The following is a 144,179-nucleotide window of genomic DNA, read 5'->3' on the forward strand; positions in this document are numbered from 1 at the left end:
CCGAAGGAAAATTATTTTTTTTCCAGTTGATTATTATTTGTTTAATGCTTTGGAATAAAATCACACAAAATCACTCTCTATTCACCCATCTCCAAGGTTTGCAATGTTTCACATCAATGGACCTTAGAAATGGTCTGCTTTGGTCACCCAGGAGTGGGTGAGAAATGCAAAATTGGTGACTTGTTTCTATTATACCTTTTCTCTGATTGTTCCTCACCTGGTTTTGGCTCCCACTCCTGAGAAAAAATACTGACCGAATACTGACCAAATACTGATAGAGGGTCCGTGGCCTAAAATGGATTCCAGGAGCAATAAAGGGAGAGCAGGACTGAGGTTTATTACATGTATCATAGGGGCCGTTAAAGAATAACTGCTGAATGTTCCGGGCTGTCTAGGGTTGTTAAAAGGCTAATTCATGGTAGTTTATGGCTTTATAGCCTATGGTTATTTATATATCCTTGATGGTCCATGGTAGTTTAAAGGTTAATGGGTGGATAACCACACATTTCTTCTATGGTGAAAATTATATAATATGGCACCAATTCAAACGAACTTCACACTATGTAATACATGGAGCTGCACATGGTAGTAGCTTCCTCTTCGGGATAGTACAGCTGGATGCCCCCTACTGTGACGTCTAAAAATGATGCTAAAGAAATGAAAAAATAAAAGAAACATCATTGGTGGACTAAGCTGGTTAAAATCTTATTGAAAACATTCATTATGACCCAGGGTAGTGAAGGGAGTTGATCAATTCAGACCTGGTGCCCACTCATTTCCAGGTCCTCAGACTTTAACGTTGTTCCATTATTACAAGACGCTAACCTAGGCTGACCCAAGCTGTGCTTAGCTTCCCCTACCTGTACTGATCTAACAGATGGGCACATAGGATTTCAGCTGCCTGAACCAAACTGTGAAATGTGACTCCACCTTTTTGCTCCCACAGAATACATCCACCCACCCTTCCCCCCCCCCAAAAAAAAGAAAGAAAATGTGCCATCTCTTAATGCTATAGCAGAGAGGTAAAAACAAAAATGTAGGTGATAAATGTTTGATTGGCGTAGGTCCAATGCAGAAGAACAGAGATTCCACGCAGAATTAAAATTTGGAGGCAATCTAAGAGTAAGGTAGATGTCATCAATAGGGGTGCACTCTCCATCGACATACTGTAGATGGGAAATCTGGAAACAGCTGTATTCAACAATTGATTCAAAATTTAACGAGACTCCAATCCAGTGCGACTTTCTTAATGAATGCCATAAAAATGTGTATTAGCATTATAAGGGAATCAGGGTTGCCAACTTGATTTTTTTTTTTTTTCTGGGCAGCTTATAAAAAATCATGGACAGCCAACATTTTGGCAATCAAATATCTAAACCAATATCCAAACCGACCATTTGCCTCTTCTGTACAATATCTACCACCCATACATCTACAGTGGGGAAAATAAGTATTTGATACACTACCGATTTTGCAAGTTTCCCACCTACAAAGAATGGAGAGGTCTGTAATTTTTATCGTAGGTACACTTCAACTGTGAGAGACATAATAAATCCAGAAAATTACATTGTATGATTTTTACATAATTAATTTGCATTTTATTGCATGAAATAAGTATTTGATACAATAGAAAAACAGAACTTAACATTTGGTACAGAAACCTTTGTTTGCAATTACAGAGGTCAGACGTTTCCTGTAGTTCTTGACAAAGTTTGCACACACTGCAGCAGGGACTTTGGCCCATTCCTCCATACAGATCTTCTCCAGATCTTTCAGGTTTCGGGGCTGTCGCTGGGCAACATTGAGTTCCAGTTCCCTCCAAAAATTTTCTATTGGGTTCAGGTCTGGAGACTGACTAGGCCACTCCAGGACCTTGAAATGCATCTCACGTGGCCACTTCTTAGTTGCCTTGGCTGTGTGTTTCTGGTCATTGTCATGCTGGAAGACCCAGCAACGACCCATCTTCAATGCTCTTACTGAAGGAAGGAGGTTGTTGGCCAAAATCTTATGATACATGACCCCATCTATCCTCCCTTCAATACAGTGCAACCATCCTGTCCCTTTTTTAGAAAAGCACCCCCAAAGTATGATGTTTCCCCCACCATGCTTCACAGTTGGGATGGTGTTCTTGGGGTTGTACTCATCCTTCTTCTTCCTCCAAATACAGCAAGTGAATTTGTTACCAAAAAGTTCTATTTTGGTCTCATCTCACCACATGACCCTCTCCAATACCTCCTCTGGATCTTCCAGATGGTCAATGGCAAACTTCAAACGTGCCTGGACATGTGCTGGCATGAGCAGGGGGACCTTGTGTGCCCTGCAGTTTTTTAATCCATGACGGCGTAGTGTGTTACTAACAGTAATGTTTGAGACTGTAGTCCCAGCTTTCTCCAGGTCATTGACCAGGTCCTCCCGTGTAGTTCTGGGCTGATTCCTCAGAATCATCCATACCCCTCGAGGCGAGATCTTGCATTAAGCCCCAGATCGAGGAAGATTGACAGTCATCTTGGAGAGCTTCTTAAAGCAAAACTAACACGTCTGTGAGAATCAGAATTCTTGCTGGTTGGTAGGTGATCAAATACTTATTTCATGCAATAAAATGCAAATTAATTATTTAAAAATCATACAATGTGATTTTCTGGATTTATTTGTCTCTCACAGTTGAAGTGTACCGACGATAAAAATTACAGACCTCTCCATGCTTTGTAGGTGGGAAAACTTGCAAAATCGGCAGTGTATCAGATACTTATTTTTCCCACTGTATGCAGTTTATAGTGGGTTTTTTTTCCCTGCTGCCAGTAACTTCATGATGGTTTGTCCTTTTTAACCATTAAGAACAGCACTATTGCTCAATTAATCATTAGTTTGAACTTTGTTTCCAAGTTTGCCTTAACTTTAACATTATTGTTAGTGACTGTAAAGTGATTTTTATTTAAATTTACTATCAGCCCAATATACGGTAAATGTTTCATGGTCTTCACATAAGCAAAAGAATGCCACAATCGTTTGCTTTTCGTTATTACCCATAACACATTAATCCGTTCATTAATACATAGTAGTCATTCTTGCCCCAGAGCTTCGTCTCCAGTAAAATGTACTTTGCCCCTCAGTACGGATCACTCCTGAGAAAAGAAAACCATGTTTTACAAGGACCTGATGTTTTTGTAGTATCCTTATAATGTAATTAGGCCTTTAGACCACCAGAACTTTTAACACAGTTCTCCGAGGATCTCAACCCCTCACTTTTCGGATATGTCTGGATTTCAGATTATTGCATTCATATTTTGTGTTTGTGGCACCGGAGCCGTAATTGGTGCAGTGGTTTCAAATGAATGGAGAGTGACCAGCCGAGCCAGCTCTGTCATTACGGCCACTTGGGTGTTCCAGGGCTTGTGGATGAACTGTGCCGGCAATGCTTTGGGCTCCTATCACTGTCGCCCTCACTTAACCATCTTCCATGTAGAAGGTAAGCAGAGCTCCCTTACATTTCGTTTTACCTTTATTTTCTAAGGAAACTTTTGTGTGAAATATGAGTGATGATGTTACACTGTGTAGTTTTAGTGGATATCTGTATAAGAAAAGCTATGACTTTTATTATATATTTCTTGTAAATGCTATAAAAACATATTATTGTAATACTATTTACTCAAGTAATATATAAGAACTAAGAAAATATGGTAACAACGCTCACATATTTTATGGTTCCTGGTATATGCTACCACATATGTAAGGATATGCTCAATATGTTAGCTGCACCCATCCAGAATGGGAACAAGTGATGGAAAAGTTGTGTACTTTGCGCAACTGTTCAGCATCCACAGCCAGAGAAATAATGGGGGATAGTTTCTCAAGTTTTCAATACTTTTTTTTTTTTTCAAAATGTTGCAAATTTTGCGATGTGCCATTTTTATCACGTGACTGCTTGCAATATTACACTCTTATAAATTACATGCGGGCAGCCATAAACATTGGGACAGATTTCTAACCAGCAGCTTTAAAAAGAAAAGCTGCATAAAAGACGTAAACTTGCACCAGTATGGAGATGGTCTAAAATGTATAGTGACTTTTCTAGACAGAAGTGTAATATGGCAAAGTTATCAAACATTGTGTGACAGTTTCCTAAATTTGGCGCAGCCACAAGCAAAACTGGCTACACAAATTCTGCTCCAGATAAATTCTCCCCATAAAATGTAACATTTCTCTGTCTATCAGAGAAAGACAATTACCAGAAACACTGAAATTGTGGGGGATAAAACTGACACGAGGAACTTTCGGGATTTGTTTTGTGATCAGTTTCACCTGTTTTTTTTTCTCTAGCTTGTGAGAAAATAAGAGTATGAAGAACTAACATTTGTGAATAATTCCTAATAATATGTGTAGTATATTCTCCGGCGGATCAGGAAATATAACTCATTCCTTATAAAGACATTTCACCTGAAGGCAATGTATAGGCATGTCTCACCATTGTGATTGTGTGATTCTAAATAATTTATCCCCTTGGCAACAAGAATTGATACGGCGCTCCCTCCAACCGGTTCCAACAACTTGCACATACATGCACTTGCATCACTGGTAGAGGATGTCTGCTGGATATTAAAGGGAATGTGTGAAAAGGACACATTGTTTCAATCAGTGTTACATAAAAAACTAAATAAATAATAAAAAATATATGTACAAGTGCTTCTCACTAAATTAGAATATCATTAAAAAGTTAATTTATTTCAGTTCTTCAATACAAAGAGTGAAACTCATATATTATATAGAGTCATTACAAACAGAGTGATCTATTTCAAGTGTTTATTTCTGTTAATGTTGGTGATTATGGCTTACAGCCAATGAAAACAAAAAAGTCATTATCTCAGTAAATTAGAATAATTTATAACACCAGCTTGAAAAATGTTTTTAAAATCAGAAATGTTGGCCTACTGAAATGTATGTTCAGTAAATGCACTCAATACTTGGTCGGGGCTCCTTTTGCATCAATTACTGCATTAATGCGGTGTGGCATGGAGGCGATCAGCCTGTGGCACTGCTGAGGTGTTATGGAAGTCCAGGTTGCTTTGATAGCAGCCTTCAGCTCGTCTGCATTGTTGGGTCTGGTGTCTCTCATCTTCCTCTTGACAATACCCCATAGATTCTCAATGGGGTTAAGGTCAGGTGAGTTTGCTGGCCAATCAAGCACAGTGATACTGTTGTTTGTAAACCAGGTATTGGTACTTTTTGCAGTGTGGACAGGTGCCAAGTCCTGCTAGAGAATGAAATTTCCATCTCCAAAAAGCTTGTCGGCAGAGGAAAGCATGAAGTGCTCTAAAATTTCCTGGTAGACGGCTGCACTGACTTTGGTCTTGATAAAACAACCATCACCGATTGTGGAAACTTCACACTAGACCTCAGGCAGCTTGGATTGTGTGCCTCTTCCACTCTTACTCCAGACTCTGGGACCTTGATTTACAAATGAAATGCAAAATTTACTTTAATCTGAAAACATCACCTTGGACCACTGAGCAACAGTCCAGGTCTTTTTCTTCTTGGCCCAGGTAAGACGGTTCTGGCATTGTCTATTGGTCATGAGTGGCCTGACACAAGGAATGCGACACTTGTAGCCCATGTCCTGGATACTTCTGTGTGTGGTGGCTCTTGAAGCAATGACTCCAGCAGCAGTCCACTCCTTGTGAATCTCCTCCAAATTTTTGAAAGGCCTTTTCTTAACAATCATTTCAAGGCTGCAGTTATCCCGGTTGCTTGTGCACCTTTTCCTACCACACTTTTTCCTTCCACTCAACTTTCCCGTAATATACTTGGATACAGCACTCTGTGAACAGCCAGCTTCTTTAGCAATGACCTTTTGTGGCTTACCCTCCTTGTGGAGTGTGTCAATGAATGCCTTCTGGACATCTGTCAAGTCAGCAGTCTGCCCCATGACTGTGGAGCCTACTGAAAGGGACCTTTTTAAACGCTTAGGAAGCCTTTGCAGGTGTTTTTTTTAATTACTCTAATTTACTGAGATAATGACTTTTGTGTTTTAATTGGCTTAAAGCCATAATTGTCAACATTAACAGAAATAAACACTTGAAATAGATCACTCTGTTTGTAATGACTCTGTAATATATGAGTTTCACTTTTTATATTGAAGAACTGAAATAAATTAACTTTTTGATGATATTCTAATTTACTGAGAAGCACTTGTGTATATATACAGTATATTCTTTTTTATGTAACACAAAATTCTGATTAAAACAATATGTAATTTTCGGAATTTTCTGATTACACATTCCCTTTAATATATATATATATATATATACACAGTACAGACCAAAAGTTTGGACACGCCTTCTCATTTAAATTTTTTTCTGTATTTTCATGACTATGAAAATTGTACATTCACATTGAAGGCATCAAAACTATGAATTAACACATGTGGAATTATATAGTTATCAAAAAAGTGTGAAACAGCTGAAAATATGTCTTATATTCTAGGTTCTTCAAAGTAGCCACCTTTTGCTTTGATGACTGCTTTGCACACTCTTGGCATTCTCTTGATGAGCTTCAAGAGGTAATCACCGGAAATGGTTTTCACTTCACAGGTGTGCCCTGTCAGGTTTAATAAGTGGGATTTCTTGCCTTATAAATGGGGTTGGGACCATCAGTTGTGTTGTGCAGAAGTCAGGTGGATACACAGCTGATAGTCCTACTGAATAGACTGTTAGAATTTGTATTATGGCAAGAAAAAAGCAGCTAAGTAAAGAAAAACGTGTGGCCATCATTACTTTAAGAAATTAAGGTCAGTTAGTGCGAAAAATTGGGCAAACTTTGAAAGTGTCCCCAAGTGCAGTTGCAAAAACCATCAAGCGCTGCAAAGAAACTGGCTCACATGAGGACCGCCCCAGGAAAGGAAGACCAAGAGTCACCTATGCTTCTGAGGATAAGTTTATCCAAGTCACCAGCCTCAGAAATCGCAGGTTAACAGCAGCTCAGATTAGAGACCAGGTCAATGCCACACAGAGTTCTAGCAGCAGACCCATCTCTTCAACAACTGTTAAGAGGAGACGTTGTGCAGCAGGCCTTCATGGTAAAATAGCTGCTAGGAAACCACTGCTAAGGACAAGCAACAAGCAGAAGAGACTTGTTTGGGCTAAAGAACACAAGGAATGGACATTATACCAGTGGAAATCTGTGGTTTGGTCTGATGAGTCCAAATTTGAGATCTTTGGTTCCAACCACCGTGTCTTTGTGCGACGCAGAAAAGGTGAACGGATGGACTGGTTCCCACCGTGAAGCATGGAGGAGGAGGTGTGATGGTGTGGGGGTGCTTTACTGGTGACACTGTTGGGGATTTATTCAAAATTGAAGGCATACTGAACCAGCATGGCTACCACAGCATCTTGCAGCGGCATGCTATTCCATCCGGTTTGCATTTAGTTGGACCATCATTTATTTTTCAACAGGACAATGACCCCAAACACACCTCCAGGCTGTGTAAGAGCTATTTGACCAAGTAGAAGAGTGATAGGGTGCTACGCCAGATGACCTGGCCTCCACAGTCACCAGACCTGAACCCAATCGAGATGGTTTGGGGTGAGCTGGACCGCAGAGTGAAGGCAAAAGGGCCAACAGGTGCTAAGTAACTCTGGGAACTCCTTCAAGATTGTTGGAAGACCATTTCCAGAGACTACCTCTTGAAGCTCATCAAGAGAATGCCAAGAGTGTGCAAAGCAGTCATCAAAGCAAAAGGTGGCTACTTTGAAGAACCTAGAATATAAGACATATTTTCAGTTATTTCACACTTTTTTGTTAAGTATATAATTCCACATGTGTTAATTCATAGTTTTGATGCCTTCAGTGTGAATGTACAATTTTCATAGTCATGAAAATACAGAAAAATCTTTCAGTGAGAAGGTGTGTCCAAACTTTTGGTCTTTTGGTCTGTACTGTATATATATATATATATATATATATATATATATATATATATATATATATATATATATATATATATGTAAATTTTGGCAGTATTTTTTCCCATTTCACAATCTGTATTAAAAAAACAACTCGTCAATTTGCCACTAGGGCTATTCTAGACTTTTACTTCCTATTGCTTCTGGAGATCCACATGGACATTATCAGCAGTAGACTGACTAACACATTTTTTACACTGAAGCATCTACTGTGTGTGCAAAGGTAATTGTGAAGGTATGGTGAGCAGGGTCACTTTGACATCACCTGCGGTGAATGGCTGATGCTGTAAAGATATGGGTGTGCACATTTTCTATTTTCCTGTGTCCTTCTTCTCCCGTATTTCTAGTGTTAATTCCGCAGGATATTTGTAGCACTCCATTATATGAACTAGCTGTGCCCAATGCCCATCAGTGCCCGCATTCCTAGCAAAATGGCTGATGCTGTGTTATCATCTATGTATAGAGGTGTTTCCTATCATTATAACCCTGCCTCTGAAGATAACGTGCCTGCTGAAAACTCTTTCTGAAATGACAGGAAATATGAGGCTGAAATAGTGTGAAAATTACAAGTTTTTTAATTTTATTAATCCCGTCATAACATAAGAGCATGTCACAGGACAGGTCCCTGAGTATGGAATGGGCTTGGGAAAAATTTTAAAGAGAACATTTAACACAAAAACTTGATTTTAACAATAGCTCTTTTTATGATGATACATTAGTTTTAAAGATGAAACTTTATTGCAATGCCCAGGATAATAGATAACTCCAATCCTTGACATTTAACCCTCTTGATGATGGGCTCAGTAGTGAATAACAGAGAAGGGACTAATAAAATGATTTAAAAACATTTGAAAAAGAAAAAAACACAAAAATACTTTTTAGAAATTGAAATGGTGTCAATTGAGAGAAGTAGAAGTGAAAACGGGTAGAAGGTATGCGAATCACGGGCAAGCGATATCGTGATGAACACGGAGTGAAGTACAGTAAGTACATTACACGCTGCTAGGATTCATTCATATGTTGTAATTTCTTGCAAACTATAAACTGTACATGTCCCAGACAACACCTTTATTTTTAACATTTAGTTTCATTTTTTATGTATTGTACGGTGTTTTCAAGCTATGATAGATAATGTATTTTATTTTATTGTGCATTATCATTTTATTTATGTAAGTATATTATACTGTTTTCTAGCATTGCTAGCTCCTTGGCTTATGTTTTTTCAGGTTTTTAAATGCTAGTGCAAAAATGCAATACATTTTTAGTGCTTTTTAGGCATTTTTGGCAGGGATTTTTCTTTAAGAACATTTTGAATATACATTTTTTCCTCATGCCTTTGCATAGAAATCAAAACACTTTGTTTGTAGTACATATTATACTTTACCATAGACCTCGCTATAACATCTGGGCGCAGTAATTTATTTGCCTAAAAATATACCTTTTTTTTAGCAAAACACTGTGGACCCGATTCATTAAGACTGGCGTCTTGTACTCCAGTCTTAATGATTTAGGCACGTCTTATTCCTGCACACTTATCATTAAGTGGATAGAGAAACATTTCTGATGTAAGGAGCACTGCAACTTTCAATGAATTTAGTGGGCTGGTGCTGCACTGCCCTGTCCTGCCCCACCTGTACCCATTTTCACAGATTAGGCCAGGACTAGCGTGAAAATGACAAAAGTTGTAAGTTTTTGCGCGACTTCTAGTGTTGTGCAAAAAACATTGCAACATTTGATAATGTTTTATACCAGAATTCTGGCATAAACACAATGGTGAATCGGGGTCTTGGTTTAGAACCAGCCTTAAAGGCATTGTGAGGGTATAAGTATTTGATGACCTATCTACAGGATAGGTCATCATTAGCAGTTTGTGGGTTTTTGACACCCAGTGCCCCCCACAAATCAGATGATTTTTGCTCATTTTATTCATTTTTCTTGTGACAACCGATTGAGGATTCATTCTGAGTGTTACATACTACGGGCAAAAAGTTTCTTGTGTTAATGTGTGTTTATAGCTACATTGAAAATTTTTGGGCAACATTGCAAATAATATTTGTAATATATATTAGACAGAACATGTAGGTTGAAAGTAAGATATATTAACCCCTTCCTGACATTCGCTTGTATATGTATGGTACATTGGGCAAAGATATCCCGAAAACCTCCTTGCATGGGGTGTAGTTTCCAAAATTGGGTCAGTTTGGGGGTTTTCTGCTGTCCTGGGACTGTGGAGGCTTTGCAAGTGGCACCCACCCAAACTATTACTGAGAACTTTTGGCTCCAAAATAGTTTTTCCCTTCCAAGCCCTGTTGATAAAGAATTGATAAATAGCAAATTCCAACCACATATTGTGTGTTGTCACATTCGGGAGAAATTCCATGACAAATTGCGAGGTTCATTTTCTCCTATTAAAATTGTGGAAATAAAAATTGTATCTAAAGCAGCATTTTATAAACATTCTACTGTTTATAGGAGAGCTGTGGGCCCATTATACTGTGTATAGGGGAGCTGTGGACCCACCCTACTGTGTATAGGGGAGTTGCGGGCCCATTATACTGTGTATAGGGGCGCTGCGGGCCCATTATACTGTGTACAGGGGAGCTGCGGGCCCATTATACTGTGTATAGGGGAGCTGTGGGCCCATTATACTGTGTATAGAGGAACTGTGGGGACATCATACCATGTTTAAGGAAAAATATGTTAATGTATGAGTTATTTTTTTCTATACTAAAACCTCAGTATTCAAGTTAAATTTCTGTGCTGTCACTTTGCGATAAATAAGTGGGTTTTGGGTTGCAGTTTGCCCACTCTATCTATAAAAGGTTTACTATCACTGCTCTATAGCCTGGAAGGTCATGTGCATTTTTCATACCTTGTAATTTTTTTTATCTTGCTTCTAATATCCAGGATTTCTGCAAGCCTGCAGGGCTCTCATGATTGCAGCCATATGCTTGGGATTCTTCGGGACATTGTTTGCTTTTGTTGGTATGAAGTGTACAAGGATAGGAGGTGCTGACCAAATGAAAGCTAAAGTCGCCTGTTTGTCTGGAATACTATTCATACTATCAGGTAATGACGTTTGTAGTGCAAAGACTATATGGATCCTGAATTTATTTGTCTATAGATACTAAGCATTGAAAACAGGCATTGATATCATGATTTACTTCCCAACAAAGATATATCTATGTATCTATACAATATGTCACAAAAGTATTTGGCACCCCCTCCAGATCATTGAGTTCAGGTGCGACAGCCGCATCCATTGCAAACAGATGCATAAAATCAAGCATACAGCCATGACTATGATTGTGACACTTTCATACAATGTCACCTTTGCCACAAGTTAATTTTTATTAACTGTCCTAATAAATTCCAACTCTTATAACTTCATAGTAAAAGTACCTGGGAGTAGCAACAGCTCAGTGACAAACTCACAAACCAAGCAAATTCACAGTGCTGAAAAACATATGTAAAGATTACCGATTGCATTCTAGATGCACAGTTAACTGCTGTTAACAGTTCCCATAAATTTAATCCCACCTGCACCTTTCAGGAATATTTTTTTTAAGATGATAATACTCTTTAAAGGGAAGGTACAACTTCAGATATCTTTTAACATATGATTGAGAGTATCAAAAGTTACCTCTGGCAAGAGTCTGTGATATATTTTTGTGATGTATTCACAATATATTGTAGCTGATTTAAAGGAAAAAAAAAAATAACATTATAAAAAATTACAGAGGTCATGGTTACAGATCGGTGAACCCGAACTGTAAAGTTCGGGGTCTGTATCGAACACTTAGTGTTCGGGCACAAACCCCATAGAAGGACTTCCTCAGGAAGTCAGTGTTACTGTTTGGGTTCGGCAACCCGAACACTGGCTGTTTCCCTCACTGTCATCTGCAACAGGGGCTCTGATCGGCGGTAAGATCGTTACCACCAGTCAGAGCGCTGCGGGATCCCACAGCAGTCACTGTGACTGTGACCAGCGGTAAAAAGCTTACGGCTGGTCACAGGCGTCGGCTGATGAGAGTACTACTACTCCCATCAACCTACGCCTGCTGTTATTGATAACAGTGAGAGAAGGCGCTACTGGTGGGAGTAGTCATAAGTCGGCGCCTGTGCTCAAAGTAAAAAAAGTTAAAATAAATACATATTGAAATGAAAATAAAAAACAATTATACTCACCTAACACCAAAGCATCGATGATCTTTTCCCCTGTAAAAACTGAAAAATAAAAAAACACAGTTATACTCCCCTAACACCAAATCCCCGATGCCCTTGTCCCCTGTAAAATATTAAAATATAACAAATAATAAACCACCATAACATGCACGTGTCCACCGTGATCCTTAGTGTCCCATAGCTATCCACATCACTTGTAGAACAGTCATATCAGCAGATCTGACTGTTCTACCCGGCAGCAGGCGACTCACTGAACGGAGCGTAATCGCTCCAGCAGTCTATAGCGCTGCTGATCTACCGTGACAGAGTTCACAGGAGGTCATCAGCTGATGAGCTCCGGTGATCTCACTTATTGCACTGCCGCGTGAGAAAGTTCTCACGCAGCAGCAGTGCCGTAAGTGAGGTCACCGGGGGTCATCATCTAATGAACTCCTGTGAACTCTGGCACGACAGTTCAGCGCTATACACTGCCCATGTCAGTGTGTAGCCTGCTGTCGTGTAGAGCAGTCACTGCTGATTTGACTGCTCTACAACTGTTGGTGGTAGGTGAGTATGAATTTGCTGTTTTATTTTTGTTTTTTTTTTACAGGGGACAATGGCTTCAGGGATTAGGCGATGGGTGAGTATAACTGTGTTTTTTATTTTTAAATAAATGATTAAAATCGTGTGGATTTTTATTTCAAATAAAGGATTTTTACAAGTAGTGTCTTCAGTTCCAAACCTTTACTATGGGGTTAATAATGGGGGTGCCGGACAGGCGCTGGTTGCTAAGTGCAGCTCATATCATTTTCGCCTGCTTTCCCTGAGATCAGCGCGACCAGGTGACAATGATTGGAGTTGTAGTCAGCACCCACAGTGTACATTATGGGTAAAATACAGAGTTAAAAACAGCGTGGGCTCCCACCGATTATTCATAACCAGCAGAGGTAAAGCTGCCCACTGGGGGCTGATATTACTACCCAGTGAAAGGGTCCGTTAGCCCAAAATGTTCCTTGGCTATTAATAACAGCTCACAGCTGTTTGATTAGCTTTTACTGGCTAAATTACAGGGGGAGCCAGAAAAAAATTGACATAGGGTCCCTCTATAAAATCTAACCAGAAAGTGCTAATTAGACAGCTGTGGGATGATATTAATAGCCAGGGAAGGGGCCGTGGATACTAGCCCCCTCCGAGGCTAATAACAGCCCTCAGCCGCCCCAGAAATGGCGAATCAAAATTGTGCGCAAATCTGGTGCTTAGCCTCGATCTTCTCACTTGCCCTGATGCAGTGGCAAGAGGGGCAATAGGGTTGGCGTTCATGTCAGCCTTGTATTGGCAGCTGGCATGAAGCCCAGATTAGTAATGGAGGGCGTCTATAAGACACCCCCATTATTTTTTTTTTTCAACATCATTTTTATTTGATTTTTCAAGACACAAATGCATACATCTACTCTGGTACATAGAGAGGTAAGAGTGCCTGTATGCAGACTGGGTCTATAACAACTCTATTCACATATTTAATAGGTATAACAGATATAACAAACATCAAAATTAATTAGTTGACAGTATGTCTTATATCTCATTGAAGCATTCATGGATAATTAATGCTTTTATATCTATGCCAGAAGTCCGGGCCCATTGCTTGTTCTCCTCTCCATTTTCTTCATTTTAAGTTAAATGGAGTGGACCTAAGTTATTTTTTATATCTTCTAGTATATATCATGCTGTAGATATAAAGGGTTCTACCATTTTCCTTTTTTCCTCTACTGAACAGCAACTTATAATAAACTGTTTCCATTTTAGAAGGAATTTGCCTGCTTGCTTCTCTTTATTACATAGGGCATCTTGTTCTACATCCATGTAATGCTTCATTTGTGCTATTAGTTCCGTAATGGGGGGGATATTGGGATCTAGCCAATGTTTTAGGAGCTGCTTTCTCACCAATATAAGCCAGGTATGTAGTAATTTAGGGGGACTCCCTATTAATTTGTTAGGGTTGTTTATGTTAGTCCAAACATGCAGCAGGGTTAGACATGGAGAAAGGACATATCCTGGTCCCCATGTGGTGCTAATCATGTCAGCTACCTGGTCCCAATAGGAAACCTATGCAGGACAGGACCAAAGGCCGTGTAGGAGTGTGGATGTTGGCACTTGGGACATGCAATTAGTCTATTCGAAAGTGGGTATTTTTTTGGTAGATTAAAGGCATATATCGCACCATGCATGATTTTGAACTGAGTTTCTCTCCACGACTCATTTATAATATGTTTCCTGAATATCCTCTAACCCGTTCTAATCTTCTCAGGGATATCTACATCATCAAATTGTTGTTTCCAGTACTTAAAAAAGGTATTTGGGTGTGTTTCCACAAGGTTAGGTTTCATTGATGAGTATAGTGTAGATATTGAGGGGTTACCCATTCAAGATGACAGGATATTATCCAGCTCGTTTCGGGAAGTTTCAAAGGAAACATCCCTTAAGTTTTAAGTTAGCCGTGACGGAGAGTTTGATCTGTTCATATTGGAAATAGTGCTATGTAGTTCATATTTTCCTAAAGTTTCTGTACATATTAGCCATCTCTGTTCAAATGGGTGAAGAAGGTGAGATATGTTCACAACACCAGCTTGTTGCCATTTTATAAAGAATTTATTTTCACTACCTTGGGGGAATTCTGGGTTGTGCCATAATGGAAGGTGTTTGAGATTCTGAATGAAAGGCCATATTTTTTCCTGACTGCTTTCCATGTAGAGATAGTATCCATAAAGATCACTGATTTCTTGATCACTAAGAGTAGCGAGGTAAAACGTGAGTGGAGGAGAGCTGTTAAGTTGTAGGGGGATGCATAGTCAGAATCTAGCGAGTAGTCCGAATATGTATGTCTTTTATGAAGCCAATCTATTATATATCAAAAAAGGCAAGCTAGATTGTATTTTCTAATGCATGGAAAGTTGATACCTCTCTTTTCCTTGGAGGCTATCATTTTATTCATACTAATTCTAGGACGTTTTCCCTTCCAGATGAACTGACTAAAAGCTCTATTAAGTATAGTAACGCCTGAGTGTTTTAAAAGTAATAGTAAGATTTGTAGATGATACATGAGCTTTGCTATACTTATCATCTTCACCAAGTGTGCCCTACCCATAAAGGATAAGTGTAGATCTTGCCAGGTCTTTAGCTGATTAATAATTTTCTTAATAAGGGGGGGATAGTTTAGAGTGTATAAAGACGAGGGCGAGCGACCTATCTTGAAACCCAAGTATGTAATATATGAGGGGGCTAACGTTATGCCACCGAAAGATCCACTCGGGAATAATTTTATTCCTCTCTCGGTTAGGGGAAATATTTCGCATTTTTTGACATTTATTTTAAACTCGAAGTAAGTGCCGAAGTTTTTAAGTAGTTCGAGAACTCTAGGCAAATGCTGAATGGCATCAAACATAAATAAAATGACGTAGTCAGCAAAAAAGGCTGTCTGTAATGATCTCCTTGTGAACTGAATGCCTGAAAAGGTGTATGGATCTGATAATATGCGGACTAAGGGTTCCAGAGCTAAACTGAACAGGAGGGGAGACAGTGGACAGCCTTGTCTCGTTTATTTTTCGAGGGGAAAGGGAGTGGACAAAAAGCCTGGAGTGTAAACCTGAGCCTTTGGAGATGCGTATAAATTACTTATGTAGTTAAAGAAGGGGCCTGTTAATGACATTTTTGTTAGTACCTTATATAGCCATTCCCAATTTATGTTGTCAAAGGCCTTTTCAGCGTCTAATGAGATGATTGCTGAGGAATTTTTTAAGTTAGGTGAGGTGTGGATTTTATCTAGAACCAAGAGTACTTTTCTTATATTCAAAATACCATTAATAAAACCCGCTTGAGCAGGAGATATCAGGTTGGGCAATATGGAGGCCATTATTTTGGACATGATTTTGATATCCAAATTAATCAGAGAAATTGGCCTATAAGAACTGGAGGACAAAGGGTATTTATCTGTTTTTAATAATAGTTTAATGTATACCATGTTTGCGGAAGGAAAAATGGGATCACCTTGAGATATTTTATTAAAGATCGGCACCAACATTGGGGAGACTTCTACCACCAGCGATTTAAAAAATTCGTTAGTATAGCCATCAGGGCCGTGGGTTTGTTTAGACTCAAGTTTTAATTGTATTGGTGACCTCCTCTGCGGATATAGGTTTATTCAACATGTACCTTTGTTCCTCTGAGGTGGGCAGCTTAACCTTTTACAGGAGTGTAACTGTGGAAGAGGGGGTTTGTTTTGGGTTTTTGTATAGGTCTTTATAAAAAGAGCCTAAGATCTCATTTATTGTTTTAGGGTTGGTGTGAATCTCTCCTTTTGAGTTTCTTAGCTGGGATATTCCTTGTGGTTTCCTCATTCCTTTAGCTAAATTAACCAGCATCCTTCCTGGCTTATTTCCTACACCCCCATTATTAACCCCATAGTAAAGGTTTGGAAATAAAGACATGGCATGTAAAGATTTCTTTATTTGAAATAAAAGTCCACACGGTTTTAATCATTTATTTAAAGAATAAAAAACAGTTCTACTCACCTAACATCTAATCCCTGAAGCCATTGTCCCCTGTAAAAAAAAACAGACAATAAAAAAGCTAATTTATACTCACCTAACCCCTAATTCATGAAGCTATTGTCACCTGTAAAAAAGCAAGAATAAAAAATAACCATATCCCTCACCTGTACGACGTGATGAAATAATCCCTAGTGTCCCACGATGATCTGGATCAGTTGTACAACAATCACATCAGAAGTCACATATATGACTGCTCTACACGACAGCAAGCTACATAGTGACACAGGCAATGTATAGCGCTGAACTGCCGTGACAGAGATCACAGGAGTGCATCAGCTAATGGAGCCCGGTGACCTCACTTACGTCACTGATGCTGCGTGAGAACTTTCTCACACAGTGGCTGTGCAGTAAGTGAGATCACCGGAGCTCATCAGATGATGAACTCCTGTGAACTCTTTAACGTCAGCTCAGCGCTATACACTGTGGGAGCGATTACATCTGCTGATGTGACTGTTCTACAAGTGATGCTGTGTTTTTTTAATTTTTTATTTCAATATGTATTTATTTTAACTATTTTTTTTTTACTTTGAGCACAGGCGCCGACTGATGACTACTCCCATCAGCGGCGCCTGTTCTCACTGTTATCAATGACAGCAGGCGTAGGCTGATTTGAAAAAAACAAAGACAAAAGCACAAGACGCAAATACCCAAAGGTAAATGGATAAATCGCAAAGTGCATAAAAATAATGATAAATAATAAAAGGTATGTAGTTAACATAAATTTTGATCAAAATAATGTAAAAGCCATCCTGCCACGTCACGGCAACCCTTATGAGACAGCCCTAACTCTAATATTAAAACCTTACCATTTGTCAAGTGACATACATGCCCTTATCCATATGTACAGTACAGACCAAAAGTTTGGACACACCTTCTCATTTAAAGATTTTTCTGTATTTTCATGACTATGAAAATTGTACATTCACACTGAAGGCATCAAAACTATGAATCAACACATGTGGAATTACATACTTAACAAAAAAGTGTGAAACAACTGAAAATATGTCTTATATTCTAGGTTCTTCAAAGTAGCCAGGTTTTGCTTTGATGACTGCTTTGCACACTCTTGGCATTCTCTTGATGAGCTTCAAGAGGTAGTCACCGTAAATGGTCTTCCAACAATCTTGAAGGCGTTCCCAGAGATGCTTAGCACTTGTTCGCCCTTTTGCCTTCACTCTGCGGTCCAGCTCACCCCAAACCATCTCGATTGGGTTCAGGTCTGATGACTGTGGAGGCCAGGTCATCTGGCGTAGCACCCCATCACTCTCCTTCTTGGTCAAATAGCCCTTACACAGCCTGGAGGTGTGTTTGGGGTCATTGTCCTGTTGAAAAATAAATGATGGTCCAACTAAATGCAAACCGGATGGAATAGCATGCCGCTGCAAGATGCTGTGGTAGCCATGCTGGTTCAGTATGCCTTCAATTTTGAATAAATCCCCAACTGTGTCACCAGCAAAGCACCCCCACACCATCACACCTCCTCCTCCATGCTTCAAAGGGGGAACCAGGCATGTAGAGTCCATCCGTTCACCTTTTCTGCGTCACACAAAGACATGGTGGTTGGAACCAAAGATCTCAAATTTGGACTCATCAGACCAAAGCACAGATTTCCACTGGTCTAATGTCCATTCCTTGTGTTCTTTAGCCCAAACAATTCTCTTCTGCTTGTTGCCTGTCTTTAGTAGTGGTTTCCTAGCAGCTATTTTACCATGAAGGCCTGCTGCACAAAGTCTCCTCTTAACAGTTGTTGTAGAGATGTGTCTGCTGCTTGAACTCTGTGTGGCATTGACCTAGTCTCAAATCTGAGCTGCTGTTAACCTGCGATTTCTGAGGCTGGTGACTCGGATAAACTTATCCTCAGGAGCAGAGGTGATTCTTGGTCTTCCTTTCCTGGGGCGGTCCTCATGTGAGCCAGTTTCTTTGTAGCGCTTGATGGTTTTTGCAACTGCACTTGGGGACACTTTCAAAATTTGCCCAATTTTTTGGACTGACTGACCTTCATTTCTTAAAGTAATGATGGCCACTCATTTTTCTTTACTTAGCTGCTTTTTTCTTGCCATGATACAAATTCTAACAGTCTATTCAGTAGGACTATCAGCTGTGTATCCACCAGACTTCTGCACAACACAACTGATGGTCCCAACCCCATTTATAAGGCAAGAAATCCCACTTATTAAACCTGACAGGGCACACCTGTGAAGTGAAAACCATTTCCGGTGACTACCTCTTGAAGCTCATCAAGAGAATGCCAAGAGTGTGCAAAGCAGTCATCAAAGCAAAAGGTGGCTACTTTGAAGAACCTAGAATATAAGACATATTTTCAGTTTTTTCACACTTTTTTGTTAAGTATATAATTCCACATGTGTTAATTCATAGTTTTGATGCCTTCAGTGTGACTGTACAATTTTCAAAGTCATGAAAATAAGGAAAAATCTTTAAATGAGAAGGTGTGTCTAAACTTTTCGTCTGTACTGTATTTCACTTGACAAATGGTAAGGTTTTAATATTAGAGTTAGGACTGTCCCATAAGGGTTGCTGTGACGAGGCGGGATGGCTTTTACATTATTTTGATCAAAATTTATGTTAACTAAATACCCTTTATTATTTATCATTATTTTTATGCACTTTGTGATTTATCCATTTACCTTTAGGTATTTGTGTATTTTGCATTTGTCTTTGTTTTTTTTCTGTCTAATGGTCTTATGTGAACATGCATTTACATTTTGCATGCACACCAATTTACGTTTCAGTTCAGACTCCCAGGTTTTTTCTTTGTAGGCTGATTTGAGTAGTAGTACTCTAATTAGTCGATGCCTGTGACCAGCGGTAAGCTTTTTACCGTGGTCACAATCACAGTGACAGCTATGGGATCATGCTGACATCTGGCAGTGTGATTCCACAGCGCTCTGACCGGCGATAACGATCTTACGTCGATCAGAGCCCCTGTTTCCCGCTCTGTCACGAAGATGACAGCGTGGGAAAAAAAAGGATGTTTGGGCCCCCCATTCATGTGAATGGGATCCGGGTTCGGGTGCTGTTCTGGTACCCGAACCCAAACTTTAAATAGATGTTTGACCGAACCCGAACATCCAGGGGTCCGCCCAACCTTAGTAATGGTGGTAAATACAGATTCACAGACCTTTTTTCTTGTGAGCAGTGGGGGTCTTGTTTTAAGGGACCACAATGATAAAATATTGCTCATTGTTATATCTGAAGATAATTTAAAATTACTGTTCAATTTAAAGTATATTAAATTAAAAACTAAAATCATGCAAACATTTTTTGTTACCTGTTTCTCAACCAATAAATTTTAGAATTGTTTTTGGACGATTTTTGGGAAAATAAGAAATAAATATTTGCTATCTGTATGGATAGTGAGAGTCAGAGAGGTAGCACAAGAGATATATGCTAAAAGTGTCTATGCATACATGACACAAGAGGACTCAGGAATTCATTGTATTTTTGAAACACTAATTTTTCATGTAGACAAAAGATAAAAGTAGGAAAGAACACCCACCATTATAATAGGTTTTATGGTCATTCAGCAACACCTATTCTAAGAAAACGCATGTTAAATTAAGTCTAATTACAATTAATTTTTATTCCGCAGCTCGTCATATGCTAATGAGTCAGGACTAGTCAGCCAGGATATTGTTGCTCCCAAACTAGTCGATTCGGCATGAGAAAAAAAATTGAAGCATGCTGAGAGTGGCTCCACAAGTCAGACCACGTGCACCCATACAAGTTTATGGTTGCGTGTGAAACATCAAACTGCACTTGGATGTCATCCGAGTGAAGTCTGATTTACATGGACACAAACAATGGAGAAGATGGAGAAATTAAATTCTCCGTCTTCGCCATATCTGTGGTCTCGGATGAGAGACTCAGATCATAGTAAACTGAAACTTTGATCAAACTTACACATAGTTTGAGCTGAGTGTCATTTACATAATCGATCTGATTCTCTTGCATGAGAGAATCATCGCTCATGTGACCCTGGTTTTAGGGAGATGATGTCCTTTTGGACTAGTCTTGACTCATTTGCATATTCTGAGCTATGGATTAAAAAGAATTTATGAGAATACAGCTATAATCTGGGATAAATTATGTTATAGTGGTGATTTGAGATAGTAAGGTGACCTGACAGGTTCCCTTTCAACACATAAAGATGTTTATAAGGCAAAGTTCCTATGACCATATTTTTGGTCCTAGTGCTGTCTGTGGAAAACGGACCGCACTCGCACCAATTCAATGAGGCAGTGCAGATGAACAATTTTTTTTACTGACTGAATCTGTGTTTGAAAAAAAAATCGTAATATGCAGTAATTTCTTCCCTGTTTCGGGTGAGAATCCCCCATTCAATCTATAGGTGCACAAAAAAAATCAGATGTCGTACGGAGTCAGTGTCACGATTCCACCCCTCAGCGTGTCTGGGACGCAGTTACTGACGGCTCAGCCATCCAATCTGGTACACAGGGGTGTGCTGAAGCTGTCAGTGCTTTTATTGATAGCTTAGTGTCCAATCTGATGCAGGGGCGTGCTGAAATGTTGGTGTTTTGATAGACCGCTCAGCTGTCCAATCTGAGACTGGGAGGTGATAGCTGTTTCCAGGTGTCCATTGTCCCAGATGATTGCCGGCTACTTAGCCTGCCTGTTAGTCCAAGACCTATGCCAGACGTACATTCAGCTTTTGTGTGGTTTGTCTGTGCATTGTGTTCTGTGAATTGATCTTTCGTTGCCTGACCTTGGACCCTGTTCTGACCATCCGTCTGTTTAACCCCTGTGTTCTGATCCGCTATCTTCCTGGTATTTTGACCTCGAACCGTTACCTGACTACGCCTTTGTCTCTTCCTTCTGTTTATGAGGTACCCTCCTGGCTTTTGATGTCGGACTCCTTGACTATCCTGACTCATGGCTTGTCTGTGAGAAGTGACTCAGCGTCACACACAGTATAGCATCTGATTTTTTATGGATACTTTGCAATTCTGTATAATAGGAAACTGTAAATGGTCTTGTAAATAGCAGCTGCTGTAAAAAAACATATTGCATATGGACTGCATACGAATGACAAGTGAGAAAAAAATAGTACAAGCTTTCTGGATGAAACTCTGACAATTTTTTAATATAGTCGTGTGAATTTAGCCTTAAGATGGTTGCCTTATGATGTTTTTTAGGTATAAGCTCCCTGGCTGGTTGTTCCCTTTATGCGCATAAAACTACGGTGGAATTTTTCGACCCTACACATGTAACAGCAAAGTAAGTTTTCTTTAATCATATTAATAACACCTGGTACAAATGTATAATTGCCATCTTGGGTCTTGAGATGGTTTAGTAAATCCTACATTGATCAGGGGGTTGGACACGATGACCCTGGAGGCCCCTCCAAACTCTACCATTCTTTGACTCAGCAGACTATAGGAAACTACTTACATCTGGGATGCTGGCTAGAAACAGACTGTTAAGGCCCCGTCACACTAAGCGATGCAGCAGCGATCCCGACAACGATACGACCTGTCAGGGATCGTTGCTGCATCGCTAATACATCGCTGGTGAGCTGTCAAACAGGCAGGCTCACCAGCGATGAGGGGAGCAGCGATATCGTGGAAAGAATCGTTCCACGATGTCCTGCTCCCGTTACCAGCCTGCTGCTTAAGCAGGAGCAGGCTGGTAACTATGGTAAATATCGGGTTACTAAGTGCGCGTGTGCCCCTAGTAACCTGCTGTTTACCATGGATACCACTCTGCTACGGTGCGCTGGAGCCTCCGCTCACCGTAGCAGAGTGGTATCTATGGTAAACAGCGGGTTACTAAGTGCGCGCGTGCCCCTAGTAACCCGATATTTACCATGGTTACCAGCCAGATCGTTGGTCCCGCTGGTCACACACAGCGATGTGTGCTGGCCAGCGGGAGGCCAACGACCAAAAAATGGTCCAGGACACTTTGCAACGATCAGCGACCTCACAGCAGGGGCCTGATCGTTGCAAAGTGTCACACATAGCGACATCGCTGGTGAGGTCGCTGGTGAGTCACCAAAACCGTGACACAGCAGCGATCTCGCTAGCGATATCGCTTAGTGTGACGGGGCCTTTAATAGGTTTTTGTCCCACTCATTTCTTGAATGGCTAGTGTAGTGTGAGTAATAGTCACCCTCAGGAAATGGAAATCAAGGCTACCTGCTGTCGGGTCAACACAAATTATAGGTTTGTATTGTGGTCCCCAAATTTAAATAAGGGTTAAGGGTTATGCTATGACTAAGGACTACAAAGTCTGAAATGTGGAAGTTTACTTGACAATTTATTTATTTTTTTTATTTGGGGACCTAAATAGATCTGGTCACTCTCCTAGCCTAAAGGTTTGGGAGTTACATCAATTTAACAGAACAGCAGCAATTAACAACATGACAGATGAAACCTCCTAAGACTCTGTTCACACCTGCATTAATTTTGTTCTCTTACAGCTTTCTTCAAATTTAAGACAAAATTGCACTTTTAAAGACTACTGCAGTCTCAGAGTTATTCAACTCCTTCATGACAAGAATCTTTAGCAGAGCACTTTTAAGCCTCATTCAGAAGTTTGTCAGAAGAAATGGTCCATATACAGACGATAATGCATTGACTGGATACAGGCCTCCATACTAATATATGAGACTGAAGTTAAGGTCAGAGGACCCGCGTCCAGCTGTGCATCACAGTCCGTACCCGGAGTTTATATACTGTATATAGTTTTCAGCACACTGGCGCTGACGTTTCTTGTTCTTTTAGGTTAGTAGAAGTGTATGTCTTGGACACCAGGCATGGAGACCTTCAGCGTTTACCAATGCGACTTACTGTACAAACTGAAACCTCAGTAACCGCTGCCCCCAAATCCTGCTGCAGGTCTTTTGCAGTCACTCTTGGGTTTAAAGGGGTTGTCCACTACTACTACTCATTCATGTTTGGCACCATTAAAATAAAAACACCTATACTCTCCTACTAAGAGGCAGAATATCTGTGTCTGCCTCTTCCCCTCTCCATAGAGCTTTATAAACAACAACTGTCATCTCCTATCTCAGTAATGGGAATGTCTGTGTTCACTGAAGACAAATTTTACCCAAGAAGTGAGAATGAAAGATTAGTCAAGAGGAGAAAGAAGATTTTCCCCACAAGATACTGTATATTACAAAGTCTCTTAGTTTCATTATGTATGTATGTATATATATATATATATATATATATATATATATATATATATATAGAGTACAGAACAAAAGTTTGGACACACCTTCTCATTTAAAGATTTTTCTTTATTTTCATGACTATGAAAATTGTACATTCACACTGAAGGCATCAAAACTATGAATTAACACATGTGGAATTATATACTTAACAAAAAAGTGTGAAACAACTGAAAATATGTCTTATATTCTAGGTTCTTCAAAGTAGCCACCTTTTGCTTTGATGACTGCTTTGCACACTCTTGGCATTCTCTTGATGAGATTCAAGAGGTAGTCACCGGAAATGGTTTTCACTTCACAGGTGAGCCCTGTCAGGTTTAATAAGTGGGATTTCTTACCTTATAAATGGGGTTGGGACCATCAGTTGTGTTGTGCAGAAGTCTGGTGGATACACAGCTGATAGTCCTACTGAATAGACTGTTAGAATTTGTATTATGGCAAGAAAAAAGCAGCTAAGTAAAGAAAAACGAGAGGCCATCATTACTTTAAGAAATGAAGGTCAGTCAGTGCGAAAAATTGGGAAAACTTTGAAAGTGTCCCCAAGTGCAGTTGCAAAAACCATCAAGCGCTACAAAGAAACTGGCTCACATGAGGACCGCCCCAGGAAAGGAAGACCAAGAGTCACCTCTGCTTCTGAGGATAAGTTTATCCGAGTCACCAGCCTCAGAAATCGCAGGTTAACAGCAGCTCAGATTAGAGACCAGGTCAATGCCACACAGAGTTCTAGAAGCAGACACATCTCTTCAACAACTGTTAAGAGGAGACTTTGTGCAGCAGGTCTTCATGGTAAAATAGCTGCTAGGAAACCACTGCTAAGGACAGGCAACAAGCAGAAGAGACTTGTTTGGGCTAAAGAACACAAGGAATGGACATTAGACCAGTGGAAATCTGTGCTTTGGTCTGATGAGTCCAAATTTGAGATCTTTGGTTCCAACCACCGTGTCTTTGTGCGACGCAGAAAAGGTGAACGGATGGACTCTAGATGCCTGGTTCCCACCGTGAAGCATGGAGGAGGAGGTGTGATGGTGTGGGGGTGCTTTGATGGTGACACTGTTGGGGATTTATTCAAAATTGAAGGCATACTGAACCAGCATGGCTACCACAGCATCTTGCAGCGGCATGCTATTGCATCCGCTTTGCGTTTAGTTTGACCATCATTTATTTTTCAACAGGACAATGACCCCAAACACACCTCCAGGCTGTGTAAGGGCTATTTGACCAAGAAGGTGAGTGATGGGGTGCTACGCCAGATGACCGGGCCTCCACAGTCACCAGACCTGAACCCAATCGAGATGGTTTGGGGTGAGCTGGACCGCAGAGTGAAGGCAAAAGGGCGAACAAGTGCTAAGCCTCTCTGGGAACTCCTTCAAGATTGTTGGAAGACCATTTCCGGTGAACACCTCTTGAAGCTCATCAAGAGAATGCCAAGAGTGTGCAAAGCAGTCATCAAAGCAAAAGGTGGCTACTTTGAAGAACCTAGAATATAAGACATATTTTCAGTTGTTTCACACTTTTTTGTTAAGTATATAATTCCACATGTGATAATTCATAGTTTTGATGCCTTCAGTGTGAATGTACAATTTTCATAGTCATGAAAATACAGATAAATCTTTAAATGAGAAGGTGTGTTCAAACTTTTGGTCTGTACTGTATATATATATATATATGTATGTATGACAAATTAAAAACAAAAAACAAAAGAAAACAATGGTTACTCAGCAATGATGTTTTCTCTTAACCTTTTGGTCCACTCTCTTGACTGAGCCAAATTTCTAATTTGCTTTCAAATGTTACAATCAATAACCCCCCCAGCCAGTCCAGGTATTAAATGTGTTTTATGTCAAACACGTGTGATACAGTGACAAATGTGTGCTCTTAAGAGAGATTCTAATCAGGGGGCTGAATAATTCTGAGACTACTGTAGTCATTAGAAGTGGCATTTTGTGTTGAATTTGGAGAAATCACTTGTTGTATTAGTTATGTTGAGATTAGTGTTGAGCGATACCTTCCGATATCAGGAAATATCGTATCGGATTGGATCGGGCCGATACCCAAAAAGTATCGGATATCGCCGATTCCGATACCGGAAACCAATGCAAGTCAATGGGACACAAATATCGGAATGAAAATAAACCCTTTCTTTCCTTGTAGGTTAATTCTACATGAAGTAAAACAACTAAGAATAATGTAGAATGACATGAAAAGCCGGCAATTCATCAGCGGCATACACCGGTACCCGACAATTTACAACAGAAAGAATAGAGCTTCACACATAGATTAGATAGATAGAAACATGTCAGTCACATATATATGAAGTACAGTGACTGTGTTGCTTACTGTACTTGTCATTTAGTGTAAAGGATTTATTAAAAAAAATATTAGTGTTTTCGTGCACCGTCTCTTTAAAAAAGCCGGCCGGCAATTCAGCATCTGTACCCGACAATTTATAACAGACAGAATAGAGAATCACACATAGATTAGATAGATAGAAACATGTCAGTCACATATATATGAAGTACAGTGACAGTGTTGCTTACTGTACTTGTCATTTAGTGTAAAGGATTTATTAAAAAAAAATATTAGTGTTTTCGTGCACCGTCTCTTTAAAAAAGCCGGCCGGCAATTCAGCAGCGGTACCCGACAATTTATAACAGAAAGAATAGAGCTTCACACATAGATTAGATAGATAGAAACATGTCAGTCACATATATATGAAGTACAGTGACAGTGTTGCTTACTGTACTTGTCATTTAGTGTAAAGGATTTATTTAAAAAAATAATAGTGTTTTCATGCACCGTCTCTTTAAGAAAGCCGGCCGGCAATTCAGCATCTGTACCCGACAATTTAGAATAGAAGGAATAGAGAATCACACATAGATTAGATAGATCGAAACATGTCAGTCACATATATATGAAGTACAGTGACAGTGTTGATTACTGTACTTGTCATGTAGTGTTAAAATAAAGGATTTATTTAAAAAAAAATTGGCGTGGGGTTCCCCTTAATTTTAGGCTCTAGCGGAGGTTAAGCAGACAGCTGGGGCAAATGTTTGAAGCCTGGGAAGGGGGTAATACCCACGGAGCTTCCCAGGCTACTAATATCAGCCCCCAGCTGAATACCTAGCCTTTACTAGCTATTAAAATGGGGGAACCCCCCCAAAAAAATAACGTGGGGTCCCCCCTAATTTAATAGCTAGCACAGGCTAGGCAGACAGCTGGGGGCTGATATTAATAGCCCAGGAAGGGTGCCATGAATATTGGCCCCCTCCCAGGCTAGAAACACCAGCCGTCAGCCGCCCCAGAAATGGCGCATCCATAGGATGCGCCAATTCTGGCACTTAGCCTCGCTCTTCCACGCTGCCCTGGTGCGGTGGCAGGGGGTAATAGGGTTGGGGTTGATGTCAGCTTATAATGCCAGCTGACATCAAGCCCAGGTTAGTAATGGAGAGGCGTCTATAAGACACCCCCATTACTAACCCCATAGTCAAAGTTAAAAGAAAACACAAACACCCAGAGTAAAGTCCTTTAATTGAAATAAAGACACAATTCTTTATTGTTCTAAATTAAACCATACTTACCATCACGCCCATTCCAGCTGAAGCCAACGATCTCCTGCAATAAAAGAAAAATAATAAAGCAACCTCATCCTTACCTTTCGATGGTTCCCAGGACAGCTCCAGCTCTGCTACATCGAGATGACAGGCTGGACCGCAGCAGAAAGCTGCCATCCAGCCTGTCATCCCGCAGACACTGAGAAGCGCAGGCATGCTTGCGCTCCTCAGTGTCTCTCTGTGACGTCATCCAGATGAGCCGAGTTCATGTCCAATGAACTCAGCTCACCTCATGCACGTCACTGACAGCGTGGGAAAATTCTCCTGCACTCAGCGCTTCAGCGTGAGAATTCTCCCACGCTGTCAGTGACATACATGAGGTGAGGTCATGTCCAATGAACTCAGCTCACCTCATGCACGTCACTGACAGCGTGGGAAAATTCTCACGCTGAAGCGCTGAGTGCAGGAGAATTTTCCCACGCTGTCAGTGACGTACATGAGGTGAGCTGAGTTCATTGGACATGACCTCGGCTCATCTGGATGCCGTCACAGCCAGACACTGAGGAGTGGAAGTATGCCTGCGCTTCTCAGTGTCTGCGGGATGACAGGATGGATGGCAGCGTTCTGCTGCGGTCCAGCCTGTCATCTCGATGTAGCAGAGCTGAAGCTGTCGTGGGAGCCATGGAAAGGTAAGGATGAGGTTGCTTTATTATTTTACTTTTATTGCAGGAGATCGTTGGCTTCAGCTGGAATGGGCGTGACGGTAAGTATGGTTTAATTTAGAACAATAAAGAATTGTGTGTTTATTTCAATTAAAGGACTTTATTCTGGGTGTTGTGTTTTTTTAAATACTTTACTAGAAATTCATGGTGGTCATGTCTAATATTGGCGTGACCCCATGAATTTTGGGCTTAGGGCCAGCTGATAATGCCAAGCTGGCCTTAACCCCTTTATTACCCAGTGAGCCACCGCACCAGGGCCCTGGATGAGTTGGGTACAGCGCCAGAAGATGGCGCTTCTATGAACGCGCCATTTTCTGGGGCGGCTGCGGACTGCAATTTGCAGCGGGGGTGGCCCAGAAAGCTTGGGTCTCCCTGCGCTGCGGATTCCAGCTCCCAGCTGCCTAGTTGTACCTGGCTGGGCACAAAAATAGGGCGAAGCCCCACGCATTTTTTTTTTTAAATTATTTCATGCAATTCATGGAATAATTAAGAAAAAAAGGGCTTCCCTATATTGTTGTGTCCAACCAGGTACAAATAGGCAGCTGGTGGTTGGGGGCAGCCCATTCCTGCCTGCTGTACCTGGCTGGACACAAATATAGGGCGAAGCCCCACGTCAATTTTTTTTAAAATAAATCCTTTATTTTAACACTAAATGACATTTGAGGAGTTAATAAAGATGCAGTCCCTAAATTATTATTTATTTTTTAATTAATTTTTCCCAAAACTTTTGACGTGGGCTTCGCCATATTTTTGTATGCCAGCCAGGTACAGCATCCAGCCATTTTCCGGGGTGGCTGCGGACTGCAATTTTCAGCGGGGGGCAGAAAGCTTGGGCCTCCCTGCGCTGCAGATTCCATCCCCCAGCTGCCTAGTTGTACCTGGCTGGACACAAAAATAGGGAGAAGCTTCACGTATTTTTTTTTTTTTTAATTATTTCATGAAATTCATGAAATAATTAAGAAAAAAAGGGCTTCCCTATATTGTTGTGTCCAACCAGGTACAAATAGGCAGCTGGTGGTTGGGGGCAGCCCGTTCCTGCCTGCTGTACCTGGCTGGACACAAATATAGTGCGAAGCCCCACGTCAATTTTTTTTAAATCATTTCAGGAAATTCATGAAATAATTAAAAAAAATTGATGTGGGGCTTCGCCCTATATTTGTGTCCAGTCAGGTACAGCAGGCAGGAACGGGCTGCCCCCAACCACCAGCTGCCTATTTGTACCTGGCCGGACACAACAATATAGGGAAGCCCTTTTTTTCTTAATTATTCCATGAATTTCATGAATTTAAAAAAAAAAAACGTGGAGCTTCGCCCTATTTTTGTGTCCAGCCAGGTACAACTAGGCAGCTGGGGGCTGGAATCTGCAGCGCAGGGAGGCCCAAGCTTTCTGGACCCCACCCGCTGCAAATTGCAGTCCGCAGCCGCCCCGGAAAATGGCGCATTCATAGAAGCGCCATCTTCTGGCGCTGTACCCAACTCATTCAGGGCCCTGGTGCGGTGGCTCACTGGGTAATAAAGGGGTTAAGGCCAGCTTGGCATTATCAGCTGGCCCTAAGCCCGAAATTCATGGGGTCACGCCAATATTAGACATGACCACCATGAATTTCTAGTAAAGTATTTAAAAAAAACACAAACACCCAGAAAAAAGTCCTTTAATTGAAATAAACACACAATTCTTTATTGTTCTAAATTAAACCATACTTACAGTCACGCCCATTCCAGCTGAAGCCAACGATCTCCTGCAATAAAAGAAAAATAATAAAGCAACCTCATCCTTACCTTTCCATGGCTCCCACGACGGCTCCAGCTCTGCTACATCGAGATGACAGGCTGGACCGCAGCAGAACGCTGCCATCCAGCCTGTCATCCCGCAGACACTGAGAAGCGCAGGCATACTTCCACTCCTCAGTGTCTGGCTGTGACGGCATCCAGATGAGCCGACAATGAACTCGGCTCACCTCATGTACGTCACTGACAGCGTGGGAGAATTCTCCTGCACTCAGCGCTTCAGCGTGAGAATTTTCCCACGCTGTCAGTGACGTGCATGAGGTGAGGTCATGTCCAATGAACTCGGCGCACCTCATGCACGTCACTGACAGCGTGGGAGAATTCTCACGCTGAAGCGCTGAGTGCAGGAGAATTTTCCCACGCTGTCAGTGACGTGCATGAGGTGAGCTGAGTTCATTGGACATGACCTCGGCTCATCTGGATGACGTCACAGAGAGACACTGAGGAGCGCAAGCATGCCTGCGCTTCTCAGTGTCCGCGGGATGACAGGCTGGATGGCAGCGTTCTGCTGCGGTCCAGCCTGTCATCTCGATGTAGCAGAGCTGAAGCTGTCCTGGGAACCATGGAAAGGTAAGGATGAGGTTGCTTTATTATTTTACTTTTATTGCAGGAGATCGTTTGCTTCAGCTGGAATGGGCGTGGCGGTAAGTATGGTTTAATTTAGAACAATAAAGAATTGTGTCTTTATTTCAATTAAAGGACTTTTTTCTGGGTGTTTGTGTTTTTTTTAAATACTTTACTAGAAATTCATGGCGGTCATGTCTAATATTGGCGTGACCCCATGAATTTCGGGCTTAGGGCCAGCTGATAATGCCAAGCTGGCCTTAACCCCTTTATTACCCAGTGAGCCACCGCACCAGGGCCCTGGATGAGTTGGGTACAGCGCCAGAAGATGGCGCTTCTATGAACGCGCCATTTTCCGGGGCGGCTGCGGACTGCAATTTGCAGCGGGTGGGGCCCAGAAAGCTTGGGTCTCCCTGCGCTGCAGATTCCAGCCCCCAGCTGCCTAGTTGTACCTGGCTGGACACAAAAATAGGGCGAAGCGCCACACATTTTTTTTTTTAATTATTTCATGAATTTCCTGAAATAATTAAAAAAAAATTGACGTGGGGCTTCACACTATATTTGTGTCCAGCCAGGTACAGCAGGCAGGAACGGGCTGCCCCCAACCACCAGCTGCCTATTTGTACCTAGCCGGACACAACAATATAGGGAAGCCCTTTTTTTCTTAATTATTCCATGAATTTCATGAAATAATTAAAAAAAAAAAAACGTGGAGCTTCTCCCTATTTTTGTGTCCAGCCAGGTATAACTAGGCAGCTGGGGGATGGAATCTGCAGCGCAGGGAGGCCCAAGCTTTCTGCCCCCCCCCCCCGCTGAAAATTGCAGTCCGCGGCCGCCCCGGAAAATGGCGTGTTCATAGAAGCTGGATGCTGTACCTGGCTGGCATACAAAAATATGGCGAAGCCCACGTCAAAAGTTTTGGGAAAAATTTATTAAAAAATAAATAATAATTTAGGGACTGCATCTTTATTAAGTCCTCAAATGTCATTTAGTGTTAAAATAAAGGATTTATTTTAAAAAAAAATGGCGTGGGATCCCCCATAATTTTAGTCTCTAGCGGAGGTTAAGCAGACAGCTGGGGCAGATGTTTGAAGCCTGGGAAGGGGGTAATACCCACGGAGCTTCCCAGGCTACTAATATCAGCCCCCAGCTGAATACCTAGCCTTTACTAGCTATTAAAATGGAGGACCCCCCCCAAAAAAATGACGTGGGGGCCCCCCTAATTTTAGTCTCTAGCGGAGGTTAAGCAGACGGCTGGGGCAGATGTTTGAAGCCTGGGAAGGGGGTAAAACCCACGGAGCTTCCCAGGCTACTAATATCAGCCCCCAGCTGAATACCTAGCCTTTACTAGCTATTAAAATGGGGGACCCCCCCCAAAAAAATGACATGGGGTCCCCCCTATTTTAATAGCTAGCAAAGGCTAGGCAGACAGCTGGGGGCTGATATTAATAGCTCAGGAAGGGTGCCATGAATATTGGCCCCCTCCCAGGCTAGAAACACCAGCCGTCAGCCGCCCCAGAAATGGCGCATCCATAGGATGCGCCAATTCTAGCACTTAGCCTCGCTCTTCCACGCTGCCCTGGTGCGGTGGCAGGGGGTAATAGTGGTGGGGTTCATGTCAGCGCCAGCTGCCATGAAGCCCAGGTTAGTAATGATGGCCGTCTATATGACACCCCCATTACTAACCTACAAAGTGTTAAAAAGAAAAAACACACTACACCCAGAAAAAAAAAATTTATTTGAAATAAAACACCATTTTATTTAATTCTTAGTTTACTAAAAAAAAAATAGTTACCTGTCCACGTTCCTGCGCTCATCTCCCATGCACAGCTGTCACATCTGGAGATGGTGACAGCTGTGCATGGCTGCTGTAAGCTCACGCTGCCGGGAACACGTCCGCTCCCGGCAGCGGGAGCCACTGACTGAGGTCACCGGAGTGCATTCAGGCAGCGCAGCTCCGGAGACCTCCTTTACGGCAGTGCTGTACCGTGGGAATTTCTCACGATACAGCAGTGCCGTAAAGGAGCTAACCGGAGCAGCGCTGCCTGAACTCCGGTGAACCCTTACGGCCCCGTCATTCTAGCGGCGGCAGCGGTTCAGAGCGGTCACATTCTATGTGGCTGCTCTGAACTGGAGATCTTCGTGGGACACTCGTGGACTGCTACGGAGGGGTAAGGATAAGGTTGTGGTTTATTATTTTATATTTTATTACAGGAGATCGATGGCTTCGGGGAATTAGGTGTCTTGGTGAGTATAGGTGTAGTTTTTTATTTTTTACTTTATTTTAGGTGGCGATCGGCGGGGACAGGTAATGTATGAACTAATTTCTTTTAGGTAACCACTGGCCACCAATGACATGTATTTAACATTTATTGGGGACACAGTAGGGCAATTTAAATAGCAGGATCAGGCTGATGGGAACTACTGCTCCCATCGAGCTGATCCTGCTGGCAGGAGTGGACGGGGGACAGACATAGGCCGATGGGAGTAGTAGTGTCACATCGGCCTATGTCTGCCTGCACGCACAGACACCCCGCACACACACCCGCACACACACACCCCGCACACACACACACCCCGCACACACACACACACCCCGCACACACACACACACCCCGCACACACACCCCGCACACACTAATCATGACGGGTTTGGGAGGAGTGGCTGACCTGTGCGGCCGTGGGAAAGTTGATGTGAGTTCATGCAGTCAAGCATGAACTCACATGAACCCTCTGAGGGCACCGCGGCTACTTCAAATTAACAGCTGATCGGCATCACCTGATACCTCAGCTGTTCATTTGAAATAACCGGCGGGAAAGCGCAGCACAGAACGGGAAAGCCGGCGGTGAAGTCTTTTCACTGCCGGCTTCCCCGCCCGGGTCCTTCGCTCCTTGGTGCTGCACTCCCCGCCCGGTCCTAATTTACGATTGGGATTGGAGGTGGCGAGGGGAGCGGAGGATCGGGGTGGGAGGCTGCGGGGAAGCAGTATGGGGCTGCGTGATTGTTTAAAAGCCGGCGGCTTTTTACCGCGCGCCGGCTTTTAAACAGTCAGGAGAATTCTCCCACGCTGGGATGGCATTCTGATGACAAGCTGGATCGCAGCTGAGCGCTGCCATCCAGCTTGTCATCCTTCACAGACACTGCAGAGCGCAGGCATTATGGGAACTTCCGATTCCGGTATTCGATATTATAAAAGTATCGGAATTAAGTATCGGAATTCCGATACAGTGAATATCGGCCGATACCCGATATTTCAGTATCGGAATGCTCAACACTAGTTGAGATACTTAAACTGTTCTTGTTTGATTTATTGCAAATGGCAGAAAGCTTGTACATTTTCCAAATAAACCTAATCTGCAATGGGGGGTGAATAATTTTGATTGCAACAGTATATGCAAAGCTAGGGAAACACTGCAGTGTGAATGCGCTCAGAAGTATACGCCTGACAGTGGCCACTGTCAGGATGGATGCTATAAGCCCCTTCTACATATTAAAATGTACTTCATATATTACCATAAATATCTCAGATTGGCTATGTGACATTCATATCATTAATTTGCAGATATGAGCTTGGGACAGCACTGTTTATTGGGTGGACCGGATCTGTTCTCTGCTTGGTGGGAGGATTTATATTTTGCTGCACAACATCAGCCCAACACATTATTTTAAGGTAATGCGGCAGTACTTTCATTTGTTATACTCTTTAAAGAAAGGTTGGCCTTAGAGCTGATTGGTTCTAGAACCGTGGATTATGACTATCTTTACTTCTATCAATCAGGGTATTTCATTCTTCACATTTTTCTCAGCCATTAATGACAAATACTATGGAGTTAATGTTAAGAAATATTCAAAATACTTCCAGATGAATGGAACACCACAATATAAATGATCTTACACTGGGAAAACTATTCATTTACTGTATGCCACTTGTACGACAAGGTTCTTATGAACAAAGTACATTTTGATCAACAAATCATGGAATAAAAACAAGTTACTCAATTGGATGCTTGTAAATAAAATGTTCCTGTGCTGAGATAATCTTATAAATGTTCCCCTGCTGTGTACTGTGTAATGGCTGTGTCTGACCGTGCAGGAACATCTGTTATTTTTTTTACTTGAAAAAAGAAACATGTTGTCCAATAAAAGAACCTTTATCTACTATTTTTGCAGCAAGAGACGTTCTTCCAACCATGCAGCCTATTTTAACCCCTTTACCCCCAAGGGTGGTTTGCACGTTAATGACCAGGCCAATTTTTACAATTCTGACCACTGTCACTTTATGAGGTAATTACTCTGGAACGCTTCAACGGATCCCCCTGATTCTGAGACTGTTTTTTCATGACATATTGTACTTCATGATAGTGGTAAGATTTCTTTGATAACTCTTGCATTTATTTGTGAAAAAAAAAAGACAGAAATTCTGTCGAAAATTTTGAAAATGTAGCATTTTTCAAAATTTGAATTTTTATGCCCTTAAATCAAAGCGGTATGTCACACAAAATAGTTAATAAATAACATTTCCCACATGCTTAATTTACATCAGCACAATTTTGGAACAAAATTTTTTTTTTTGATAGGGAGCTATAAGGGTTAAAAGTTGACCAACGATTTCTAAATTTTCCAACAAAATTTACAAAACCATTTTTTTAGGGACCACATCACATTTGAAGTGACTTTGAGGGGTCTTTATGACAGAAAATTCCCAAAAGTGACAACATTCTAAAAACTGCACCCCTCAAGGTACTCAAAACCACATTCAAGAAGTTTATAAACCCTTCAGGTGCTTCACAGGAATTTTTGGAATGTGGAAGAAAAAAATGAACATTTAAAAATGTTAATTTAGACCCCAATTTTTTTATTTTTGTAAGAGTAACAGGAGAAATTGCACCATGCAATTTGTTGCGCAATTCCTCCTGAGCACGCCGATACTTCATGTGTGGGGGAAAACCACTGTTTGGGCGCACGGCAGGGCTCGGAAGGGAAAAAGCGCCATTTGACTTGTTGAATGTAAAATTTGCTTGAATAATTAGCGGACGCCATGTTGCTTTTGGAGAGCCCCTGATGCGCCTAAACAGTGTAAACCCCCCACAAGTGACCCCATTTTGAAAACTAGCCCCCTCAAGGTTTTTATCAAGGGGTATAGTGAACATTTTGAACCCAGAGGTATGACACCGAATTTGATAACATTAGGTCATCATATTGAATAAGTTTTCATTAGTCTTGCGTGCAAGTGCTCGCTACTTGAGTTTGCATCGGGTGCTCGGGTATGCACCATGTATTGCGGGTGCTCAATTGACATGCTCGAGTCCCCGCCAGCATGTTTTACGGTTATTAGACACACAAAAAAAAACAATATGCAGGGATCGCTCGTGCATGGCAGGCATTCCCCACAAGATTTTTTTGGCTGTATAACAGCAGCAAAACATATGGGGAAGAGACTCGAGCATGTCACTCGAGCACCCGCTATACTCGGTGCATACCCGAGCACCCGATGCAAACTCAAGTAGCGAGCACTTGCGCTCAACATTAGTCGCCATATCATCGTCATTTTTTTTCTTTACTTTTGAAAAAATCCCAATCCTAAGCCTGGCACAACCCTAACCCTAACCCTAGAGTTTATTTTTTTACGCCGTTCCTCGTGCGGTATAAGTGATTAGACCGCTTTATTCTTCGGGTCGGTGCGATTACAGAGATACCAGATTCATATCGCGTTTTTATCATTGACAGCTGTCACACACTAAAAACGCTTTTTTTTTTTTTGCGAAGACTAGTTTTTGCATCGCCATATTTTGAGAGCTATAATTTTTCCATATTTCGTCCGACAGTCATGTGATGGCTTGTTTTTTGCGGGACAATTTGATGTTTTTATTGGTACCATTTTTGGGCACATGACATTTTTTGATCGCTTTCTATTCAGATTTTTGAGAGGGAGAATAAACAAAAACCAACAATTCCGGAATTGTTTTTTTTTTATATTCCGCGTGTGGTAAAATTGATAAGGCAGCGTTATTCTTCGAGTCAGTATGATTACAGCATTACCAAATTTCTATGTTTTGGCGTTTTTACACAATAAAAACTATTTTATATTAAAAAAAATTTTTTTGTATCGAATTATTCTGAGAGCTATAACTTTTTTATTTTTTGGCCGATGGAGCTGTATGGCAGCTTTTTTTTTGCGGGACAAGATGACGTTTTCATCGGTACCATTTTTATTTGCATTCGTCTTTTTGATCGCGTTTTATTGCATTTTTTGTTCGGCGGTACGATGATAAAGCATGTCTTTTTTTTTTTTTACCGTCTACACTAAAGGGGTTAACTAGTGGGACAGTTTTATAGGACAGGTCGTTCCGGACACTGCAATACCAAATATGTGTACTTTTATTGTTGTTTTTTTCCACAATAATATTTATTTATGGGTACAATATATTTTTATGTTTTTCGATTATTTTTTTCATTTTTTTTAAAAATATTTTTACAATTTTTTTAATTTTTTTTTTTTCACATTCTGATTCTCTTTACTTTTACACCTTTTCCCACTTTATTTTCAGATTGCCTGTATAGCATAGAGGGCAGCAGCAGCTCCCTGTGCCATACAGGCTGTCACTGCTGCAGAGGGAGAAGATGATACTTTGGTCATGCACTGCGCATGACCAAAGTATCTTCCTACTGTCTGGTGACCCGGATGTTGTCATGACGACATCGGGTCGTCATGGCAACATCCGGGAGCCGCGGCAGACAGCGTTGGACGCCGGCAGGAGAGGTGAATATCGGTGATCACCTCCCCTTGCCCCCGCAATGCTGCGATCGACTTTGATCGCAGCATTGAAGGGGTTAATGTGCAGGGAGCGGTGCAGGACCGCTCCCTGCCTGCACATTGTCACAGCTGACACCCGGTACTATCAGCTGACACCCGGCGGCGATCGCTCAGCACCGCTTGTGTGCGGGTGCGATTGCCATATGGCCTAATAGCACGTCATTGGTCCAATCGGTCCAGATCACCATGACGTACTATTAGGTCACACGTCAGAAAGGGGTTAAAGTGTATTTTGTCTTCTGCTGAATTTTATCTGAGGGGGGGGGGGGGTCTCCACCAGCCACGAAACAGCAACGGTTGGATCTTTTAAACCGCTATCCCCTAGGTGAGCCATACCATATTTTTTACTTTTTATCCTCTTCTAAAAGGGTCACTTGATTTTGTGAGCTCTTTCCCTCCACAGCTTTTATCACTTGCAGGGTCTGATTATACCACATCTCTTGGGCAGGGGAGGAAGCATAAGAGTATACAGATATTACAGCAAGGGGTCACAGCTGATTCTTTCTGTGAGGTAAAACATTTGCTGTTGCTTTTAAACATGCCCTACCTCAGAGAAAGAATCAGCTGTGATACCATATTGTCCTGTCTGTACACTCTTTTGCTTCCTCCCAGGCCAGGAGCTGTGATATGTTCAGACCATGTTCTTCATAAGATTATCTCAGCACGGGTTCATTTTTTTTTCACACATCCAATTGTGAAACTTATTTATATTCCAAGATCTGTGGATTAAAATGTACTTTGTGGGACAACTCATTTAACTCACCTGGTAGAGGTTTTACATTATCATTTTTGGAAAGAGCAAATGTCTTAAAGATGGTGGTCTTTCAAAAACTCTGATTCAAAGGGGTTTCTCCACGAACAAAAGTTTATTTTAATCAATAGATCTTGGAATAAAAATAAGTTCCACAATTGGATGTGTTTAAATAAAATGTTCCTGTGCTGAGATAATCTTATAAATGTGCCCCTGCTGTGTACTGTGTAATGGCTGTGTCTGATCATACCACATCTCCTGGGCAGGTGAGGAAGCAAAAAAGTACAGACAGGACAGCTGGGGGATAGCAAATTATTCTTTCTTAAGTAAAACATTGTTTGAAAAAAGTCAGGCAACTGTTTTACCTCACAAAAAGAATCAGCTGTGACCCCATACTGTCCTGGCTGTATATTCTCTTTTGCTTCCTCCTATACCCGGCAGCTGTGGTATAATCTGACCATGTTCCTGTACGGTCAGAGACAGCCATTACACAGTACACAGCAGGGGCACGTGTATAAGATTATCTCAGCACAGGAACATTTTATTTAAAGACATCCAAATGTGGAAGTCATTATTATTCCAAGATCTATTGATTAAAATTAACTTTTGTTTGTGGAAAAACCCCTTTAATACATTCCATACCTAAGGCATTTACCTGAGATGTAGGGAAATCAAGCATATTGACTCGTTGTTTTGGGGTTTTATATTGAGCTATCATGGACCTAAGGTGAGTTTAAGTGTATACAAACAACACAGCACAAAAAGAGGAATCTACTTCCCTCAAATATTAATGCTGTATATATTTTGGCAACCCAACTTAGAATGGTCAGGGACTATTTAAGGGGAACCTGTAATTAGATTCATGCTGCCTGAACCACAGCTACCATGAATCAGATCCTGGCTGTGTGATCTTGACTGATTTCAGCTGTGATATTAGAGACTCCTGTACTTACAATGATCATCTCAACTGTAAGAGATTAATCAGACTTCTGGTAGACTAATGTGAAACAGAGATTCGCCCTTTACATAATAATGACATAATATATGCGGTGGGATTGAAAATATGTGTGCTTTCTTGTCAATTTTGGACATTTTGATGAATACGTACAAGGGATCCCCTATCTAATGGATATTAATTGTCACAAAATAGAGCTAGAATTTGTTACACTCTGTTACACTCACAATTAAATGACAATCCCCCTTTCCGGCCTAAATATCCCTTCTCTATAATCTTTAGACGAACGACGGTGTTTATTACTACATTGCACTTTGGGGTGATGCAATTATTATGCACTTAGTCACATTTATTTTTCATGGAATAATTATTTTAAAGTATTTACAATAAAGTACGTTTCACTGAATGACACCAAAACCAGTAAAAAAAACTGTTGGTTGCTCTTATATCTAAGGCTGTCAGAAAAACAATCAAACAGCTAGATAAACAGATCTTCTAAAGCCCCCGTCACACTAAGCGAGATCGCTGCTGAGTCACAAGTTTTGTGACGCAACAGCGACCTCAGCAGCGATCTCGCTACGTTTGACACGTAGCAGCGACCAGGCTCCTGCTGTGAGATCGCTGGTCATGTCGAAATGGCCTGGACCATTTTTTGATAGTTGAGGTCCCGCTGGGTAGCATGCATCAGTGTGTTTGACACCTTACCAACGACCTCGTTGGCTACTCAGAACTGAGAAGTCGTCCCTCATCGAGGTCTGAATCGTCAGAGTAGCTGCTATGTGACAGGGTCCCAACGACCGCCGACATCGTTATACAGGTCGCTACAGGTCGCCGTATCGTTGCTGCGTCGTTGGGAAAATCTCACTGTTTGACATCTCACCAGCGACCACATAGCGACGCAGCAACAATCCCTGACAGGTCGTATCGTTGTCGGGATCGCTGTAACATCGCTAAGTGTGACGGTACCTTTACACTGTACATATCTTCTTAGATAAACTCTCTTATCTACAGTACAGACCAAAAGTTTGGACACACCTTCTCATTTAAAGATTTTTCTGTATTTTCATGACTTTGAAAATTGTACACTCACACTGAAGGCATCAAAACTATGAATTAACACATGTGGAATTATATAGTTAACAAAAAAGTGTGAAACAACTGAAAATATGTCTTATATTCTAGGTTCTTCAAAGTAGCCACCTTTTGCTTTGATGACTGCTTTGCACACTCTTGGCATTCTCTTGATGAGCTTCAAGAGGTAGTCACCGGAAATGGTTTTCATTTCACAGGTGTGCCCTGTGAGGTTTAATAAGTGGGATTTCTTGCCTTATAAATGGGGTTGGGATCATCAGTTGTGTTGTGCAGAAGTCAGGTGGATACACAGCTGATAGTCCTACTGAATAGACTGTTAGCTGATTTTTTATTGCCATAATACAAATTCTAAGTAAAGAAAAATGAGTGGCCATCATTACTTTAAGAAATGAAGGTCAGTCAGTCCTAAAAATTGGGCAAACTTTGAATGTGTCCCCAAGTGCAGTTGCAAAAACCATCAAGCGCTACAAAGAAACTCACTCACATGAGGACCGCCCCAGGAAAGGAAGACCAAGAGTCACCTCTGCTTCTGAGGATAAGTTTATCCGAGTCACCAGCCTCAGAAATCGCAGGTTAACAGCAGCTCAGATTAGAGACCAAGTCAGTGCCACACAGAGTTCTAGCAGCAGACACATCTCTACAACAACTGTTAAGAGGAGACTTTGTGCAGCAGGCCTTCTTGGTAAAATAGCTGCTAGGAAACCACTGCTAAGGACAGGCAACAAGCAGAAGAGACTTGTTTGGGCTAAAGAACACAAGGAATGGACATTAGACCAGTGGAAATCTGTGCTTTGGTCTGAGGAGTCCAAATTTGAGATCTTTGGTTCCAACCACCGTGTCTTTGTGCGACGCAGAAAAGGTGAACGGATGGACTCTACATGCCTGGTTCCCACCGTGAAGCATGGAGGAGGAGGTGTGATGGTGTGGGGGTGCTTTGCTGGTGACACTGTTGGGGATTTATTCAAAATTGAAGGCATACTGAACCAGCATGGCTACCACAGCATCTTGCAGCGGCATGCTATTCCATCCAGTTTGCGTTTAGTTGGACCATCATTTATTTTTCAACAGGACAATGACCCCAAACACACCTCCAGGCTGTGTAAGGGCTATTTGACCAAAAAGGAGAGTGATGGGGTGCTACGCCAGATGACCTGGCCTCCACAGTCACCAGACCTGAACTCAATCGAGATGGTTTGGGGTGAGCAGGACCGCAGAGTGAAGGCAAAAGGGCCAACAAGTGCTAAGCATCTCTGGGAACTCCTTCAAGATTGTTGGAAGACCGTTTCCGGTGACTACCTCTTGAAGCTCATCAAGAGAATGCCAAGAGTGTGCAAAGCAGTCATCAAAGCAAAAGGTGGCTACTTTGAAGTACCTAGAATATAAGACATATTTTCAGTTGTTTCACACTTTTTTGTTAAGTATATAATTCCACATGTGTTAATTCATAGTTTTGATGCCTTCAGTGTGAATGTACAATTTTCATAGTCATGAAAATACAGAAAAATCTTTAAGTGAGATGGTGTGTCCAAACTCTTGGTCTGTACTGTATTCCAGATTGATTGGGTAGAAGCATCATTACACAAAGAGTTAAACCATTTTTTTCAATTATGGGAGAAATGTGTTAATCCTCTACAAACACAAAACAAATACAAACTGAAGTAAGACTGAGGCTTTGTGCCCACAATGCATTTTTTAAGCGTTTCCGCAGCGGCAAAAACGCTGCAGAAACGCTTAAAAACGCATGGTAGAAGGCCTGCCATGTTCCCCAATGATAATCCGCATGTGCTGCGCACATGCTGCGGAAATTTCCGCTGCGGATTATCATTGCGGAAAAAAACACAGCACTACCAATTATTTTGCGGAAGTGCTGCGTTTTCACCACCATTGACTTGCTTGGGAACGTATGGATTACGCATCACTGCATATGTACATGCGGAATCCATGGGTTCCAATGATGGTACCCGGGTGTGGAGGACAGGAGACTCTCCTCTGGACCCGGGTACCATAGAACCTGTAAAAAAAAGAATAAAATAAAAAATAAATGTTATATTTACCTTCTGATGGCCCTCGGTGCGCTCGTCCTCTCATGCCGGCAAATCGCAAAGGACTGGAGGACCTGCGCTGACGTCATAGTAATGTGACGGGTCACGCGACGCTGATGTCGGCAGGTCCTTCAGTGTACCGCTATCTGCCGGCAAGGGAGAACGGAGCGAAGCAAGACTGCAGGGGCCATCGGAAGGTAAGTATAGATTTATTTTTGTATTTTTTACCATTCTTTTACGGTCACAATATATAAATCTATGCTGTTTGCATGGATTTATATAGTGTGACCAAGTTGTCAAGCACTTTCCAAGTGAAGCTAAAATCGCTTGGAAAGCGCTTGACAACCCGCATGCGGAAATGCATGTGAAGAACGCTTCACATCCGCATGTCCCTGGCAGGAAAAACGCATGTACAATCCGCATGTACAATCCGCATGTGCAATCCGCATGTGCAATCCGCATGCGTTTTTTCTGCCAGGGGAGATGCAGAAACGCTCAGGAAAAATCCGGAGTATTTCGGCATCGTGGGCACATAGCCTGATTCAGTCTTACTACTTCGTATCGGAAGCAACAACTGTATGTGCACACATTGTCTTTCTTAGGAGGTTTTTACTTCGAAATCTGCCTGAGAAAGAGCTAGACACTCAATAAAATGAACATATAGATTTCTATATGAATACAACCTGCTGTTCTTATGCTCAGACTTTTGAGAGTCTTTTAACCGCTTCAGATTTCCAAAGACGTCAAGCAGTTAAAAGAAGTGAGCTGAACATTCTTCAGGCATTTTCCTCTCTGAAGGTGCTCTATACGTTATAATATAAGTCAATACAAAGGCTCAAAAGATGCTAATTAGACAACCAGATGTCTTGCTAAGCTTTTTGCCATTGTTTTCTATTTAAAAACTGTTAGCAGTTTCTTCTTTGTTGAATAGAATTTTAAAAAAGTCCAGAAAACACATCGTCTTCCCAAAGACGATGGAAAAACGGTAAAAAAAAAATGCCATCAATCATAAAACGTCTCAGGAAATTACAAAAAGGTTCTAAAAAAGACACTTCAGGAACAAATCTCAGAAATTTCCTGAAGAGTCTTCCTCTTGAAAAACTGTCTGAAAAAGACATTGTGTGCACATACGCTAATGGAATAGGTCCTTTTTCATGGGTGTCTCACACTGAGTTAAAGGGAACATGACAGTTGACACATGCTGTTTCATCCACAGGCAGCATGTGTCAGACACTGGCCGCATGATTTCAGTCAGGTATGTTTGACTCTTAAATGCTGCGGAATTTAAGAGTAAAGCAGTGTAATAGCCGCTGGAGACGGAGCACAGGAGACTAGTTGGACAGGTGGATCTACAGCGGTTTCTCCTTGCCCTCTCTCCTTGAATGATAGGTCTCTCCCTTAACACGCAGGTAGAGGGAGTCCTGTCACTCCAGGACAGCGGGCGGCAAGAAACCGCCAGGGATCCCCCTATCCGATTAGTCTCCCATGTGGCTTGATCCCCGGCAACTATGAAAATATGTTTTTCTCTGAAACGCCGCAGCATTTTGGAGTCAAACATGTATGGCTGAAATCATACAGCCAGTGTCTGTTACATGCTGCCCATGGATCGGTTTCCATCAACAGTGCATTCTACAGCTCAGTAAAGATGGCTGCCCCCATGGTCATTTACAGAAAATGAAAGAAAACTATGTAGAAACAGGTTTTAATTATTCAAAAATAACCTTCCCTTTTAACATTCTCCTGATCTTTTTTTCATCTGACATTATCAATTCTGCATGAAAGCCAGAAACAAACGTAGGTTTATATTTTCTCTCACTGCTTGCCATGAAGTAAGCTTGAAGAAGAATTTACCCTTCAGACTGCAGGCTTCATCATCTGATTAAATTGTAATCTGGAAGGAAAGGAACAGAAGCACAAATTAGTAAGGGTCTGATCGAATCCCGTTCAGGGGCGACATTTGGCGAATACGCCAGGAAAAGCTCACGGGATATGCCCTAATGTCTACAATATGCGCTAAACATGTTTAACGGCTTGATTCAGCAGACAGAGGCCAAAAGAGTCTCATAGAAATTATAATAATCAACTAGAACTTTCTAGTGATCTGAATAAAAATTATTCTGAATATGTGGACAGGACAGACCATATCATTTGTATTGTTTTTTTTTCCACTTGTCTTATCCCTTGTTCACTGTGTAATGTACTCGGCTGGATGAGCCTGAACACTGATAATATTTTGATTTTACACCAAATTTCATGTTTACTTAAAGGTATTTTTCCAGGCAGGTGATATTGATGATCTATCCATAGACAGACCGGTCATCAATAATATTGATAATAATTTTATTTATATAGTGCCAATATATTCCGCAGCACTTTACAATTCAGATGGGACGTCTACAGACATCCCACATTATTACAGAGTAACTGATAATTCTACAATTTAACAAGAGGAGTGAGGGCCCTGCTTACAAGAGCTTACAATCTATGAGAAAAAAAGGGATGACACAAAAAGTAAAAAGTGCTTATAACTGTGTGGTTAATTAAAGCTGCATTGATCAGTCACCATACTCAGGGACGGACCGGGACTCTAATTCAGTCCATGCCGATTCAGTCCCCTTCCTCAGCTTGGGGTCTCTATTGCTTAAAGGGAACCTGTCATGTCCTTTCTACTATGTAAACTGCCTCCATTGCGTTGGTAGTGATGCAATGTGCATCACTAACACGCTTTTTTCATTAAAATCGGCGCTATAATCATGTGTAAAAAACACTTTATATGTTTATATCCTACCTGCTCGTTTAGTCATAGGGTCGCATTTAGTCAGGGTTGGCCATTCGAATTCTGTTCCCGGCTTGCACTGACGTTACTATGCCGCGCATGCGCAGTATGTCATGGCCAGCCGCGCTTGTTGATCTGGGAGCCGCGAGAAAAAAAGTAAAAAAGCAAAGAGGAAAAATTTAGAAGAAACACTTAGAAAAAAAAAGAAAAAGAAGTGAAAAAAAACCCTTGAAATTGAAAATTTTACAGTGACGTTCACTACACTAGTGTCCTACCTATGAAGCTACATGGTACTATTATTTTTTTCTGCAAAAGAAAAACGGATGTCACTAATACTGCGACGTTTGCTCTCTTAATGCCCTACTTCTCTATCTATAAAACTACTCGGTATTTACTACTGTTATTATTTCTTTCTACAAGAAAATCGGACGTCACTCACACTGCAATGTCTGTTACTTTACTTATAGAAAAAGATAAAGTACTTTGGCACAGACTCTGATCAGCAATACTGATCAGAGCCCTGCAACCTAAGGAAGCGCGCACGTTACACAAAAAAAGTGTGCCAAAAATTGAGCATGGATGCTCATCGTAGAATGCAACTGGGGGATGGACACGCATACATAAAAGACGCCAAAACAAGTGCGCCAAATATGCACTTTGGGGTTGGTAGTACCTAGAACAGGGATTGAAAACTGCTGCTGCGCTCACAGACCAGTCACACAGCAGAGAGCACAGAAGTCAGATTGCAGGAGGATCGCACTGGCCACCAATGAATTCTCTCTCATAGGTTCACAGAGTCTACACAACCGCTCTGCACACCAGGTCTGAGGAAAAAATGGCGGGTAAAGAGGCGATCATTATTTTAAATGAACCCTTTTGGCGCCGATAATGACCACCCTGAAGTCTCAGAGGATTCGGTTACCTAAGTAAAGAGCGTATAACGCCAGCAGGCTCTATACTTTATTCCAGTCCCCCCCTGCTTCTCATACAGCAGCCAGGGAGGGTGCCCAGTTTGGACAAGTGGTACATGCAAAGAAGCTGGAATGAACGATCAATCTTCAGGAGCACACCGCCCCCAGCCATAAGGAAGCGGTGCACTCAAAACACAACATGAGAATATTCCTTTAATTTTCTGTATATATGTGAGCGTAGATTGTGTTTGGTAAAAAACTGAAGGCCAGGAAACATCCATATGAAGGAAGAACGTACCACAGGAGCGTACTTTAAGAACGCTTTGGAGAAGGACGGCCCGGCTGTTCAGGTTGACAACCTGTGCAGGACTCTCCTCTCCAAAGAAGCTACATTTATAGCAAAAAAGGGTGTGAGGCTTCAGTCACTGACCATAAAAAGGGTGCGGAGGGTAACACAAACACTATGCCATTATGTCCTGGGTGTCAAATTAAGGGTCCAATTTTATTTGACCTAAAAGGCCCATTTATCTTCCACTGATTCATACAATCAAATGAACCATGTTAATTGATAATTTATTATATCTTACCTTCTGGAACTAAATTTTCTCCACACACTAAAATGTTATTAGTAAAGCATACAAAAGCTAACAGAAGTAACACTGGTACAATATATATCTTTTCTTTTCAGACCAGCGTCATCCAATAAGATTTCATACAGCCAAGCCAAAGGAATTACCAAACTGAAGACGACTGGTGCCTCGGAAGAATATAACACAAAAACCTTTGTCTGAAACATTTTAATTAGAGGAACAGAAAGAAGAAAAAAGTAAGAAGTAAAAAAAAAAAAAAGTAAAAAAATGAAAGGAATAAATAACAAAAATAAAGCTTCATTCATTCATTCTTAGTGTAAAGAATTCATTATTTTGTTCTTACTTGTCATTTGGTTCAGACTTCAATATTTTCTAGAATTACATCTTATTAAGCATTCTACTTGCTATCAAACTAACAATAGCAAGTGACTGAAATCAATGACTGCATGAATAAGTGATGAAACTGTGGGGAGAAACTAGCAACAAGCATGGAAGATGGTTTTTCTTCTGCCACCTTATTAATGGACCACATTTCCACCAATCAGTGGCGGGCATACCATTGGTATAACCTGTGCAGCTGCCCCAATAGGTTAGGGGGCCCACTGTCATCCTACAAGCAATTTCCTATTACCAATTAGCTTGCACAAGGACTTAAGCTAATAAACCTCACAGCTCATAATTATTGGTGGATTGTTAGAAATATTTAGGAGCTTTATGATGAGGGATGGGATAAGAGGGGGCTCCGTAAACAGTCCTTGCACAATGGCCCACTACTTTGTGTCCACCACAATAATATTATGGAGGATAAGTTGGGACTCTTTGCAGCCATGCCCCTCATTGTAGACACTTTGAAAGACTACATAGGTAGAAGTAAAATGCAGCTAAAACAGAGTGTAAAATTGATCAATTACATGACGTATTTACATGTTATACCTTTTTAACATTTAACAGGGTTTAAATAGAGGAGGTATAAAATAGAAAAAAAATAAAATAAACTTACTTAACCAACACTTCTCTTCCCCTGCCATCAGTGTCCAGTCACCTATGGCTCCACGATGTGTCATGATGTCTTGGTACCTGACAGCACATCACACACTAGTGTAGTAAGTGAAATGTTTGGTAACGCACAGTCTTGGGCCAGTTGTACACAAATGTTATACATGCTCCTTTTAGATTCCTATGATGCTGCTAGTTTGGGCTATTAAAGGGAACCTGTCATTCGATTCATGCTGCCGAAACCAGGGAAGCCTGAGCCTGGCTGCATGATTGCCACCAAGTATGCTTTACTCTGTGACGCTCCAGCGTTAGTTTAAAGATCCGTCCGGGAACTATAGGAAGAGACGAGACTAGTCTGGCACCACTGAGCCCTGATCCATGCTGCCCCTGGTGGGGGCAGGTTCCCTTTACATCTGTATTGGGGTGGGAATTTATAGCTGTGTAGGGTTAAACTCTGCCCATATTATGCATGTGTGGAACGAGCATAACTAAATAACAGCAGATCTAGAAAATATGTTGATGCCATATTAATAATAATAGTTAGATGGGGCTACCTTACATGATTACAACATTTGATCTCTGAACACTGTTTTACAGCAATTGTGTCATCATAGATAGATTTGGGTCTCACATTGGTGCCAGCAGGTGGTATTTCTTAGAAGCCTTGATAGGAATGCTCCCATTGTCCAGCCGGATTTTTTCCTTTATGTACTAAAAGCACATAGTTAAAATATTGAGGTTCTAGTCTTTTCGGTGGGATACAGTTCTTTAACATCACGGCATTATACTTAAAGTTGATTCGCACATTATTCCATATTAGATTTCATGGAATTCATAAAGCGTTCACAGAAATTAATTTTAAAGTCAAGATTTTAATACTGTTTTTCTGTTAAGCTCCAGTACAAAAAAAGAAGTAAAAAATACAGTACCGCTTTTTCAACCATAGAATTAAAAAAAAATCCTATAAAATCTTGTGCTTTAGAGGTTTGCAGCTACACTGTGAAAAGAGCAGGCAAATATTCTCTAGCTAATGTGCATCTTTTGGTAGAACGTATGACTATCTTGCTGCACTTCATCACATACATTTAGAGGGGTATAAAGCCTCGTATTGCATCTTACAGAATAGAAATCTAGAGTAAGTGGAAATATTTTGTAGAATTTAGACACCATAATGCATGTGGCCAAACGCTGGATCAATTCTGCAAGGCTCCGGTGTGCATTTTGCAGTATATTAATGCTTTGAATTTTACAAAGCGGCGGAGGCAGCGGAAAATAGGAACAGTAAGTGCTTCACATGAATTCATTGTACCGTACTGAGATAAGACGTCAAAGTGTGGACAGAAAAGACAAATATAATACTGCATCTGTGATCAGGGAGGACATCAATGGTGTTTGCATAATTCGCTACATCTGGTAATACAAAGACATAAAACATACAAAGGGTACCATTAAAAAAACACTTTAGGATTGCAAACACTGGCTGTACAAGTCCTTAAGGCACTGTGCAATGTATTTTATTGTGGGCGAAGAGTCAGACGTCCGATGTGTCACTGAAGTCACTCACAGTCACTAAGCTGCTCACTAGTGTGCTGGAGGTGTCCACGTCACGGGTATCTGTAAGGCAGGGAAGACGGGAATATGTCATCAGTGCACGGACTGCAGGGAATTCATAAGAAACATCTATAGGTTTTAACAACAAAGCCAAGCAAATTTTTTACAGACCTGAAAAATATCTCACAAACCCACTGACCTGATTCTGTAGTCAAAAAAAGTCACTTTCATTTCCCTGACCTATAAACCCAGTCCAGTAGTGAGCATATCTGAAAAAATACGTGTTAATCGGAGATCATGAAAAAGTCGGGAAAGATTTCTGTAAGTGTGATGGGGCGTTGATCCAAGGAACTTGTCTGATTGCAGAATGTGGCGTCAGGAAGGAATTTTTCCCCTAATATGGAGCTATTAGTGTCTGACCCATGGGGTTTTTGGCTTCTTCTGAAACATGTTAGGTTATAGGTTGAATTAAATGAACTTCATTCTACCTTCAGCCTTAAAAGCTATGAGACTATAAATGTAATTGGACTATAAATAGAACATAATTTTTTTTTCATCCGCATCTTACAATAGCCATAACTTTTTATTTTTCCTTCAACACGACGGCTTGTTTTTGCAGGATAAGTAGTATTTTTCAGAGACATCATTTAATTCAGCCTTTAATATACTGGGATGGAATAAAAAAACCAAAAAAAACACAGCAATTCCATCCACGTAAGTATTAATGATACCAATGTGGGATACATAAAACTATTTGCTTGCTTTTCAATGTTTTTTTTGTGAAGCAAGGTGACCAAAAATATGGCAATTCGGGCATTATTTATTTACTTATTTTAACGTTGTTCACCGAGCAGGATAAGGAACATAATATATAAAGAGTGATTATCGTGTTGTCCTGTTCTCCGCTCCTCGGCTGCGCTGCATCTCCGGCCCGTTGGTCACTCTGGAAAGGTTTTTTTTAACCTTTTGCCGGAACTCTACTGTTCAGAAAGATGGGGGTCGCATGTGGCCGCCATTTCGTTATATTCACATTGAATGAATTACAAATAATCTGTATTTTACAGAATGTGGATATTTGTAAAATTCAAGTAGAATTCAATTCCACTCGAAAAAAATTGCCAATCTCTACTAATACGCTATATTACAAAGTTTCGTGAATTGACTTGTGCTATTAATTTATAAAAAAAAAATTAAACTCACAGTTAGTCTTTAAATGGTATGCACTTCTAATCATATTTTTTAACAGTTTAGTTCGTTTTTTATTTAAAAGATAGGAAAAAGTGATGGGTTTGAATTTTTATTTTTTATATGTTGTAAAAAATATTTCAACTTTTTTTTGTAATTTCCCTAGGTGACGTGAACCGTTGCTGGTCTGATAGCTGTACAACGCACTACAATACTTTAGCATTCTGTCTATTGTAAAATAAGAGCTCTCCTCTGAAGACCTGTCTGCGCTTGACTTCATAAGAGTACCAAAATGGCAGAGACTTGGAGGCCTTCAGCAGGCTCCCGGCTAACATGACAAGACTAGCAGTCCAAGAGGACACGGAGGGCGATAGAAGCCACCCCATATCTTTAATTGTTCAGACGCCTTAGTAACTACCTACTGCAGCATTTAAGGAGTTAAACTGACGCTATTGGAACGAGCCCAGACAGTGCAAGTTAGAGTTGAGTGTCACCCATATAACACTACTCCAGAGCCCACCCATACACCCTCCTCACAAAGAGGACATTGTTTTACTTTTTTTTAATTGTGTTGCCATTTTCCAAGACTTGTAACGTTTTCCTTTTTCAGTCAATGGAGCTGTGCAAAATCTTATTTTTTATGGAACAAGTCATTTTTATTGATGCCATTTTGTGATAGATATGACATTTTGATCGCTTCTTATAGCATTCTTGTTGCAGCATTGCGGTGACCAAAAAAATAAAAAAAAAACAATTTTGGCTTTTTTTCTCCCTAATTCTTTCAGTGTTTACCGATCGGGTTCAAAGATTTTATATTTTAATAGATCAGAACTTTTATGAATGCAGCAATAACATGTATATTTTTGTAATATCTTTATTTTTAGTGGGGGAAAAGGTGAGTTGATTCAAATTTTTATGTATTTTTTTCTTATTTTTTTTCAAACTTTTTTCTTTTACTTCCTTCTCTATTTGTTAGTCCCCCTCAAGGGACTTGAACCTGTGATCGTCTGATCGGTTGTACTATATACAGCAATACCACAGAGTTCCATGATGGCAGACACGGGGGTCTTCAACAGTCCCCAACTGTCATAGCAACCCACCAGTGACCTACGATTACGTTGCGGAGCGGTCAGTGGGTGAATAGAATGACACGCCCCAATGCTTGTGCGCTGTTAATGCCGCTATCATACACTCCCTGACAGAAGTTATGTCGCTTATCCATGTTATGTAAATAAAAGCTTATAACCTGACGTTAAATTCACCCATTGGTTTTATAAATTACTCTTTTGAAAGCTGAAAGCCTCCCAAATTTGGTTTAGGTTAAGAAAATAAATTGACATCAATGCTGAAATATTGATCATTTAATGAACACAGAATGGTCAGATTTTGGCAAGACAAAAGTTTTGTCGCCTGGTCATATAATGCACCCAATCCTAGTTTACATCTTCACAGTGCTCAGTAAATAATGGGTTAATTAGTGGGTGTGTATGAAAAGAAACCCAGCACCCCAGACCTTCACTTGAACTGCAACTTGAGCTCTGACAACATGCCAAAAATCCACCCTGCTACCAAAGCCTTGATTATCAAGAGGCTGAAGACCAGATCCACTGCAGAGGTGGCTGGCACCTTTAATGTGTCTCAGCATCAAGTACAAAGAATTAAAAAAAGATTTGAAGAGACTGGAGATGTGTTTGACAAGCCCAGGTCCAGCAGACCCCGCAAGACAACTGCTCAGGAGGAACGTTTGTTGGTTAGAAAATCCAAAGCAAGCCCCTCTTCCACTGCAGCAGAGCTCCAACAGGCCTGGTCACCTCAAGTCCCTGTGTCAACTAGAACAGTTTGTAGAATTCTGTCTCGAAATGGCCTCCATGGTGGAATCGGTGACCAGAAGCCAGCACTAAACAAAAGGCAAATAAAAAAAACGTGTGGCATTTGCAAAGTCCCACAGCCTGCTAAACAGATGGACGCTGGAAAAGTGTCAGAAGGTGGATTTCTCTGATGAATCTTCAGTAGAATCACACCACAGCCGCCGCAAATACTGCAGGAGACCTACTGGACCCCGTATGGATCCAAAATACACTCGGAAAACAGTTAAATTTGGTGGTGGAAAGATCATGGTCTGGGGTTACATTCAGTATGGGGGTGTGCGAAACATTTGCAAGGTGGAAGGCAATATCAATAGCCTAAAATATCAAGAAGTATTAGCTACCTCTTACATTCCATATCATAAAAGGGGTCAAATTCTGCAGCAGGATTGTGCTCCATCTCATTCATTCATCTCTACAACAAAGTTCCTCCAGGCAAAAAAGATCAAGGTGCTCAAGGACTGGCCAGCCAAGTCACCAGACATGAACATCATTGAGCGTGTTTGGGGTAGAATGAAAGAGGAGGCTTGGAAGACAAAACCAAAGAATCTAGATGAACTCTGGCAGGCATGTAAGACTGCATTCTTTGCTATTCCTGATGACTTCATTAATAAATTGTATGAATCATTGTTGAACCGCATGGATGCAGTCCTTCAAGCTCATGGAAGTCACACAAAATATTAAATATGACTCTAATAGCACCACAACTTCATTCACCAATGTTATGCAACATATATTTGTATTTTAAGATAATTATATATTGATCACATTACTTTCTGTGGGCGACAAAACTTTTGTCTTGCCAAAATCTGACCATTCTGTGTTCATTAAATGATCAATATTTCAGCACTGATGCCAATTTATTTTCTTAACCTAAACCAAATTTGGGAGGGTTTCAGCTTTCAAAAGAGTAATTTATAAAACCAATGGATGAATTTAACGTCAGGTTATAAGCTTTTATTTACATAACATGGATAAGCGACATAACTTCTGTCAGGGAGTGTGGCATTTAACAGGTTACGGTCATGGCGGTTAAGGGCTGGCTGTGACATGTAGTCATTATCCTCTGTGTATGGGGGGAGCTCAGCCTGTCAGCCCTCTCCATACACCCACTCCTAACTTACGCCCTACATGTACGGTGGATGTCGGGAAAGGGTTAACCTTTCCAATCCTTTCCTTACACCATGTTACAACTGATACAAATATGACAAATCTATTTGCAGTATTTAATTTCTTCTCTTGGATGGGTGAAAGCGGCATAGGTCATCACTTTTATTGCAACACTTTCTGAGACTGTCAGGTAGAAGTAAAGTTTGTGAAAACACAGAAATTTTTTCCCTTTTTTTGCAGCATCTTGAAATTGAAACCTGCCACATTTTGCTGGATAAATCTCCCCAGGTTCAGACTTTCTAGGAACCCGTGAATGCCTGTATAACAGGACTCTGTCAATGACATACCTCCTTTTGTCAATTTAGAAGCACTGAAAGTATTTCTCACAGCAGTTTCAGGAAGCTCTTTCTTGGGCGCAGTAGCCTTTCTGGGTTTCACAGATCTTGGCACTTCAAACGGTTCGTCCTCTAGTGAAGTGCTGTCAAATTCAGTGTCATCAAGGTCGGTAACCTGTTGAGCAAAAGAAACAGAAACAAGATGAATATTGTTGGAAATCTGTTCTTTATCAAACATTCAGGAGCTAACAGGGAACTCCGGAGGGGACGCAGCAGGGGGTAACAATGCTCTGCTGCACCGGAGACACTGGCTGTGTGTGTTATACATGGATTCTGGATTATTTTTGGCTTCACATGTCTTTTAACTCCTTCAGCAGCAGTCTATTTCGGGCCTTAAGGACAAAGCTAATTTTTTGTTTTTTCCTTGTTGCCTTCCAGGGGCCAATATTTTTTTAATTTTTCTGTCAACATAGCTTTAGGAGTTTTATTTTTCAGTGATGCTATTTTTCTGTACCTATAACACTTTGATCATCTCATGCCGTTTTGTGCTTTTTTGTTGTTATTGCAAGGTATAAATCACATTTTTATGTTATCCTTCTTGATGCTGCGCTTATGCCAACAGCAAATAAAGGTCTTGTATATTTTAGTGCTCCTACTAGTGAAATGGCACTTTGTTTTACACTGTTTTGGCTTCTAGGGCTAAAATATAGAAATGTTTACATTTTCACACTGGCCATTGCGGCTTTTTAAACTCTATTGTTTCTGGAAACAAATCATGTTTGTATCCATAATGAACATATCCTGACCCTCTCTTCTATATTGAAGTGTCTAATGAGCGTGTACAAAGGTCATTATGATGGGAGAGGGAGCAGGTTAGGTGTGACATCACCTATTGTGATTGGTAGACCTTTTGTTATGAGCTGTGTTACCTGTCATTGTAATCCTGCCTCAGCTGATAATGAGCCTGCTGAAAACTCTTCCTGAAAGGACAGGAAGTATAGTCTAAAAAGACCCAGTGGCCAGCGTGAGAATTGTAAGATAACAATTTTTTACTTTTTTTGTAATAAATATCATGATATAAAGAAAAAGAATAACATTGCCAATTTTAAAACAAAAAGAAAACATGTAACACAAAAACCTGAAAAAATGGGTCATTTTCTGACGATAGGATCAGGATTTTTTTTATGTTTTTGTTTCTTCCTCTCCTTCTTTCAAAAACCATAATTTTATTATTTTTCCGTCAGCATAGCCGTATGAGGGCTTGTTTTTTGTGAGATGAGTTCAGACCATTCATTTTACCATATAATGTACTGAAAACAAGAAAAAAAAATCCAAATGGGGTCAAATGGTGAAAAAAAAGCAATCCCGCCATTCTTTTTAGAGTTTTGTTTTTACTGTACAATGTTCCCTGTGTGCTAAAAATTACCTCGCGACATAATCCTCCAGGTCAGTACAAATACAGTGATACTAAACTTTATTTTATTTCAGTGATTAAAAAATGTAGAACGTTGTTTTTTATGGCCTTTTTATTGATCCCATTCTGACATACATTTTGAAAGTTTTTATTGCATTTTTGAGGGGGCGGGGGGGTGGAAGAAGAATGTGGAACTTGAAAAACACCAATTCTAAAGTTAGAATTTCTTTTGTTTGTGCAGGCATTCATAGTATGGGATAAATATTTTTATATTTTATTAGTTTGGCCACTTACACATGCAGCAAAACCAAATGTTATGTTTCTTTTTTTTCATTTTGCCATTTAAGTTTGACCAAAAGGGGCAGATGTAAACTTTTATATTTTGGAATTTTTCTTAAATATTTTTAAATGTTTTTTTTTTCCATTTTTTAATAATATCCTTAGACAATTAGGTCTGTGTTTTCTTAAGTTTTACCATGTGTTAGCATATAAGTATGCTATTATTTATGGTCTAGTAAGAGTACTTTAGATACCTGATAAATAGATTTTAGGATTCTTACTAGTGATGAGTGAACATGCTCGGTTAACTCTTTAACGTCCTAACCGAGCAGGGATTGCCTAACAAACAAGCAATCCCTGCATGTGTCGCAGCTGTCTAACATCCGCAAGCCATGCAGCCGCGGCAACTCGAACACAGTTTTTGAGTACGCCGAAGATACTGGGTTAGGGCCCGAGCGTGCACAGGGTCAGTCTAGCTACATCAGGGCCAGCTGTGGACTGCCCTTGTAAGGGCAGGAGTGTTGGGGTCTCAAGGTCAGTTCCAGATAATAGGGACTGACAGGGATAGCCGACTACCAGGACTCCACTCAAAGGGGCATTTTGAAGATGACATTGCTCAGAGAACCACGCAATTGGTGAGACCTTTCCTTTTCTCTTTTGCCCCATTATATCACACTAGATGCACTGATCTCCAGGCCTGAGGGTCCTATGTTTGCATTGAGAAATCTGCTGATGTCATTGCCATTTCTTCTGACCATTGTTAGTTCTTGAACCATTACAGGGACACGGGCAATTTTCACAGCTTTATGTGTTTTATATATTAGTTACGTGTATTGTCAGTAAGTTATATTGAGGATAGCTTTTAATCTTTTTGATAGTAAAAGTTAAGTTTTATATCCACTATATATGCTATTTCTTGTTTTGATTTGTGGATCTGGCAGGGTAGGGATTATATGTGTATCCCTTCCTTTAATTCAATTTGCTTTATTTGTCCCCGAGCGTGCTCGGTTAAAGGGTTAATCGATCACGTTTGGTTATCAGTAATTCTTACCTTTAACTCCATGACTGGATCTTTGTGAACAAAGGCATCAGCAATGTCTACTCCGCCAACTGGCTTCAGGTCAGCTGGACGCGCAGACCGTGCCATATCCAACTGTGCAGAACGTTCTTTCACCAGTGTTGCTATTAAATACAAGAAAGAAAAAAGCCCAAAAATCAGTAAGTAAATGAAGTATAATATGTTACCTGATTAATGCTTGCAAAACCGCTGGCTGCACGATTGCAGCCAGGTATATCTCAGAGAAAATATAACTAGAAGGTCCATCCGGGAACCATCGACGGAGATGAGACTAGTATGGCCTCACAAAGGGCCATAATGCTGCCAGACCATAGTAGTCATAATACTGCCAGACCATAGTAGTCATAATACTGCCAGACCATAGTAGTCATAATACTGCCAGACCATAGTAGTCATAATACTGCCAGACCATAGTAGTCATAATACTACCAGACAAGAGTAATCATAATACCGTCAGACCATAGTAGTCATAACACTGGCTGAGTATAGAAGTAGTAATAATACGCCCAGACCATAGTAGTCATAATAATACTGCCAGACCATAGTAGTCATAATACTACCAGACAAGAGTAATCATAATACCGTCAGACCATAGTAGACATAATATTGTCAGACCATAGTAGTCATAACACTGGCTGAGTATAGAAGTAGTAATAATACGCCCAGACCATAGTAGTCATAATACTAGCCGAGTCTAGTAGCCATACGCCCAGATCATAGTAGTCATAAAGTAATTACAAAGTAGATATAAAGTTTAGAAAATAAAAGATTTGATTGGTTTCTATGGGAAATAGTGACACTTTCTATCTGCTCTACCCCTCATGCACAAGGCACATTGTATTCATGTCTACTTGATCCCTGGACACATAGATTGGCTCATACAGAAAAGAGTAATGTAATTCTGTACTGACATGAAAGATATATTTGCAGGCTAAGTGTCTGAGGAGTGCTAACCTCTGGCTGGTTTGGCAGGAGCCGGCCTCTGGGCTGGCGGTGGCTTTATCTCCTCCAGCACACTGCCATCTGACTCACTTTCGGTTGTAGCAAAACCAACTCCGACTTTCCCATTAAGTGAAGATTTCGCTTTGAAAAGATCCTGACGTTTGTGATGCCACGCATACTCATCCTGCAAGTCTGACTCATCCTCAGAGCTAAACGGAGGAGTCCTGCAATGAAGCACGATTAGTTATGAATGAGGTTACTGTACCCTCACTAAGGCCATGTTCACACGGTGCAGAAGTGGTGCTATTTTTCATTATGGTAGTGGATATGAACACTGCATCTCTGGACACAAGTTCTAAACCGGCCTTCAAACACCTAAAATACAGCCATCATCTCAAAGATTGACATTTACACATATTTTACTTCACAGAATGAGCTTCCATTAGTGAGGGGTATAATACAAAGGCTTCCCACCGCCAGGGGAATCTGGAGACCAATAATGACTTCAAATGTTGAAACAGACACTAAGGAGACAGATCATCAAGCAATTTTCACTCAAATTCTGGCGAAAAACTGCTTGAAATGCTGCAAAATTCAACTCTAAATTGTGCAAAAATTTGGAAACTTTTGATGTTTTTATGCCAGCCTTGGACAGCTCCGCTACCTTTTAGAAATAAGGGCAGCGCTCCAGTAAGATGGGGCATGGACAAGTTCAACAAATTCCCTATCATTTATAACACAAAAGTGATAGATAGATAGATAGATAGATAGATAGATAGATAGATAGATAGATAGATAGATAGATAGATATGGGATAGATAGATAGATAGATAGAAAAAAAGAAAATCTCAAGCAGCACATGCAAACTGGGATAAAGAAGCAGGGTGCCCGTCCTCCTGGTATGTACCAACCTTTGTATATAAAATGAAAATAAGGACAGCACTCCTTCCAAAAAGGGGGTGATTTATTACCACAAATAGAGCTGCAGCGACATTTCGGCTCTGTGTGTGAGCCTTTCTCAAGCTTGAGAAAGGCTTAATAAATCACCCCCTTTTTGGAAGGAGTGCTGTCCGTATTTTCATTTTAGATAGATCGATAGAAATGTACTCCAGTCTCGGATATTTCAGGTGATGGCGCACTGCAGTCCCGAGATGACACAAATTTATTAAAGTGTAACCGTCGTTTTCATTTTTATTTAATAAAAAATCAAAATTCTCAATTCTGAGGTAAAATCTGTATTCAGTGAAGACAGACCTTCCCATCACTGAGATTGGAGATGGCAGCTGCTATTGATAGGATTCTATATAGCTAGGAGGGGGAGGAGCTAGAGACAGAGCTCCTCCCTCCTCTGCTCCCTTCCATCTACATAGAATCTTATCAATAGCAGCTGCCATCTCCAATCTCAGTGATGGGAAGGTCTGTCTTCACTGAATACAGATTTTACCTCAGAATTGAGAATTTTGATAATGACTCATCAATCCTGGCAGAGATAAGAAATATTACACAGTTGCTTATTATCATATGTACTATTAGTTTATGAAATAAAGTGTAACCATTGGTTTAATTTTTAAGAGGAGCCTCTTATTTCTACACAGACCTCATGAAAATTGGGGTACAAAATGTTAGTTTTTCTGAATCGGGGTCTAAGGCTAATATGAATGGTGACAAGACATAAATCCCCCTGGGCCACATCCGAACGGTCCACTGAGAAGTCTTCACTTCAATCTTTATCCCAGTCAGGATGCAGACTATTTATTTGTTTTTGCCTTAAATTTGACAGTCATGCATTTTTTCTATTGGCATAGTCACATGATGACTTGCGTTATGTAACTTATATTTTTAAAGTATATATCTTTTTAAATGCAATTAATCAGTTCACTGTGTGTCAAATGATATGTTAAAGTGGTTATCCGGGTCTCTTTTTTATTGGGGCTAAGCACTTATCGGCAGGTAGTTGCTATTTACAGGCTAGTTCTATTGTGCTTTCCTGACTCAAAACGGTCACTGACCGCTCCTGCTGGCGATTCTCCTTCTTCCGGTGACGTCCCGTTGACAGATCAGTTTCTTTTCTTCTGCTCTGTTGAATGGGCGTCACTGCCAACATCATGTTGATTGACAGCCAGCTCCCTGCTGACTAACTGCACGGAGTTAGGGGGAGCCGGCAGTGACGCCCAGTCAACAGAGCAGAGAGGAAGAGAAGGAGCTATAAAGAAAGGACTTTCTAGAAGGAAATGACTTATACGTCTCCTTCCTGCTGGATGCACATTAAACTTTGGCTCAAAAATTGTTACAAGACTCTGCTGTTTTTTGTTTTTAAGTAAAACTCTGTGTGAAACCCGCCCAATGGATGTATCCTCAAGTCCCAGACGCTCCGAAGATTACAACGCTATGAAGCCTAAATATGTCAAGCAGCAGCAGCCGGGTGAATGGTTTATCTAACAAACTGAATATGAATGAACATCATATATGCCAAAAAAATTCTAATAAAATGCTTACGTAATACTTGATGGCTTTGTCACAATAGCTTCCTTTGAGGATACCAGCTTAATTCTTGAAAAAGATAAATGAGAATTAATTGTATTATCTAATGTTGAACAAACAGTTGTACATATTGGGAGTGCAGCTCTGAGGTCAGGAAGATGCAATGTATAATTCTGCATACTGATCACATAACGAGTCACTAGCAGTGTCACAGGCTTACAGATTCTGTCACTGACGTAATGAATAATTTAGATATTACACTGCATCATTTATTCAGAGCAGACACACCTCACTGACACCTACTACAAAAGTCACTCAGTCGGTGGAGAGAACCCTTATGTGTGTTTGCTAATAACCTCAGGAATAAGGTGACGCCACAAAATGTACTTTAGCATGGTACCCATTCAAATTAAAGGGGATGTCCACGACCTGAACAACCCCTTTTAAAATTAAGTATTCCCTCTTGTAAAATATAAATAGGCCACCTCCTCTACTAGTGTTGTTCCAGAGTTGTTGGTGCCGAGTCTCCCGTGACATTGTTATGCCACATGACCCCTGCAGTCAATCAGCGGTGGCTATTGGGATGCTGCACTCTCACTTCTTCTGCTTGTCCAAGAAGTGAGAGATCAGAAGCCCAATAGCAGTTGCTGATTGGCTGCAGGGGTCATATGGCATAACAATGTCTAACGAGACTGATGCCAGTAATATTGGAACAGTGTCCAGTCCTTTTACAAAGGGGGGGGGGGGGGGGGCAATTTATTCAAAGAAGACTTGTCCAGGTAGTGGACAACCCCTTTATATAACATTTAAGTCTCAATAATAAGTAAATGTGTGTAAATTAAGACTTTTTGATAGAATTGTCCAGTTACACAACCTCCTTACATACAAGAATATGGATTGATTTCTTTACACGACTAGAGGTTCTGCAAATTCTAAAAAACGTGTGTAGATTCTTTAACAGTGTGGTGATTCTTTAACCTATAATGCACAAGTCACACGCCGCACATTTCCACCTTTCAGGTAATGTCTTACTTTGGGGTGGAACTAACTACTGGGATGGGATATCTTGTTTCAGCATGTAATTCTTCCAGTGAAGACTTCAGTATTGATTTTCTGGATTTCACCGGTCTAGGTAGCGAAGCAGAGGACGCACTTCCCAAAGTAGATGACCTAAATGTGGAAAAAACTGAAAGATAAAAAGTAAAATATTACAATCTAGGAAAAGCTTCTTACAAGATTACAGACAGACATGATTACTGCAATCATTATGTAAGCCTGCAGCCACCAGCAGAATGAAGGCTGCCACTTACAGCAGTCTTTATGGTGCAACAGACAAAGGATGAGAGAGGATGAGTGTCCTGACGGGGGAGCATTTCTAAATAAGTGTGTAGAGATAAGGCAATCCATAGAAAACTGTACACTAGAGCACATAGGATGTAGGAGGATAAAGCTCTGGTACTGGGGATGCCTTACCATCAGTAAAAAACAGAGAGCTGGGGTTAAGTTTCAAAGATGTGGTTGATGCTCGTTCCTCCACCTTTTGGTTGACAAGTTTGATAAGACTTTGCCGGAATTGTGGAATTTCTGGCATCACTTTCTCCTTCTCGTCTCTGAAAGTTTCCACTGCATCCAAAACTCTATTAAAATGATCACTTGGGATCCCCCGCACACCCTGCAAAGGACAAAGTGCTTCAGTCACAATCTACAAAAACGTCATAATATAACATGTTCATTCTACAGGAAATCAGCTGTTGTCATGTGAAATAAAGCAATCGCTTACTGGTTTAACGCCCAAGGTCTCTAGTTTCTCCAGCAGCCCCTGCTCCAGCACTTTCCGCAGCTCTCTGGTTAAGGAGGGGTTCTTCTTCAGAGCGTTTATCAGCTGCTGTTTGCTGGTGCTTGCTACTTCTTCACTGTCCACGTCTGTAATTAAAGGAGAACTCTGGATGACATTCTGCTGTGCACTAACTCTTCTCTTGTAAAATGGAGTAGGAAGGACCCAATTCAACTCTTAAGTAACAAGAGGAGCAAAAGTCTTCACCAAACACATTCATGCATATCCACAAAAAGCAATTATATACAGTATATTATGGTTCAACCCATGCGACATCCACAAATAAGTCAGGACAACGTCTGATGAGCCCACTAAGGTGATTACAGTGTAACCTTCTTTGCAATGATTTTCAGACTGGAGATGCAAATCGTTCCTGCCACCTACAGGCCAATGGTGTGAACATTAACCCAGGATTTTTTTCTGTCACAAATGGCCTTAAAAGGAACCTGTGACTTCATTCATGCTGCCCAAACCTCATACAGCATGAATCAGAGCCTGGCTGCTCAACTGTAGCCAGGTATATTCTGTCAGATAAAATAATCTGACCATACCTGGAGACAAGACTCGTGTGGTTCTGCACCGTGCGCGCTTCTCCCAGTGCCTGTCTAGGTGATTAACAGGTGTCTCCACACATGTAGTGCTGCTGAGAAGAACCGGCCAGGGACCATAACCACAGACCAAGTTTAGCGTCGCCCTCAGCCAGTCAAAGTAAATCTTCTCTAAAACGGCAATACGTTTCAGAGAAAGAAAAATATAGCTACAATCGTGCAGCCGGGCTGAGTCATGCTGCAGGCAGCTTGGACAGTATGAATCTGGTGACAGGTTCCCTCTAAAAGGGTTGCCCAGGACTGTGATACTGATCATCTATTCCCATGATAGGTCATCAATATGAGATCAGTGTAGCTCCGACACCCGGCATCCCCATGATCAGATGTTATTAGCTCCAGTGTAGGTGGAATATAAATAGTGACAGGAGCAGCAGCTTCACTAACCCTGTAGTGGCCATTCCCCGGGAACAGCGACTACACAGAGTACAGAGCCAAGCTGTTCTGGATCCACCAAGTGTCAGAACCCCACCAGTCCGAAGATAGCTCATCAATATCTCATTCCTGGACACTCCTTTAAAGCAAGTCACTTAAACTCAACTTTATAAGTACAAGACAATGAGAACATGCAACACAAATGGAACAGAAGACACAGAACAGAGCATGCTTTTATAAGACCAGGTTTACCTTTCTCCTCGGAAAGCTCCTGAATAGGCTCCAGTGTATGTGCCGGCTCTGACACGGAGCACATGGGGAAAGTAGAACACGCACTATAGTCCACAATAAACAGCACCGATAGACCATATCTGGCTATTTTCAGAGAATTGTATGGTAAATGAATGTAGCAATGGACTAACGCTACTCCCAGTATATATACCAGACTGTGACTAACATGGCGCACTGGGCAAGGTAATTACTGCCCCTCATTTCATAATGTTTTCTCCAGCATTCCCGGAGACCTCACAATCTCTTCTTGATTTCCCTTGAAGAATACCATTCTCTGTTTTTAGTAGCAGCTGAGTTTTAAGTAAATGCAATAGAAAAGGGATCTTCACATTTATTCCACGAAAATAAATATTAAAAAAGCCTATCAGGTAACTTAGCCACTATAAAAAAATCATATATTCCGTATAGATTTTAGTGGATCGTATGCAAATAAAGGGACTTCGGTGCACCCTAGGTGTGGCCAAGAGATAAGTGTATTGTTACGCCCCCTCATTTTGCCTACTATGCACTGTCATATCTTGATTGATAGTGCACTCACAGCCAAGCTCACAGTGTTATTGCCGCCTCTCACAGCAATCAGCGCCCTCAACAACACTACGTGAGCATGGCTGGGCTCTTACAGTGACTGTGCGGAGGTGCAAAGCTGTTGATTGAATTTAGGCAGCGGTCCCTTGAGCGCTATCTATCAAGTTATGACAATGTGCTCAGTATGCAAATTGAGGGGGTGTAACGGTACATGGAGCCCTTGGCCACACTTAGGGTGCACCAAAGCACCCTCCTTTACATACAAAACAAATCGTATTTTTCTGAGCAACTAAACCTCTAAAATCTACACAACAGGTAAGATTATTATAGGTGCTAAGTCCCCTATATAACTGTTTTAATTAGCGTTTTGGGGGTGACAGATCACATACAGTTGTTGCACCTATGAAGTCGCTCACCTACTAGGTATTAGAACGAACATACTATGAACCTTTCTTTTTTTTTTATAGAATATTCGTGGCATATCGAACGTTCATTTAGCTAATGCCACATCTGTATTTTACCACTGTGATCTGAATGTGAATCCTCCAAGCGCCTACAACATAAAGTAGAAACTACCTGTGTACTTATTACCAGAATACACCAGACACATGCTAATCATTATCTTACCTCTCGTTACTGACGCACTTAGCTTTGGCTCTACATTTTGTATCAGAGGGACAAGTATTGGAGCTGAAAAAGGAAACAAAATGAAAACAATATTGTTGCTTCTATGAGGCATATCAGTGTGGTGTGAGCCTGATCAGATTGTATGGACACGTCATGAGATGGGCATGTCATAGAGACCAGTCTGGAGATCAGTATCCCAGCCCGCAGACCACCACTGACTATATCTTCAGACACGACAAACAATCCGTACTCACAGAATAATGTATACAACATTTCACATGTACAGGTATGTTCAGAAACCTAGTGTGTAACCTCTGCTAAGGCTTTCAATTCAGCTAACGCTCCTACAGACAGAGATAAATGTGCTCCTCATTACATATGTGTCGGGTGGTAACCCTCTTACCGCGTCAGGTATCCGTTTTGTAGTGCATGTAGCACATATACAGAAATCTTACCCCTGAACGGGCAGCTCTACAGGGCAACATGTCTCTGTATTACCCAGAAGTATCCTAATCCCACAGCACTAAAAATAATTATTAACACAGAATGGAGACGTGCCAGTCAGAATGTGAGACTGTATCCTCAGACCACCGTAATGTGGCCGCAATGGAGCAACTGTATTATGGCTTCATGCAGTTTTACTAAATTGAAGCTTAAAGGGAACCTGTCACCAGTTTTTTTCATGTCCGAACTAAGACTAGCCCCTTAATCAGAGCCTGTGCTGCATTCCATAAAGGGGTATATAACCCCCTGACTCCCCCTATATACCCACCAAAAACCTCAAACTCTCCCACGCTCTATGTAAATCCTGCCAGTCCAATAGGAATCCTTGCTGAGGCGTCTATCCCTCCTCTCGGCTGCTGATCGCCGTCCTCCTGCTCTAGTTGATGTGGTCTGACGACTCCTGCGTATACACATAGCCAGGCAAAATCTCGCTCCTGCACAGTGACATCGCTGGCTCGCGCCTGCGCACTTCGCTCTGCAGGCAGGGGCTAAAACATAAGGGTGCATGCGCCCTACTGCGGGCAGAGCCTAACACATAAGGGTGCATGCGCCCTACTGCGGGCAGAGCCTAACACATAAGGGCGCATGCGCCCTACTGCGGGCAGAGGCTAAATTATAAGGGCGCATCCGCCCTACTGCGGGCACAGGCTAAAACATAAGGGCGCATGCGCCCTACTGCGGGCACAGGCTAAAACATAAGGGCGCATGCGCCCTACTGCGGGCACAGGCTAAAACATAAGGGCGCATGCGCCCTACTGCGGGCACAGCCTAAAACATAAGGGCGCATGCGTCCTACTGCGGGCAGAGCCTAACACATAAGGGCGCATGCGCCCTACTGCGGGCAGAGCCTAACACATAAGGGTGCATGCGCCCTACTGCGGGCAGAGCCTAACACATAAGGGCGCATGCGCCCTACTGCGGGCAGAGGCTAAATTATAAGGGCGCATCCGCCCTACTGCGGGCACAGGCTAAAACATAAGGGCGCATGCGCCCTACTGCGGGCAGAGCCTAAAACATAAGGGCGCATGCGTCCTACTGCGGGCAGAGCCTAACATATAAGGGCGCATGCGCCCTACTGCGGGCAGAGCCTAACACATAAGGGCGCATGCGCCCTACTGCGGGCAGAGCCTAACACATAAGGGTGCATGCGCGCTACTGCGGGCAGAGCCTAACATATAAGGGCGCATGCGCCCTACTGCGGGCAGAGCCTAACACATAAGGGCGCATGCGCCCTACTGCGGGCAGAGCCTAACACATAAGGGCGCATGCGCCCTACTGCGGGCAGAGCCTAACACATAAGGGTGCATGCGCGCTACTGCGGGCAGAGCCTAACACATAAGGGCGCATGCGCCCTACTGCGGGCAGAGGCTAAATTATAAGGGCGCATCCGCCCTACTGCGGGCACAGGCTAAAACATAAGGGCGCATGCGCCCTACTGCGGGCACAGGCTAAAACATAAGGGCGCATGCGCCCTACTGCGGGCAGAGCCTAACACATAAGGGTGCATGCGCGCTACTGCGGGCAGAGCCTAACACATAAGGGCGCATGCGCCCTACTGCGGGCAGAGGCTAAATTATAAGGGCGCATCCGCCCTACTGCGGGCACAGGCTAAAACATAAGGGCGCATGCGCCCTACTGCGGGCACAGGCTAAAACATAAGGGCGCATGCGCCCTACTGCGGGCAGAGCCTAAAACATAAGGGCGCATGCGTCCTACTGCGGGCAGAGCCTAACATATAAGGGCGCATGCGCCCTACTGCGGGCAGAGCCTAACACATAAGGGCGCATGCGCCCTACTGCGGGCAGAGCCTAAATTATAAGGGCGCATCCGCCCTACTGCGGGCACAGGCTAAAACATAGGGGGGCATGCGCCCTACTGCGGGCACAGGCTAAAACATAAGGGCGCATGCGTCCTACTGCGGGCAGAGCCTAAAACATAAGGGCGCATGCGCCCTGCTGCGGGCAGAGCCTAAAATATAAGGGCGCATGCACGCTACTGCGGGCAGAAGCTAAAACAAAAGTGCATACTGGACTTTTATGAATAGCTTTATAATTCTTCATTTTTGACTGGGGAAAAAAAGCTTTTTTTCTTTTTCAATACCTTTAAAAAAAAAATACTTTCCACTTCACATTTTAGTCCCACTAGGGGACCTGAACCTGCAATCGTTTGACTGCTTATATTATATATAATGCAACATTTCTGCATTGCTGTATATAGTACAAATAACTAATCACTGCTAGGGGTGACGAGCACCAGAGTGGACACTCACATGCCACATATATTGCTCTAAGAAATTGACAGGTGTATAAAAAAAGTGTATAGCCCACTCCATACACCCACACCCTCCCTAGGACGTACTTTTACATCCTGGGGAGTGAAAGAGGTATTCCCAACTCTGCCATTTATCACATTTCCACAGGATGCCCCACTTTCAATAAAAATGTGGAACCTGCGTTAGACATTGATGGAATATCTTGTGGATGTGCCCAAAAAAATGTCTGAGATGGAAATAAAACGTTAACCCCTTCCAAACATTGTTATTTTCCAATTAGGCACTTCCATTTCTTTCACCCTTTGTTCCAAGAGCCATAACTATTTTAGTTTTCTGTCGATATAGCTGTGTGAGGACGAAGGCTAATCGAAACACGCGTCGGGGCGGACGCACAAGCATTCTGGAGCCCCTGCATATATTGGTGTCAACATTAGGTAATATACAGCTTACTTTTCTGTAGTGCTTTGTACAATTTTGCCCAATACAATTATTAGTGCCAATTAGATGTTTTGACACCTGATTACTGTGTTGTAATGTAGGACATTTAATTAGGGTTATATTTATGTACCACCATCCTTCATGATGTGATATATTATATTGTATATATTTTCGCTCATGCTCCTGTTTTGTGCGTCCCTGTTTTTCCCATCACATGTTTATCTGTCCCCCTTTTACCCTACCTTGATTTTGATACCAATAAAAGCGTTTTGTATTTTTCACTAGTAACTGAGACTGATGATCGTCGTTTTCTCTGCCTTTCTATGTATTTTGTGAGACAATTGTAGCTTTGAATGGTGCCATTCATTTTACCGAAAAATGTATTGGAAATCAGGGAAAAAAATTCCATGTGCGGAGATACTGTGAAAAAAAACTCACGATTTCGCAATTCTTTTTTGGTTTTGTTTTTACGGTATTAGTTTTTTTTTTTATAAAAATGACTTGTGAATATGATTCTCCAGGTCAGTCGATAACATCGATACCAAACTTAGGGTATGTTCACACGTCGCATCTTTGCTTCAAAAAATGAGTGAATGAATAAGATTTCTGAAATTGGCAGCATGTCAATTCTTTCAGTGGCATTCACCAGTTCTAATGATTGGGGAAAAAAATGCATCAAAGCCGCATGTTTTTATTCAGTGTTTCCACGATAAGCATTCAGTGATTTTTTGATGTTGCAGATTTTCCGCACCTACAAGGGCCTGTGCACATGTTGCAGATTTGTCATGTTTTTTTCTCTGCATAGAATCAAAAATTCATCGTGTGAACCTAACCGAGCGTAATGAATGATTACTGAACCACATCTACTTCACTGAGCTAACCAGTATCCGAATATTTTATGGCTGCGACAACTGACATTCCTCACCTGAATGTTTCTTGGCCACTTGTGGCTTATTAGAAAGTTCTTTAATCTGAAACAACAAAAAGATCATAAGGACCTGGAAACCACCTCTATATGAGTCCTTGGGTTGGTGCTAGACACAAATGCTGAAATTGCTTCGTTGTACTCAAAAGTGCAGTAATAAAACATATCAATAATGTGAAAACTTCCAGTCATTGTCAAAAATGATTGTTTTACGGGCAAGTGCAGACAAGCGTATTTGTCATCGATGTTTTGTCGGATCACACACGGACCAATGCTTTCTATGGGGCCATGCACATTTCCGATTTTTTCCTTGGACAGAGACCTTCCGAGAAAAAAATCTTTGCATGCCCGAGTTTGATCTGATGATTGGATCGCACTTAGCCATGCAAATCAATGAGTCTGTGGAAATCACTGGACTGCAATTGGATGACATTTGAGTGCAGTCCGATTTCCATGCACTCACAGAATGGAGAAGATGGAGAATTTTTTTCTCCATCTTCTCCTCTCCTCATCCGAGAGAATAAGATCACACTATGCTCACACTCTGATCAGAGTGTTATTTGCATTATTGATCCGATTTTCTCAGATGACAAAAAAATACGGCTGTTTGCACCTAACCTAAATATGGGAAGTAATAAAGTTATAGGGTCCAATTACAAAATGAGATTGACCCTTACCAGCTAATTAGAGGAAATTAAGTAGCATGAGAAGCAATAATTAAAGGTAAGGATAATAGGGCCATAGACCAGCGAACACACATATGGCGCCAGAACCTACAGAAAACTCCTTACACCTGGCTGTAGCTATGCCCATGCTTTATATGTAAGTGTAAAGAGCGAAATGTAAAATCTGATTAATATGTGACTGTAACTACATTTGCTACTGATGAGAGCTGTGTTTGGTTCTCCTCTAGAATAACTCGATCACAAGCACAGACTTGTTACATACCTGTTCTTTTTGGCATTTAATTAATTCATTTTGTCCCTGAAGTCTTTGCCCGAGTTCATCCAGCCGTTTCTTGTAGAAATCATTTGCAGTCTTTTGGTCTTCATTCATTGATAATCTCAGGTTCTCAATTTTTGACAGGAGCTAAAAATAATGAGATGAGCCTATGTTAAAAGACTATACTTGTGTTATGAGCAATATCTGTAGGTTTATAGTAATCCCGTTCCTACTCAGGGGCACATAGTTATAACAATTAAGCATGCCACTTTTTTTGGAATAAGAAACAATAGCTGACATCTCCCACTCTATATGCCTATACTGTGTCATATATGACACTGTATTAATGGCGGACATACCATTGGTGCAACCTCTGCGGCACAGGAGCCCATGAGGTACACAGGACTACGTTCCCTTCTAAAGCAGCAAGCAGCTTCTGTTATAGATGCATAAAGGGGCATTATTGGACTGCAAAGGACCCATATACTGCTCATGCACAGGGGCTCTATTCTGTCTGTGTCCGCCCCAGCCTGTATGCTTGTACCAGGTCATATGTGAGAGCCCTTAGAGCAGAGACACACTGCAGTATTTCTCGTCTGAGGATCGCATCATAAACCTCGTGCTGGGGGTCTGCTCTCGAGGCCTGAGCTTGACAGCTACATAGAACTACATCCCGCTGTCATGCTCAGGTCAGAAGTGCCGGCCAGTATGTGCAGTACGATGCGCTCCTTGCACGAATTATACGGCCGTCTGCCTCTGCCCTTAATCTGACATACCCATCAGGACATAATCCCAACATATACCTCCGATAGAAGCAAAAATCTAGATGTAAACCGTACCTAAATATTGTAAGACTTTCATGTGTCAATAGCTTCAAGATATATCTGGGATCCAATGTGTAACCCTATAGGCCCCTATCGTACCTCCATATGATTCTAACTAAATATGGAGACTCTATTTAAAAGAAAAAGAAATCATGACATTCTGATGCCATTTTATAGGCTGACGATGCTACACTAGAAGCTATGCTAAGCCGGTGTTACTCACCTCTCTTGGATACAGCACCCGGCGCTGCATCTTCCATTTTCTGCTGCTGCTCCTTTGCACAGTGGGTTGCAGTGGCAATTGGACATGATAATGTAACATCACTCTCCTGGGTCAAGTAGCCTGGCTCAGGCACCAGGACTCCGCCTGAGTATTCAGGTACAATGTGTGCTGCCACTACTTAGTGTTTGGAACCTTCTTTGCCTCAACCCTGCTACTACTCTCATGTGCAACTCTGCTATTCCAGAAATGCAATTCTGCTATTTCTTGATTGCAGCACTAGAACATCAGGTTCCACTGTACAACTCTGCTATTCACAGATTCCAGTACTGCTAGATCAAGCTCCACTGTACAACTTTGATATTCTGTGATTTTAGCAGTGCTACATGATGCTTCAATGTACAATTCTATTTTGTGATGGCAGCACTACAACAGGTACGACTGTACAACTCTACTATTCCGTGTTTATAGCACTGTTATATCAAGCCCTGCAGTTCTGATGTAGTGAGCCTTGTTGTAAACTCCACTCTGCTGCACCGATTCCTCATCGCTTAGTCAACTCTGCTACATAAATGTACCAGCTATGTTGCATTGAGCCTTTCTTGCAAATCAGCTCTACTACACTGATTCATAATAGATATGACAACTCTGCCACATCACTGATCCAGCTCTGCTGCTGTTGTTCCAAGTCAGCTACTCTGGTTGTCATTCTTCACCACATGCTGCACCAACTCCACCAGTCTGCGCTGCATTAGAACTGGACCAATGACTCCACCTCTCCTATTGAGACGTAACAGTAGGTACCTTGTGACAGCACTGAGAATACCTACAGTTCATGTCCATCGGGTGCCAGTTTATTGGCTCATTCTTACGTAGAAGCAATGAAAGGTATGCACCACATGGCAGCAAACAGAGCACATACAGCCTCATAGTACGAAAGGACCATCTCCTATTACAAATTTGTAGAGAATAAGCAAAACCTCACTAAATGCCCATGGTCCATGTCCAACTTTACCTTAATAATTGTATACAATATATGGCATTGACACTGTGATTGGAAATGAATTTACAGTTGTAAGTAGACACGCTAATAGTACAACATCCAACATCGTAAAACTGAAGTTAGAAACAAATATGCAAAATATGGACACAACGGAGCTGCATGCATGGTACTTCTCTCAGCAAGGCCTCGTTTAGACGTCAGCCATTTTTCTTTTAGGCAAAGAACAATTTGATTTTCAGTTTTTACCATTACTGTTTCATCAATGAGTTTCTAGTAGCCCCCCAAAAATTGCAGATCTTTTCCTATTCACTGCAATATTAAATAAGGACAGCAAACTGATTATACAGATATGGCATCCATGTACTGTCTGTGATTTTCACAGACCAATAGCTTTGTATTTTGATCAGTGACTAGGATCAAAATCAGGCATATGTCCGTGATTTTTTGCGGACATACAGTTAGTGAAAAAACACAGATATGTGAATAGCACCATATGCTACAATGGGTACGTCTTGTAGCTTTTTTCCATTAAAAACATTATATTAAGGGTATGTGCATATGTTATGTATTTGCTGCAGAAATTTATGCACCATTTCTTCATCTCTTGGCAGGAAAAAAGGCAGTGTAAAATACCTATGTTTTTGCCGCATTTTTGTTGCAGATTTTTCCCCACTCATTAGTATGGGTGAAATCTGGAGAGAAAACACTGAAAGAATTCACGTACCGGAGATATAAATCTGCTGCAAATCTGCAAGGAAAAAATAAGCAACATGTGCATGAGAATCTCATTCATTTAGCTGGGAGTAGGAAATCCTTCAGGTTTTGTGACAAAACCGTGCAGAAAAAACAAGACAAAAACACAACGTGTGCACAGACCCTAAAGTCGGCCAAACCTGATGATATCGATGGGTTCGGCCAATACTCTAATATGTATGGGGCACCGACCAACCGATGGTCTGTGGAGATGTCAACAGGGCATGTCCAATCTCAGACAATCGATTTCTTTGTTCTGACATTAAGCCTTCAGCAGTGATGTCTCTTGGTGGCTTTCACACAGAGAACACAGGAGCACTGACTGAGCGAGTGATCCTGTGTTTTGGAGAGACGGCAAATATGGCCAAAGCATTTTTTGGTTGACAGCCATGTAATGTGTATTGTGGGCTTTACTCTAAAAACAGATATAAATGGGACATGAAACATGAGCCTACTGTTTCATTGTATAATTTATTTCAGCAAGTTTTATTTCGGTCAAAAAAGATTCTAAAACGCTACAAAATGACATGTAATGTAAGGGTGATACAAGATGGACTGTAGAGCAATACCTGGTCTTTCTCCTTGTCATGTTCTTGGTGCAGTAGATGGATGCGCTTTCCCCACTTTTCTTCCTTCAAGGGAAAAATAGAAATAGAAACACTGATTTGAATGTCTAGAAGAGTGGTCCCCAGCCTTTTTTACCTTGAGAGCCACATTTTGCTCTGAGAAACGGTCGCGAGCCACAATCTGTACAAAGAAATTATAGAAGCCATATTTCGAGAAAATAACAGATAACTAGTTATTAAATGCTAAATGCTTATCACTAGTCGTTAGAGGGTTATTCTAGTTATTGCGGGTCAGAGGGCTAGTGTAGCTACTATTTTTATGCTATATTCATATTTCATAAAGCCATTGTAAAACTTGGACCAGCCACGTCCACAAATTTAGAAATTGACTGACTCTGTGTACAGATCCCTGTACGCTTTTTGATCAAAATTATGTTATGTAAGTACCCTATATTATCTTCATGCACTATTCCTGTTTATTTATTTATTGCAGTGTATTTGCATATTATGTTTCTGTCTTTGTTTTTTTCTGTTTAGTGGCCATGTGTGAACATGCTCTTACATGCTGCATGCACACCAATTTATATTCCAATTAATTTCTTTAGTTTTTTTCAGTTAAGTGTGCACAAGTGCATGTGTGGCACTTCAGGATCACGCATACCGGCGCGTGATCCTGAAGTGGCACGGGGTACAGTTAGCGCTGTTCCCAAGCGTCGGGTGTTGAATGCTGCCCTCATCATTGTCCCCTGCCGATGCTGTGATCAGCAAGAGCAAGGGACAATGTTGGGAGCAGTAGTCTGCTCCCACATTGCCCATGTGTAAAAATAAGACTAAAATAATAAAATCCTTATATTCACCTGTCCGGAGATGTCCCTTGCTGTAATCCTCTGACCGCTGACGCAGAGGAGCTGGGGATAATGAGTCGCTCCAGCAAGCTAAATCTGGAGCTGAGATCAGGAGTGGTGTCCTGTTACTCACTGAGCTCAGTGCAGCTCCGGGGCTCGCTTGCTGGAGCGGCTCATTCTCCCCGGCGACAGCCTTCAGCTGATTACAGTGGGGGACATCTCCGGACAGGTGAGTATAATGATTTTAGGCTCACATCTGGCAGTAAATGGGTCAAAAATAAGTTCGTTTAAACAAACCTTAAAAATGAATTAAGACATCTGCAGATCACGTTTCCAGCATGGACCATGATTTTTCGGCACATATTAGACTGTTAAGTTGGGGATAGGAGACCCACAGTCAGTCCTAAAATTGCAGTTTCAGACCATGATTTATGATTGTCTGAATGAGGCCTTAGCCTGAATTCAGTCATCTGTGTTTTACAGTCTGGGCATGGACCGTGATTCACAGAGTTTACGCTAAGTCCAAGCCCTAATCTCAACTTTCTCTACATGCGCCAACACTGAAATATTGCACCCAGTGAAACCAGTCAGTGTTCCCACATAGTATAGTACTATTTTCATGGTCTCCACAATGCCCCCCACACACAGTATGATGTCCCCACAGAGTACACACAGCTCTGCTACACCAACGCACACACGCCTTGCATGTGTCCTGCTCCTCGTCTCCGCTGACCAGCCATTGGATCTTTCTGCCACTGTTCAGTCTATGCAGAAACTGAATATTCTGCCAGGACCTTTATGTCACGTGAAAATATCGCATAACAGCATCAAACCACAACAAAACATCTTTATTTGTCTTTTCTCATGCAGGATTCCTATCAGGGTGGCCAACTTTACTTTTTATTTTTTCTGGATGGCTTATCAACAAATTACGGACACATTGGAAAACCATAATAAGTCATTATGATTATAATTGATACTGGTATACAGCCCATAATTCTGATGTGAAGACATCAGCTGCATTCACTGTAAACTGTAAAATAATGATAATTATAGTCAACATTATTTGTATCAGTTTCTTCAGCTAAGAAAAAAATCACGGACACCTTACATTTTTTTTAATGGACAAGGCAAAAAAGGGTCCTATTTGTACGGACTGTCCTGGAATTTCTGGATCGTTGACAATACTGATTCCAAGCACCAAAAGGTCCTGGCAGGATTTCCAGTCTCAGCATAGACTGAATGGTGGAGGAGGCTGTGATGGTTCCCTGCCCCACCGTTATATTCAGCAGTATCTGTGTCCTGAGAAGACAGACACATCTGAAGTTGGGACATTGCCTTAACCTCCAGCGAGACAGTGGGACAGTTCCCCAAATTCAGGACAGTTCCACTGGCTCCAGAAGTGTCTGTGCTTTGCAGTTTGTGCTCGGACAGTGACACATGGATGTCTGAATTCTGCCTCAACCGATTTTCTCGTACAGCTGCTATTGGGGATGTTATATGAGGCTGTGCACATGCATGATTTTTTTCCTTGGACTGAGCGGTTTGCAGAAAAAAATCGGGAGACATGTTCAATTTTGATTTGAATTTCGGATCAAAATTAGAAACTGATAAACATGAACATGATAAAAATTGGACTGCAATCGGATAATATCCGAGTACGGTCCAATTTTCACAAATTGTTAGAATGGAGAAGGTGGAGGAACTTTTTTTTGCTCACCGCGTCTCAGAAAAAGCTGACACTCTGATCAGAATAATCAGACTGTTCTTCTCGGATGTGAAGAAAATGGTGGTATAACCCTATCCTTAGGCTGATACTACGCTATATCAATACACCCCTATATCAACCACTGCTACGGTCCTGGTGTGACCAGGTGATGTCACAACAACAGCATGCGGCAGTGCCCTAGTCAGCCAGTCACTGAGCTCAGTGTTGTGTGCCATTAATCTGTACACGAGCAGTGAGCTCAGTGACTGGCTGACTAGAGCGGTGACGCATTGATGTAATGTTACCGATCTAGTCACTACACCAGGACTGCAGGGGTGAGGGGAAACTGGACCCTGGTGGGGGAGTATCTGATAAGTGTAAAAATTACATAAAATAAACTCTGGAGACTGCATTATTGACAGTGGACATCCCCTTTAATATAATGGGGCTGAGGGCTATTTAGTGGCTGCATTTGCTGCTAATCTGAAAGGGAAGGGACCATAAATCCCTCTGAGCTCTCTATGCTCATACTATGTGCAGACACAGGAGGGACATACACAGTATCTAAGAAGTGATGATGGAGTGGGGGGGGGGGGGGACTATGCTGTGTCCTACTGCTTATCCAGTGAGCACCAGTAACAGCCCCGCACAGGCAGTGACTGCTCATCAGCAGCATTAGAAATCATGGACAGGACCAGTCTCCTGCTGCTGACCGCAGTCTCACTGTCTGCACAGGCGGCTACTAGCACTCACTGCATAAGCAGTGGAGACAGCTGCACATCAGCAGGAGGAGCCAGCCATTGCTGAGAGGGATGACATCACCAGCAAGGAGGAGGAGGCAGCCTTAACCTCTTCATGGCTTGTCCTCCTCCTCCTGCACTTCGTCCTGCTCCTTGCTATCTGCACTAACGCACCAAGGAAGCAGAAAGCCGCAAGCCACACAGCAGGTTGGGGATCCTTTGTCTAGAATAATTGTAGAAAATGAAATCTGAGATGAATATGGTAATTATACCTGAAGTTCAAGCAGTTCCTTCACACTCTCAATGTCATGTGGACATTTGGATTTGCCCTCTTCTGTATCACTCGTTGGGCTTTCATGAAGAACGCCAAGGCCAGATCTCCTGTGTAGACTGTCTTTCTTAATGTCATGGAGCTCCTGAAATTGACATTGGTAAATTGTGAGCTTGAATTACATCACACAGAACAATGAGGGATACAATTAATATTCTCTGGAACAACATTAATTAAGTTGTGTCCTTCTCTATCAAAGGAAGAACTGATGTTCATGTCGGAGCTGTAAGCAGGAGGCTATACGGCAGCACACGGAGACATGTGAATATATTCTAACTGTCGCCATAGCATCTTCTGTGAAGTGTCGTATCTATGTGGCTATTCTTCACCATAAATTTCCACAGCGCTTTACAGACATCCTCATCACTGTCCTCATTGGGGCTCATAATCTACATTCCCTATCAGTATGTCTTTGAAGTGTGGGAGGAAACCGGAGAACCCGTAGGAAACCCACACAAACACAGGGAGAACGTACAAACTCATTGCAGATGTTGTCCATGTTGAAATGTGATCCCAGGACACCAGCAAAGCAACAGTGCTAACCACTGAGCCAACATGCTGCCCTTGAAAACATATGCCAGTGAGAACACTAAAAGTGGCAGTGTTGTACATGCAGTCCTATCTGTAGACAGCATGCCATAGAGAATGAGAAGCTGAGCAGAATGAAATATAGGTTATTGGAAATGATTCACTATAACTTGTTTTTTCTTCATTGAAATCCCTGGTGTTAGTATTCACGCGTCCAGTGGGCTTTCCTACTAGTGATTGACAGCAGTCTCTGCATACAGGGAAGACTGTCAATCACTGGGTAGGTCCGCCCACTGGACTCATATGCATATAAACACCAGGGATTTCCAAAAATAAAATGTAAGACTTACTGAAACTTTTCCCACAATAATGTCTATTAGGCCTCATTCAGACATCAGTGTTTTTCAAGTATGCAAATAAATGGTACTGGTGTCAACAATTTTTTTGGGATCCGTGTGTCAGTGTTTCATCAATGTTTTTCACATATGGATAAATAAAAAGATTAATTACAAAGCTTCTCCTGTCTTTTGCAATGTTAATCGCGGACAGCACACTCATGTCATCTGTGTGCTATTCGTGTTTTTCACAGACCCATAGGCTTGTATTGGCACTTTTCAACCGCACTGCCAGAATAAAACGGACATGTCTCCGTGAGTTTTGTATTGACACACAATCTGTGAAAAAACACAGACGTGAACAGCCCAATAGAGTATAATGGGTACATGTTCTATCAGTGCAAAACACATACGTACATGCAACACGACGTCTGAATGAGGCCTTAATGAGAACAGCTCCTCCTGCTCTGTAACACCCCGCCTGCAGATCAGATACAATTTTCACATGACAGGTTCCCTTTAACTAATTTCCTCATGAACATGAACGAGCATGTGTATTACTAAGGCAATCATTACTTGTCCTTACAATAAATTATATGGCAGCTCACAGCACTTACTAGCTTGACTAAGAACTGAAGACTGAACTGAAGACTAGAAGTGTTAATAAACTATGAAGAATCAGATTTTTCAGGGTAAATGAAGGTTGCTTTGACTGCAACTGATTTCTTACTGAAAGCGTCCTGTGATGATATGTAACACTCTACATCACATACGTCAAACTCTGGCCGTAGGCCAAATCTGACCCACAGGGTGAGTATATTTGGCCCGCAATGCCATTAGGATCCCCCTAGAATATTTGGCCAGCTGAAAGCAATGATGGAAGAGACGCTCCCTCTCCCATCACTTCCCCTCTGACGTCTCCGTGCAGCGGGCGCGATGATGTCATTACAACGAGCCTGCTGTACCAAGATGTGCAGCAGATCTGAAGACACCATGAAGAGATGGGAGCAGCAGGGGAACAGGCAGAGGTGAGTATATTTTTTTTTATGTGGGGCCTATTATACTGTATGGAGCACTATGTGGGGCCCATTATACTGTATGGAGGACTATGTGGGGCCCATTATACTGTATGGAGGACTATGTGGGGCCCATTATACTGTATGGAGGACTATGTGGGGCCATTATACTGTATGGAGCACTATGTGGGGCCCATTATACTGTATGGAGGACTATGTGGGGCCCATTATACTGTATGGAGGACTATGTGGGGCCCATTATACTGTATGGAGGACTATGTGAGGCCATTATACTGTATGGAGGACTATGTGGGGCCATTATACTGTATGGAGCACTATGTGAGGCCATTATACTGCATGGAGGACTATGTGAGGCCATTATACTGCATGGAGGACTATGTGGGGCCCATTATACTGTATGGAGGAATATGTGGGGCCCATTATATTGTATGGAGGACTATGTGGGGCCCATTATACTGTATGGAGCACTATGTGGGGCCCATTATACTCTATGGAGCACTATGTGGGGCCATTATACTGTATGGAGCACTATGTGGGGCCATTATACTGTATGGAGGAATATGTGGGGCCCATTATATTGTATGGAGGACTATGTGTGGCCCATTACACTGTATGAAGGACTATGTGGGGCCCATTATACTGTATGGAGGAATATGTGGGGCCCATTATATTGTATGGAGGACTATGTGGGGCCCATTACACTGTATGGAGCACTATGTGAGGCCCATTATACTCTATGGAGCACTATGTGGGGCCATTATACTGTATGGAGCACTATGTGGGGCCATTATACTGTATAGAGGACTATGTGGTGCCCATTATACTGTACCGAGCACTTTTTGTGGCCTTTATACTGTAAGGAGGGCTGTGTGAAGATTACAGTTGGAGAATCATACTGTGATGGAGTCACCATTCCTTGTCGGGAGGGGGGATACCGTAGGGTCATCATACCATTCGTGTAGAGGGTACTGTGGTGGAATTCTCGAATTATCCCTAAATAGTTTGGTGCAGCTAAAGTGAGATCTGAAAAAAAGGCTTTTTATTACATGCAACCAGAAATGGCCACTTACATTTTCCAAAGAGGAATTCTTAGATGTCACTTCTTTAAGTTCTTTCATAAACATCTCCCGCACTTTGTTCAATTCATCTTCAAATTTTTCTCTTTCTTCTTTTTTCCAATCATCAAACTTTCTCAAAACGTCTTGCTCAATTGTTTTCTTATGTTCATTTTCTTGTATCTATAGAAAAAGGATCCATGCACATTTACAATATAGGATAAAGAATAACCCTGCACTCTGATCCCTATAGTTTTAATTTGGCCAATTTATGGCACGCTTCTGCTACATTCACATTGTCATGGACCATGATGTATGGACCAGGGTCAAGTCTTCTGACCTGAACTTAAAAGCCTCACAGGCATACATGACCTGTCAAGATGGGGTCAGGAGATGCATGTGAAACATCTGATGCGATGACGTCATTTCATCGCGCCAGCTGTGTACTGCGGAGAGTCAGCGCATCGGAGACAGAAGCAGAGGCAGAGCGCCGGGGAAGCGTGGCGAGTATGTGGTGCTCTTTTTTTTCATGTGTGTGGGATGTTTGGCTGGGCATGGGGAGGCTATGGGAGTCTCATGCTGGACATGTGGAGGCTATGGGGGTCTAATGCTGGACATGGGGAGGCTATGGGGGTCTCATGCTGGACATGGGGAGGCAGTGTGGGGCTCATGCTGGACATGGGGAGGCTATGGGGGTCTGATGCTGGACATGGGGAAGCTATGGGGCTCTCATGCTGGAAATGAGGAGGCTATGGGGGTCTCATGCTGGACATGGGGAAGCTATGGGGCTCTCATGCTGGAAATGAGGAGGCTATGGGGCTCTCATGCTGGACATGGGGAGGCTGTGGGGCTCTCATGCTGGGCATGGGGAGGCTATGGAGCTCTCGTGCTGGACATGGGGAGGCTATGGGGCTCTAATGCTGGACATGGGGAGGCTATGGGAGTCTCATGCTGGACATGGGGAGGCTATGGGGGGTCTCGTGCTAGACATGGGGAGGCTATGGGGGGTCTCGTGCTAGACATGGGGAGGCTATGGGGCTCTCATGCTGGACATGGGGAGGCTGTGGGGTTCTCATGCTGGACATGGGGAGGTTATGGGGCTCTCATGCTGGACATGGGGAGGCTATGGAGCTCTCGTGCTGGACATGGTGAGGCTATGGGGTTCTAATGCAGGACATGGGGAGCCTATGTGGCTCTCTTGCTGGACATGGGGAGGCTCTGCGGCTCTAATGCTGGACATGGGGAGGCTATGGGAGTCTCATGCTGGACATGTGGGGGCTATGGGGGGTCTCGTGCTGGACATGGGGAGGCTATGGGGCTCTCATGCTGGACATGGGAAGGCTATGGGGCTCTCATGCTGGACATAGGGAGGCTGTGTGGGCCTCATGCAGTATATGGGGAAGCTGTGTGGGGCTCATGCTGGACATGGAAAGGCTGTGTGGGGCTCAAGGTGGAGATAGGAGGCAATGTGGAGCTCATGCAGTATATGAGGAGGCTGTGTGGGGCTCATTCTGTATATGAGGAGGCTGTGTGGGGCTCATTCTGTATATGGGGAGGCAGTGTGGGGCTCATACAGTATATGGGGAGGTTGTGTGGGGCTCATGCTATATATGGGGAGGCTGTGTGGGGCTTATGCTGTATATGGGGAGGCTGTGTGGGGCTCATGCTGTATATAGGGTGGCTATGTAGGAGCTCTTACAGTATATAAGGGGCTGTGTGGGGGCTCATGCAATATATAGAAGAGGTTGTTTTCGGGTTCAAACGGTATATAGGGGGATGTCATCATACTTAATTCTGCTCAATATTAAGTGATACAATTAATATTAATATAATTATTAATAATATAACAATTATAATTAATATGTTGATATGAATATTGAGCAGAATTAATTTCAGCCTATTGGTTCGGACTGCCACAACAGTCACAGTCTCTCATGTGGCCCCTTGGCAGGGCTGTGGAGTCGGTAAGCCAAACCTCCGACTCCAACTCCGACTCCTCAATTTCCATAACACCGACTCCAACTCCGACTCCACGACTCCCTCATACATGGCTCATGTTTAAGTGAAAAATTTATTGTAGCACAGATTCATCTCAGCTAAAAGTCCAGACCCTTAGATCAGGAATAGGATAGACATTTATAGGACATTTCATAACTTTCCCAAATTCTTATGAAAAAATATTCCCCACAAACTGCATTGAACTACTGTACCCAATTTATTATATATTTTAGGAGTTGGAGTTGGTCCATTTTATACCGACTCCACCAAAATGGGTTCCACCTCCACAGCCCTGCCCCTAGGGAAAATTAATTGCCCACCCCTGATATACACTGTAGCTAGAATATGGCATCACTTTATGATTGGTGAGGGGACGAGGAGCTACATCAGTACGACAACCCCTTCAGTCTCAGGATTGGTGCTGTTCCCAGATACTGGACCCGTACTAATCATAAAGTGATGGCATATCCTAGCTATCATACGCCATCTCTTTTAAACATGAGAATACCTAGTTAAGATCTCTTACCTGTGAAAGCTTCTCTAAATGAGCTGCTTGTTCTGCCTCCAGATGACTTTTGGTAAGCCGTAATTCCTCTTTTAGACAGTTTATTTCATGCTGCAGTTTATTAGTCGCCTGGATCTCCTGCTTTCCTTCATAAAGAGAACACACCATTAGAAGATGAAGATCACACAAACACACGTGCACCTGGATGTTTCTGGATCTCCCATTCTTTTTCCCATATGAATTGCAATAGATTCCCTTAGGCTGTGTGCCCACGTAGCATTTTTCAAGCGTATATGCTGCGGAATTTCCGCAGCGTAAACGCTTGAAAAACGCATGTATATCCGCACCCCATGGTCCCCAATGGGATTCCGCAAGTTCTATGCACATGCTGCGGATTTTTCCGCAGCGTTTATGCTGCGTTCAAAAATCCGCAGCATGTCATTTAATTTTGCGTTTCCGCAAGCGGAATTGCCTTTGTCCAATGCATAAAAAACGCAAGGCAATTCCGCATGTGGAAAACGCGTGATAAACGCGCGAAAAATGCGCGATAAACGCGTGCGGAATTCCGCATGCGTTTTTCCGGGAGAGGACTTGCATTTATGCAGCAGAAATTTTCTGCTTCATAAATGCAACGTGGGCACATAGCCTTAGGATCACACTTTTATCTAATTAATCTACCATAAAACATATTAACAAAAAAACACTGTTTACATTCATTGTAAAATAATTTTAAAATCTCTTTTAAAAATATTCCAAATTTTGGAATACTTTGACTAGCTTTTAAAGGTTTTGCGTCACGTATATACAGTGGATATAAAAAGATTACTCACATTGGGATTTGGGTTTAGGGTGGGTTAGGGAATTGAAGTTGTGATATTTTGTCTATGTTTTATACTGAGGGATTGTTATGTCATTCATGTTATTTGAAAGATGGAAAATCTGTATTTGGCCTTTTTCAACAAAAATGATTTGATTTAAAACAAAAAAAAAGTTTACACACCCCTTTTAAAATGTCACAGAATAATTTCATAACCTTTTGAAAACTTTAATGTCACCCATAATCTGCATAATTCAATTGAGAAACAAACTGAAATCAAAAAGAAAAATAAAGAACGACAACATTTTGGTTGCATAGATATGTATACCCTTAGGCCACAGCCCTACTATCAGTATTTGGTCAGTATTCGGTCAGTATTTTTTCTCAGGAGTGGGAGCCAAAACCAGGAGTGGGTGGTAAATACAGAATTGGTGACTTGTTTCTATTCTACCTTTTCTCTGACTGTTCCTCACCTGGTTTTGGCTCCCACTCCTGAGAAAAAATACTGATAGAATACTGATAGTGGGGCCGTGGCCTTAAACAAATACTTTGTTGAAGTACCCTTTGAATTTATGACAATATTCAGCCTTTTTTGGTAGGAGTCTATCAGCATGGCACATCTAAAACTGGCAATCTTTGCCTTTTCTTGCAGTAGTGCACCAAACTTGTCAGATTGTGAGGGCATTTCCTGTGTACAGCGCTCTCTTCAGGTCACCCACAGATTTCCAATTGGATTCAGGTCTAGGCTCTGGCTGGGCCATTCCAAAACTTTGATCTTCTTTTGGTGAAGCCATTCTTTTGTTGATTTGGAGTTTTGATTAGGGTCATTGAGCTAAAAGGTGAAATTCCTCTTCATCTTCAGCAGTAACCTGAAGGTTTTGTCGCAAAACTGACTGATATTTGGAGCTGTTTATAATTCCCTCCTCTCTGACTAAAGCCCCAGTTCCCGCTGCCCAAAAAAATTAAAATAGCCCGAAAGTACAGTATAATGTTCTAGGTAATGTCACCGTTGTGCCATATTTAAGCCACTTCTTCATGACTGTCTTCACAATGTTCCATGGTATATCTAATGCCTTGGAATTTTTTTTTATCTATCCTTCTCCTAATTGATAACAATAAAATGCCTTTGCTGTGTTGTAAGCTGTTTACAGAACATGGCTTTTGCTGTAAAATGCAACTAAAACTGTCAGGAACATCCTAATCCTGAACACAACCACATCCCCAATTATAAGAGGGTGTTCACACTTTTGCAGCCACAATTTTTATTTTCCCCTCAAAATAATTTCAGTTTCTCAATGACATTAAAGATGGAAAAAGTTCTGAAATTAATCTTCTTGATGTGTTTTTTTCACATGACAAAACCTGGCGATTTAACACGGTTGTGTAGACTTTTTATAACCTCTGTAAGTTGTCTCCTAACACTAGAATAAGGGATAACTTATTGATCATTGGAACTCCCACAGATGCCAAGATAGAGGCTCTGAAGAACCTAGGCAGAGATGAGTGGAGGGTGAGCATGCGCACTTGCGTTCAATTCTCTATCCGGCCCACTAGCATTGAATGGTTAGGAGGTGCGTATGCTTGACTTTCACTCCATTCAATCAGGACTCTGAAAAAACCCCCCGATCAAGGTCCCAGTGGTCAGACCCCAAGCTATTATTTATGTTGAACCACAATTCAGAAGCAATGTCTTATTTTCATTTGCTGACATTTAGTAAATTTAAACTGAAAATTTTGTTTTGTCAGTTTCACACTATTTCAGTGATCATTGTGGGTTTTTGTTACTTTAACAAAAGAGTTTTTCCATACAATGCTGCCCTTATATAGTATGGTAAAGTCTGATGACAGATACGCTTTTAGAGAGAAGGTCAGACAAGCAGAGCACGTGGGGAGAAGCCCCTGTGACCACTGACCAGTCCACTCCGTCATCTCGTTCCCGAATCATAATATGGATTTTCTAAAATGTTCACAATTCACAATGTTTCAGAGTGAAATGGACATAATACACAACCTGACCGGATCCCTTCTCAGTGGTGTACATAACAGATAATCAATAGGACCAATCAAATTATTCTGCAAAGATATATATACACCCTCTACTAGGCCTGTCATATTTACATTTCATATTGCTACAATAGTCCTAATTCACCAATCAGCCATAGGAATAAAACCTAATACGCCTGCCTCATGTTGCCAAAATATATGCCACCCTTTAACGAGAGCTACTGTAACAAGATAATTAATGCTTTTCATGTACTTAGTCAGTAGTTTTCATATTATGGCTGATCAGTGTATATACAAAATGTCATTAAAGGGGTTGTCCAGAATTGAACCACAGATGGTTTATCAGTAGGATACGTCATTACTATGAGATTGGTGGGAGTCTAACACCATCTCGATCACATGAAAACTGCTCCGGTAGTAGGAGTACTGCAGTTTAAAGCTGCTGTGTTTTGACCCTATATTGCTTAGTTTCGTCCGCTACCAAAGCCGTTATCGGCTGATTGGTGGGGCTGCCAGGTGTCGAACCCCCACGATCTTATGTTGATGACTTATAAATAGTTCAGTCCTCGATAACCCCATTTACTGCACATCTCTGGTGAACACATACAAAGAAAAAAAATCACATTTTCTTCAAAATATCAAAAATACACTTAAAATTAGTCCTTGAATAGTCATTCTTATAAATTCTGCAAGTTCTTTCTGTGTCAGCACCTGAGGCCTGAGAAAGCTGGGGACATAAATCGCTGACAGCTAGCTTGGGTGAAGAGTGTCATCAAGGCCCTAGCTTTTATGTTCCTCCAAGAACAGACAATGCGCTGACACTGGAAGTGACTGGCTAACCATGAAATCTGCAGAGTGAAAATGACGGCTTTATTTTTGTCAAAAATAACAAGGCCTCAAATTAAATGATATTCAGGCGAGAGAAGGTTTTTCTCTGACCCCAGTTATCGGCACAGCCACATCTACCTAGTCTGACACACTTTTCATCTCTTTTGTGCTATCAACTAGTGTACCGGCTTTCAGCCGTGAGAGCAGGCCGGCAGACATCTAATGAAATGTTCTGCTTCATCAACAAGGGCATTCATGTCTGACATAAGGAATAGTGCCAACGGAGCAGAACTCTTACCGACGCTGCCGGACAGCTATACTGAGCATTTCTCATAGCACCTTCCTCCACTGAAGAGTCTTTATGTGGACGGGGCGGTTTGCAGAAATGGACACAAAGTGTCCAATGTATGGAGGATGCTTTTATAAACAGAAACTCTACAGGACATACCAAATTATGTAAATTCTGCCGTCACTTCATAAATAAGTGAATAGTAACGCAAAAACTCCCAAAACTCATAAAAGCCAGGACCGATCCACAATGAAAAGATCTCTCCTGATGCCAACCTATCATAACAACAACTATAGGATATCCAACAACAAATATGTACATGAAAAAATCTATCAGATTCATTAATTATCATATTCTACATACAGTAAATATACATTAAAAAGCTAAACATACACAATGGTAAGTAAAGCCCAAATCAGGGCGCTACCGGGTCCAAGAGGGCCAATAATGACCGGAAAAGCTACGTGCTGGATATAAGAAAGTAGCTCTTATAATTAATGAAGACACACCCGCTTGGAATATGCCATGATATTGTCTCATGGAAGAACATAAATTCAGCTGGTTTTCTTCCAATGAAAATATTATGCTTACCTCTCGTCTTTTCACGCCATTATCGGCTCTCTCGGACCCGGTAGCCTCCTGATCTGAGCTTTACTTAGCTCTCTGTATTTTTAGCTTTTTAAATGATTTGTATGTTTTCAAAATATGATAATTAATAAAGATAATACATTTTTAAACTTCATATACCAGTGGTTCCCAACCTTTCTTACCTTGAGAGGCACATATAGCTCTGACAGAGAGTCGTGTAATACCTCCTGAACCCATTGAGTAGTGATATCCAGCTCCCGCCACCCTTTCCCACAGTACTGTCACCCGGAGTCTTCATTTTGGGTGGGTATAATGACATAATTACCCAGAACTAGCCCACTGAAATGACACTGAGGCAGTATACTTACAACTAGGGTTTCCCATCTTCCTCCCTATTCGGTATTCTCCTATAGAACACTCCCACCACCACAGTATTGCCTCCAGCTTCCAGTACCTCCTCTGGCAGTATTGTCCCATCTCCAGCGTACCATACTTAAAATGACCTGGTACTAATGCACCAGGCTGGCAAACAGCCACACATCACTGGCCCTCAAGCCACAAATGGCTACCAAGCCATAAGTTGGGGACCTCGTCATAAAAGGTCCATGTGGAAGTTTGGTGTGTATAGGACTAGAAGACAGGTGGGATTCTTTGTGGGGATTTTAACATGCAAAGATGCCAAGAGTCTTATTCAAAAAGTGCAGCTGTGATACAGATAATCAAAAATGAGATAAGATCCAGAAGAGGAGTGTAGTACTATAAGGCTATGTGCCTACGATGCAGAAATGCTCCGGATTTTTTCCTGAGCGTTTCTGCATCTCCCTGGCAGAAAAAACACATGTGGATTGTACATGCGGATTGTACATGCGTTTTTTCTGCCAGGGACATGCGGAAGTGAAGCGTTCTTCACATGCATTTCCGCAGGTTGTCAAGTGCTTTCCAAGCCATTTTAGCATCACTTGGAAAGTGCTTGACAACTTGGTCACACAATCCATGCAAACGGCATGGATTTATATAGTGTGACCGTAAAGAATGGTAAAAAATAAATATTATACTTACCTTCTGATGGTCCCCGGTGTCCTTGTCTCGGCTTGCCGGCAGCTCGCGGTAGATTAAAGGACCTGCCGACGTCAGCAGTCGTGTGACCCGTCACATGACTAAATGACGTCACCGCAGGTCCTCTAGTCTACCGCGAGCTGCCGGCAAGCCGAGACAACGACACCGGGGGCCATCAGAAGGTAAATATAATATTTATTTTTTATTTTACAGGTTCTATGGTACGCGGGTCCAGAGGAGAGTCTCCTCTCCTCCAGACCCGGGTACCATCCGCACATTGAAACGCATGTAATCCGCATGTACAGATGCAGTGATGCGTAATCCATGCGTTCCAATGCAAGTCAATGGCGGCGAAAACGCTGCGCTTCCGCAAAATAATTGGTAGTGCTGCGGATTTTTCCGCAATGATAATCAGCAGCAGAAATTTCCACAGCATGTGCACAGTACATGCAGATTATCATTGGGGAACATGGCAGGCCTTCTACCATGCGTTTTTTAAGCGTTTCTGCAGCGGAATTGCTGCTGCGGAAACGCTTATAAAACGCATAGTGGGCACACAGCCTTTGTGTTTAAGATCCATACGATTTTGCAAAACCTTCATTGTGCACCATAGCAGCAAGTAATCAGCTCCTTGAAGCAGATTCCACAATGCAAATCACATAGATATTACACCTGAAGGGACTGAAGAATTTACTTTGAAAATCCAGAGTAGAATGCTTGTATAAACCTGATATTAAGATGAGCATTTTATGAATAAAGCTATAGATTGAACTCATAAGTCCAAATCCAGCGTGACTGACACCTGCAGCTTGTACTTAGCAGTATGAGATCTCAACAGCAGAGAGGGACATTCAGGAACTTTCAATCAGGGTAGCTGGGCAGAGATTGAGTTGAACTTCCATATAGGATTATGCAGCCATTCTGACACAGATTTTCAAAGTAAATACAACAGCCTCATCAGGTCCAATATTTATTTAATAATCTATTTAATAATATATGCAGTTTGTTGTGTTGTGATTTCTGCAACTTCAGAGCTCACACTTTTGTGGACCCCTACAGTCTTTGTTTACTTCCCTGCAATGATGATGTGCCGTACACCCATGTGGCCCTACAATAAATGACTGGCATCACAGGGCTTGTGCTGTATATGATAAAATGACTGCTGAGACCAGTACTTGGCTGCAGCAGGACTGTGCATGTAGAGCAAGACATTGCTGCAGGGAAGTAAACAAAAACCACCAGGGACCACCATAGTGTCAGTGCTGGATCGGCTGGGTATCGAACAGGTAAATATTAATTGTTTTTTATTTTATCACATTTCCTGCTGTTACTTAATTTTTATAAATCATGGAAACCCCTTTAAGGTTGGATTCACGCGTGTTACATGCGGATTATGATGCAAATGTGCCACAGACTTATTGCAAGCAAAGGGTGAAATCTGCATTTAACACATGGATTTTCTGTAGGCAAAATCGTGGTAAAAATAAGCTACATGTGAATTCACCCTTAATGGCTGTAAGGATTTGTCCACAAGAGTTTTTTGAGCAGGTCCCCTTCAAAAAAACACTTGTTTTTTCTCCCCTCTCTTCAGTTTTCTAAACAACGCCTGGTGGGAGACAAGACAGTGCTGTCACTTCTGTGAAGGGTCTCCTGATGGAATCGATTCCGAACAAGGCACTGTCCAATCAGAAGGCTGAAAAAATGCTGCAGGGATGAGAAAAAACTCTTCAAAAACTTCAGAACTGCTGCAGGAAATTAAAAACTCCGGAAACTCCCCAAAGAAGGAGCGTTTCCTGAAGGTTTCCACTAGTAAGCTTGTCGTCTTTAAATAAAGAAAAAAAACTTGTGTGCACATTTCCGTAGCGCCCCATCATGTCATTGCGGTTTCACACAGGAGCAGATCTTTTATACATTTACTTAAACTAATACCATTTTACATATGAAAGAACATATATCCATTACATAGGGGTAAACCGGTGTTACCAGATATGCACCTTCTGGATGTCTCCTTGTAATATGACTTTGCAGATACGAAGCATTCATGAATGCCTTCTCACAATACTGGCACTGGAAATAAAAAAATATCAAAAATAATGCTGTGTGAGTAAAATGTACACTTTTAAACCTAATGCTTTAGATTATAAGACGCACACAAGAATTTTTTTTCAAAATAATCTAGACTTCTTTGCCTATGACTTACCTCCAAGAAGAAATCCTGCAGAGAAAAAGTGGCCTTGTTACACATAGAAAACAAGGGTGAACATTTCATTTTTCTGGTGAAGGTTAGAAATGGAAAACTGATTGGTCGCTGAAGATCCTGCTCATTTTCTGACATCAAAGCTAACAAAATGAGCCCTGGTAATTACCAATGGTAAAATCCTATGAATTAAAGGGAATCGGTCAGCAGGTTTTTGCTATGTAAACAGAGGACAGCATGAGGTAGGGGTTAAAACAATGAACTGAATGATGTGTCACATGTCTGGCTGTGTGCTGTTTACTTAGACTGACCCTTTAAGCACTTTGTGATTATCATTGCTGTGACTAACTGGCTGAGTGCTTGCAAGTCCGACTCTGCCCCCTCCTATGATAAGCAGCTCAGGGTCTATAGACAATGTACATACAGAGCCTGGTGTGGGCAGGGTTAGCTTTCTCAGCTCTGCTGCACTGCTAAATCTAACGGCTGCACCCAGTGATCTAAGTGATATATTGCTGGAATCAGGGTCTCTTTGCCTACATCACGCTGCTCTCAGATGAGATAGCAAAAACCTGGTGACAGATTCCCTTTAAGGGTTAGTCCACTAGAGATCTTAAGGTAATATAGGGAGACTTTAATAAAGACCTATATCTAGTAGGCTTGTGTCGCACAGCTGTGAAACATGAACTGTTCTCACATCAGAAGGGTCGGACCAGTTCTTCTAATGTGCGCAGGGTTTGAAGAGTGCTTGTGTGGAAGAATGGGCCAAAATCACACCTGAGCAAAGCATGTGACTAGTTTCTCCATACAGGAGGCATCTTGAAGCTGTCATCACCAACAAAGGCTTATGTACAAAGTGTTAAATAAGTCTCAGTAAGTGTGTTCAATACTTTTTTCCTGTGTCATTTCTCATTATTACATGTAACTTAATTTATGGACATCTATGGTTTGATTTCTTTGCCTGTGCGGATTGGATGGGTTCTTACTGAGAGCTTGTGAGAATTTCATGTTAATAGAACCTTTAGCAATATATTTACTTATAAAATTGGTGACATGTTCCTTACTATTTCACCTGCTTTAGATGGCTTAAAAGGGTTAATTCTTCTGTCAGATTCACTTTAAAGGGTAAATAGCAGCAATCGGGGCTCCAATCGCTGCTGTCACCAGGTCCTGAGACTACTCTATACACCAGCACCTGATATGCGCCATCCATCATTTGGCAGACGTTGAGTAGGGGTTTAAAAAAATGCAAAGTGAATGAGATTTAACAAAATGTATTTGAGCAAATCTGCATCCTCAAGTGACCTATAATACTCATTATAAACCCACAAATTCTAAATCTGCGGATGTGTGAAAAATCTGCAGCATTTACAACAAAAAATGAAATACCGTATTTTTCGGACTATAAGACAAACTTTTTTTCTCCAAAATTTTGGAGGAAAGTGAGTGGTGGGTCTTATAGTCCAGATGTGGCTGTGGATGCTGGGTGGAGCGGCAGCAGTGGAGGAGTGGGGCACAGATGGCAGGAGCCACCTGCTGCAGGCAACACTGTGCCCGCTGTTAAAAGAAAATTAATATTCACTGCTCGCCACGCCCATGATGAGAAGGCAATGAATACCAGGATGGGGATGGTTCATAGTCCAGGTGTGGGGAGTAGTGACTATTCCGTCAGCTGATCTCAGCGTCTGAGGGTGCATGGCAGTGACGTCATGCGCGGCTCACACGCTGATATCAGCTGCTGGCAGCACAACAGGACGCAGTGCTGGAGCAGAGGGAACGAAGGTGAGTAGAATTGTTTCTTTTTTTTGTGTGCATGGTGATGGGGGTGGGGGTGCCATACATACCAGGATGGGGGTGCCATGCATACCAGGATGGGGGTGCCATACATACCTGGATGGGGGTGCCATGCATACCAGGATGGGGGTGCCATGCATACCTAGATGGGGGTGCCATGCATACCAGGATGGGGGACCATACATATCAGGAAGGCACCCCATAGCAATAGATGAATGTTTCACAAGCACAAACAAGACTCTAGTGTAGGAGATAATACATACTCCATACAATATAAGAGGTAGAGGTTTACCATCTGTGTGCAGGCATGTGGAAGCTAATGAGAAAATTGTGGACCAGTTTCTTTCCCAGCCTATCCAGCAGTCACCTAGGCTTGCTTTACCTTCTGGTAGGGCCCAGAGCTGGCACTGATCATCAGCTGCTGGGTAGAGATGATCTTCTTCCTCCGCTTACATTCATCCTTTAGCGTCTTCACTTCCTGAGTTTGTTTGACCATTTTCACTTGTATCTGCTCTGTCTCAGTCAAGGTGGCCTGGACCTTCTCTTCTAATGTGTGAAGATTGGTGGTCAGGTACTCCTGACTGTGAAGCAGGTACTCAATAGTGTACTGGGCTAGTCGGAACAGTTTTAGGAGGATAGGGTCAAGGCTACTGTGACAATGTGGGCACTTTTCATTCTCTACGTTACAGAATGTAATACCCATGATGTTTTCCTGAAGGGTCAGAAAGTCTAATTCACTTGCCAGTCTGTCCACGTCAATAGCCCCAATGCGTCTCCAGTCTACACTTTCATGGCGCGTTCGGAATTTAAACCGGGAGTCATGGTTGTAGGAAAGCATTCTGCTGGGCGTTGAAGGACGTGGCACCCAAGGAGTCCTTAGCCTGTCCGGAGAGATTTGTGGCTTCTCAGGCTCGAGGGGATAGTAAACATTTTCATAGAAAGGCTGAAAAAGAGGAGAATGCTAAAATCAAAACCAGCCAACAACAGAAAAATAAATCTACAAGTAAAGCCATCTGGAGAGGTTGCCTGCTTTGGATAATCTCTTTCCCATGTAATAAAGAAAAAAAGTTACCCATCTGTTCAAGGGGTTTTCCCACAAACAAAGTACATTTTAATCAATAGATCTTGGAATAAAAATAAGTTTCCCACTTGGATATGGTAATAAAATGTTCCTGTGCTGAGATAATCTTATAAATGTGCCCCTGCTGTGTACTGTGTAATGGCTGTGTCTGACCGTAGAGAACACAGTTTGATCATACCACATCTCCTGGGCAGGAAAGGGAACAAAAGAGTATACAGGCAGAGAAATGTTTCATCTCACAGAATTTCTGTATACTCTTTTGCGTCCTCCCCTGCCCAGGAGATATGGTATGATCAGACCATGGTCCTGCACGGTCAGACACAGCCATTACACAGTACATAGCAGGGGCACATGTATAACATTATCTCAGCACAGGAACATTTTATTTTACCATATCCAAGTTGGAAACTTATTTTTATTTCAAGATCTATTTGCTAAAATGTACTTTGTTCTTGGAAAACCCCTTTAATTTGCCACTCTGGCACCGATGATTCGGTGGTCCCAGCCAGTCTTTGTTTTCTGTCCTGGAGTGACAAAGTGGTGCGCTCAGGGATCACCTGCTATATATGCCATCATCACAGCTGACGCCAATGGTCATGTGGGTGTACAGCACATCGTCGCTCTACAGAAGTAATTAAAGATCGGCATATACCACCTGAGAGATGGAGGATTGGGATACTTTTGAAGATGTAAGCTCTATTCCACACTCCTACTTTTACATTAGGACATTAGAGCGTTTTTATTATGGAGTATAAGATTGCAGTCATCCTGCTACTCATAGAAGTGTGCACCAAGCTCACAATCAAGAACTGACCCATAAAGTATATCAAAAGTGTCTGAAGCCAATCTACAGGGGTGAAAACATCATACATCTGTCCTATATATCTGTATACATATAACTAAGTGTACAATTTCCCATCAATTATTTAAAGGGTTATTTCTGTCCAAAAATATACCAAGAAGATACCAATTCAAATCACTATCGGTTACAGCTCGGTGTGCAGACATCACCAGTAATTATACTATAACAGGGGGCGAAATATAAAGATCCTATCTTATTGATGGTAGCATTATACAGACGGACACATATCTAAACCCTGCAATATAATAAGTGATACAGGGGCACAGACACTGGCACCAGCTAGTCCTAGATTTCCTTAGAACTACACACATTAAGCGACCTTTATACAACGCTACCTTATATACATAACACTGTGCACAATTATTAGACCTGTGAGGATTTTGACCATATTATAATTTTTATGCAGATTTTCCAAGCTGTATAAATCTGAATGCTTATTGGATGAACAGATCAGGTGATGTGTATTTGTGTAATGAGGGGTGTGTGGCCTAAGGATAGCAATACCTTTTATCAAGATGTGCAGAATTATTAGGCAACTTGTTTTCCTGAGGCAAAATGGGTCAAAACGAGATTTAACTGACTCTGAAAGGTCACAAATTGTGAAAAGTCTTACAGAGGAATGCAGTGCTGAAATTGCTGAGATATTGGGGCGCGATCACAGAATCATCAAAAGTTTTGTTGCAAATAATCAACAGGGTCGCAAAAAACGTGTTGAGAAAAAAAAACATTAACTGCCAAAGATTTGAGAAGAATCGAATGTGAAGTGACCAGAAAGCCATTATCCTCCAGCGCTGTCATATTACATAACTGCAGTGCCCAGAAGTACAAGGTGCTCAGAGACATGGCCGAGGCCAGGAAGGCAGAAACCTGATCACCGCTGAACAAGACATATCAGCTGAAAGGTCAAGACTGGACCAAGATATATCTGATGACAGATTTTTCATAGGCTTTATGGACTGATGAGATGAGAGTGACTCTTGACGGACAATATGGATGGGTCTTGTGGCTGGATCAGGAACAGAACCGCACTTCCACTAAGACACCAGCAAGATGGAGGAGGGGTACTACTATGGGCTGGTATTAATAAAGATGAACTTGCTGGACCTTTTCGGGTTGAAGATTGACTCAAAATCAACTCCTAAATCTGACAGTTTGTAGAAGACAATTTCTTCAAGGAGTGGTACAGGAAAAAGTCAGCATCTTTCAAGAAAACCATGATTTTTATGCAAGAAAATGCTCCATCACAGGATCAAATTTTTCAATGCTTGGCTAGCCAGTAAAAACCTTTAAGAAGCTCTCCCATGAACACTTTTTCTCCAAAGCATGTGTATAAGAGTATGTAGTGTAGTGTGTTAATTTATTCACATAAAACTGTCTTCTCTGGGATCCCGCGCGGTCCAGCTCCTCTTCTTGGTGGCATCACCGCTCTGCAGACTCTTTTGGTCACACTGTGCTCCGTGTGAATCATAAGTGACTTTTACAATCAGATTAACGCACCATAGGCTTACATTCTAAGGCTAAGTTAACACGATACATTTTTGATGCGTTTTCGAAGCGGTTTTCCCGCCGTGGAAACACAGCGAAAACGCTTGTAATAGGTCTGCCAGCTGTAGCAATGGTAATCCGGATGTGCTAATTTCCGCCCCCGGATTACCATTGCGGTAGAAACCGCAGCATGGCCATTTCTTGCGCGATCCCGCCACGAATTTGCGCCCATTGACTTGCACTGGACCGCAGCAAACCCACAGGTATAATATCTACCTGTGAATTTTCTGAGTTTCAACTACAGCGGCAGAAACGTGGTGCGGGTGTTACCCGGGTCGGGAGAGGAGGACTACATCTCCTCTCATCCCGACCGCCGCACCCACTGATAACAGCGAGAGCGGAGTGGATGGGAGAAGCAGTAGTCTGCTCTGCCCAGCCCGCGGTAAAAAAAAAAAGTAAAAATAAAAAAAAAATCTTTTACTCACCGGTCCGGCTGCCCCCAGTGTCCTACTGGTCCCCGGCGGCGATCCTCTCCTCCCGGCGGCTGGCGCTCCCGCAGTGTACTGAGCTTCCTGGACCTGTGCTGACTTCACTGATCAGCTGATGGTCAGATGACTAATCTCCACTGCAGATTTTGACTGACAGAAGTGTCATTATATGTAGTGGATTCACATGTAACGACAACAAAAGTGCGGCCTTAGAACACCATGTTTTGGACGCAACAAAAATGCGCTGCGTCCAAAGCGCTGTTGAATGCTGATCGGGGAGACGTAGCAGCTAACGAACCAGCTGTGAGATGTTATTTAATGGCAGGGACCATGTTTGCAAATGGCACCTTCCCAGGCTAAAAATACCAGCTCACAGCAGCCGCATAAATTATATGAATAGAAATGCTAATGAAGTTTGGGAGAATGGGTAGAAATGCTAATGAAGATTGGGAGAATGGGACTAGCTGACACCCAGCTTTTTTGATTGGTGATGACAAGGTGTCAATCAGACTTTTTCATGACCAAATCTAATTAAAGTAAAGTAAAGTAAAGAGTTAAATAAAGACACAGACACAGAGCAAACACTTTATTTGAAATACAACAGACACATTCTTTAATCATTCAAATTAACCAATATACTCACCCCAGTTCTGATGGTAATCCAAGGGTTTAAGCAATGTCTCACCAAATAACTTTATTTAGCTCCAAAAAGCATTCATTGATGTACAAAAACGCTTCAAAACCGCATCAAAAACATGTCAAAAACGCCCAGCGTTTTTCCTGCCAAGGAGATGCAGAAACGCTCAGGAAATTTCTGCTTCAAATCCTGATTGTGCTCACATACCCTAAAAGAGATTTCCGGCTCACACATTCACTCATGAGCCGGATAGTCTGCAGAACGGTGACGTCACTCGTAAAAGGAGTGGAACAGCGCTGGATCCCGGGGAAGATGGAGGTAGGTTTTTACATATATACATGTTTAAGGCAAAAAAAATGTTCATGGGAGGATTTCTTTAAAGAAGAACTCCTCCCATTAAAGTTTTTATCCTCTTATTATATTGCAGTCATCATATTATATAGCACTATGTACTTAAAATTGCTCATTTTGCCTTTCTACCCAGTTAATTCTAGTCTTTTCCATTGAAGAATCAGAAAGTCTCTTTTCCCTGCAAAAATCATTCCCCTCTTCAACTCCTGACCCAGCTGCTCCCCCCCTGACTTTTGCAGTGACTCATGAGTCATGCAGTGAAAATAGACTTCATGTTTTTACATAGAGCTTAGAAGGATTCAGCTGTCAGTTTTTAATCACATGATGTCATAGACCTAGTAGAAAACAGAAGAATTAACTGGGTCATTGATATTATTTTTTAATATCAGATCTGTATTTTTGTACATATTGGGGGTGATTCATTAAAGCTTTTGCATCAGATTTCTGGCAAAGAAAACTTTGGAAAGTCACATTTTTGTTGCGCAATGAGAGGTTGTATATAAAAACAACAACTTTTGGCATTTTTGCTCAGCTATGACAAAGTGGGTGCTGCTGGGACGGGAAGAGAGCGTGACGACCACCACTCGTCAAGTTGATGATGAGTGGCGGTGTTTCCTACACCACAACTCTTACTCCAGCAGGGACTGGAGTAAGATTTATGGCAACAGAGGAGCACGACACTATGCGCCTCATTCATTAAGAGGTGTATGGCACCTAATGAATCAGGAGCGTCTGCTCCATCAAGCCTCCTTATCAAGCCCGCCAAGAAAATCACCAGTCTTGATGAATGGGGGCTTTTGAGTTGTTCCGTTATTGTTCTCACTTTAACAGATGAAAATAAACAAAAAAAATCTCCTTTTTCCATTTAGCTGCATAATAATTCTGCACACTAATAATTGGCCACTAATTCTGCACACACAGATATTCTCCTAAGAAACCTCACTTTTACTTTCTTAAATATAGTAATTGTGCACGCAGTGTATTACAATTTCTTATATATTACGTATCTCCCTTAGATATGAACTACCTTGCATATGATTCAATTATATATTCCCCTTTGTGTATATGACCACCCATTATATATGATCTCCTGTAATACATGACCCTTCCATCTACATCTCCAATTCCAAAAATATTTTGGTTTGGAAATCTATAGCCATAATGTATTCACAACAGAAAATAGAACACACATCAGAAACTTAAGACATTTTTCCATAAGGCTATGTGCCCACGATGCAGAAATGCTCCGGATTTTTCCTGAGCGTTTCTGCATCTCCCTGGCAGAAAAAACACATGCGGATTGTACATGCGGATTGTACATGCGGATTGTACATGCGGATTGTACATGCGGATTGTACATGCGGATTGTACATGCGTTTTTCCTGCCAGGGACATGCGGATGTGAAGCGTTCTTCACATGCATTTCCACATGCTGGTTGTCAAGCGCTTTCCAAGCGATTTTAGCATCACTTGGAAAGTGCTTGTCAACTTGGTCACACTATATAAATCCATGCAAACGGCATGGATTTTATATAGCGTGACCGCAAAAAAACGTTAAGAAATAAATATTATACTTACCATCTGATGGCCCCCGGTCTCCTTATCCGATCAGTGTCCCTGATGTCTCGCGGTGGTCTAAAAGGACCTTCCATGACGTCATTTAGTCATGTGATGAGTCACGCGACCGCCGACGTCAGCAGTCGAGTGACCAGTCACATGACTAAATGACGTCATGGCAGGTCCTTTTAGACCATCGCGAGCTGCCGGGGACACCGGACGGATCGCTATGAAGATCGCGGGCCATCAGAAGGTAAGTATAATGTATATTTTTTATTTTATTCTTTTTTTTTACAGGTACTATGGTACCCGGGTCTGGAGGAGATGTGATGTGGATATTATGCGATTCAATGCAAGCCAATGGCGGCAAAAACGCCGTGATTACGCAAAATAATTGGTAGTGCTGCGGATTTTTCCGCAATGATAATCCGCAGCGGAAATTTGTGCACAGCACATGCGGATTATCATTGGGGAACATGGCAGGCCTTCTACCAAGCGTTTTTTAAGCGTTTCTGCAGCGGAATTGCCGCTGCGGAAACGCTTAAAAAATGCATAGTGGGCACACAGCCTTATATTTGAAAACAAATTAACTAATTTAGGAATTGATGATAGTAACACATATCAACAAAGTTGGGACAGGATTCAGAAATGGCTGGAAAAGTAAGAGGTACTAATGTAAAAGCTGAAGAGGGTCAATTTTCAAAGTCACATGTTAGAGAGGCAGAGTCTCTCAGAAGCAAAGATGGTCAAAGGTTCAACAATCTGTGAACAAATACATCTAAAAATTGTGAAACAATTTCAGAAAAATGTTCCTCCACATAAATTTACAAGACTTTGAATATCCCACCAACTACAGTACATAATATCATCAAAAGATTCAGAGATTGTGGAGAAATCCATGTGCACAAGGGACAAGACCGACAGTCAATATTGGATACTTGTAATCTACGAGCCCTCGGGTACCATTGCATTAAAAAAAAGTCATGATTCGGTCGTGCAAATCACTGCATGGGCTCAGGAATACAGTGGCATGCAAAAGTTTGGGCACCCCTGGTGAAAATTACTGTTAGGCTATGTGCCCACGATGCAGAAATGCTCAGATTTTTTCCTGAGCGTTTCTGCATCTACCTGGCCAAAAAAAACCGCATGCGGATTGTACATGCGGATTTTACATGCGTTTTCCTGCCAGGGACAAGCGGAAGTGAAGCGTTTTTCACATGCATTTCCGCATGCGGGTTATCAAGCGCTTTCCAAGCGATTTTAGCATCACTTGGAAAGTGCTTGACAAGTTGGTCACACTATATAAAGCCATGCAACCGGCATGGATTTATATAGTGTGACCGAGAGAATGTCAAAAAATAAAAAATAAATGTATACTTACCCTCCGATGGCCTGCGCTGTCCTGGCTGCCGGCAGCGGTGGATTGAAGGACCTGCCGTCAGCGTCGCGTGACCCGTCACAAGACTCTGACGTCAGCGCAGGTCCTTCATTCCATCGCGAAGTGCCGGGAAGCAAGGAGGAGAACACTGCGGGCCGCCAGAAGGTAAGTATATATTTATTTTTTATTTTATTCTTTTTTTACAGCTCTCCTGTCCTCCACACCCTGGTACCATCCGCACATTAGAAAGCGCCAATTATGCAAGTACAGATGCAGTCTTGCGGAATTGGCACGTTCTAATGCAAGTCAATGGCGGCGAAAACGCAGCACTTCCGTAAACTAATTGGTAGTGCTGTTTTTTTCCGCAATGATAATCCGCAGCGGAAATTTCCGCAGCATGTGCACAGCACATGAGGATTATCATTGGGGGACATGGCAGGCCTTCTACCATGCGTTTTTTAAGCGTTTTTGCCACTGCGGAAACGCTTAAAAAACGCATCGTGGGCACACAGCCTTATTGTGAAAAGTTAAGTAAGTTGAAGAAATGATCTCGCAACCTGCTCCCTGCTAGTAGCCATGTGAAGCAGGGCTGTGGAGTCGGAGTCGTGGAGTCGGTGCTCATTTTGGTGGAGTCGGTATAAAATGGACCTACTCCGACTCCTAAAATATATAGTAAATTGGGTGCAGTAGTTCAATGCAGTTTGTGAGGAATATTTTTTCATACGAATTTGGGAAAGTTACGAAATGTCCTATAAATGGCTGTTCTATTCCTGATCTAAGGCTACATTCACACACAGCGTTTTTGCTGCGTTTTTTGAGGATACGTTTTCAGCTGCAAAAGCAGATCAGCTTTTTAAAAAACCGCATCACCTGAAAGGTTTTTGAGCTCATAGATGTTTTCAATAGCAAAAGCAGATTATAAAAACGCCGCATAAACTGACATGCTCATTCTTTGTGAGGATCCGTTTTTGAGCGCAAAAAAGGATCCTCACAAAACGATGTGCCTGAATGTCATATCTTGAAACCCATTGACTTTGCTGGGATGCCCAGAGTCACGGCAAAAAACGGATCCGCAAAAACGCTGTGTGTGAATCATGGCCGTAGCCAACGAGGGGCAGGGGCACGCACCTATCAAAACTCACTTGTATGCTGCAGTGCTCCCGTCCTGCACTGGCTCCAGACTGCAGGGGGCAATCTCCCCTCCTCTGTCCTGTCTTCTGCCGTCTTCACCAGAGAGAGGAGGGGGAGGGGTGCCTGCCCTGCACAGGATCCCATTCCTGGGCCCCGAACTGGAGAAAGTGAAAGTACTACTGCTCATCTCTGTCACAGGAAGGTAACTAATGCTAATATTGTAGGTGATTATTATGTGCTCTCTGTACAATGTGTGTGAACTATATGTGCGATATGTGCAATGTACTATTTGCTGTCTGTAGCTGTCATCTGTCTATCACACTCTATCCCTCCATCTATCCCTCCATCCATCCCTCTATCTATCCATCCCTCTATCTATCTATCTATTCATCTATCCCTCCAGCTATCCATCATTATATTCTATCTAAATATCTTGATTATTATATCATAAAAATTATTAAATGTCTGATGTTCACATTGTATTACAATAAATTTTTCACTTAAATATAAGCAATATATGTGGGAGTCGGAGTCGTGGAGTGGGAGTCGGTGTAAGGGAAATTGAGGAGTCGGAGTCGCAGGTTTGGCTTACCGACTCCACAGCCCTGCTGTGAAGGAGACATTGTCAGGGGGCTGCTACTAGCAGGGAGCAGAGCACATCCCCTCACATCAGACTCCACACAAGGAGACATTATCAGGGGGCTGGTCTGACAGCAGCAGCTCCTCACTGCACTGCTCACCCCTCCAATCTGCGACATTACAGCAGTGTGCAGCTCCCCGCTGTTATCAGCCAGTCTAACAGCTGTTTCTCTGCAGAGCACAAGGGAGTAGCCATGTCCCCTCGACTGTTTCCTATAGGGGGAGAGGCACTTGGTGTACGATGTAATGACCCAGACAGAAGGGGGGAGCAGTGAGGAGCAGATTCTGTCACACCGAATTACAAGGGTTATAAAGATCATAAAACTGCACTGGACATCTCATCTTTATAGTACGAGGGCAGGAACAGTACAATTTTTTTTTATCTCCCCAGAGTACCACTTTAAAGTACTGTGCAAAAATATTAGGCAGGTGTGGAAAAATGCTAAAAGTAAGCATGCTGTCAAAAATAGAAGAATTAGGCTAGGTTCACATGTTGCGTTTTTGCTGCGGTTTTCATGCAAACTTTTGCAAATTAAAAGCTGCGTTTTACAATACCAGCAAAAACTATGAGATTTCAGAAATCTCATGCACACACGTTAGTTTTTTTACCTGAATGTATTTTAAAACTGCTGTGTTTTTTAAAACGGCAGCATGTCACTTCTTTCAGCATTTTTTCACCCATAGAAAGCAATGGTAAGTGAAAAAAACAGGTTCAGCACTATGTGAAACACAATTATTTTTGTGATTTTCCCAAGTTTAAACCATAATGTCTTGGTCTCCTCACATGAGAATGGCAGTTAGGATTAGTACAGTTTAATTAAGTTAGTGATGTGTGCAAAAACATTGGCTGACCAAGGTGTGAAATTCAACAATACCTGATAAACTCAATGAACTGCCAATATCATTGTAAACTATTCTTGACCAATTCACCTCCCCCCGCTGTTACATTAGCAATTGTGTATTTTTCAAGAACTCATATGAACTTTTTTGCTCAGAATAGGGACTATTTTTTCACACAGAAAAATCTTTTTCCACTAAATAATTTGATCAAATTGCCCTTTTTTCCAAAAATGGTTTTATGGTTTCACATGTCTTGCATTGGTGACCGGTGTTCATGCTTCTGTGGTGGAAGCAAAACTGAATTTTGGGATCCTGAAAAAAGCAGCAAAACCTGCTTTTTGTAAGCAACTTCTTTACTGCCAAGAGAGCAGTTTTTGCCTGCAGAAAAAAATACAGCAAAAACACAATTTGTGAACATAGCCTTAGTTTATTTTTATCAACTAACAAAATGCAAAGTGAATGAACAAAATAGAAATCTAAATCAAATCAATATTTGGTGTCAGGACCCTCTGCTTTCAAAACATCATATCTTTTAGGTAGACTCGTCAGGGAGGTTGTTCCAAGCATCTTGGAGAACTAACCACAGATCTTCTATGGATGGTGGATGTAGGCTTGTGCAAATCCTTCTGTCTCTTCATGTAATCCCACACAAGAATTCTATATATGATGTCCCCTGTATATGACGGCCTGTCTATAATCCCCCTGTATACATTAGCAGCCAAAAGTTTTGAGAATGACACAAATTTTGGTTTCCTCAGTTTGCTGCTTCAGTGTTTTTAGATCTTTTGGTCAGACGATTCTATGGTTTCTGAAGTACAAGTATAGGTTTTTACAGTTTTATTGACAAATACATCAAGTTTATACAAAGACTCCATGCTTTGACCATAAGCTTTTTGTGGATCTCCCACAGGTTCTCAGTGTAATTTACCTTGGAACACTGCCATGAATATAAAATGGTATCTAAACATCCTCCAAGAGCAGCTAGTCACAACGATGCAGGGGCAATTTGGTGATGAACAATATTTCCAGCCTAATGCAGACCATGCCACAAGGCAAAAGTGATCACTAAGTGGCTCATTGAACAAAGCACTGAATTTTGGGGTCCATGGCCAGGAAACTCCACAGATCTCAATCCCATTGAGAACGTGTGGTCAATTCTCAAAAAAGTGGATCTTCAAAGAAGCACACAAAAATTGTGATAGAGTCCAAGCACTGATTACACAAGAATGTGCTGCCATCAGTCAGGATTTGGCCCAGAAGCTGACATCCAGGAGTTCAGGGCGAAGGGTTGAAAAAGAAGGGTCAAAGCTGAGTATTTAGTCTTTACATAAACTTTGTGTACTTGTCAATAAATGTGTAAAAACATATAAAATGCTACCAATTGTACTCCAGTAATCATAGAAACATCTGACCCAAACATCTAAAAACACTGAAGCCGCAAACTTTGTGAAAACTAAAATGTGTCAGTGTCAAAACTTTTGGCCACAACTGCATATGACTCCCTGTATATATGACCCCCTTATAAATTATCTCCCAAAAATATATGACCCCCTTACATATTATCTCCCTGTATATATGACCCCCTTATATATTATCTCCCTGTATATATGACCCCCTTACATATTATCTCCCTGTATATATGACCCCTTACATATTATCTCCCTGTATATATGACCCCCTTATATATTATCTCCCTGTATATATGACCCCCTTACATATTATCTCCCTGTATATATGACCCCTTACATATTATCTCCCTGTATATATGACCCCCTTATATATTATCTCCCTGTATATATGACCCCCTTACATATTATCTCCCTGTATATATGACCCCCTTATATATTATCTCCCTGTATATATGACCCCCTTACATATTATCTCCCTGTATATATGACCCCCTTACATATTATCTCCCTGTATATATGACCCCCTTATATATTATCTCCCTGTATATATGACCCCCTTATATATTATCTCCCTGTATATATGACCCCCTTATATATTATCTCCCTGTATATATGACCCCCTTATATATTATCTCCCTGTATATATGACCCCCTTATATATTATCTCCCTGTATATATGACCCCCTTATATATTATCTCCCTGTATATATGACCCCCTTATATATTATCTCCCTGTATATATAACCCCCTTACATATTATCTCCCTGTATATATGACCCCCTTATATATTATCTCCCTGTATATATGACCCCTTTACATATTATCTCCCTATATATATGACCCCCTTACATATTATCTCTCTGTATATATGACCCCCTTATATATTATCTCCCTGTATATATGACCCCCTTATATATTATTATCTCCCTGTATATATGACCCCTTTACATATTATCTCCCTATATATATGACCCCCTTACATATTATCTCTCTGTATATATGACCCCCTTATATATTATCTCCCTATATATATGACCCCCTTATATAGTATCTCCCTGTATATATGTGTCCACCCTGGATGTATGAAACCACCTCTTATATTTATTATCACTCCTCTCTGTATATATGCCCCCCGTATATAATCCCACTAATATATAATATCTCCCTGTATACATCCCCCATATTTGTATATAACCCCCTCTGGATATATGATCCCCACTATACATATATTTCCTTGTACACATCCCCCATATATATATATGACCCCCAGTATATATGATCCCCCTTATACATATATGATCTCCCTATATTATTATTATTTATTATTATAGCGCCATTTAATCCATGGCGCTTTACATGTGAAAAAGGAATATACATAGCACAAACAATTACAATAATCTTGAACAAAAACACAACGGCGACTGGTACAGGAGGAGCGAGGACCCTGCCCGTGGGGGGGTCAGTCTTGACCCCCTCTTATACATACATGATCTCCCAGTATACATGCCCCATATATATGTATATATATATATGATCTCCCAGTACATATGCCGCATGTATAAATGATCCCCCTTATACATACTGTACATATGGGGCATGTGTACAGGGAGATCATGTATGTATAAGGGGGATCATATATATATATGGGGCATGTGTACAGGGAGAGCATGTATGTATATGTATATATATATATATATATATATATATATATATATATATATATATATATACACAGTACAGACCAAAAGTTTGGACACACCTTCTCATTTAAAGATTTTTCTGTATTTTCATGACTATGAAAATTGTACATTCACACTGAAGGCATCAAAACTATGAATTAACACATGTGGAATTATATACTTAACAAAAAAGTGTGAAACAACTGAAAATATGTCTTATATTCTAGGTTCTTCAAAGTAGCCACCTTTTGCTTTGGTGACTGCTTTGCACACTCTTGGCATTCTCTTGATGAGCTTCAAGAGGTAGTCACCAGAAATGGTCTTCCAACAATCTTGAAGGAGTTCCCAGAGATGCTTAGCACTTGTTGGCCCTTTTGCCTTCACTCTGCGGTCCAGCTCACCCCAAACCATCTCGATTGAGTTCAGGTCTGGTGACTGTGGAGGCCAGGTCATCTGGCGTAGCACCCCATCACTCTCCTTCTTGGTCAAATAGCCCTTACACAGCCTGGAGGTGTGTTTGGGGTCATTGTCCTGTTGAAAAATAAATGATGGTCCAACTAAACTCAAACCAGATGGAATAGCATGCCGCTGCAAGATGCTGTGGTAGCCATGCTGGTTCAGTATGCCTTCAATTTTGAATAAATCCCCAACAGTGTCACCAGCAAAGCACCCCCACACCATCACACCTACTCCTCCATGCTTCACGGTGGGAACCAGGCATGTAGAGTCCATCCGTTCACCTTTTCTGCGTCGCACAAAGACACGGTGGTTGGAACCAAAGATCTCAAATTTGGACTCATCAGACCAAAGCACAGATTTCCACTGGTCTAATGTCCATTCCTTGTGTTCCTTAGCCCAAACAAGTCTCTTCTGCTTGTTGCCTGTCCTTAGCAGTGGTTTCCTAGCAGCTATTTTACCATGAAAACCTGCTGCACAAAGTCTCCTCTTAACAGTTGTTGTAGAGATGTGTCTGCTGCTAGAACTCTGTGTGGCATTGACCTGGTCTCTAATCTGAGCTGCTGTTAACCTGCGATTTCTGAGGCTGGTGACTCGGATAAACTTATCCTCAGAAGCAGAGGTGACTCTTGGTCTTCCTTTCCTGGGGCAGTCCTCATGTGAGCCAGTTTCTTTGTAGCGCTTGATGGTTTTTACAACTGCACTTGGGGACACTTTCAAAGTTTTCCCAATTTTTCGGACTGACGGACCTTCATTTCTTAAAGTAATGATGGCCACTCGTTTTTCTATACTTAGTTGCTTTTTTCTTGCCATAATACAAATTCTAACAAGTCTATCTATTCAGTAGGACTATCAGCTGTGTATCCACCTGACTTCTGCACAACACAACTGATGGTCCCAACCCCATTTATAAGGCAAGAAATCCCACTTATTAAACCTGACAGGGCACACCTGTGAAGTGAAAACCATTTCTGGTGACTACCTCTTAAAGTTCATCAAGAGAATGCCAAGAGTATGCAAAGCAGTCATCAAAGCAAAAGGTGGCTACTTTGAAGAACCTAGAATATAAGACATATTTTCAGTTGTTTCACACTTTTTTGTTAAGTATATAATTCCACATGTGTTAATTCATAGTTTTGATCCCTTCAGTGTGAATGTACAATTTTCATAGTCATGAAAATTCAGAAAAATCTTTAAATGAGGTGTGTCCAAACTTTTGGTCTGTACTGTATATATATATATATATATATATATATATATATATATGGGGCATGTGTACAGGGAGATCATATATGTATAAGGGGGATCATATATATGGGGCATGTGTACAGGGAGATCATATATGTATAAGGGGGATCATATATATATGGGGCATGTGTACAGGGAGATCATATATGTATAAGGGGGATCATATATATATATATGGGGCATGTGTACAGGGAGAGCATGTATATATATATATATGGGGCATGTGTACAGGGAGAGCATGTATATATGAGTATATAAATATATATATATATATGGGGCATGTGTACAGGGAGATCATATATGTATAAGGGGGATCATATATGGGGCAGGTGTACAGGGAGATCATATATGTATAAGGGGGGATCATATATATATATATATATATATATATATATATATACTGTGTATATATATATATATATATATATATATGGGGCATTTGTACAGGGAGAGCATATACAGTACAGACCAAAAGTTTGGACACACCTTCTCATTTAAAGATTTTTCTGTATTTTCATGACTATAAAAATTGTACATTCACACTGCAGGCATCAAAACTATGAATTAACACATGTGGAATTATATACTTAACAAAAAAGTGTGAAACAACTGAAAATATGTCTCATATTCTAGGTTCTTCAAAGTAGCCACCTTTTGCTTTGATGACTGCTTTGCACACTCTTGGCATTCTCTTGATGAGCTTCAAAAGGTAGTCACCGGAAATGGTCTTCCAACAATCTTGAAGGAGTTCCCAGAGATGCTTAGCACTTGTTGCCCCTTTTGCCTTCACTCTGCGGTCCAGCTCACCCCAAACCATCTCGATTGGGTTCAGGTCTGGTGACTGTGGAGGCCAGGTCATCTGGCGAAGCATCCCATCACTCTCCTTCTTGGTAAAACAGCCCTTACACAGCCTGGAGGTGTGTTTGGGGTCATTGTCCTGTTGAAAAATAAATGATGGTCAAACTAAACGCAAAGCGGATGCAATAGCATGCCGCTGCAATATGCTGTGGTAGCCATGCTGGTTCAGTAGGACTTCAATTTTGAATAAATCCCCCAACAGTGTCACTAGCAAAGCACCCCCACACCATCACACCTCCTCCTCCATGCTTCACGGTGGGAACCAGGCATGTAGAGTCCGTCCGTTCACCTTTTCTGCGCCGCACAAAGACACGGTGGTTGGAACCAAAGATCTCAAATTTGGACTCATCAGACCAAAGCACAGATTTCCACTGGTATAATGTCCATTCCTTGTGTTCTTTAGCCCAAACAAGTCTCTTCTGCTTGTTGCCTGTCCTTAGCAGTGGTTTCCTAGCAGCTATTTTACCATGAAGGCCTACTGCACAAAGTCTCCTCTTAACAGTTGTTGTAGAGATGTGTCTGCTGCTAGAACTCTGTGTGGCATTGACCTGGTCTCTAATCTGAGCTGCTGTTATCCTGTGATTTCTGAGGCTGGTGAGTCGGCTAAAGTTATCCTCAGAAGCAGAGGTGCTTCTTGGTCTTCCTTTCCTGGGGCGGTCCTCATGTGAGCCAGTTTCTTTGTAGCGCTTGATAGTTTTTGCAACTGCACTTGGGGACACTTTCAAAGTTTGCCCAATTTTTCGGACTGACTGACCTTCATTTCTTAAAGTAATGATGGCCACTCGTTTTTCTTTACTTAGCTGCTTTTTTCTTGCCATAATACAAATTCTAACAGTCTATTCAGTAGGACTATCAGCTGTGTATCCACCAGACTTCTGCACAACACAACTGATGTTCCCAACCCCATTTATAAGGCAAGAAATCCCACTTATTAAACCTGACAGGGCACACCTGTGAAGTGAAAACCATTTCCGGTGACTACCTCTTGAAGCTCATCAAGAGAATGCCAAGAGTGTGCAAAGCAGTCATCAAAGCAAAAGGTGGCTACTTTGAAGAACCTAGAATATAAGACATATTTTCAGTTGTTTCACACTTTTTTGTTAAGTATATAATTCCACATGTGTTAATTCATAGTATTGATGCCTTCAGTGTGAATGTACAATTTTCAAAGTCATGAAAATACAGAAAAATCTTTAAATGAGGTGTGTCCAAACTTTTAGTCTGAACTGTATATATGATCCCCCTTATACATATATGATCTCCCTGTACACATGCCCCATATATATGATCTCCCTGTACACATGCCCCATATATATATATATATATGATCCCCCTTATACATATATGATCTCCCTGTATACATGCCCCATATATATATATATGATCCCCCTTATACATATATGATCTCCCTGTACACATGCCCCATATATATATGATCCCCCTTATACATATATGATCTCCCTGTACACATGCCCCATATATATATAATCCCCCTTATACATATATGATCTCCCTGTACACATGCCCCATATATATATATATATACATGCTCTCCCTGTACACATGCCCCATATATATATGATCCCCCTTATACATATATGATCTCCCAGTACACATGCCCCATATATATATATATATACATGCTCTCCCTGTACACATGCCCCATATATATATGATCCCCCTTATACATATATGATCTCCCTGTACACATGCCCCATATATATATGATCCCCCTTATACATATATGATCTCCCTGTACACATTCCCCATATATATATGATCCCCCTTATACATATATGATCTCCCTGTACACATGCCCCATATGTATATATATGATCCCCCTTATACATATATGATCTCCCTGTACACATGCCCCATATATATATATATGATCCCCCTTATACATATATGATCTCCCTGTACACATGCCCCATATATATATATACACATGCTCTCCCTGTACACATGCCCCATATATATGATCCCCCTTATACATATATGATCTCCCCGTACACATGCCCCATATATATATGATCCCCCTTATACATATATGATCTCCCTGTACACGTGCCCATATATATATATATATGATCCCCCTTATACATATATGATCTCCCTGTACACATGCCCCATATATATATATATGATCCCCTTATACATATATGATCTCCCTGTACACATGCCCCATATATATATATATATATATATATATATATGATCCCCCTTATACATATATGATCCCCCTGTACACATGCCACATATATATATATGATCCCCCTTATACATATATGATCTCCCTGTACACATGCCACACATATATATATGATCCCCCTTATACATATATGATCTCCCTGTACACATGCCCCATATATATATATATGATCCCCCTTATACATATATGATCTCCCTGTACACATGCCCCATATATATATATATATATGATCCCCCTTATACATATATGATCCCCCTGTACACATGCCCCATATATATATATATGATCCCCCTTATACATATATGATCTCCCTGTACACATGCCCCATATATATATGATCCCCCTTATACATATATGATCTCCCTGTACACGTGCCCATATATATATATATGATCCCCCTTATACATATATGATCTCCCTGTACACGTGCCCATATACATATATATGATCCCCCTTATACATATATGATCTCCCTGTACACATGCACCATATATATATATATGATCCCCCTTATACATATATGATCTCCCTGTACACGTGCCCATATATATATATATGATCCCCCTTATACATATATGATCTCCCTGTACACATGCCCCATATATATATATATATGATCCCCCTTATACATATATGATCTCCCTGTACACATGCCCCATATATATATATATAATCCCCCTTATACATATATGATCTCCCTGTACACATGCCCCATATATATATATATGATCCCCCTAATACATATATGATCCCCCTGTACACATGCCCCATATATATATATATGATCCCCCTTATACATATATGATCTCCCTGTACACATGCCCCATATATATATATATATGATCCCCTGTACACATGCCCCATATATATATGATCCCCCTTATGCATATATGATCTCCCTGTACACATGCCGCATATATATATATATATATGATCCCCCTTATACATATATGCTCTCCCTGTACACATGCCCCATATATATATGATCCCCCTTATACATATATGATCTCCCTGTACACATGCCCCATATATATATGATCCCCCTTATACATATATGATCTCCCTGTACACATGCCCCATATATATATAATCCCCCTTATACATATATGATCTCCCTGTACACATGCCCCATATATATATATGATCCCCCTTACACATATATGATCTCCCTGTACACATGCCCCATATATATATATATATGATCCCCCTTATACATATATGATCTCCCTGTACACGTGCCCATATATATATATGATCCCCCTTATACATATATGATCTCCCTGTACACATGCCCCATATATATATATATATATATATATATATGATCCCCCTTATACATATATGATCTCCCTGTACACATGTCCCATATATATATATATATATATATATATATATATGATCCCCCTTATAAATATATGATCTCCCTGTACACATGCCCCATATATATATATATATATATATGATCCCCCTTATACATATATGATCTCCTTGTACACATGCCCCATATATATATATATGATCCCCCTTATACATATATGATCTCCTTGTACACATGCCCCATATATATATATATGATCCCCCTTATACATATATGATCTCCCTGTACACATGCACCATATATATATATATATGATCCCCCTTATACATATATGATCTCCTTGTACACATGCCCCATATATATATATATATATATATATATATGATCCCCCTTATACATATATGATCTCCTTGTACACATGCCCCATATATATATATATATATATATGATCCCCCTTATACATATATGATCTCCTTGTACACATGCCCCATATATATATATGATCCCCCTTATACATATATGATCTCCCTGTACACATGCACCATATATATATATATGATCCCCCTTATACATATATGATCTCCTTGTACACATGCCCCATATATATATATATATTATATATATATGATCCCCCTTATACATATATGATCTCCTTGTACACAAGCCCCATATATATATATGATCCCCCTTATACATATATGATCTCCTTGTACACATGCCCCATATATATATATATATATATATGATCCCCCTTATACATATATGATCTCCTTGTACACATGCCCCATATATATATATGATCTCCCTGTACACATGCCCCATATATATATATATATATATATATATATATATATGATCCCCCTTATACATATATGATCTCCCTGTACACATGCCCCATATATATATATATATATGATCTCCCTTATACATATATGATCTCCCTGTATACATGCCCCATATATATATATATATGATCCCCCTTATACATATATGATCTCCTTGTACACATGCCCCATATATATATATATATATGATCCCCCTTATACATATATGATCTCCCTGTACACATGCCCCATATATATATATATATATGATCCCCCTTATACATATATGATCTCCTTGTACACATGCCCCATATATATATATATGATCCCCCTTATACATATATGATCTCCCTGTACACATGCCCCATATATATATATATATGATCCCCCTTATACATATATGATCTCCTTGTACACATGCCCCATATATATATATATATGATCCCCCTTATACATATATGATCTCCTTGTACACATGCCCCATATATATATATATGATCCCCCTTATACATATATGATCTCCCTGTACACATGCCCCATATATATATATATATGATCCCCCTTATACATATATGATCTCCTTGTACACATGCCCCATATATATATATATATATGATCCCCCTTATACATATATGATCTCCCTGTACACATGCCCCATATATATATATATGATCCCCCTTATACATATATGATCTCCTTGTACACATGCCCCATATATATATATATGATCCCCCTTATACATATATGATCTCCTTGTACACATGCCCCATATATATATATATATATATATGATCCCCCTTATACATATATGATCTCCTTGTACACATGCCCCATATATATATATATATGATCCCCCTTATACATATATGATCCCCCTGTACACATGCCCCATATATATATATATATGATCCCCCTTATACATATATGATCTCCTTGTACACATGCCCCATATATATATATATATATACATGCTCTCCCTGTACACATGCCCCATATATATATATATATATATATATATATATACATGCTCTCCCTGTACACATGCCCCATATATATATATATATATATGATCCCCCTTATACATATATGATCTCCTTGTACACATGCCCCATATATATATATATACATGCTCTCCTTGCACACATGCCCCATATATATATATATATACATGCTCTCCCTGTACACATGCCCCATATAAATATATATGATCCCCCTTATACATATATGATCTCCCTGTACACATGCCCCATATATATATATATGATCCCCCTTATACATATATGATCCCCCTGTACACATGCCCCATATATATATATATGATCCCCCTTATACATATATGATCTCCTTGTACACATGCCCCATATATATATATATACATGCTCTCCTTGCACACATGCCCCATATATATATATATATACATGCTCTCCCTGTACACATGCCCCATATAAATATATATGATCCCCCTTATACATATATGATCTCCCTGTACACATGCCCCATATATATATATATGATCCCCCTTATACATATATGATCTCCTTGTACACATGCCCCATATATATATATATATGATCCCCTTGTACACGTTACACAGGGCAGGCCTGACTGAGGAGATGATCCGGGCACACGTCTGCACAGGCTGCACATTCCTTCTCCTCCCTCTCCAGCTGTGATGCCCGCACCCCTGCTCCACTCCCCGGCTGTAGGGGGCACAGTGTGGCATTTGGTGGCCGGGGGGCACACTCACCACACTGGACAATAGCACGAGCTCCGCTATCCTAAACACCCGGCCGCTGCGCCCCCTCCGGCGATAGGTAAAGAGCTGACATTTGAAGGGGTCCCTGTGTGCGCACCCCGCCTGTACGAGCAGTGCTCCCCGGTATCCCCCCTCCCCCTCCTTCTTACCATTCCCCTTTCCTCCCCTTCTTCATCATCCGGGGACTCGCTGAGCTGCAGGCAATGCAGGCATTAGGCTGGAGGAGCCCGGGTGGTCTGCACAGTTACCATGGTAACGGAGCGAAGCTCCGCCCATAATCTTCACCCTGTACTGCACAGATTGAAGCAGTTACAGGCTCCGCCCCCTCACATCCCTCGGTGGAGGCCACATGTGCGGGAACGGGGGGGTGGTGATACATACAGAGCCGGCCGCCGAGGGCTGAGGGCCCGCACCACGGCCTCAGCAATGAGGGGGCGCCCTGGGGCATCATACGGGCATCATTTAGTAGGACGGTCCGTTTCCTTGAGACGTTTCTAGCTGCAAAATGCTCGTATAGTGGCCACGAAGAAAGCAGAAACACAGTCCTCAGATAACAGAGGGAAAACGGACAAACACGGGGTTTATGTGGATATTTCAGCCAAATAAACCCATGTAAAAATCACTACATAAACTGGTCGGTGCTAGAAAACTGCAGCAGCAGTCAGGAGGCTTTGTGCAGTGTGAACATGAGCTTACACTACACTGCGTGTGACGAGGACAGGGCTGCAGTGTGAACATGAGCTTACACTACACTGCGTGTGACGAGGACAGGGCTGCAGTGTGAACATGAGCTTACACTACACTGCGTGTGACGAGGACACGGCTGCAGTGTGAACATGAGCTTACACTACACTCCTGTGACGAGGACAGGGCTGCAGTGTGAACATGAGCTTACACTACACTGCATGTGATGAGGACAGGGCTGCAGTGTGAACATGAGCTTACACTACACTGCGTGTGACTAGTACAGGGCTGCAGTGTGAACATGAGCTTACACTACACTGCATGTGATGAGGACAGGGCTGCAGTGTGAACATGAGCTTACACTACACTGCATGTGATGAGGACAGGGCTGCAGTGTGAACATGAGCTTACACTACAGTACGTGTGACGAGGACAGGGCTGCAGTGTGATCATGAGCTTACACTACACTGCGTGTGACGAGGACAGGGCTGCAGTGTGAACATGAGCTTACACTACACTGCATGTGACGAGGACAGGGCTGCAGTGTGAACATGAGCTTACACTACACTGCATGTGATGAGGACAGGGCTCCAGTGTGAACATGAGCTTACACTACACTGCGTGTGACTAGTACAGGGCTGCAGTGTGAACATGAGCTTACACTACAGTACGTGTGACGAGGACAGGGCTGCAATGTGAACATGAGCTTACACTACACTGTGCGTGTGACGAGGACAGGGCTGCAGTGTGAACATAAGCTTACACTACACTGCGTGTGACAAGGACAGGGCTGCAGTGTGAACATAAGCTTACACTACACTGCGTGTGACGAGGACAGGGCTGCAGTGTGAACATGAGCTTACACTACACTGCGTGTGACGAGGACAGGGCTGCAGTGTGAACATGAGCTTACACTACACTGCGTGTGACGAGGACAGGGCTGCAGTGTGAACATGAGCTTACACTACACTGCGTGTGACGAGGATAGGGCTGCAGTGTGAACATGAGCTTACACTACACTGCGTGTGACGAGGACAGGGCTGCAGTGTGAACATGAGCTTACACTACACTGCGTGTGACTAGTACAGGGCTGCAGTGTGAACATGAGCTTACACTACACTGCATGTGACGAGGACAGGGCTGCAGTGTGAACATGAGCTTACACTACACTGCATGTGATGAGGACAGGGCTGCAGTGTGAACATGAGCTTACACTACACTGCATGTGATGAGGACAGGGCTGCAGTGTGAACATGAGCTTACACTACAGTACGTGTGACGAGGACAGGGCTGCAGTGTGATCATGAGCTTACACTACACTGCGTGTGACAAGGACAGGGCTGCAGTGTGAACATGAGCTTACACTACACTGCATGTGACGAGGACAGGGCTGCAGTGTGAACATGAGCTTACACTACACTGCATGTGATGAGGACAGGGCTGCAGTGTGAACATGAGCTTACACTACACTGCATGTGATGAGGACAGGGCTGCAGTGTGAACATGAGCTTACACTACACTGCGTGTGACTAGTACAGGGCTGCAGTGTGAACATGAGCTTACACTACAGTACGTGTGACGAGGACAGGGCTGCAGTGTGAACATAAGCTTACACTACACTGCGTGTGACGAGGACAGGGCTGCAGTGTGAACATGAGCTTACACTACACTGCGTGTGACGAGGACAGGGCTGCAGTGTGAACATGAGCTTACACTACACTGCGTGTGACGAGGACAGGGCTGCAGTGTGAACATGAGCTTACACTACACTGCGTGTGACGAGGACAGGGCTGCAGTGTGAACATGAGCTTACACTACACTGCGTGTGACGAGGACAGGGCTGCAGTGTGATCATGAGCTTACACTACACTGCGTGTGACAAGGACAGGGCTGCAGTGTGAACATGAGCTTACACTACACTGCGTGTGACGAGGACAGGGCTGCAGTGTGAACATGAGCTTACACTACACTGCGTGTGACAAGGACAGGGCTGCAGTGTGAACATGAGCTTACACTACACTGCGTGTGACGAGGACAGGGCTGCAGTGTGAACATGAGCTTACACTACACTGCGTGTGACGAGGACAGGTCTGCAATGTGAACATGAGCTTACACTACAGTACGTGTGACGAGGACAGGGCTGCAGTGTGAACATGAGCTTACACTACACTGCGTGTGACGAGGACAGGGCTGCAGTGTGAACATGAGCTTACACTACACTGCGTGTGACGAGGACAGGGCTGCAGTGTGAACATGAGCTTACACTACACTGCGTGTGACGAGGGCAGGGCTGCAGTGTGATCATGAGCTTACACTACACTGCGTGTGACGAGGACAGGGCTGCAGTGTGATCATGAGCTTACACTACACTGCGTGTGACGAGGACAGGGCTGCAGTGTGAACATGAGCTTACACTACACTGCGTGTGACGAGGACAGGACTGCAGTGTGATCATGAGCTTACATTACACTGCGTGTGACGAGGACAGGGCTGCAGTGTGATCATGAGCTTACACTACACTGCGTGTGAAGAGGACAGGGCTGGAGTGTGAACATGAGCTTACACTACACTGCGTGTGACGAGGACAGGGCTGCAGTGTGAACATGAGCTTAAACTACACTGCGTGTGACGAGGACAGGGCTGCAGTGTGAATATGAGCTTACACTACACTGCATGTGACTAGTACAGGGCTGCAGTGTGAACATGAGCTTACACTACACTGCGTGTGACTAGTACAGGGCTGCAGTGTGAACATGAGCTTACACTACACTGCGTATGACGAGGACAGAGCTGCAGTGTGAACATGAGCTTACACTACAATGCGTGTGACGAGGACAGGGCTGCAGTGTGAACATGAGCTTACACTACACTGCGTATGACGAGGACAGAGCTGGAGTGTGAACATGAGCTTACACTACACTGCGTGTGACGAGGACAGGGCTGCAGTGTGAACATGAGCTTACACTACACTGCGTGTGAAGAGGACAGGGCTGCAGTGTGAACATGAGCTTACACTACACTGCGTGTGACGAGGACAGGGCTGCAGTGTGAACATGAGCTTACACTACACTGCGTGTGACGAGGACAGGGCTGCAGTGTGAACATGAGCTTACACTACACTGCGTGTGACGAGGACAGGGCTGCAGTGTGAACATGTGCTTACACTACACTGCGTGTGACTAGGACAGGGCTGCAGTGTGAACATGAGCTTACACTACACTGCGTGTGACTAGGACAGGGCTGCAGTGTGAATATGAGCTTACACTACACTGCGTGTGACGAGGACAGGGCTGCAGTGTGAACATGAGCTTACACTACACTGCGTGTGACGAGGACAGGGCTGCAGTGTGAACATGAGCTTACACTACACTGCGTGTGACAAGGACAGGGCTGCAGTGTGAACATGAGCTTACACTACACTGCGTGTGATGAGGACAGGGCTGCAGTGTGAACATGAGCTTACACTACACTGCGTGTGACGAGGACAGGGCTGCAGTGTGAACATGAGCTTACACTACACTGCGTGTGACGAGGACAGGGCTGCAGTGTGAACATGTGCTTACACTACACTGCGTGTGACTAGGACAGGGCTGCAGTGTGATCATGAGCTTACACTACACTGCGTGTGAAGAGGACAGGGCTGCAGTGTGAACATGAGCTTACACTACACTGCGTGTGACGAGGACAGGGCTGCAGTGTGAACATGAGCTTACACTACACTGCGTGTGAAGAGGACAGGGCTGCAGTGTGAACATGAGCTTACACTACACTGCGTGTGACGAGGACAGGGCTGCAGTGTGAACATGAGCTTACACTACACTGCGTGTGACGAGGACAGGGCTGCAGTGTGAACATGAGCTTACACTACACTGCGTGTGACGAGGACAGGGCTGCAGTGTGAACATGTGCTTACACTACACTGCGTGTGACTAGGACAGGGCTGCAGTGTGAACATGAGCTTACACTACACTGCGTGTGACTAGGACAGGGCTGCAGTGTGAATATGAGCTTACACTACACTGCGTGTGACGAGGACAGGGCTGCAGTGTGAACATGAGCTTACACTACACTGCGTGTGACGAGGACAGGGCTGCAGTGTGAACATGAGCTTACACTACACTGCGTGTGACAAGGACAGGGCTGCAGTGTGAACATGAGCTTACACTACACTGCATGTGATGAGGACAGGGCTGCAGTGTGAACATGAGCTTACACTACACTGCGTGTGACGAGGACAGGGCTGCAGTGTGAACATGAGCTTACACTACACTGCGTGTGACGAGGACAGGGCTGCAGTGTGAACATGTGCTTACACTACACTGCGTGTGACTAGGACAGGGCTGCAGTGTGAACATGAGCTTACACTACACTGCGTGTGACTAGGACAGGGCTGCAGTGTGAATATGAGCTTACACTACACTGCGTGTGACGAGGACAGGGCTGCAGTGTGAACATGAGCTTACACTACACTGCGTGTGACGAGGACAGGGCTGCAGTGTGAACATGAGCTTACACTACACTGCGTATGACGAGGACAGGGCTGCAGTGTGAACATGAGCTTACACTATACTGCGTGTGACGAGGACAGAGCTGCAGTGTGAACATGAGCTTACACTACACTGCGTGTGACTAGGACAGGGCTGCAGTGTGAACATGAGCTTACACTACACTGCATGTGACGAGGACAGGGCTGCAGTGTGAACATGAGCTTACACTACACTGCGTGTGACGAGGACAGGGTTGCAGTGTGAACATGAGCTTACACTATACTGCGTGTGATGAGGACAGGGCTGCAGTGTGAACATGAGCTTACACTACACTGCGTGTGACTAGTACAGGGCTGCAGTGTGAATATGAGCTTACACTACACTGCATGTGACGAGGACAGGGCTGCAGTGTGAACATGAGCTTACACTACACTGCGTGTGACGAGGACAGGGCTGCAGTGTGAACATGAGCTTACACTATACTGCGTGTGATGAGGACAGGGCTGCAGTGTGAACATGAGCTTACACTATACTGCGTGTGACTAGGACAGGGCTGCAGTGTGAACATGAGCTTACACTACACTGCGTGTGATGAGGACAGGGCTGCAGTGTGAACATGAGCTTACACTACACTGCGTGTGACGAGGACAGGGCTGCAGTGTGAACATGAGCTTACACTACACTGCATGTGACTAGGACAGGGCTGCAGTGTGAACATGAGCTTACACTACACTGCGTGTGACGAGGACAGGTCTGCAGTGTGAACATGAGCTTACACTACACTGCGTGTGACGAGGACAGAGCTGCAGTGTGAACATGAGCTTACACTACACTGCGTGTGACTAGGACAGGGCTGCAGTGTGAACATGAGCTTACACTACACTGCGTGTGACGAGGACAGAGCTGCAGTGTGAACATCAGCTTACACTACACTGCGTGTGAAGAGGACAGGGCTGCAGTGTGAACATGAGCTTACACTACACTGCGTGTGACGAGGACAGAGCTGCAGTGTGAACATGAGCTTACACTACACTGCGTGTGACGAGGACAGGCCTGCAGTGTGAACATGAGCTTACACTACACTGCGTGTGACGAGGACAGGGCTGCAGTGTGAACATGAGCTTACACTACACTGTGCGTGTGACGAGGACAGGGCTGCAGTGTGAACATGAGCTTACACTACACTGCGTGTGACTAGGACAGGTCTGCAGTGTGAACATGAGCTTACACTACACTGCGTGTGACGAGGACAGGGCTGCAGTGTGAACATGAGCTTACACTACACTGCGTGTAACGAGGACAGGGCTGCAGTGTGAACATGAGCTTACACTACACTGTGCGTGTGACGAGGACAGGGCTGCAGTGTGAACATGAGCTTACACTACACTGCGTGTGACGAGGACAGGGCTGCAGTGTGAACATGAGCTTACACTACACTGCGTGTGACTAGGACAGGTCTGCAGTGTGAACATGAGCTTACACTACACTGCGTGTGACTAGGAAAGGGCTGCAGTGTGAACATGAGCTTACACTACACTGCGTGTGACGAGGACAGGGCTGCAGTGTGAACATGAGCTTACACTACACTGCGTGTGACGAGGACAGGGCTGCAGTGTGAACATGAGCTTACACTACACTGCGTGTGACGAGGACAGGGCTGCAGTGTGAACATGAGCTTACACTATGATGCGTGTGACGAGGACAGGGCTGCAGTGTGAACATGAGCTTACACTACACTGCGTGTGACTAGGACAGGGCTGGAGTGCGAACATGAGCTTACACTACACTGCGTGTGACGAGGACAGGGCTGCAGTGTGAACATGAGCTTACACTACACTGCGTGTGACGAGGACAGGGCTGCAGTGTGAACATGAGCTTACACTACACTGCATGTGACTAGGACAGGGCTGCAGTGTGAACATGAGCTTACACTACACTGCGTGTGACGAGGACAGGGCTGCAGTGTGAACATGAGCTTACACTACACTGCGTGTGACTAGGACAGGGCTGCAGTGTGAACATGAGCTTACACTACAGTACGTCTGACGAGGACAGGGCTGTAATGTGAACATGAGCTTACACTACAGTACGTGTGACGAGGACAGGGCTGCAGTGTGAACATGAGCTTACACTACACTGCGTGTGACTAGGACATGGCTGCAGTGTGAACATGAGCTTATGCGACACCCCAGGGTTGCTGCAGTAATAGAGATATTATGTCTGAGAGCAAGTGGGAGGTTTCTCTGGTCAGGATCCCTAAGCATGCAACACGGTCCGCCCAGACCTGGGAGGGGAGGAATCTGCCCTTTTAAACTGGGTCTGGGGCGGGATTAGAGCAGTCAGAGCCTGGAGAGGGAAAGGAAGAACTAGGAGCTCTGTAGGAGCAGTAGCAGAAGTCCAGGGGCTGGAGCTGAGCAGAGCTCGCCCTGGACAAGGACACTAAAACCGGACACAGGAGTCCGAGGCTGTGGGGACTGATCTACACCCAGCAGCAGAAACCAGCCGGCAGGGGATTCCAGGTCCTCTGGCCATAGAAGCCCGGAGGCTCAGTCACAGAGAAGGGACCAGCGCCGCCATCCAGGAGCGGAGGCTAACAGAAGGCCCCAGGTCACCAGCCATACGGGTGAGCACCACACGGTATACTCAGGGACGTGGGCTACTTGTAACCGCTGACAGCAAGGTAGCCAGGAAGAGTGCAGATTAACGGGGAGGCCTACAACTCCACCTGGCCAGGGGACCTCCTGCTTGCTCGCAGACTGACCAGGCCCCTTATACTAGCCAGTACTCCCGGGAGGGTCTGCCTTGTACCATCAGTAAAGACCCTGAACTGCACCACACGTCTCTGTGATTCCTTGTCGCACCAGCACCATCAGCACTGGGACCCTCACACCATCACTCCCATCATCTCTCACATTAGCTGCCCTGAGGCAGTTACTCTTCCCGTGGGGAGTTATCCCATACTCGGCTGCGCAACCAACATCAGCCTCAGCGGTCGGCAGCGCAGCGGCGGTCCCCACTGACCGCAATCCACGGGTGGCGTAGTCGGACACTTATTACAACATTTAGACTGCCACTGGTTTGACCGCCCTGGGCACGGACCGGGTCACTGCCACGGAGAACTACAACCTCCAGCGATCCGGCTCCGGGTATTCCCCCTGCACAGCAGTAGCGCACAGGCCCAGGGGGCGCGTCAACTTTGGCGTAGTCGGCAGGATTTCGTGCCCGCAACCACCGGGTACTGCGTGCCTGAAAAAGAGACTTTTATACTTACCTGTGGTGAAGTTTCCCGCCGTCCGGAGTCGTTTCCCGCCATCCGGAGCCGATTCCCGCCATCAGACGCCATCTTGGACCGTTTCCCGCCGTCTTCTGCCTTCTTCCCGCCATCCGCAGCTGCTTCCCGCCTTCGGACGCCATCTTCGGGACGCCACACGGGAAGAAGAGGGGTGTGGACGCCGAAAGCGCGCGAGATCCGAAGCTCCGCCCCACGCTCTGACGCTGCGCAAGGTCCTGGAAGGGAGGAAGAGCGACGCTGATGTCATCGGAGCGCGACGCCAGGTCCTCAACCCCGACGATCGACTGCGGAGCCGCGGCCTACGGAAGAAGAGCATCACAAGGTAGGCCACGGTCCACTAGGGGGGAGGAGGATGCCGGATACCGAGGGGAGCTCCACTGCCACAGCCACCGCCAGCGCAACCGCTGCAGCAGTCATGCCATTCACCATGCCCTATATCCCGGGGGGCAACCTGGCTACCCCAGTACTCAGGGGAGTCACATACTCTAAATGACTTTAGAGAAAGACTGGATAGCCTCTTCCAGGTGTACCCCCTCACAGAAGAGCAAAAAGTGAGCATCCTGGTGGCCCAATTAATCGGGGCAGCCCAAAGGGAGGTAAAGTCCTGGCCACCTGGGAGGAAGAGGACTGTCAGAGAAATACTAGCCCGGCTGAAAGACATATTTGATACCCGCACCTCAGCCGAAATAAAGCTCAGATTTTACGGGTGTAAACAGCGGGCACATGAGAGTATAAGAGACTATGCTCTAAACCTACAAGAGGCCCTGAGAGCCATTAAGCAGGCAGACCCTGACAGCGTGGGAAATGAAGATAAGCTGTTGACTGAACAATTTATTGAGGGTCTACTGTGCAATGCCCATCGAACCCAGTTGCGGGCAATGGCCTTACAGGACCCTGACCTGGACTTTTCACAGTTCAAGGACAGAGCCATCCGGGTGCTCCGAGAACCGGCACCAGGTGGCGCTGTGACCCACAGGCGCCCTGCTATCACTTACCACCAGGAGACGGCGCCCTTGTCTGCAGGGCCTGTGGGAGCTGATGCGCAGGCTTTAAACAGTGACCCGGCTACAGACCTGCACCATCAGGTCCAAGAGCTGACTAAGAGCTTTGCCGCGCTAACCAGAACTGTGCAGTCTTTACAGGTCTCTTCTCCAGGAAAGATCCAGCTGGCATCCGGACCGGAGGACGTCCCGTGGCGCCGACTGAGGAGGACCCCACCGGCCAGAGGAAGACCCAGCGACAGATACAACGAGGATGGACGACCCATCTGCCGCCGCTGCAATCAACCCGGACATGTGGCAAGGTACTGTCATTTAAACGGGCACAACCTGGGGTAGAGGGCCAACCCCCAGGCATAAGATCATCAGGCCCATCGAACTGGCGTGATAAATACGTAGGGGGACGTCCAATCTTGCCTGTGGTACTGGATGGCATTCCTATGAGTGCCCTACTAGACACTGGGTCACAGGTGACCACCATCCCGTACGTGCTCTTTAAGCAGTACTGGAATGACTCGGACATAACCCGCTACCCAGATGACGACCTGAGTATTATCGCCAGCAATGGTCAGCCCGTGCCGCAGGTGGGATTCAAGGAGGTGACCATTAAGATCGGTAAAGTCGAACTGGCGGCACAGGGACTGATTATAGTGGACATAGACCGTCATGAGAGTCACCCTAGAATAACCTTGGGAACTAATGTGATTGAAAATTGTCTTGCAGAGGTGATTCTCATTTTACAGCAGGTTGCCAAGAACGCTAGTTCCGGCCAGCAGCGTGTGCTCCTAAAAGAGATCCGGGCACTGATGAAGCGGCAACAGGTGGAACTATCTGGTGGTGAGATAGGTAGCGTGAGAATGTGTGACCCGTTCCCTATTGCCATGCCCCCAAAAAGTGAGATGATGATTTGGTGTCGGGCAGCTATTGGTCTAAGAGAGTAGAGACTACCAAGCAATGGTAGAACCCGTCTACTCAGACAGTAGGCCCACCATTTTGACAGCACGGGGGGTGGTCGATGTACGCCATGGGAGGGTGCCCGTTCGCATCATAAATATCGGGGAGAGAGAAGTACACCTGGCCCGGTATGCCACGCTAGCCAAATTGTTCACCATAAACCAGAATTCTGTACAGGCCGTGGAACCCTTGCCTCCATCTCAACCAGAGGAAGGTAACGGCTCTAAGAAACCAATGGAGGACTGGTGTCAGCAACTACATTTGGGTACTGACTCTACTCCCTCACACCAGAAACAGGGAGTCTATCGGGTGGTTCAAGAGTACAAGAGAGTGTTTAGTAAACACCCGTTAGACTTCGGGCGAGTAAAGGGGGTAGAACACCACATCCCCACGGGAGACCATCCTCCCATAAAGGAGAGATACCGACCCGTACCCCCTGCACACTACCAACACGCCAAGGGGATGCTTAGAGACATGAAGGAGGCTGGGGTAATCAGGGACAGCTGTAGCCCCTGGGCAGCTCCACTAGTCTTAGTGAAAAAGAAAGACAACACTATGAGAATGTGTGTAGACTACAGGAAGGTCAACCGTATCACACACAAAGATGCGTACCCGTTACCAAGAATAGAAGAGTCCTTAGCTGCATTAAAATCTGCTAACTTCTTCTCTACTTTGGATCTCACTAGCGGGTACTGGCAGGTTCCTGTAGCAGAGGCGGACCGGGAGAAGACCGCATTCACTACCCCGATGGGTCTCAGTGAATTTAACTGTATGCCGTTCGGGCTCTGCAATGCACCAGGAACCTTCCAACGGTTGATGGAATGCGGTCTGGGACACCGGAACTTCGAGACGGTCCTGTTATACCTGGACGATATCATCGTCTATTCCAAGACCTACGAGGACCACCTGAAACACCTGGCAGAAGTGTTTGAAGCTCTGGCAAACTACGGCTTAAAGGTGAAACCCTCCAAGTGTCACCTCCTGAAACCAAAGGTGCAGTACCTGGGACACGTGGTGAGTGCTGACGGAGTGGCTCCCGACCCTGATAAGATCACCGTAATTAAGGACTGGCCAAGACCCTCCAGCATAAAGGAAGTGCGGCAGTTCCTCGGGTTGGTAGGCTACTACCGAAGATTCATTCCCGGTTTCACCAAAATGGCAGCCCCTATGCAGGACCTCCTGATAGGTCAATCTCGGAAAGCCAAGAACCAGAAGCCGCCCTTCAGGTGGGAAAGGCTGGAAGAGGAGTCCTTCTGCCAGCTGAAGATGGCCCTCACGGGGGATGAAATCCTGGCATATCCAGACTACAGCCAGCCCTTTATCCTCCACACGGACGCAAGCAACATCGGGCTAGGAGCCGTACTGTCCCAGATCCAGCAGGGGAAAGAACGGGTAATCGCTTAAGCCAGCCGAAAGCTACGGCCCACGGAGAGGAACCCTGAGAATTATAGCTCATTCAAGCTGGAGTTCCTGGCAGTAGTGTGGGCAGTGACCGAACGTTTCAAGCATTACCTTGCCTCCTCCAAATTCACCGTGTACACGGATAACAACCCGTTGACACACCTGGACACTGCAAGGCTCGGTGCCCTGGAACAGAGATGGATGGCTCGCCTGTCCAACTTTGAATTCACCATCAAATACCGGGCGGGACGCACAAATGCCAACGCCGATGCCCTGTCTAGAATGCCGAACTTACCGGACGTAGGGGAAGATCCAGAAGATCTGGAAGAAGTCGAGCTCCCTGCATTCCACCGTCATGGGATTACCCTGTATTCCCACCGTGTGAAGGATAGGCGCTCTGTGACGTTCAATCCCTTGCCCCACTACAACTGGGCAGAAACGCAAGACAGTGATCCCGCAGTCCGTCTGGTGAAGGAAATGCTGACCCAAGCCAATGCCAGTCTTGACCCAGACGCTCCGGAGGAGACCAAGCAACTGTGGAAGGAGAAAAGTAAGCTGTTCCTCTACAGGGAGAAGCTGTGCCGGAGAATGGTTAACTCTCGAACACATGAGTTGACCTGGCAGGTAGTGGTCCCAAGACGAGACGCGGCTATGATTCTGGAGGCATACCACAATGGAGCAGGGCATTTCGGATGGAAGAAGCTGGAGTTCTTGTTGCGTGAACGGTTCTACTGGGTAGGCATGAGAGGAGCCATCGAGAGGTGGTGCAGAGACTGTGGCCCGTGCCACCTGAGAAGAAAAGACCGTGCCAGCCAGAAGACTCCCCTGCAGCCCATCATCACCAGACAGCCACTGGAACTGGTAGCCCTGGACCATGTGAAACTGGCTCCAAGCAGATCTGGGTATGTCTACGCCCTCACAATCGTAGATCATTACTCCCGGTTCCTAGTGGTGGTCCCGGTCAAGGACTTAACGGCTCAAACAGCAGCTAGAGCCTTCCAGCAGCACTTCTGCCGTCCACACGGGTACCCGGACCAAGTGTTGACAGACCAAGGACCAGCCTTCGAAGCGGAGGTCTTCCAGGAGTTCTGCAACCTGTATGGCTGCAAGAAGATAAGAACAACGCCCTATCACCCTCAAACCAATGGACTCTGCGAGAAGATGAACCAGGTGGTGATAGATCTGCTAAAAACATTGCCCCTGGAAGAACGCAGTCTGTGGCCTGAGAAACTGCCCGATCTGGTAGACCTGTATAACCACATCCCTGTAGGTTCCACCAACTGTACCCCGGCTTAACTAATAAGACCAAGACCTGGTAAGCTGCCTATCGACCTGGATATGGGAGTCCTGACACCTGAGGACACCTCGCCAGAGGCAGACTGGGATACAGAAGGGCAGCAGCAGTATTGGAAAGTGCAGGAGAGCGTCGAGCGAAGTCTGTCTCAAGCTAGAGAAAGGCAAGAGAAGGCTTATAACCAGTATGCTCCCGCTGTTCCCCTGGTACCTGGAGAGCAGATCTTGAAGAGGAAGAGACGGCTCCACAAGTTGGACGACCAGTGGGAGAAGGACCCGTACACCGTACTGAAATCAAGCCATGAGAACCCAAAAATCTGCATAATCAGTAAGGATGGAGGAGAAACCACAGCCATTGTCTCCAGAGACCACCTGAAGAAGTGTCCCGAGCAGCTGCAAAGCCCTGAAGAAGATCAAGAAAACCCTCAACCCGCAGAGGAAAGGGAAGAAATGATCAGTACCGTACTCGGAGACTTCCCCCGGTCTTGGACACAAGTAAACGGCGCTGTCGTGGTACCCGTCCTCACCTTTCTCCAGCCAGCCCCGCAAGTGCCTACAGAGGAACCGGTAGAGCTGGAAGAGCAGCCGGCCCAAGAGCCAGAAGAGTCCACACCAGCAGTACAGGAGGATCAACTCTCTGCTAGTAGTGAGCCTGCCGTGCCCCAAGTGAGCCAAAGAGTGCGCAGAAAGCTGCCCAGCTTGCCCATAACACCTCCTACACTCTGTAGTGCAGAACCAGTTAGTGAGCTCCGTAGGTCCACTAGAGTCACTAGAGGTCAGATGCCCGCTCGCTGGAGAATCTAAACCAATGCACTGTAAAGTTGACTGTTTATTGAAAAATGTTTATGGTTTATGTTTGTTGCCTGTTACTAATTATGTTTCTCAGTTACCCTGCAGATTTATTTGGACTAACAGGTTATGGACACTGGATAACCGGAACAGTTTTGTAGATAGTTGCACCTTGGTGCCTCTTGCGAAGACGGTCGCAGAAGAGAAAACCTGTCTGGCATGGCCTACTTGCGGCCCAAAGTAGCTAGCTCTAGCCTTGCAGCCACGCCCAAGGACAACGCAAGGGGTTTGCTTTGGACAGGTCCCCTATTCTGTGCCAAGACTTCGCCTTGTTGGGTGACATGGACACCCCTTTGTTTCATAAACTTCACCTTGGGTGATATGGACACCCGGTCACGGAAACGCCGTGACCTCTACAGACTAAAGCTTCTTGTAAATATGTTGTCTTGTTATTGTTATACCTTGTATTTATGTTTCTTCAAAAATGTGTTTAGTCCCGGAGTACTAAAATTTACTAGGGGGGAATGCGACACCCCAGGGGTCTGGTTGCCGCAGTAATAGAGATATTATGTCTGAGAGCAAGTGGGAGGTTTCTCTGGTCAGGATCCCTAAGCATGCAACACGGTCCGCCCAGACCTGGGAGGGGAGGAATCTGCCCTTTTAAACTGGGTCTGGGGCGGGATTAGAGCAGTCAGAGCCTGGAGAGGGAAAGGAAGAACTAGGAGCTCTGTAGGAGCAGTAGCAGAAGTCCAGGGGCTGGAGCTGAGCAGAGCTCGCCCTGGACAAGGACACTAAAACCGGACACAGGAGTCCGAGGCTGTGGGGACTGATCTACACCCAGCAGCAGAAACCAGCCGGCAGGGGATTCCAGGTCCTCTGGCCATAGAAGCCCGGAGGCTCAGTCACAGAGAAGGGACCAGCGCCGCCATCCAGGAGCGGAGGCTAACAGAAGGCCCCAGGTCACCAGCCATACGGGTGAGCACCACACAGGGTCGTGGGCTACTTGTAACCGCTGACAGCAAGGTAGCCAGGAAGAGTGCAGATTAACGGGGAGGCCTACAACTCCACCTGGCCAGGGGAACTCCTGCTTGCTCGCAGACTGACCAGGCCCCTTATACTAGCCAGTACTCCCGGGAGGGTCTGCCTTGTACCATCAGTAAAGACCCTGAACTGCACCACACGTCTCTGTGATTCCTTGTCGCACCAGCACCATCAGCACTGGGACCCTCACACCATCACTCCCATCATCTCTCACATTAGCTGCCCTGAGGCAATTACTCCTCCCGTGGGGAGTTATCCCATACTCGGCTGCGCAACCAACATCAGCCTCAGCGGTCGGCAGCGCAGCGGCGGTCCCCACTGACCGCAATCCACGGGTGGCGTAGTCGGACACTTATTACAACATTTAGACAGCCACTGGTTTGACCGCCCTGGGCACGGACCGGGTCACCGCCACGGAGAACTACAACCCCCAGCGATCCGGCTCCGGGTATTCCCCCTGCACAGCAGCAGCGCACAGGCCCAGGGGGCGCGTCACTTAAACTACACTGCGTGTGACTAGGACAGGGCTGCAGTGTGAACATGAGCTTACACTACATTGCGTCTGACGAGGACAGGGCTGCAGTTTGAACATGCGCTTACACTATGGTGCGTGTGACGAGGACAGGGCTGCAGTGTGAACATGAGCTTACACTACACTGCGTGTGACGAGGACAGGGCTGCAGTGTGAACATGAGCTTACACTACACTGCATGTGACTAGGACAGGGCTGCAGTGTGAACATGAGCTTACACTACAGTACGTGTGACGAGGACAGGGCTGCAGTGTGAACATGAGCTTACACTACACTGCGTATGACGAGGACAGGGCTGCAGTGTGAACATGAGCTTACACTACACTGCGTGTGACGAGGACGGGGCTGCAGTGTGAACATGAGCTTACACTACACTGCGTGTGACGAGGACAGGGCTGCAGTGTGAACATGAGCTTACACTACACTGCGTGTGATGAGGACAGGGCTGCAGTGTGATCATGAGCTTACACTACACTGCGTGTGACTAGGACAGAGCTGCAGTGTGAACATGAGCTTACACTACACTGCATGTGACGAGGACAGGGCTGCAGTGTGAACATGAGCTTACACTACACTGCGTGTGACTAGGAAAGGGCTGCAGTGTGAACATGAGCTTACACTACACTGCGTGTGACTAGGACAGGGCCGCAGTGTGAACATGAGCTTACACTATACTGTGTGTGACTAGGACAGGGCTGCAGTGTGAACATGAGCTTACACTACAGTACGTGTGACGAGGACAGGACTGCAGTGTGAACATGAGCTTACACTACACTGCGTGTGACGAGGACAGGGCTGCAGTGTGAACATGAGCTTACACTACACTGCGTGTGACGAGGACAGGGCTGCAGTGTGAACATGAGCTTAAACTACACTGCGTGTGACTAGGACAGAGCTGCAGTGTGAACATGAGCTTACACTACACTGCATGTGACGAGGACAGGGCTGCAGTGTGAACATGAGCTTACACTACACTGCGTTTGACTAGGAAAGGGCTGCAGTGTGAACATGAGCTTACACTACACTGCGTGTGACTAGGACAGGGCCGAAGTGTGAACATGACCTTACACTATACTGCGTGTGACTAGGACAGGGCTGCAGTGTGAACATGAGCTTACACTACAGTACGTGTGACGAGGACAGGACTGCAGTGTGAACATGAGCTTACACTACACTGCGTGTGACTAGGAAAGGGCTGCAGTGTGAACATGAGCTTACACTACACTGCGTGTGATGAGGACAGGGCTGCAGTGTGAACATGAGCTTACACTACACTGCGTGTGACGAGAAGAGGGCTGCAGTGTGACCATGAGCTTACACTACACTGCATGTGACAAGGACAGGGCTGCAGTGTGAACATGAGCTTACACTACAGTACGTGTGACGAGGACACGGCTGCAGTGTGAACATGAGCTTACACTACACTGCGTGTGACGAGGACAGGCCTGCAGTGTGAACATGAGCTTACACTACACTGCGTGTGACGAGGACAGGGCTGCAGTGTGAACATGAGCTTACACTACACTGCGTGTGACGAGGACAGGGCTGCAGTGTGAACATGAGCTTACACTACACTGCGTGTGACGAGGACAGGGCTGCAGTGTGAACATGAGCTTACACTACTGTGCGTGTGATGAGGACAGGGCTGCAATGTGAACATGAGCTTACACTATAGTACGTGTGACGAGGACAGGGCTGCAGTGTGAACATGAGCTTACACTACACTGCGTGTGACGAAGACAGGGATGCAATGTGAACATGAGCTTACATTACAGTACGTGTGACAAGGACAGGGCTGAAATGTGATCATGAGCTTACACTACACTGCGTGTGATGAGGACAGGGCTGCAGTGTGAACATGAGCTTACACTACAGTACGTGTGACGAGGACAGGGCTGCAGTGTGAACATGAGCTTACACTACAGTACGTGTGACGAGGACAGGGCTGCAGTGTGAACATGAGCTTACACTACACTGCGTGTGACGAGGACAGGGCTGCAGTGTGAACATGAGCTTACACTACACTGCGTGTGACGAGGACAGAGCTGCCGTGTGAACATGAGCTTACACTACACTGCATGTGATGAGGACTGGGCTGCAGTGTGAACATGAGCTTAACACTACACTGCGTGTGACGAGGACAGGGCTGCCGTGTGAACATGAGCTTACACTACACTGCGTGGGACTAGGACAGGGCTGCAGTGTGAACATGAGCTTACACTACACTGCGTGTGACCAGGACAGGACTGCAGTGTGAACATGAGCTTACACTACACTGCGTGTGACGAGGACAGGGCTGCAGTGTGAACATGAGCTTACACTACACTGCGTGTGACGAGGACAGGGCTGCAGTGTGAACATGAGCTTACACTACACTGCGTGTGACGAGGACAGGGCTGCAGTGTGTACATGAGCTTACACTACACTGTGCGTGTGACTAGTACAGGGCTGCAGTGTGAACATGAGCTTACACTATAGTACGTGTGACGAGGACAGGGCTGCAGTGTGAACATGAGCTTACAGTACACACCGTGTGACGAGGACAGGGCTGCAATGTGAACATGAGCTTACACTACACTGAGCGTGTGACTAGGACAGGGCTGCAGTGTGAACATGAGCTTACACTACACTGCGTGTGACGAGGACAGGGCTGCAGTTTGACCATGAGCTTACACTACACTGCGTGTGACGAGGACAGGGCTGCAGTGTGAACATGAGCTTACACTACACTGCGTGTGATGAGGACAGGGCTGCAGTTTGACCATGAGCTTACACTACACTGCGTGTGACGAGGACAGGGCTTCAGTGTGAACATGAGCTTACACTACACTGCATGTGACTAGGACATGGCTGCAGTGTGAACATGAGCTTACACTACAGTACGTGTGACGAGGACAGGGCTGATGTGTGATCATGAGCTTACACTACGAAGCGTGTGACTAGGACAGGGCTGCAGTGTGAACATGAGCTTACACTACACTGCGTGTGACGAGGACAGGGCTGCAGTGTGAACATGAGCTTACACTACACTGCGTGTGACTAGGACAGGGCTGCAGTGTGAACATGAGCTTACACTACACTGCGTGTGACGAGGACAGGGCTGCAGTGTGAACATGAGCTTACACTACACTGCGTGTGACGAGGACAGGGCTGCAGTGTGAACATGAGCTTACACTACACTGCGTGTGACTAGGACAGGGCTGCAGTGTGAACATGAGCTTACACTACACTGCGTGTGACGAGGACAGGGCTGCAGTGTGAACATGAGCTTACACTACACTGCGTGTGATGAGGACAGGGCTGCAGTGTGATCATGAGCTTACACTATAGTACGTGTGACTAGGACAGGGCTGCAGTGTGAACATGAGCTTACACTACACTGCGTGTGACCAGGACAGGGCTGCAGTGTGAACATGAGCTTACACTACAGTACGTGTGACGAGGACAGGGCTGCAGTGTGAACATGAGCTTACACTACACTGCGTGTGACGAGGACAGGGCTGCAATGTGAACATGAGCTTACACTACAGTACGTGTGACGAGGACAGGGCTGCAGTGTGAACATGAGCTTACACTAAACTGCGTGTGATGTGGACAGGACTCAGTGTGAACATGAGCTTACAATATAGTACGTGTGACGAGGACAGGGCTGCAGTGTGAACATGAGCTTACACTACAGTACGTGTGACGAGGACAGGGCTGCAGCGTGACCATGAGCTTACACTACAGTACATGTGACTAGGACAGGGCAATAGTGTGAACATGTGCTTACACTACACTGCGTGTGACTAGGACAGGGCTGCAGTGTGAACATGAGCTTACACTACACTGCGTGTGACGAGGACAGGGCTGCAGTGTGAACATGAGCTTACACTACGAAGCGTGTGACTAGGACAGGTCTGCAGTGTGAACATGAGCTTACACTACACTGTGTGAAGGGGACAGGGCTGCAATGTGAAGATGAGCTTACACTACACTGCGTGTGACGAGGACAGGGCTGCAGTGTGAACATGAGCTTACACTACACTGCGTGTGACCAGGACAGGGCTGCAGTGTGAACATGAGCTTACACTACGAAGCGTGTGACTAGGACAGGGCTGCAGTGTGAACATGAGCTTACACTACAATGCATGTGAGTAGGACAGGGCTGCAGTGTGAACATGAGCTTACACTACAATGCATGTGACGAGGACAGGGCTGCAGTGTGAAGATGAGCTTACACTACAATGCGTGTGACGAGGACAGGGCTGCAGTGTGAACATGAGCTTACACTACACTGCGTGTGATGAGGACAGTGCTGCAGTGTGAACATGAGCTTACACTACACTGCGTGTGACTAGGACAGGGCTGGAGTGTGAACATGAGCTTACACTACACTGCATGTGAGTAGGACAGGGCTGCAGTGTGAACATGAGCTTACACTACACTGCGTGTGACCAGGACAGTGCTGCAGTGTGAACATGAGCTTACACTACACTGCGTGTGACGAGGACAGTGCTGCAGTGTGAACATGAGCTTACACTACACTGCGTGTGACTAGGACAAGGCTGGAGTGTGAACATGAGCTTACACTACACTGCATGTGACGAGGACAGTGCTGCAGTGTGAACATGAGCTTACACTACACTGCGTGTGACTAGGACAGGGCAGGAGTGTGAACATGAGCTTACACTACACTGCATGTGACGAGGACAGGGCTGCATTGTGAACATGAGCTTACACTACACTGCGTGTGACTAGTACAGGGCTGCAGTGTGAACATGAGCTTACACTACACTGCGTGTGACGAGGACAGGGCTGCAGTGTGAACATGAGCTTACACTACACTGCGTGTGACTAGTACAGGGCTGCAGTGTGAACATGAGCTTACACTACACTGCATGTGACTAGGACAGGGCTGCAGTGTGAACATGAGCTTACACTACGATGCGTGTGACGAGGACAGGGCTGCAGTGTGAACATGAGCTTACACTACACTGCATGTGATGAGGACAGGGCTGCAGTGTGAACATGAGCTTACACTACGATGCATGTGACGAGGACAGGGCTGCAGTGTGAACATAAGCTTACACTACGGTACGTGTGACTAGTACAGGGCAACAGTGTGAACATGAGCTTACGCTATGGTGCGTGTGACTGTCCTCAGACATAAGTAGGGTCAGGTCATATAGATTCCACCGTTTCACCGCTCCGGAGATCTCTATAAGGCTACGCTTACACCACTGTATGTTCTGTCCATGGGAAAAACTAACCTCACACGGTTAACACTGTGACGAATGTTATTCAGATGAGCGTATTTTTACATGAACCGAATGTTCGTGTGAGACCAATCGCAGTCTTCATTAGTCTTTCCCGTATTTCAGATGAGATGCACCTATTCAAGTCTATAGGGGTGCAAAAAAAAATCCAGGTCCCATATGGATCATCTTTGTAGCATCTGATTTTTACAATTATTAAAGGGGTGGTACAGCACCTAAAATGTATTTTTTAAATATCTATCCTTACACCCTAACCACTTTTGTAATTAGCTTTATTACACAATACCCTACACTTTTTCCTATCTAGTTAACGCCAAATGTGTTTTTTACTGTGCTTCCTGAGATGTTTTGTGTGAGAGGAATCTCAAACATGATGTCACAGGAGGCTGGGGCTGCACTCACTCCCCACAGCATCCATCGCTCCTCCTGGAACAGGACATCACAGGTGGCAGCGCTGAAGTTACTAGTTTCATGCATCACTGCCCCCTCTGAAAATGTTTTGGATCCAGGGTAATGGGCGCTGTAGGAGAGGTGAGTGCAGCACCGGCTCTCCGCTTCTGTCTCCGCCAAAGATATGGAATATAATATTGAATATTATATGGAAGGCAATGTGGGGCCCATCACATAATATGGAGGGCTATGTAGCGGCCCATTATACTATATGGACGCTATGTGGCACCATTATATTATATTAAAGGCAATGTGGGGCCCATTATATTATATGGAAGGCTATGTAGAGCCATTACATTATATGGAAGGCAATGTGGGGCACTTTATATAATATGGAGGGCTATGTAGGGGCCTATTGTATAATATGGAGGGCTATGTAGGGGCCCATTATTAATATGGAGGGCTATGTAGGGGCCCATTATATTATATGGACGCTATGTGGGGCCATTATATTATATGGAAAGCTATGTGGAGCCATTACATTATATGGAAGGCTATGTGGAGCCATTACATTATATGGGAAGCTATGTGGGGGCCATTACATTATATGGAAGGCAATGTGGGGGCCATTACATTATATGGAAGGCAATGCGGGGGCCATTATATTATATGTAAGGCGATGAGGGGCCATTATATTATATGGTAGGCTATGTGGGGGCCATTATATTATATGGTAGGCTATGTGGGGCACATTATATTATATGGAATGCTATGTGAGGGCCCATTATATTATATGGAAGGCAATGTGGGCCCCATTATATAATATGGAGGGCTATGTAGGGGCCCATTATATTATATAGACGCTATGTGGCACCATTATATTCTATTATATTAAAGGCAATGTGGGGCCCATTCTATTATATGGAAGGCAATAAAACAATGCTCAGTACTATTCCCATAGCATGAAACAGTATATCGTTGTGCAACCCTGACCTAATCCTGAGTAACATGAACAGCTGACTATAGCCAGCCTCATAGGAGTATCATCAGTGCTTTGGATCAGATTTTCATCAGTGTTTGCTCCATGTGTCAGTTTTACAGTCAGTATGTAATCAGTGATTTTCATGTATGAAAAAATGTAATAAATTACAAAGCTTCTCTTGTTCATTGCAATATTAATCACGGACAGCACAGGGATTGCATACAGATGCCATCCAATTGCTGTCCGTGATTTTTGCGGACCCATAAACTTGTGTGAGTGATTTTGATTGACACCGAATAAAAACAGACATGTCTCAGTCGATTCTGACGTAATTTCCAAAGTTACTACTTCTGCTTCTTCAGCCCTGAGAGAACTACACTGCTCAAAAAAATAAAGGGAACACTTAAACAACAGAATATAACTCCAAGTAAATCAAATTTCTGTGAAATCAAACTGTCCACTTAGGAAACAACACTGATCGACAATCAATTTCACATGCTTTTGTGCAAATGGAATAGACAATAGATGGAAATTATTGGCAATTATCAAGACACACTCAATAAAGGAGTGGTTCTGCAGGTGGGGACCACAGACCACATCTCAGTACCATTGCTTTCTGGCTGATGTTTTGGTCACTTTTGAATGTTGGTTGAGCTTCCACACTCGTGGTAGCATGAGACGGACTCTACAACCCACAGAAGTTGCTCAGGTAGTGCAGCTCATCCAGGATGGCACATCAATACGAGCTGTGGCAAGAAGGTTTGCTGTGTCTGTCAGCGTAGTGTCCAGAGGCTGGAGGCGCTACAAGGAGACAGGCCAGTACACCAGGAGACGTGGAGGGGGCCGTAGGAGGGCCACAACCCAGCAGCTGGACCGCTACCTCCGTCTTTGTGCAAGGAGGAACAGGAGGAGTACTGCCAGAGCCCTGCAAAACGACCTCCAGCAGGCCACAAATGTGCATGTGTCTGCACAAACGGTTAGAAACCGACTCCGTGAGGGTGGCATGAGGGCCCGACGTCCACAGATGGGGGTTGTGCTCACAGCCCAACAGCGTGCAGGACGCTTGGCATTTGTCACAGAACACCAGGATTGGCAAAGTCACCACTGGTGCCCTGTGCTCTTCACAGATGAAAGCAGGTTCACACTGAGCACGTGACAGAGTCTGGAGACGCCATGGAGAGCGATCTGCTGCCTGCAACATCCATCAGCATGACCGGTTTGGCAATGGGTCAGTAATGGTGTGGGGTGGCATTTCTTTGGAGGGCCGCACAGCCCTCCACGTGCTTGCCAGGGGTAGCCTGACTGCCATTAGGTACCGACATGAGATCCTCAGACCCCGTGTAAGACCATATGCTGGTGCGGTTGGCCCTGGGTTTCTCGTAATGCAGGACAATGCCAGACCTCATGTGGCTGGAGTGTGTCAGCAGTTCCTGCAAGATGAAGGCATTGAAGCTATGGACTGGCCCTCCCGTTCCCCAGACCTGAATCTGATTGAGCACATCTGGGACATCATGTCTCGCTCCATCCAGCAACGTCACACGTTGCACCACAGACTGTCCAGGAGTTGGCGGATACTTTAGTCCAGGTCTGGGAGGAGATCCCACAGGAGACCATCTGCAACCTCATTAGGAGCATGCCCAGGCGGTGTAGGGAGGTCACACAGGCACGTGGAGGCCACACACAATACTGAGCCTCATTTTGACTTGTTTTAAGGACATTACATCAAGGTTGGATCAGCCTGTAGTGTGTTTTCCACTTTAATTTTGGGGGTGACTCGAAATCCAGCCCTCCATTGGTTAATAAATTTGATTTCCATTGATGATTTTTGTGTGATTTTGTTGTCAGCACATTCAACTTTGTACAGAACAAAGTATTCAATGAGAATATTTCATTCATTCAGATCTAGGATGTGTTATTTGAGTGTTCCCTTTATTTTTTTGAGTAGTGTTTTATATTTGCATAAGCAGTTTGTATCGTTAAAGGAAACCTGTCATTAGATTTGTGGTGCTCTAATCACAGTCAGCATAAATCCGACGCTGGCTACTCATTTGCAGCCAGGCTTGTTTTTCTCTGAAATGCTGAGTTGTTTCAGGAAAAAATATCATTTGAAAAGCCAGTTCAGTGTCCTGTCACTCAGTGAGCTCAGCGCAGTTCATCGGGTCATTCTCCTCTGCTCCTCAGAGAGTGCGGTCGCCTCAAGCCGCCGCATACCCTGATGAAGAAATGTCGGTCAAATGTATTACAGTGTGGGACTGTACATTGTATTTCATTTTTTATTTTTGGTTTGTTTACAGGAGACAATGGCTTCAGGTGTAAAGGTGAATATAATGTGTTTTTGATTTTATTCTTATTTTTACACTTGTTGGAGACAGCAGGGGCAGAATACTAATCTTAATGAGGTTACTTACTCTTGATGAGATGCCTTCAGCACCCAGCGCCTGGGAACAGCACTAACTGTACCGCTGATTCCCAGGCGCCGGTACGTGTGATTCTGATGCAGCACACGGTTGCCACACGTATGCCACACAGGTGCACACTGACAAATGCACACGGATATCTCCGGTTTTCCAATACCGGAAATATCAGGACGTGAGAAAGAGGCCTTAGAGTGAGCTTAGCCTAAGATCTGTAGTCATATCTTTATTATAGACAAGACAAGGCATTGGTTTGCAGGGCGGCTACTGTATATCCACTAGAGAGGCAGCTTTCTTCCTTCAGGAGCTATTATATAATCTTTCTTTCAGGGAGCACTGCCTGTAAGCTTTTCTACACCAGTTAGCTGTGCCTACAAGGAGAAATTAGACTTTTGCATAGATCAGAAATTATTCACTTTTTTAACAGTGACATCTTGTGGTCTTTTTGATATATTGCAAGTATAAATAAGTACAAAAAGTTGGATTATTTGTATACAGGGAGTAGCACCAGTATATTAATCAGATTTAAAGATTGTACATATTATTCCTATCAGTGGCCTTTTGGTTAGTCTGAGAACATAGAAAGGTATTTCATCTACTTAAACAATGTCAGCTGCAAGAAAATAGGATTCACTTAGCATGCCAAATAGCCTATATGAGATCAAAGTGTTTCCCATTAGCTTTTATTTTGCTAACTGTAGAACTTTAATACATTTGGACTGCATTTCCAAAAGTTCGTGGACCTCTGACCATCACCACTATAAGACTTTTTGAATATCCCATTTTAAATGTATGAACATTGATTAAGAGGTAGACCCCCTTTGTTGGCTAGCCTCTTCTGGGAAAAATGAGAATTTTTGTAAAATCTTTGTACATACTGAAGCATTAATATCAAGCCTCACTTGAAAAAGTGCATATGGCTGATTTTCCACATGGACCACATCAGCCAGCAGTATGGACTATTTTGGTCCATTTTACAGACCAGACTAATGCATGTAAATGGCAGGCAGTTCCTACATTCGCCAATTATGCGGACAAGCACATGGAGCCAAACATGTCAGCAATTTGAGGATGTGACTGGCTCAAGTTTTAGTACAGCGATCTGAACACGCCCTTGCATGGATCCCCATAGGGAGATGAATGTGTGCAAAACTGCCAGCTGCAAAGGTGTGACCATACCTCTACTTTAACATACTAAATCGTGATGACAGGTTCCCTGTAAGTGACGAACAGGACATGCCCGAGTTTCACAGACCAAAGACACAGATCAGTTTTTAAAACTAATGTATGTATGGGCCTGTGTGATGTCCTAAATGTGTTACACAAATGTGTGAATGCAGCCTTGCTCTGAGAAACAGCCCCAGATAATGATCTCTTCTACTGCATTGTACATGAGGAACCATGCATTCAGACAGGTAGCTTTCTCCTGCCACCAGCCAAACCAGCTTCATCAGCTCACGAACACAGTGAAATGTGACTCATTACTCCAGAGAACACATTTCCCCGGCTCCATAGTCCAATAATGCCATGCTTTGCACCACTTCAGCCAATGCTTGGCATTATGCATAGTGTTCTGAGCCTTGTGTGCCACCATGCCAGGGTAGAAAAGGTAAATAGGTGTGGCTATGCATGTGGTTAAGGTCATGGCCAAAATTTTGCTGCACTGTTGCAGTTTGTCCATCTCTGTCAACTATGAACATTGTGAGGTATGTAATAAATGTCATATGCATTATTGAGAACAGAGACAAAGGATGGAATCTGTCAATTCTTGTACTAGGCATCTGATCTCAAGATGGTGGTCAGCATTGCCTTATTGAAGAGTCTTCACTTTCACCTAGATGAGAAAATAAGAACAAGTCACCTTCACCTAGATGAGAAAATAAGAACAAGTAAGTCCACAGAGGTGGTACAAGTAATAGGTTTACCTTGAATGGGTGTAGTAAGGGCAGTCAAAATTCCGCTCAGTCACTTTTATTCCACAAAAAAACCCATGACTGCTGCACTTTTGTCCAGGATGGTCCTGTGTCCGCTGTCTCCAAAGCAATACAGCATGAAAAAAAGCAGAAGAATAAAGCGCTGCTGAACAGAAATTGAAAAAAAATTAGGATTGCATTTGGTCCAATGTTAATCAATGAGTGTGTGCTCATATGCGGGTTTTTTCCAGCTCTGACTAGATTGCGATCGGACTGAAAAAAAAACGCAGCATGCTGCAATTGCATGTGGAATTCACGTGCACCCATATAAGTCTATGGGTGTGTGTGAAACATCACACTGCACTCGGATGTCACCCGAATGCAGTGTGATTCCCGCTGATGCCAGCAATAGAGGAGATGGAGAAATTAATTTCCCGTTTTCTCCGCAGCTGTGCGGTGACTCTCTCATGTGAGAGGATCGGAGCACAGAGCACTGACACTCGGCTCGCAGCAGAGCATGAGCCGAAGGTCATTAGTATATCGCATCCGTGGGACCCCGGCCATAGAATGATTGGGATGAGACATCCAGTGAGTTGTAGAAATAAAGTTGTACTGAATGTAAGCAGGATTATGCTTTTCAGCACTGGACTGGTGCCTCCATTAGGTAGCGCCAGAATACATAGAGGCCAATTTATCAAAGCTTTTACGTAAAAAAAAATAGCCTAAAACACTATGAAAAGGGGCTCATTTTTTTCCATTCCAGCTCCACCTGACAAATTCTGCCGGTGTTTCTTACGCCAGAAATGCTACTCCAGTCTTTAGTGCACACCGCTGAGAAGATGTGGTGGAGCTGGGCAAAAGTGGCATGAAAAAGCCAAAAGTCACTAAAATTTTGTGCAACTCCGCATTACACAAACATTTAGCAACTTTTCAAAGCTGAATTCTGGTTTAAAGGGGTATTCCCATCTTCAAGATCCTATCCCAACATACAGTAGGTGTAATAGTAATAATAATATTAGGAAATACCCCCAATTAGAAATGTAGTATAGCTCTTCTGATTCGCTATGTGCAGGCATTTCAGGACCTTAAGTATCCATGGTTACGACCACTAGCAACTAACTGTCACTATATGAGTGGTCGCAACTATAGATACCTAAGCTACTGCAATGCCTGCACATGAGGAAAGAGACATAGCGAATAGTGATGAGCGAGCACTAAAATGCTCGGATACTCGTTACTTGGGTCGAGCAAATTGGAATACTCGGGTGCTCGACCCGAGCAAGAGCCCAATGTAAGTCTATGGGAAACTTGAGCATTTTTCAGGCGGCTCCCCCCGGCGGTCTGCAGAGGGCCTAAAAATTGCCCAAATCGATGGGAACAGTGCTCAAATGACATGGGAACAGCATGGGGAAGACCCCTGGAAGCATCTCTGACTCCCAGATCACTGCTGTCAGCAACGTGGTCAGAGTATTACTCCACTTTTACGGACAATAAAACATACAAAAACGAAACCAAAATGGATTTTCCTGGGAAATATGTTAAGGAACATCCTTTCCAGGGTAATGACTTGTATATAAGGCAAAATAAATAAACAAAAACAAAAATACTCCTCCACAACTTGGGCTATGTTCACACGTAGCGTTTTTGATACGTTGTTGCATTTTTGAATTGCTTTCAACCAAGACAAATGCATTCACCAGGAAATGTCATTTTAACATTTTACAGCCTTATCTGACCATGTGGTGTGTGACACATCATCAGACACATGCATACAGTGCTGAAAAGACATGGGAACAGCATGGGGAAGACCTCTGGAAGCATCTCTGACTCCCAGGTCACTGCCTAAAAGTGTGCCCATCATAAGTGATCCTTAGCGCATGGGAAGATGCCTCCTGCCATGCACCTGTCGTTGCAGACTTGCAACAATCACCGTCCACATCCTTGTCCCACTGCAGCGTTCAGTTGTCCCTACCCCATTCCTTGGAATGCAAGCGCAAGTATGCAGGCAGCCACCCACCCACCCACAGGCTGCAATACTATACTGCCAAATTTTTGACAGCTGCTTGCACTTGAAATGTGGCCTTTTAGGCTCGTGGAGGCGGAAGCTTTTCACAATCTCATGCCGGCGGCGGCCGGGTGTCCATACTTGGTTCCCAGCCGCCACTATATTTCCTGGTATCGCCTCAGCCTTCCACAAGCACGGGTCCAATAACATTACCCGTGCCCTCCCCAGTGCACTTACTGGGAAGGACCACCTAACCACAAACACGTGGACAGGTGAATGTGGCCAGGGACGCTACGGAGCCAGTCCACAACTTTTTTTGCTAAGAGTTGTATTTAGCTCGGTGAAAGGACTGGCATAGAGGGAAACCGTAGGTACCCTGCGTGTCATTTCTCCCAGGAAGTCCTGTAATTGAGCTTGTTGCAGAAGCAATGGCAGCCCGTCCAACATCAACTCGCACTTGTTGGTGGTGCTTTGACACACACACATCTTTCTTTGCGCATGTAATTTCTTGAATACAGAGTTGGACAATGGCCTGATCTGTAATGCGTTTTGAGAAATAACATGCATAAGCATGGCCGATCCGCATTAAAAAAGCAGCCATAGAGTGTCCGGGAACCTTCCCCCACACTTTTCTTAGCCAAGGCTTTTCATCACCTTATGCCGACGGCGGCCGGGTGTCCATACTCGGTCCCCAGCCGCCACTATATTTCCCGGTATTGCCTCCGCCTTCCACAAGTACGGGTCCCACAGCATTACCCGTGCCCTCCCCAGTGCACTTACGGGGAAGGACCGCCTAACCACAAACACGTGGACAGGTGAATGTGGCCAGGGACGGTACAGAGCCAGTCCACAACTTTTTTTTGCTGAGAGTTATATTTACCTCGGTGAAAAGACTGGTATAGAGGGAAACCATATCTACCCTGCGTGTCATTTCTCCCAGGAAGTCCTCTAAAGCTGCTTGCGCTTGAAATGTGGCCTGAACATTACTGCTGGTACTTTTCTGTTGGAATTTGCTTGCCTCCTACCAGCCTGGAATATTTCCAGCAAACTATGGTACGACGCCATGGTATTAGCACTGCCCCAGTACCAGTAGCGAAGCCACCCCCAATTTCCTTCTCAGGAATTTTATTTGTTAGACTGAGTGGCTGTCCAAATACATTTTCTCACAAAGGAGCTGAAGATAGAGTGGCAGTAGGTGCAAGTTTCTCCAGCCTGTTAGATATTAGAGGGTGAATGGAAGCACATTGGATCAGTGGATAGCACTGAAGCCTTGCAGAGCTGGGATCCTGGGTTCAAATCCCAGCAAGGACAACATCTGCAAGGACTTTGTATGTTTTGCCCGTGTTTGCATATGTTTCCTCCTCAGTAAAAAAGCAGCTATAGAGTGTCCGAGAACCTTCCCACACACTTTTCTTAGCCCAGACTGCTTCTTGGCAGGGTTGGACGGTCCCTTGGCTTCTACCTCAGGAGAGTTCATGATAGCGCTAACTTTGCAGCTGCTATGGGGCTCTTGAGCGGGTGAGAAAGGTTAGCCCTCAGAATCAAATCCTCTGGTGGGCTTCTCAGTGGAAGTTGTATTTCACCACAGCCATATTCTTTAGCTCAGTGAAAAGACTGGCATAGAGGGAAACCGTATGTACCCCGGCTGTCATTTCTCCGTCACTAGGTTCCGCCCATTGTCACACAAGACCATGCCTGGCAGTATGCTCTGCGGTGAGAGCCACAGATCGGGCTGTTGTGTTACAGCTTTCAACAACTCTGCAGCGCTGGGTAGTTTGTCAATTAAGCATTAAGCATGTTATCTTCAGCACAGCCTGTTGCCGCTTGACCAAGGCAGTGCTGCAGTGCTGTCAGCTTGTGACTGATGTGGTCATTTCGGAGGTGGAGGAGGAGGTGCATGAGCTGAACAATGTGACTACATTGAGGTTAAATTGGTGACGCTGTTTTTTATACTAAAGAAAGATCCTATTGTTTTGGGGTTTTTTACGTTATTTTTTAAGACAAATGCATTCACCGGGAAATGTCATTTTAACATTTTACAGCCTTATCTGGCCATGTGGTGTGTGACATATCATCAGACACATCCTTTTTTATTTATGATGGAGGGACTCTAAAAGTCATAAAGCCTATTTTTATAGGGACATCAGACGGCCCTTACTATTCTTAAAAGGCCAGCAGTCGGCCCTAGCTATTGTTAGAGAGCCATCAGCCGGCTATGCTTTGTTGCTCCCATTATTAACAAGTGGGTCTCCTATACTGTTATTGCGTATCCAGTGACTGCAAGTGCTGCCAAAAATTTGGACGCAACCCAATACCCATTTGAAGAGACATAGAGGAGGGTCTCAGTAAAAAAAATGTTCCCATTATAAAGGAGCGGTTCTCCTATAGTGGTAATGCCCATGCTCTGACTGCAAGGGCTGCCAAAATTTGGGTAAAACCCCACTAAGAATTT

General features: G+C 43.4%; 2 protein-coding genes across 5 annotated transcripts; one reads left to right on the forward strand and one right to left on the reverse strand.

Moving 5' to 3' along the window:
* Positions 1-3,114: 3,114 nt before the first annotated feature.
* On the forward strand, positions 3,115-46,714 carry CLDN10 (claudin 10). Its single transcript, XM_073664150.1, has 5 exons — positions 3,115-3,466; positions 10,863-11,024; positions 21,898-21,979; positions 34,125-34,232; positions 46,592-46,714. The coding sequence occupies exons 1-5, from the start codon at positions 3,253-3,255 to the stop codon at positions 46,692-46,694; spliced, it is 669 nt and encodes a 222-aa protein (XP_073520251.1). The 5' UTR covers positions 3,115-3,252; the 3' UTR covers positions 46,695-46,714.
* A 1,627-nt stretch (positions 46,715-48,341) lies between these two features.
* On the reverse strand, positions 48,342-113,593 carry DZIP1 (DAZ interacting zinc finger protein 1). Of its 4 annotated transcripts, none has more exons than XM_073664146.1 (19): positions 113,444-113,593; positions 91,468-92,028; positions 89,092-89,164; positions 81,537-81,661; positions 79,028-79,195; positions 75,999-76,142; positions 72,437-72,499; positions 69,074-69,214; positions 68,126-68,171; positions 63,987-64,049; positions 62,796-62,843; positions 61,510-61,652; positions 61,203-61,401; positions 60,762-60,915; positions 59,745-59,798; positions 57,261-57,472; positions 56,280-56,410; positions 53,548-53,710; positions 48,342-49,103 (listed from the first exon to the last, which is right to left on the reverse strand). In XM_073664146.1, exons 1-19 carry the CDS (start codon positions 113,444-113,446, stop codon positions 49,021-49,023), a joined length of 2,574 nt encoding a protein of 857 aa, XP_073520247.1. In that variant the 5' UTR covers positions 113,447-113,593; the 3' UTR covers positions 48,342-49,020. The 4 variants fall into 4 exon arrangements, with proteins under 4 accessions (XP_073520247.1, XP_073520246.1, XP_073520248.1 ...); XM_073664145.1 differs by having other exon boundaries at positions 62,796-62,918; XM_073664147.1 differs by lacking the exon at positions 113,444-113,593 and adding an exon at positions 113,286-113,418 and having other exon boundaries at positions 62,796-62,918.
* Between the last annotated feature and the right edge of the window lie 30,586 nt (positions 113,594-144,179).

Source organism: Phyllobates terribilis, unplaced genomic scaffold, assembly GCF_046119375.1.
Source record: "Phyllobates terribilis strain yellow unplaced genomic scaffold, ASM4611937v1 Scaffold_2__4_contigs__length_985480577, whole genome shotgun sequence".
NCBI lineage: Eukaryota > Metazoa > Chordata > Amphibia > Anura > Dendrobatidae > Phyllobates > Phyllobates terribilis.

Bases quoted from the DNA above. Each gene is read 5' to 3' on its own strand.
- CLDN10 (XM_073664150.1), top strand. From the start codon at position 3,253: ATGTCTGGATTTCAGATTATTGCATTCATATTTTGTGTTTGTGGCACC. The intron at 11,025-21,897 runs GTAATGACGTTT...GATGTTTTTTAG, and splicing joins AATACTATTCATACTATCAG to GTATAAGCTCCCTGGCTGGT. The intron at 21,980-34,124 runs GTAAGTTTTCTT...ATTAATTTGCAG, and splicing joins CCTACACATGTAACAGCAAA to ATATGAGCTTGGGACAGCAC.
- DZIP1 (XM_073664145.1), bottom strand. The intron at 79,196-81,536 runs GTAAGAGATCTT...CTTTTTCTATAG, and splicing joins ATTTAGAGAAGCTTTCACAG to ATACAAGAAAATGAACATAA. The intron at 61,402-61,509 runs GTAAGCGATTGC...TGTCCTTTGCAG, and splicing joins AGACCTTGGGCGTTAAACCA to GGTGTGCGGGGGATCCCAAG.